At 40.1% G+C, this 130,928-nt stretch overlaps 1 protein-coding gene across 1 annotated transcript; it reads left to right on the forward strand.

The window, feature by feature from the left end:
* Positions 1-27,416: 27,416 nt before the first annotated feature.
* On the forward strand, positions 27,417-85,935 carry GPR139 (G protein-coupled receptor 139). Its single transcript, XM_043975985.1, has 2 exons — positions 27,417-27,603; positions 82,039-85,935. The coding sequence occupies exons 1-2, from the start codon at positions 27,483-27,485 to the stop codon at positions 82,971-82,973; spliced, it is 1,056 nt and encodes a 351-aa protein (XP_043831920.1). The 5' UTR covers positions 27,417-27,482; the 3' UTR covers positions 82,974-85,935.
* Positions 85,936-130,928: the final 44,993 nt, after the last annotated feature.

A 130,928-nucleotide genomic window follows, 5' to 3' on the forward strand; every position in this document is an offset into this window, starting at 1 on the left:
AGGTCTTTAGGAAAAGGCTAGATAACAACTTGTCAGGTATAATGTGGAGAAGCTTCCTCTTTAGGTATGAGATGGGTTAGATGACGCCCCCTTCCAAGTCTGAGCTTGTGTGATTTCCTCTATCCGTCCTTTAGTGGATAGTGTGGTGCAATGGTACAAAAGACAACATCAAACCACCCATCTGGCCTCCTCTTTGGGCCTCAGTTTTCCCAATCTGAAAAAATGAAGGGGTTGAACTAGATATCCTCTAAGATCACTTTTAACTTGAAGTCTGTGATCCTATTCCGCTTTACTAGACCTTCACTATGAGTGCACCTCTGTGACCACACCCATTTCTCCCCTTCTCACACACACGCACAACCAGCAGTGTGCTAGAATCAGCTAAAACTGGCTTGCAATAGCAGATTGTTAAATTTTCAGTGTGAGCATTTACACCTCAGAAATCTGCAAACACTGCAAATCAAGGCTCGATTTATTGTTTTGTTAATTGTCTTCTAGACTTAAGAAAGTGAAGAGAAAAAGTTAGTTATGCAGATTAACCCTAAAAATCTATCACAAGTACATTCTGCACCCTTCCCAGGCCAGTCGTTAAACGTTTGTCAATATACCCTGCACATAACCCTCTTAAACTTGTGGGCAGAGAGGAGGGGCAAAATGATGGAGGGAGAAGAGAAAGGTGTTAGGGGAAAGAAGCTCTGGGACAGCCCTTAAAAACCTGGGAGTTGGAAAGCAGCCAGAGAATAGGCAAGATTTCATATAGCTCTATGCACTTGTGGGCCTCATAGCTCTTTTTCACATCTTCATACAGTTCTTTGGGAAATCCTAGGGGAGAACTTTAGTTTTAAAGAGAAGGAAAGAACAGGACTATAACACTGTCTCTTTTTTTGTCTTTTTCTTTTTTAAAAAATACTAAGCATTAGGGGCGGCTAGGTGGCGCAGTGGATAGAGCACCGGCCCTGGAGTCAGGAGTACCTGAGTTCAAATCCGGCCTCAGACACTTAACACTTACTAGCTGTGTAACCTTGGGCAAGTCACTTAACCCCAATTGCCTCACTAAAAAAAAAAAAAAATTAAAAATACTAAGCATTTTTATTTTAGTTTTGAGTTCCATATTCTGTCTCTCCTTCCCTCCCTCCCCTACTCCCTCCCTGAGGCAGTAAGCAATCAGATATAGGTTATATACATGTGCAATTATGTAAAACATTACCATATTAGTCATTTTGCATAAGAAAACTTGGATAAAAGAAAAAATGAAAAAAAGTGAAAATAGCATGCTTCAATCTGTGTTCCATCAATATCAGTTCTTTCTCTGGAGGTGGATAGTATGTTTCATCATTAGTCCCTTGGGATTATCTTGGATTATTGTATTGCTGAGAATAGTGAAGTCATTCACAGTTCTTCATTAAACAATATTGCTGTCACTGTGCACAATGCTCTCCTACTTCTGCTCATTTCACTATACATCAGTTCATACAAGTCTTTCCAGACCAACATCTCACACCATATACTAAAATAAGGTCAAAAATGGGTGCATGGTTTACACATTAAGGATGAAACCATAAGCAAATTCAGAGAGCACAGACTGGTTTATCTGTCAGATTTATGGAAAGAGGAAGAATTTAGGACCTAAGAAGATATAGAGAGTAATACCAAATGTAAAGTAGATAATTTGATTTATGGAAAGAGGAAGAATTTAGGACCTAAGAAGATATAGAGAGTAATACCAAATGTAAAGTAGATAATTTGATTTATGGAAAGAGGAAGAATTTAGGACCTAAGAAGATATAGAGAGTAATACCAAATGTAAAATAGATAATTTGATTATATAAAATTTAAAAGTTTTTGCACAAACAAAACTAATGTAACCAAGATTATAAGGGAAGCAGAAAACTGGAAAAGAATTTTTGAAACAAGTATCTCTGACAAAGACCTCATTTCTCAAATATATAGAGAACTGAGTCAAATTTATAAAAATAAAAGTCATTCCCTAGTTGACAAATGGTTAAAGGATGTGAACAGGCAGTTTTCAGACAAGGAAATCAAAGTCATCTATAGTCATGAAGAAATGCTCTAGAACACTATTGATCAGAGAAATGCAAATTAAAACAACTCTGAAATATCATCTCACACCTATCAGAGTGGTAAATATAACAAAAAAGGAAAATATTGGATGTTGGAGGGTATGTGGGAAAACTGGGACGCTAATCTCCTGAATAGATCCAACAATTCTGGAGAGAAATTTGGAATTATACCCAAAGGGCTATCAAACTGTGCATACCCTTTGATCTAGCAATACCATTGCAAGTGCACAGGTTTTTATTTGCTTCCAAAGAAGTCCAGATCTTCCTATTTGTCTATGTATCTTCACAAAACTCAAGACTAGCTTGTTAAACAAAAGATGCTGGCTGCTTGGGTTGGGCATTACTGGACTTCATGGAATATCAGTGTGACCAGTATGGGAATACCAAGCAAAGACTGGGATTTTCCACCAGTTACTTATGTTTCAGGATCCACTCTGTTGAACCTATTCCATCTCAGAAAACATTGTCATTAGGGAATTTGGAGAGATTAGGAAAGGAAACAACTTGTCAAGCATTAATTCACTCCCTGAGGCCCACATTGGAAAAGCAATTGTAAAATCTTGTTACTCAAAAATAGCTCTGATGTTGGCTTTTAAGGACACTGAAAAATGAGAAAACTACATAATAATGATGGACACATATAGAATGTTTCAAAGTTTGCAAAGTGCTTTATATACGTGTTCTCATTTGACCTGAACCAATGCTTTGAAGGAGGTGTTATCATTATTATATTATCCTAATTTGACAAGTAAAGCCCAGAAAAACTAAGGGATTTGCCCAGGGTCCCATAGTAAACAGATGTTAAAGATGCGATTCAATCCCAGGTCTTCCTGATTCCCTGTCTAATGCTACATCCGCTATGCCATGACATACACTTTAAACCTGATATCATCTTGAGGTCATGTAAAGCATGGATTGTATGAACTTAATCTCTGAACATGGGAAATGGTTGGCACCTCCCACTCCTTACAGTTTGGAAAAGGGCCAAGGAAACATCAAATGAAGCACCATTCTTTTATATAACAGGCACTTATGAAAATGCAAACCATAGTATGGTAGAGTTAGAAGGGACCTTAGATATTTTCTAATTCTACAGATACAGAAACTGAGACCCAAAGAGATTTATTGACTTGTCAAGTCATACAACTTCCTTGCTAGATGTGACCCAGGAGGCCTGGTCCAACATTCTGTTGCCCCCAAGAGAGTTGTATAGACATGTGGCACTAGGGCAGATTGTCTATGCACTTGGTGGGTATCTCAGGTAATGCTTTAGTAGCAAAATAGAAACATACCAATTCAAATCTTGCCTACAAATAAGCCTATAGTGCTAGACAAGGTGTTACTTAATCATTAACCACCAAGGATGGGTAGGTTATAATTTTCCCCACCAAGTGGTGCTCTACTCCAGCCCAGGATTGCAATCAAGATCTCTGGTAAACGTTCAAAGGATTTTTTCTACACAGGCAGCCCAATTCCACCTATCAGCCTCCCCTTCCTCCCCCCCACCCCCAGCCCAGCTGCCCTCTTCAAAGAGCTGAACAAAGAGAAACCTTCACTGACCAGGTTCTGAAGTTATACTAGGAGGATGAAAAATAAAATATTGCTTTGAAAATATTGATTCAGGCTATAGAATGTCTGGATCTAACCCCTCCCCCTAATTCTGGGAAATTTCCTACCTCCATTTTAACCCTATGTATTTATATTATGCAGGCAATCAAACTTCTATAGCCATGTGGTTTATTAAACATGGGAAAACTGCAAATAATATATAACACTTTATAGCACTTCAATGTTTACAAAGCACTTTTCACATATTATCTAATTTAGCCCTCACAACAATGCTATGAAATAGGTGCTGTTATTATCCTTATTTTATGCATGAGGAGACTGAGACAATATTAACTGATTTGCCCAAGATCACACAGATAGTAGAAATCTGAGGCAGGATTCAAACTCCAGCTTTCTTGACCCCAAGTCCAGTGCTTTGCCCAATATGGCACCTAGCTACTGTTAAGTACTACCTTTTCATGGAGCATATTACCCAATCATCTCCCAAACATCTTCCCACACCCACAGGCCAGTTGTTAAATTTTCAGTATGAGCATTTACACATGGAAATATGCAATGCTTAAAATCAAGATGATTTGTTTTATTGATTTCCTGGAGAAATATCATGATATCTATTAATCCAGTTCCCCTCCCTCCTCACCTCCACAACACCTCGGTCTTACACACATCCCCAGCATCACTGTATACAAAGTCCAGCCCTTCAGGGTCTTTCTCATCTCTTCTTCCTAAACCCCCAATAAAAATTAGAGTGGCAGCAGCAACAACCAGTGATCCCAGTTGTTGGTTCAATGGCAAACTGGCAAAAGCCAAGTGTTTGTTCTCTCGACCACAACAGCTACAGCTACAAGATCCTGACAATGTTTTATGAAGTAAAACGGTATAAACAGAAGACTGTTGGTGGGGGGAGTCAGCTGCAAGTGGGTCTACTCCTTCCAAGGCATCACCTCCAAAGATAACAGTGAAGGGATCATGGAAAGAATATTGGATGTGTTGTACTCTAGAGGCAATCAGATGTCCTATGGACAGAGTTCTGAACCGTAAGTCATGAGTTGAAATCTGGCCTCAGACACTTACTTGGCCATATGACCATGGGCAAGTCACTTAAACCTGATTGCCAAAAAAAAAAGATATGGTTTAAGTCCTGCCTCTGACGCATGCTGGCTGTGTGATCCTGGACAAGTCTCTTACACCATTTATGCTCTTGGCAACTCTCTAAGACTGTAAGTTGCAGACAGGAGGAGCTTCCTCATCCAAGATATCTCTATACTAATGAAATCACAAATCCAGCTCCTATCCTCTATCCCTACCCCACCCCACCATCAGAACATAAACCCTATGAAAGCAGGGATGTGCCTTTTGATCTTTGCATCCCCTATGCCTGGGACAAAGCATGCACTTAATGCATTTTTGTTGACTTTTTACTTGGATTTCTATGTTCCCAAAGTGTTTGTGAGGGAACAATTTCATGTGCATACTACTTCACCATCACTGAGGGTGACCTCAAGCAGCATGGTTATCAAAAGCTGTGTTTTCATGGTGTGAAGGACACACTTCTATCCCAAGCACCAGAGAGTGAGAGCCTGGTAAAGCAGTCCTCTGGTTGGTCCTTTTGGAGGAATATTCATATACCCCACCTGTTTGGCCATCCCCCCATTGACTGAAGCCCTACTCTTCCTCTGGGTCATCATAGATATGCTCAAGACCTTCAGGTGGGTCAGCTAAGCTGCCATGTGGTCCTTCTTATTGTTGCTTGTTCTTCATTTTCAAAGACAACCAGTGACATCATGGGGTGATGTCTTGACTTTGGGGCACGAATTGGATTGTGCAGAGTTGCACAAAGTCATCAGGTTCACCTTCTCTTGGATGTCTGACCAAGCTTTAAGCACTATCCAGTGCCTGCTTCAGCTGCCTTCATGGTGGAGGGAATAAATTGTTCTCATATGCCAATTCACATGCTTGGGGTAGGTAACTCCCTACCTCACCCATGGCTGTGAGGCCTGTTGGTTACCCTCAACCTGGTTTAGCCTATCTGCCAAGATGGTTTTACTGGAGTGTTAGCACTGCCCTTGCTACACAGGTGAGAGTTGAGTGAGAAGTGGACACCAAAAGTATATGAGCAGACCTGAAAAGTGCTCAACAAACCCTCCCACCAGAGGTGCTAGTCCTCTCTGAACACACCATACACTCTAGTCCTTCTTATAGAAGAATCTCCAATATCTCCATGTGTGTTTTTCTTTGTCTCTGTATGCTGATAAACACATCTGATTAAATGACAGGTAAGGGAATTGCTTCATCATCTCAAACCACAAATCCTTCAGTGCTGAGCCCTGAATGTCCCCAGAAGTCATCCAGAGAGCTCCAGAGCACGTTCCTTGGAATAGTCCCTGCAGCTCACCCACAGGCAGGCATCCTGTAACCTGCATTATACTGACTCATACATACGCACATACACAGATATGTGTATCTACACAGAGATATTTGTCTCCATATATAGTTATATATAGCATATAATATATATGTAGAATAGATAGGTATATGTGTCTAAAACTCATTATGTATGCATGCATGCATATATGCATGTACATATGTATGTCTAGAACTTCATTTTACCTTTGCTCCTTAAAAGTAAAGACCCTCCTTAAGGGGGTTACTCTTCCATAACCATAGGATTACAGATCAAGAACTGGAAGCCTCGGGACAGCTAGGTGGCGCAGTGGATAGAGCACCGGCCCTGGAGTCAGGAGTACCTGAGTTCAAATCCAGCCTCAGACACTTAACACTTACTAGCTGTGTGACCCTGGGCAAGTCACTTAAGCCCAATTGCCTCACTAAAAAAAAATGAAAAAAGAACTGGAAGCCTCAGGGTCCATTTACTCTGAATCTTTCATTTTAAAGATGAGGAAACTGAGGCCCAAAGAAGGGAAGGAAGTTTCCTAAGGTTATCTAGCTGGTAAGTGGTTGGAACCCAGTTTCAAATCCAGTACTCCTTACCACTACCCCACCTGAATCTTATGAGTTACAGATATCCTCATTTGGCTCCCAGTGTGGTGGCAGAGGGAACTGGGCATCATGGGGAGGGACATCCATCCTATCATCTTTCCAGAAGCCTTCTCCATGGCAGTCACCATCTGCAGCAGAAAATAGTTGATGCCCGTCCCAGGTTAAAGACCCAAACACTATAGTGTTCTATCTCACAGCATCTACCCAAAGGTGAATCCTTTATACAACTAATTAAATAGGCATCATCAATTACTTTCAACAACCTGGGAAATCTTCCTTCAGACCTGATGTCTAAACAAGAACAGGAAGTTACCCCTCCCCCAACCTCAATGCTTTCTCAGCCCTCAATATCTATAGTGTCCTTAAACAAGCAAAAAGAAAAGACCTCAAAGGACAACAGGACTGGAAGATGAGGACTCACAGAGGGGAGAGTTTCATTTCTAGAACAAGTCACCTCTCAGAGCCCATATTGTTAAATCACTACTGACCATTCTCTAAAGGAGATGAATAAAAAGTGCTGTTGGTCCCAGTCTGCAAGTGGTAGGAGTGGTCTCTGGACCTAACAAATATGGCACCACCCTTTAAAAGGCATCAATCTATAGACTGAAGTGATTATAAAAGTCTCCCTGTGGCCTTTTGTGAGGGAGGTCTTGAAATACTCTGCAGCCAGCTGATCCACTTAAGTCCTTTGTTACTTAAAAATATGATGATGAGGGATAGGGTCCCTTATGAATTTGCTTATATGTGAATATGGACCAGGTTTGTTTCTGGTTATTGACATTATCTATTCCTGATTGAGGCCATCACTGGAAGGCTTGGTATGACCTCCCTCTTCATCCGGCTTCTGAATAACCCAACTACTCCACTCACTTTTGTTTTTAGGTGAGGTGGAGAGAGAGCAGAGGAAGAGAATGTCTGCTCATTCCTCCCTATAAACATGTATATATGCACACATATGTACACACAGACAGGGTTTTTACTGAAACATACTTTGAAGAGAAGAAGTCTGTTGTGGAAAAACAGTTCCAAAGTCTATTTTCCATGACCCTATGACTATGGACATAGCCCAAGGAAGACTATTTAAAGATGATGTTAACAATAAAAAATCACTGATAGATGCAGGGAGCTGAGGCATTCATTCCTCTCTCCCTTCTCTGGTAAGGGCCTCCTCTACTACACACCCACACCTATGGTCTAAACTGGGTTCAGCGTTGGGCAGCCTCACCACATAGAAGAGGGGGCAGATTTCTTTTCTCATATTACTTGTCTCATTACATACCCCCTATCCTGATGCCCCAGGGGAAAATGATCAAGGCTTAAGTTTGGGTTCATGTCTATGATCTCCCCAAAATGGGGAGGGGAAGAGTATCAAGGTACTCAATAGACAATATGAGTAATATATAGGATAGGTATTCTATTTCTTTCACACAAAAGAGATGTCAGAACACACAAAAGACTTATAGCACACAACGAAGGAAGGAATTAAAACCAAGATTCACTAACTTAACTTATAATTACTCTTCAGACGGCTGGTGCTTAAGCCTCATCAGAACACATTTCATCTCAGCCTGATCTATGTGTTCTGCCAAGATGGGCAAAGTGTTGAGCTCATCTTCCTGATGGTGGCCAACTGCTTGAGGGGCATGCTGTCTATCAGCTCAAACCAAAGGATCCATCACTGCCAACCTTCTCAAACTCACAAAGAGATCTCCAAACCTGGAGACATCCATCTCAGCAACAACATTCATTCACCTAAGAGAAAGAAAGAAAGGGAGGAAAAATAGGCAGTCTAAAACCCTGGATCAGGCTCGCCTAGGTAGAGCATTGTCTTTAGATGGTGGTAGTGAGAGTAAAGCAACCTACCCTTGCCCCTACACCTCCCACAGGAAGTATAGTGAAAGAGAGCTAGCAATGTGGGAGAGGAAGAGACATAGGTGGAAGGTCACTTCCCTTTCTAAAGATCCACTGATTCATTGGCTCTTCCTGTTCAGTGGCCATTGAAAACAATAGAACAACAATAATGGCTAGAATTTATATAGCCCTTCAAGGCTCACAAAGCACTTTACAGATATCATCCCATTTGGTTCTCACAACAACCCTATAATAGTAGGTGTTATTATTAACCCCATTTTGCAGATGGGGAAACTGAGGCTGAGACATATTAAGTGGCTAAATTGCCCAGGATCACAGACCTAGTGTCTGAGACAGAAATTGAACTCAGATCTTTCTGGTCCCAAGCTTGGCACTCTACATGACACCTAGCTGCCCAAGAAAGGGACACCCAGTCATCTCAAAGACATAATAGTTCTAAGTAATACATACCAACGAGAAGCAGAAGGGGAATTCATGATCCTCAAACACCAAACTGTCTCAGTGTAGAGCTATACACATGTGGTTGGCTAGAAGCAGAAAAGTAAGTTTTGTTCATGTCCTATTCTACACCTCCACCACATGCCCTCCACCCCTTACACAGTTATTCTGGCTTTCTAAGTCACCAAGATCGCTGCCCATCTCATAGCCCAGATAATAGGTAAGTTATCTCCCTATAAATGAAAATGGGACTAGCATGACAAGGGAGGAAAAAGACACTAATGAAACCAGCCAAAAGGAGTCACCTTCCCACTGCCTGCTATAGAGTATGGGCATCATCACAATGAGACCCATCACTCCCCCACTCCTCAGAGAGGATATCTGCATAGAAGCCTTTCACACAGAAAAGCAATGAGAAAATTGCTCCTTCCCTGAGAACCTGTGGGCGCAGAGATTGAGGAAGTAGGCAGGGTAAGGAGATTGTCAGCACCAGGGCCTGAGGAAAATCAAAAGGCAACTAAGAGCAATTGAAGTCTAGGGGAGCAGAGGCAAGTCCAGCTGTGGCAACAGCTGCAGTATTCACCAACCGTAGAGAGCCAGCTTGTTCATTTGAGCCTCAATGTGACTAGAAGGACCATTTTCAAAGGGCTTCCCTCTTAGAATCTCAAATATACTCAGCAAATGTCAGAGCAGCAATCAACCTGTTCTAGGAAGACAACTGCTGGGATTGAAGCAGAAAAGATCCAAACGCACCTAATAACTGTTCTCCGAATCCAAGCACCATTTCCTGGCTCTATGACTATGTCCCCCATGCTTAAAATGTCCTACCTCTCCCTCCTTACCTCCATCTCTTAGAATCCCTCGCTTCCTTCTAGATTCAGCTTAGGGGACAACTTCTATTATAAATTCCTTCTCTCTCTCTCTCTCTCTCTCTCTCTCTCTCTCTCTCTCTCTCTCTCTCTCTCCTCCCATTCTCTCCTCTCTCCCTCTCTCATTATCTTGTATTTACTTACCTGTGTACATTTCATAAATCCTCCCCTTTCCTACCACCATCACTCAGTAAAATGCCATTTCCACAGGGACAAGGATTTTTACACTCTTATCTTTGTATATCAAATGTATAGTGTTTGTCCATCAGGGTGGGGGAGGGACAGTTATTCCAGAACTGATGTCATTTAGTTTGGGAAACTCTCATGTGAAGCCTCCCTCCACCAATGCAGATGAGCAGATCAAACAAGTCCCATTACTTTAAGGCACTGTGAAATTAAAGACTTGCCCCTTCCTCACACAACTATTATAGGTCAGATGCAAGACATGAGCCCAAGTCTTCCTCACTCCAAGACTGTCTAGGGCCAGTATATATAATATATATTTATGGATATAGATATAGATATGAGAGAGAGAAATATAGATATATATTATATCTACTATAGCATGCTACCTATCTGAGCTTACATATAATAGATGCTTAATAAATGTTAATCGAGTTGAAAACAATTATTTGATAAAAAGGGTGCTCAGTCTGCCAGGGCCTGTACCGAAGCAATATGTTCTCTCCCTGAAGAAGGTGGCAGTGAGAAAAAAAGAAAGAGAAAGCACTAAATTAAATTACATGATAGGCAAACTCCCTTTTCCCAACCAGGCTCCTAATGCTAATGATCCATCATGCTAGGCCTGCCTTCTCTACTTCTACATCCCCACACTGCATAGCATGATGGGCAAACCATTGGAATAGAAATCAATAAGACCTGGGTTCAAATCCTACCTCAAATACTTGCCAGCTTTATGACAAGAGCAAATCACTTAACCTCTCTGTTCTTCAGTTTCCTCATCATTTCCTCATATGAGTATTAGATTCATCAGCCTCTGAGATCCCTTCTAGCTCTCAATCTATGATTCTAATTTTCCCCTCCATCCAACCAAGTTTGTCTTTACGAGTTTACTGAAACATTTCTACCCTAGGTCCTCCCCTCAGGACCCTGGACCCTGATTTCTAACCTATAAAATCAATAAATCTGTGCTAATGTGCCTTATAAAAGAGATGATGGTCAATGCCTCCCTCCCTTCTTAGTCAGCAGATACCTTCTAAAAGGGACCTTCTGGAGACAATGATCTCCTCATCCCCTGTGAGAACTGGAATGACACCCCTGCTGGAAAAGATATTACAGGGAAGCTCCGCCATGAGGAGAAAGCATGTGACTTGGAAACCATGTGATTTTAGTGTCTGGAAATTGCTTGGCATCCGGAAGTTACATCTATAGAACCACCCATGGGACCTGTCAATCAGAGCTACCAACCAATTAGCTTGGAGTTCTGGGTGTGTGGACTGCCCTGTTTCTGGTTTCACAAGGGGGATTCTGGGAGAAGCCCCCGAGAAGGGGTCTTTGGGGTTCCTGACCTCAGCTTGGCAAGTCGGATGCTGGGGTCTATTAGATAGTTAGAGGAGGTTTGCCTTTTACCTCTCTCTCTCTCCTCACCAACTTCTGATGCACCTTAATAAATACTTAAAAGTCTAAACTCTTGCTAAAGCTTCTAATTTAAGGTGACCACTCATTAGATTTTAGACATCATAGCTAGAATTTTAGGCCCCTTACACCCCCTTTGTTATTAAATACATTGAGAACCAGAGAGCTGGGGATTTCAGGAGAGCAGCGTATGTTTGTAGACAGTCAGCACCTTGAAGATACTTGTGTGTATGTACCAGGTGTTCAAGGAGGATGAACACCTCCAGTGGGAGGACTTGCTGACCCCTTTTCAGCTGCTCATCCACCTCTCAGCTGTGGCTCCAAGAAGTTTTCACATGCTCAGTGGCCACACTCTAGTAAAACCATCTCAGCAGACAGGCTGAACCAGGTTAAGGGTAACCAACAGGCTTCAAATATGTCAGTGAGGTAAGGGGATATCTACCACAAGCACGTGAAGACTTCCCCCAGAAGAATAGGTGAATGAAAACAATTTGTTCCAACACCCGGCTGAACCAGGCACTGTAGAGCACTTTGTTCTTGGTCAGACATTGAAGACAACAAGGTCATGCACTGCATCCCAGGCCATCATCAGTCATCCTGACTTTTGTCTTGCCACTGGACTTAGATGACCCTGGAAGGGAGAGTGAGGCTCAGCCTCTGCGTAGCTCTGCATCACTCAATCCAATTCTCATCCAGAAGTTGACATCACCCTGTCCTCTTCAAAAATGAAGAGCGAACAACAGCATCTATGTAGGGTCATACTAGATGGAAAGCTCTTAGTACATGTCAGGTAAGGGCACCTACATTTCTACTTTAGAGTCTATATCTCTTTTTCTTCCTTTGGAGATATCCCTAAAAACAGACTGGCTTCAGGGGCCAGCTGGGAGGCATACACTGCGAAAAAGGAAGGGATAAACTGAGAAAAAAGAAGACTGGGTTGATTTGGCTCATGTGGTACAGTGGAGAAACTAAGATGCTTCAATTGGCAAATCACCAATTGGCAGAAAGGTATCCATCATAATTTACCCTGTGAAAGGTATCCCCATGATGATTTCAGGGGTCAGGGTCTATATAATATTCTGCCCTTCTGAGTTAGTTGTGCTCTCTCTGCTCATAGACAGAGTCTCTCAAAGGATCTCCTCAGACTCTGAGAAGAAAGACACTGTAGGAGGAAAGACTCAGAGAAAGGGCCTGGTTGGAGTGGGGCATGATAAAGAATAATTATCAATGAGATGGCGTCCCAGGTTTCTCACCATCTGCTCTGCTGGGACTAGGAGCCAAAGGCATAGGGTCATAAACTTGGAATCAGATGGACCTTAAAGACCATCTAGTCTAGTTCTCTCCTTTTGCAGATGAGGAAATGAAGAACAAGCAAAACCATTTATTGTCTAAAGTCCTACAACTAATGTCAGAGGTAGAATCTGAACCCAAATCTTTTGGACTCCAAGGCCAAAACATCAACCACTACAGCATGCTACCTCTCTACAGACTAAAACAAAAAAAGACTGAATGGCCCTATGAGGAATGAAACTATGGTCTACTTTGGGAAAGTAAGTCATACGTAGAGGTAATCAAAGGAATGATTTTGCCATTGTTATGTGATGTTTAAAATCTAAATGTGGGTTCTAATCTCCCCCCCCCCTAGTTTTGGGATGGAAGCTGGCTAAAATCACTGATAAATTCAGCAAGAGTTTAGACTTTTAAGGATTTATTAAAATGTATTAGATGTTAGTGAAGAGAGAGTTGGTATAGCCAGAAAGAAACCCTTGCTTTTCCTAGCAGTCCATGTGAAGTCCCTCACCACGCCAAAGTCCTGGACAGAAAGCGGGGGGCGGAGGGGGGGGGGAGCCTCCTGTTCTCTCTCTCCCACCACCAAGCCAGTTCAGGAGGAAAAGAGGCCGATTCAGTGATCCAGCCTCACCTTCCTACTTCCTGTCTCCCTCCCCAAAAGGAGAGGTCCTTCAAGCTGATTGGTTGAGAGTCATCTCCTGCTGAAGTCAGTAGTCCACAGCCTCTGAGAACAACACCCCACTCAGGGCCTGTAGTCTTTTTTTTTTTTTTTTTTTTTTAGGCAATGGGGGTTAAGTGACTTGCCCATGGTCACACAGCTAGTGTCAAGTGTCTGAGGCCGGATTTGAACTGAGGTACTCCTGACTCCAGGGCCGGTGCTTTAACCACTGTGCCATCTAGCTGCCCCCAGGTAGAGTCTTGATTTAATCATTCTTAAGTAGGTACTCAGTCAGTTTCTCAGTCTCACCCAATTCAAACAATTCTAAATCAATCTTCAGGTGGGGCCCCTGGGTGTCTGCCAAATCCCATTATTTTATCACAGTTAGAAAAGAAATCAGGCTCTGCTCCCTGATAAATGTGGGCAATATCTTTGAGTGGGGCTCTTGGGGATGGTCCTGACACACTATGGAGTTCAATGTTGTCAATATATACTTGAAAGATTGACAGAGTTGCCTTATGTTCTTATATAACAAAGGAATTCAGTGGGGAACTATGAAATGGGATTGTTAATTATAGCTTACTCATTTCTTCACTACATAAATACACAGACACATCTTAGTCATCTTGAGAATCAAGTATCAGGAGACCCTAGCAAACATGGTCTGCTCTCCCAGCATTTAAACCCAATTGCCATATCTTTGCCAACAAATAGAAAGTTTGATGGGGTAGATAGAAATACATTTTCAGACATAAGAGTCTTAACCAGAGAGTGGGTTTTCTGAAAATATGTGTCCATCCTCAACAGCCTTAATAATGTTTAGTAAATAGTTATTGAATTGGATTGAATTTCCACTAGGATATACCTTTCTATTGTGAAGGGATTGACAAGCTAGACCATGTCCAAAGGAGGGTACCTAGTTTAGTAAGGAGACAGGCAACCATGACACACAAGAATTGATTTAATTTAATAAGCATTTGTAAAGTGCCTACTAAATTTCAGACACTGTGCTAGATGTTGAGGATACAAAGACAAAATGAAAATAGGGCCATGCCTTCAAAGAGCTTATATTCTACTAGGGGAAAATAATATGTGCACAGATAATTCAATACTATAGGTGTGTGTGTATGTATGAAAGTATGTATGTATGTGTGTGTGTTTATATGTGTATAAATTTCAAGGGGGAGGAATGCTAACAACCAGCGGTACCAGGAAATATCTTATGTAGGTCATACTTGAACTAAGTCCTGAAGGGAATAATGAACTCCAAGATACAGATGAGAGTATTCTAGGTATGGGGAACAGGCTATGTAGAATTTTGTGCATCGAAAACAGCAGGTAGACCTATTTGACTGAAAAGTAGATGAGATAAGGGAGAGTAATGTAAAATAAATCTTGAAATAAAGGTTGAAACTAGATTGTAAATGGTTAAATGCAAAACAGAGTAGTTTGTATTTTATCCTGGAGACAATAAGAAACTACTGAACATTCTTGAGAAGGATGGAATGGTATGGTCAGAAATTTAATGATGTTTAACCCATAGAGGAAAAAGATTTAGGGGGGAAATTATAATTGTATTCAAGAACTAAAGGACTGTCACCTGAAAGAAGGATTGGACTTATTTTGCCTAGTACTAGAGGGAAGAACTAGGAGCAAGCTGGAGTTATAAAGAGGCAAATATTTTCTCTCCAAATAAGGAAAAAATTCCCAACATTTAGGGATGTCCAAAATGGAATGAACAGCTTTGGGATGGAATGTGTTCCCCATCACTAGAGGCTTTTAAGTAGAAGCTGGATGAGCATTTCTGTAGAGAGGATCCCTATTCATTTTTAGGATAACCTCTGAAGTATCCACCAATTCTGGGATTCACTATGTTATCATGGCCCAAAGAGGATCCCTTCCCACAGTGGTTTAAGACAAAGGCTTAATTAGACTTGGGGAGATCCAGATACCAAAGAGGTAATCAGTTTTTTTTAATACTCCCTGACTCATCATGCTCCCATCCTTTTTTCCAGAGGAAAATATCTTATATGAGGCATAGGTTTGTTCAGTAGTTTTCACTAATATCCAACTCTTTATGACCCCATTTGGGGTTTTCTTAGCAAAGATAATGGAGTAATTTGCCATTTCCTTCTCCAGCTCATTTTACAGATGAGGAAACTGAGGCAAAAAGGTTAAGTGACTTGACAGTGTCTGAGGTCAAATTTGAATTCAGGAAGATGAGACTTCCTCATTACATGCTCAGCACTCTATCCACTGTGCCACCTAGCTACCCTTAGGTTGGCTCATGTCTAAAATCTCTGCAAAAGGAATCAACAGAATCCCTTCTAGAAAAATCACTCAATGCATAAAGCAGTAGATATCAGGTATAGGACAGCTATTTATTTCTTCTTCCACAAAAGAAATCTTACAAAACAAAAGATTTACAATACAAAAGTATTCATTTACATTGTGAAACAGCAACCCTTTTTATTCCCCTGGAAAGAAGGGAAAATTTCCCAGGAGACCGTGGGGTTGCTAAACAGAATTCCTTTTTTTTTAAATTAGTTTTTTCTGTCCAAGCAACAAATACAGATTCTAGTCTTCTAGCCAGTAAAGGCTAAAGTTTTCTTAGTTGTTTCAGCTAGAGGAGGATCTTGTTAATGGTCATTTCCTCCTCTTAGAAGTGGAACCCAGAAACTCCCAAAATGTTTTACTCATGAGGTTATCACCAGGGCTGGAAATGTGTCTCTCAGGATAGCAATCTGCTCACTTAAGCTCAGGTAAATACACACAAAGCTGAAGAGGCGACTGTGGACTTGAGAACCAGTCTCAGGCTCATTTAAACAAGCTCATATTGTTGCCCATAGCCAACATGACTGCTTCTGAAGAGAGGAAGGGTGAAAAATTCCCCTCCCCTTCCTTTCAGGAAGTCCAAGGAGGAGCTGGCAGAGCCCCCCACAACACACTCAAAAGAGAGGAAGAGAGAAGTAGAGACATTGGCCTTTCCTCTGAAAGCCTCCTGAGTGGACAGTTCTTCCTGGGTCATTCCTCAATCAGCTTCAAAATAGACCCCAGACACAGGGCTACAACACAAAAGGAACCAACAAGGAACCACTGGTCATGTACACTCTTTTGGCAAAGGGGCCAGAACACATGGGGCCTACATATGGCTTCCTTCCAGAAAGGAGTAGGGCATGCCCTTATCCACATACATGTTCCACTGTATGGTCCCCACTATGGGTGCTCTCAGGGAGACATTGACAACAGGTTTGAGCATCCTTATCACAGTAGCAACAAGAAAGAAACCATCTAATTTCCCCAGATTAAAAATCAGCATCAGGTTTAGTGAGAACTGGGTTCAAGTTTTTCCTCTGACACATACTGACAGTGAGTCCTTTGTTTACCCTTTTGATGCCTGCGAGCAACTCTAAATATCTACATTTTGGGGCAGCTAGATGGCGCAGTAGATAAAGCATCAGCCCTGGATTCAGGAGGACCTGAATTCAAATCCGGATGCAGACACTTGACACTTACTAGCTGTGTGACTCTGGGCAAGTCACTTAACTCTCATTGCCCCACCCCACCCCCCAAAAAAATCTAAATTTCACAGCAGTTGCTGATGAACATTGGTGGTGGTACTACTGGGAATTCCCTACAACAATTAAATCATAGTCTACACCCCCAAAATGTTTTCAAAGACCAAAAATAGTAAATTTGGGAAAGAAACTTCTGACAAATTGATTAAGATACATCTGAATAGAACTATTTTTGTATATGAAAAACATGAGTTAGTTCATAATGTATATTGAGCAAGCATCCAATTAAACATGCATTTATTAAGCTCCTATTAAGTATCAGACACTATATTAGACACTGGGGATATAGAGACAATAACAAATCAGTCTACCCTCAAGCAGCTTACATTCTATTGGAGAGGAATATAGAACGTAGATAAGTAATTTTTAATTCACAAAGGAGAAAGTAATTTTAGCACTACACCCAAAGGGCAATCAAACTGTGCATACTCTTTGATCCATTAATAACGCTACTAGAGATCTGCATCCCTAAGAAATCATAAAAGGGGGGAAAGGACCTGTATGTAGAAAAATATTTGTAGCAGCTCGTTTTTGTGGTGGCAAAGAACTGGAAGCTTAGGGGATGTGCATCAACTGGGGAATAGCTGAGCAAATTGTGGCATATGAATGTAATGGAATACTATTTTGCTATAAGAAATGAAAAGCAGTGTAATTTCAGAAATACCTATAAAGACTTATATGAACTGATGCAAAGTGAAGTAAGCAGAACCAGGAGAACATTGTACACAGTAACAGCAACCTTGTGCAATGATCAACTATGATATACTTAGCTTTTCTCAGCAATACAATGATTCAAGACAATTCCAAAGGACTCATGATGGAAAATGCTCTCCACCTCCAGAGAAAGAACTGATTGAGTCTGAATGAAGATCAAAGCATATTATTTTAATTCCTTTCTCTTTTTTGTTTTTTTTTCCTTTTGCAAACTTATTGTTTTACAAACTGTTTCTTCTTTCACAATATGACTAATAAGGGGGGGGACAGCAACAGCAAAGTAACTTCAGGAAAAAGGACACTAACGACCTGATAGAAGTGGGGATTATGAAAGAAAATCAGAAAATATGTTATTGTTTATAAAGATGATAAACCTTTAAAACAAAGAAAAGTAAACAGATTTTCCCCATGCCAGGAAGAAAAGGCATCAGTTTCCCAAGAGAACCCCAAGGAGTGAAAGGAAATGTAGAAATACCTCATGGCAGTGCCTAGTCTGGAGGAGGGAGGTCTAGCACCATGACATCTATCCTGAAACTACTTGTGCCCAATCAGCCAACCTCAAGCCTGGAATCCTGGCCCCTGCTCCACATGGTGACTGTCTCTACCTTTGCTTTTTCCACATAGAGGCTGCCTCTCCCTGAGATCTTTCAGTTTCAAAGGACTTCTCAGAGCCCATCTTCTCTGTGCTCTGCCCAAAGCTAAGTTCCTCCTCTAGTCTGGCTCCTGCCTGTTCTTACTCCACTTAACCTCAATGGGCCTCTAGAATCTCCACTACCTCCAGCTTCAGGTCAGCTACAATTGCTACAATGTTCTTTGAGAAAGAGCCAGGACTCATACCTTCAGACTAGCAAGAGGCTCTCTAATTCTGCTACCCTAGGACATCAGTTCTGAAGTCTGCCATCTCCTAAGCAGCAGGGGAGAGAGAAGAGCTATCCCAGTAAGCCTTTCCTTTCCACAGCTCTCCCTGGTACAAGATGGGATTCCCTTACTAAAAGACCTCACCCTAATCAATTATAAAGTGCCTACTATGGGCCGGGTACTATGCTTAGCACTAGGGATACAAAAAGAAGCAAAAGACAGTTCCTGTCTTCAAGGTGTTCATGGTCTAAAGGGGGAGATACCAACCAAACAGATATCTTAAAATAAGTTATATAAAAGGATAAATAAACAATAATTGAGAGAAGGCACTGGAATTAAGATGAATTGAGGAAGGATTCCTGTAAAAGATGAGATTTTAGTTGACCAGGGAAGGAAATAGGCAGAGATGAAGATGGACCTCTTCTAGCATCACTAGACCAAAGAGCAAATGTTAGGGAGAAGCCTGAAAAGGTAGGAGGGGCTAAGATAGAAAGGCCTTTGAACACCAAACAGATGATTTTTGTATTTGCTCCTGGAGGTGGTTTGAGATGGCCGGGACCTGAACTTTAGGAAAATCACTTTAGTGGCTGAATGGAGACTGGATTGAAGTAGGAAAAGACTTGAGGCTGGAAGACCCACCAGTCATCAAGGGGTGAGATGATGAAGGTGACAGTATCAGAAGAGAGAAGGGGGCATATTCCAGAGATGTTACAAAGGAGAAATTGAGAGGCCTCAGCAACAGCTTATATGGGGGGTGGGGGAGGAGAGATAATGAAGAATCCAGGATTATTTCTAGATTATGAGCCAGAGGGACTGGGAAATGGTGATGTCTTCTACAGTAATAGAGAAGGTAGGGAAAAGTGCCGGAAGGTTTAGGGGGAAAGTACATCTCCCAAATATTCTTTTCCACAGGCTAGTCCACAGCTAGTTAATAATCACCAAAAACTTCTGGGGTTTTATATTACCTGGTTTTGTTTTGTCTTTTATAAACTCTAAATTTTATCTGTTCTTCCATGGTGGTTTGCAGGGAAAGGAAGAGAGTCCATCTACGCCCTGGGGGGCAAATTCATTTTCTCTGCTGGTCTTTCAGCTATTTTCTTGGCCTTTTCATATAGAAATGATCCAATCAACACCTCATAGCCTTTACAATGAACAAAAAAGCCTCCTTAAAGTTTTATATAATTTACAAGATACAAAATAATACTCTCAAATTTGAAAGGAGCTCATCCTTTACTGGGTGCAAAGGAAGTCTAAATGCTACGCATCTTTGATCTTTACATCTCATCTCTTTCTCTTGACAAAGTGTGAAGGGGACAATCCTTTACATGCACACATACACACATGCATACATATGTATATATTTATATGCATATATACATATGTGTGTTATATTCATGTATAGTCTCCTGTGTATTTGAACATATGTGTGTGTGTGCCTATAGGAGCAGCTAGGGAGTACTCATCTTCATGAGTTCAAATCCAGTCCCAGACAACCATTAGTTATATGACCTGGGACAAGTCACTTAACTCTGTTTGCCTCACTTTCCTCATCTGGAAAATAAGCTGGAGAAGGAAATAGCAAATGACTCCAATATTTTTGCCAAGAAAACCCCAAATGAGGTCACAGAGAGCCAGACATGATGAACATGACTGAACAACAACAAAAAATGTATGTCTGTGTTTATGTGTATGTGATGTGTATAAATACATTATAAAATAGATTGTATATATGTAAAATTGGTTATTAGCATATTATATAATATATGTGCATATATAATTTCCTATGGAACTACTGCTAATTAGCTGTACACCTTCTAACCACATCTCCAGCTCATGCCCTGAGGTTTTAGTGACTGATGAGAACTCACTACATCTCATTGACCCCAGATTCCGGACCAGACCATCCTCCCATCCTGCCACAGTAACTCTCCTCCCTCCCCACCCCACCCCCATTCACACAAAGCCTTCCTACCTCTTGGACTGAGAATAGTAATCAAATCCATCTTACCATTGCTTCTGGAAAGAAACCTTCATTAGATGTCCCATTGCTGCACTCAGCACTCTAACTTTATCCTTCCCTAGTCACCATTCTCTTACCTGTGTTGCCTCCCCCATTAGCATGTAAACTCCCCCCTTTATATTTGTGTCCCTAGTGCATATCATAGTACCTGGCACAGAGTAAGCATTGAATACATTTTTTTTCACTCATTCTATCCACTACTGCACTCTATGCTGCCTGTATCTTTCCACAGATAAGAATGCATTTATTTATGGTTTATCCTTATACTGTGTATGTGTATTTCTGTCTGTATATATCTGTACATATCCATATATGTACATCTATTGACATACATACACATGCAAACTTATTTCTCCTTTAGACCCCTCCCAGTAACCTTTGGAAACTGGGCTTTGAGTTGGCAACCCCCTTTTTCATCTGAGTGGCTAGTTCTTTCCTGGTACTTCAGTGCCATCCCCAGGAAGGCAACCTCCAAGACCAGACATTCAAAACATTACGAGACTTGGACAACTAAGACAAGTCATCTCTGCCCATGGTCTGGGCCTGGACTGGAAGATTGCTGTTGTTCGCACCCTTTTAAGACCCACCCCGCCTCCCTTTTGTACACATTGTGCTTCCCTGCTAAATTTGCCTTATCCGTGCATTGATGAGTCATGCTTCTCTGTGCATTTCTGTGTTTTATCCCTGCAGGGAGGATTCCAGTAAGTAACTTTCCTCTTGCAGTCCTTAGTACTACATTTCTCCCTTTTGGCCACATTTCAGTAACTTTTCAAGAAAATTGAGCACAAAGGTTAAAATACAAGAAAACCCAAGAGACAGGCAGAATTTTCTCAGGGGTAGCTGGCTGTGAACAGTATTTTAAGTCACCATCCAAAGTTCCATTGTGTCTTTATATTGTTCATTACTCAGTTACTACATACTCAGAATTGTATAGAGGATGGGAGAAAAATGGGCCCTTCCCTCCAAGTACTTATACTGTAAGCAAAATTGACAAGAGCTATCCAGCATTAAGGGGCAGCTAGGCAGCACAATGGATAGAGCACAGAGCCTGAAGTCAGGAAGACTGATCTTCCTGAGTTCATATCTCTTATTTAACACTGAAAAAGGACCTATATTCAAAGTTATATCATTTTAGCAATAGTCAACTTGTAATTAGCCTTTCTAGCAAGGGCTACGGCAATGCAAACAATTTCAATCCACTAATAATCACCTTGACCAACCTCCAGATGAGATTTTCCCTCCTTTCATGAATCCACCCGTATGCAACAAAAGGTACCCACAGAGGGATTCCAGGCTGTCCTGGTCCTTGGAGTAGACCTATATATCCATGTAGCCTCTACAGGGGAAAATGCATCCCTAGGTGCTGGCATCTGAAAGAGAAAAGTAGAATGAAAGAGGCAAAACAACAAGAGGGAAAAGGAAATGATCCCTAGTCTTAAGGAGAGAAGGTAAGAGAAGAGACAGTGATGTTCAGCTTCATTCAGAACTCGAGAGAGGCTTACAGGTCACATTACCTGGGCAGCTCAAAGGGTTAAAAAAGGATTATCACAGGAAACCTGTACCTCTAAGGGCAACCTGCTCCTATCGGTTCACTTGTACTATGAGTCATGTGCACTCTGAAGGTCCAAGGGAAGTAGAATGTATCAGAGCAGAAGGTAGGTTGAAGGGTACAGGGAAAGTTTTCCTTACTGACAAGGATCAAGACTGTTCTTCGATTTTTATTTAAATTAATAAAGCTTGTCCTATACCTGATGCTATTATTAGCCTGAATGCTTATACATGATCTCAGGGCCTTTGCTGGGAGAGATAAGTCAGATTCTAACATTTCCAAGGGAAATCCTGTGTGTTGAGCAAAACTGCAAAGGTGAGGGGTAGCTAGGTGGCACAGTGGATAAAGCACCAGCCCTGGATTCATGAGGACCTGAGTTCAAATACGGCCTCAGACACTTGACACTTACTAGCTGTGTGACACTGGGCAAGTCACTTAACCCCCATTGCCCTGCAAAAAAAATGCAAAGGTGAGACCAATCTATTATTCCAGGGTCCAAGACCCAGTAGGTATAAGGGTTATACATGGGTTACCTACCATGATTTCAATTTTCAACTATGACTTGGTAGAAATTTTTGGTGTTTTGTGCAATATCATCTTTCCATAGAATTAAACAGATTCTATTTCATCAGTACTTAAGTATTCTGATTCACACACACACACACACACACACACACACACACACATTTTCATTCAATTTCCTTAGGAGGAAGCACACATTTTCTTCTGTTCCACTGAAGTCATCTTTGTTGACAGGGTAGGACTACACCTTGGAACAATAGGACATTTACCCAGTGAGCTCTGTAGTAAATTATCTTTTTGACTTTTGTCATTAATAGAAGCAGCTAGGTGGCCCAGTGGATAAAGAGTTAGACCTGGCATCAGAGAAACCTGAGTTCAAGTAGAGCCTCGGACTCTTGCTAACTGTGTGATCCTTAGCAAGCCACTTTACTTCTGTGTGCCTCAGTTTCCTCATCTGTAAAATGTATGGTTATGGCACCTACATCCCAGCATTGTTGTGAGGATAAAATGTTCTCCAGATGACCATTTCTCATTTAAAATTCATCTCTCCTTTAAAATGAGATAATATTCATAAAGTACTTTGCAAACCTTGAAGCAGTAAATTAGTACTAGGTATTATCATTATTATAAGGGGTGGGAAAACACAGAGTGAAATTACATCTCCGGAAAACTTTGCCTAGCAGTTTGGTATCATAGGAATATAACTTGATTCCCTATTTGATGAATATCTCCTCTCCTCACCTGGTAGGATACTATCAGGGAGAAAATAACTTCCTAAGACAATGGCTTTTCATGAAGCTCTGTACATCCCTGGGTGTTATTGTTCAGTGATTTCAGTCATGTCCTACTCTTTGTGACCCCATTTGGAGTTTTCTTGGCAAAGACACTGAAGTGGTTTGCCATTTCCTTCTCCAGCTCATTTTACAGATAAGGAAACTGAGGCAAACAAGGTTAAGTGACTTGCCCAGGGTCACACAACTAGTAAGTGTTTGAGACCAGATTTGAACACAGGATGAGTCTTCCTGACTTCAGTCTGGGCACTCTACCCACTGTGCTGCCTAGCTGTCTGTCCCCAGGATCTGTAAGTATTAACACAGTATCCTATGAACAAAGCTAGGCACATTTTAAAAAATAGTTGCTATAAGTTGCTCTAGGTTAAAGCTATAAAAATGGGCCAATAAATCCAAATCAACAAACCAGATGTGCTGTTGTTTGAGGATCCTGATAAAGCCATGGCCCTTTGTACTGTGGTTGTCCAACTTAATCAAAACCAAACAGAAGCTTATGCAGGATAAGAAAAGAAATGGTAGTTGTAGTAAGGCAGTTAAAAGCTAATGTGGAGTGGATAGAGCACCGGCCCTGGAGTCAGGAGTACCTGAGTTCAAATCCGGTCTCAGACACTTAACACTTACTAGCTGTGTGACTCTGGGCAAGTCACTTAACCCCAGTTGCCTCACTAAAAAAAAAAAAAAAAAAAAAAAAAGAATTAAAAAAAAAAAGCTAATGTGGAAACTAAGGCTTCTAACTATAAAGCTACTTGTCATTTGGGCCACTACAGATATAGAAATGAGTTATTATTATTAGGCCCATATTTGTTGTTTGTCTTTCATTCTTGAAGAGGACCATGACATTGGGGTGATGTCATGACTTGCTATGAATTGAATTTAAGTGAGGGAGGACTGTGCAAGGTCACCAACCTCACTCTCTCCTCCAGAGCCATCTGGTTCCAGTGGCAAGATATATATCAGGATGACTGGAGATGACTCCAGATGTTTTAAGGCAATTAGAGTTAAGTGACTTGCCCAGGATCACACAGCCAGTAAGTGTCGGAGGTGAGACTTGAACTCAGGTCCTCCCAACTTCAGAGGCAGTGTTCTATTCACTGCACCACCTAGCTGCCCCATTAGGGCAGATTGATTCTGATAGTCTTCATTTGAAGATGTTACACGACTTTCCAGTCATAGCCATTGGCTCTGGAAACAGAAGATGTAAGTTCAGTCTCCAATGTGACCTTGGGTAAGTCCCCTCATCTCCTGGGACCTAGGTTTCCTCATATGTAAAATGAGGAAGTTGGACTAGATAGCTTCTAGCATTATCCTTTCAGCTCTAGAACTAGAAATCTATGGTCCTGAGATCTTAAGAACCAGATACTCTTTGCTCTGGACTAAGGCACAACTCCAAGGGGACATGACTATGAGTGTGGAGGAGCAAGAAAGGTTAAGATGATCATATCCTATATACTTCCCAGAAGTCTTTCCTCCCATTCAGCCAAACATACTCCTTGGATTCAAGTATACCACCGTTTATAGTCATGGCAGGGGAGCCAACCTCGAAGAATCTTGTTTAATGAGATAAAGTACATCTTTAGTACCTGTCTAGCCCTCCCTCTTTCAGGCATCATAGAACCCCACACTATTAGAGCTGGAAAAGACATCATCTAAAAAAATCATCTAGTCCAATGTTTCCCAGCCTCAATCTTACTGCAAACCAGTAAAATATCTGAATTCTTTGCCATAAACTCTGCACCCTCTACAATCTTAGTGCAGCAGTGATCTGAGCAGGAATAATGAACCTGAATGGAAGGATCCAAGCCAAAAGAGCATCAAACCCAAAAAGGAACAGGACACAGAAAGGGGATGGGAGCAATTGGAAAATAATGTTGTTGTTTTTAAATTATAGGTTTTAAGAAAAAAAATATATTTGGTAGTAAAAGTTTGGCAGACTGCTCAAAGCAATCATGAGGAGCCAAGCATAGATTAAATCAATGTTAAAGATGAGAAAACCAAGGTCCAGCAAAGGGAAATGATTTGCCCAAAGTCATTCATACAAGTCTCCATCACAGAGCTAGGACTTAAACTTAGGTTTTCCTGGCTCCTAGTGCAGTACTTTTTCTACTAAACTAGATCACCTCCTTTTCCAGGAGGAACTATATAATTTCATCAAAAGGATAATTTGTACGTGACGATTTTTAATTTAAAAGCACCTTACTTGCATGATCTCATTTAATTTTCACAAGAACTCTGAGGTGGTATTATTATTCCCATTTTGCAGATGAGCAAACTGACACTCAAAAAGTAACTTGTGCAATGCTTGCTCAAAACTAGCACTTCTGATTAGAAATTTAATACTCTTTTTATAACTCCCAAGATATGTCACTTTCATCTTGATATCCATCTATTAGTTGGTTAGTTTCAACATGCTTTCCTGAGTCTCTCAATGCAATGGGCGGCACTTCATCAAGAACAGACCTCCTCAAAAGTGCCCTCTATCCTGGACTGTCTTGTATTCCACTGGGAAAAGGGTTCGGGGAAAGGGATCTTACTCTCATGCCAGAGGACCATTTGCCACCCATTTGTTAATCTGATAAACTTAGTGTGTATTTATGACCAACCTTCTCAGCTCATACTTTACTTTTCCACAGGAGACTTCCAGAAAATCAGCGTATTAACCTAAAGTAGTGGCTCAAATGATAAGACTTTAGGCAGTGAAACAAGCCAGTAGAAGAAGGGAGGGGCAGGTTTAACTGTGGGGTTTAACTCTGTAGGTTGCCACCTACTCCACTTACGGATAAGGCTAACTCTGAGCATAATAGCTATTGTCTCAACCCCAAGACTCAGGACCTCTGTAAGTATTCTCCGACTGTGACCTGGAGCACTCAGAGAGGGGACTCTCACCTGTGTCCTCTGATGGACAGGAAAGGAAGCAGCTCCAGGAAGATCTCTCCCTCGATCTCTGCCCCGCCCCCCGCCGCCCTGTGGTGACAGTTCAATGCTTCCAAAGCTTATGTTTCTTCCTCAGAGCAGGCAGACTGGTCCTATAGGGAGGGCTCCCAGGAGGTGGATGTATAGAGGGGAATGACCAATAGCTTGGCATTCATTATCTCCTAAGTCTCCTAAAAGGTTTCCTATTAACCTTTTGGCCTCTCCCTACTCCCTCACCTCCAGACACACTTCTGATATAGTTCTGTCCTTAGCAAATGTGAATAGAAGCCTGGGGAAATGGCAGTATCTCCTGGGTAGATATAGGCCTGGTATGGGTGGGGGAGAGGGAAAAGGATGGAGGCAGGGGGAGAGATTAGCCAGTCTGGATGCACAATGAACTGGGGAAAGAAGAGGGAAGAGGCAGGCAAAATGAGGACGCAAGAGGGGTTCAGCTCACACTGCCACCTGAGCTTCTGCTGGAAATTACAGGTCATACCCACATCAAGCCCCTCCTGGAGGAAGGGGAGCACCTTGTCCTTACACTCAGCCCTTCTCATTCGTGGCCCATCCCCCTCCTCCCCGGCAACTCCAGCCTGCCAGCTCTTTGAGTGAAATAGCTCCCCCAGCCTCCTTAGGATGGGAAGGGGCTAGGAAGAGACATTTCGGAGTCCCTCCCTAGGTTTGGGGGAAAAGAGAATCAAGTGCCTCCTCCACCCCCCCCCAAAGCAGGAGACATGTCTCCATCCCCATTGGGGAGCTAATAAACCACGCTTTTGGAGAGGAGAGGGATAACAGGGATCTTCCCCCTTCTCCCTTCCTGCGCCCCACAAACACCCCCCCCCCCAGCAGCGAGTTCGTGCCCCTGGGGACTCCTTGGAGGGGTAGGGTGGGAGCAGGACAGAGTGGGGACTCCAGCGCGCAGCAGGTGCGGGCTGGCGGGTGAGGGAGGCAGAGAGGGAGGGAAGGAGGGGGTGGGGAAGGAGCGAGGAGTTGCAGGAGAGGGGCGGGGGTGGGGGGTAGAAGGAGGTCCTGCGGGGAAGGAGGCGCTGAAGAGCCACAGCCGCCGCCGCTGCCGCTGCACTGGCTGCTTGGACGCTGGAAGCCGGAGCCCGGCCGGGAGGCGGCTGAGACGCGCGCCCCGGCGCCCCGGAGCCCTCCCCGGATCCCATGGAGCACACACACTTCCATCTCGCCAACAGCTCGCTCCTCTCGCACCACCGCCATGCCTGCGGCTTGGGCTTCGTGCCGGTGGTCTACTATAGCCTCCTGCTCTGCCTCGGCTTGCCAGGTAAGGGGCGTGTGCGTGTGTGGATGTGGGTAAGCCAGAGTATGCGGGGGGGGGGGCAGGTAGGTCTGCGTGCCAGTGTGTCGGGGTGTCTGCGTGCCCGTGTGTGGCTCCCGGAGGGGACTGTCTGGGAAGACGGCAGAGGGCTGAGGGGCAAATCAACTGCAAGTCGAGGAAGGGGGTGACGGTATGCCCGAAGTCCCCCCATCTGATCCGCCAACTCCCCCACCCCACCCACCCCCAGCTGACCCTGCCAGAAAAGTTTATACCCAAAGGGCAGCGAAGGGATTTCCACTGGGAAAGAAAGTTGATGCCCACTAAGCACCTGGGATGTGCCTGCAGCTGGAGCTTTGCTCCCGGCGCATTGTAGACAGCTGCTTTGGCAAAAGGGCAAGGGAGAGATGCCAAGGCGCCCGACCAGGACTCCTTTCCTCTGCCTCCTTTCAGCGCACGTTGGGACAGTCCGTTTCCCTGAGCCCCCTAAGCTCCCCAGAGGCTGTCCCGGCATCACCCCAAGATCAAGTCTGAGATCAAAAAAGGAGCCACTACTGATCTAGCGCTCTGAGGAGAAAGAGAGGACTGAGAAGCGCGCTTTCTCTGTCCGTCCCTTTGTATTCCAGCACCACAGTCCCCCAGGGAGTGGGGGAATGTAAAGAATGGCTGGGGAGGGGGCTGGGAGCGGGGGGGATGGGATAGATTCCCGGGATCTGTGCCTTAGAAATGGTGATGAGAGCACATACACACACACACACAGACATACACACACGCACGCACGCACGCACACACACACACACACACACACACCCATCACCACAGCCACGCGGGTGACAGTCTCCTTGAGCACCGTCCTTGCCCCTTGGCTTCGCTTTTCGTTCTAATCTTCTGTCCTAGGAGGCAGGGCTGCGGAGATTATTCTTTTGCCCCAACCCTCTCCATCTTCTACCTAAAGTGTAGCTGAGACTCGTACGGAATTCCTGAAGGGAAAGGAGTGTGGGCTTTCTTTCTTGTGTTCAGATCCGTTATGTGAGAGAGTCCACTGCACTTTGGATAGCTCCTTTGACAGATTCCTCTCACGAAGCTCAGGAGGAGGAATCGGGGATTTCAGAACCCCACCCTATACCCCCAAGCCCCACATGCACACACTTTAGCCATAGATCAATCCTTTAGAACCGCACCTGGGGGGGGGGGGGCGGAGAGAAAGCCTGAACAGAGACTATGAACAGCTACCCTGGATAGAATGTAAACTCCTTGGGGACAGGAACAGTTCCCAGTTTGGACTTTCTATCCTCAGCCCCTATCGTAGTATCTAGCACATATCGAATCCTTAATAAATGCTTGTTGATCGTTAATTGATTGATTCGTGAGATTACTCTCCAAACGCATTCAAATAGTACCCAGGGCCTCCATCAGTCTTCATTGTTGTTGTTTGTTTGTTTGTTTTTAGTCTATTCGCTCTCCGCCCCCCCCATGAAGTGGGGAGCCAGGAAAAAAAATTTACTCATTTCCAAGGTTCTCCACTTTCTTGATTCTAAGTGAAACCAAACAACATGAGTATTAAGAATTAATCACTCTTCCTACTGTAGAAGAAAAAAAGAAGGCAAATTATTGTCTGACCAAGCAAACAAGAACACGTATGTAATTATTGGACACACGGACTGATTCCTGGCTGGCAAACAGATTTTTCTCTCCTGGGCTTCCCTTGCTCCTTCCTGATGCACCCTTTGATAACTGAGTTTTCCAGTAGTAATAGGTGTCAGAGGAAGAACAGGAAACTCTAATCTCCTGTTTCTCCACAAAGTATACACACCCAGGACAGACTAATAGTGTACTAACCTCAGGATTTTCTCCCTCAGGACAGCAGGCTAGCCTCACTCACTTCATTCCCCACCATCCTCCTTTAGCAACATCATTTCTAGAGACTGAAAGGGCAGAATGTCATCCCAAGGTGATGGCGCCAAAAACGAGCACTTGTATCTCGAGATGAGAGAATGCTGGACAGCTCAGACCTCCAGAGTCTGAATCTGAAGCTGGTTGAGGAGGCTTCAAAAGCAAGGACTTGCCCAGGCAGAAATAGGAGGTAGGGGGAACATGAACTGAAAGCACTTACAGGCACACTCACCAACCCTCCAACCAGAAGCCAGACTTGTGCCAAGAGGCTGAAAGAAACCAGATAAAAGGATGAGTTAAAATGAGGCATTTGGAGGAAAAGAAAAATTGGACATCTTCCCCTTCTCTTTACATCTTATTTTGTAGCGAGTCCTTGATGGGTGGGGAACTCTGAAGGTGTCCTCTCTACTCTGTCTGTGTAAGACAAAGTGGAGGAAAGTAGATATGGCCAGATGGAAAAGGGGTGGCCTCAGGGAATGGGGTCGGGCATGTGCAAATTTCATGGTCCAATGATTTTTGAAAATTGCTTGCAAGGCTGGTTCAAGGGTCATGTCTCTGTCTGAGTGAGAAAGGGGTTGTTGCTCTTGGTTGGTTTTCACACTGACTGTAGTTACGAAGCCCACAACAGATAAACAAGCAATATTTGTGGGCTCTGGAGTTATTCAACAAAAAAGGCAGGTGGTCTTTTGGAGCTGAGTGAGGGCTCCACCAGCTCCACCCATCAGCCAGGGAAGAGCCTGAAGAGGCAAGAGGCAGAGAAAAAAGTACTTAGCTCAGCATATTACTCCTATTCCTGAGAGTTTCACTGTACTACCGTCCCTCCCCCCAATTAGAGAACTCTCATTATTCTGCAGCTGACAGGAACACACAGTTAAGCTGGGTGTGAAGTAACAGACCACAGGGTTTGATGATATTGTTGAAAACTGAGATTTTAATTGAATTACTGTTCCCAGCAGTGGGCTCACCCAAAGTGTTCCAAATTAGCACAGCACGGTGGGTAGGAAATGTTTATGGGAATTTAGAGTTGAACGTGGAGTGGGTGTGAGCTATGCTACAGTGAAGTAGAAGCAGGATGGTAATTGAAAAGAAAGGGCAGTCCTCTCCAGAAACTGTCTAACAAGACATGGCAGGAAGGGACTGTGAAAGGCCACATAGTTGAGACATGTCTTGATATAATACAGAGGGTACTGGACCCAGAGTCAGGAAGATCTGAGTTCACTTGCCATCTCAGACACTTGTTAGCTGTGTGACTCTGGGCAAATTTCAGTTTCCTCATCTATAAAATAAAGAGATTGGATTTGATGGGCTTTAAGGCTCCTTTTGCCAAGAAAACCATGGACAGTATCAGCATGCTGTGGTACCTGGGATCATGAAGAATTGGACACAACTGAATGACTCAAAAACAATAAACAAAGGTCCCCTAGGATCTATGATTCCAGTCACATGATCGTGGGATTTAGAGTTGGAAGAAACCTTTAGAAATCAGCTAGTCCAACTCCCTCACTTTATATATACAGTAATTGAGGTGCAGAATGTCAAAGTGACTTACCCAAGGTCACACAAATAGTGGATAGCAGAGTCAGAATCTGAACCTTTTCAATTATGGCAAGTTGCTTCCAATTCCCTAGCCACCTTACTAACAAGAAATCTCATAAACTAAGCCAAAGCCCTTGGACTGTCGTCATGGGAGGCCATCTAGTCTGCCAGCTGGTCCACACTGGAGTTCTACATGTATCTCTTCTCCTCTTCCCAACTTACTTGAAAAATTATAAGTTGGCAGCAATGTCAAATAGAGGGAAGGCCATCCATCTTGAGTTGGCTACATAGACTAGCTCTGCAGAAGAAAAAAAAAGTATGAAGGAAAAGGAGGAAAACTTTAGAAAAGAGAAAATGGAAATTCCTAATAAGGAAGGGGCAGCAAGAAATTAGGCTAACACATAACTTTAAAAGATTTCTACTTTAAAAGACCCTTCACCCAGATAGAAACCTCTATTTGTTGGGGGGAGGGGTTTCATTATTTTTCACACAGGTTACAGTTGTGAAATCCATAATGGGCAAACAATCAATATTAATGGGCAGTGGAGTTATTTAATAATAAAGATGGGTGATTTTTAGGAGTTGTTATAAGACATGACCCTGGGTACCTAAAGGCATGTGTAAGTTCTGGCCAGTGCAAACAACTGGAAAAATTTCAAGTATGGAGCTGAGAATGGGATATTTTTAAGATCAAAGACTGAGAGCTCCAAGAAACTTCAACAGTCCACTGATTTGTGACTTGTTCAAGGTCACTGAGATAGTAAATCATCCAAAGCTGGATTTGAACCTAGATCCTCTGACATCAGAACGAGTATGCTTTACATTGTACTATGAAGTTTGTTAGTTCATTTGAGCCTCAAACAATCCTGTGAAGTAGGCGCTACAGGTATCATCTCCATTTTACGGATGAGTCAACTAAGGTATAGAAGGTTAAGAAAGAAGGAAGAAAGGAAGGAAGGAAGGAAACATTTATTAAGAACCTAATATGTTCCAGGCACTGTGCTAAGCAATTTACAAATATTAACTCATTTGATCTTTGCAACAACCCTGGGAGGTGTATTATTATTATCCCCATTTTTCAGTTGAGGAAAATGAGTCAGACAGAGGCAAAATGACTTGCCTAGAGCCACACCACCAAAAAGGGTTTGCAGCCAGATTTGAACGTAGGTCTTTCTGTTTCAAGGCCCAGCACACTATCTACCAAGCCACTAGCTACTTCCTGGTCTCAGAGCTCATAAAGTGTAAGAGATTATACTTGACCTCACGTCTTCCCAATTCCAAATCTAGGATGCCAGATAAAATATATCTGTCATCCAAAGGCTAGAATAGCCTACATTCAAAGAGGCTCAACATGAGGTTGTCCAGGTAACAAATTCTTTGGGCCAAAATAACATTTGAAGCCCTTCTACTTACATAGTCACTGAGGAACTGTGATGTTTACCTATAGAGAGGAAAGCAATGACAGCATGGACGCTTGAACTGCTGATGCATTTACAAAAAGACCTACTTTATCTTCTGACATTCTTCACTAAGATCAGATGAAGGGTTATTTGGACATTTCATTGAATTGCATGCAACATCACATGCCCAAATCCTAAATCCACTGCTTGCCGTTTCAACCTGGAAAGCTGTTCTCAGTCTCATATCACGAACAGATTCCCCTAATATAGGCCCTCCCTCCACTAGGGTTTGCAATATGCCTCCTTATAAAGCTGGCTTACAGGTAAGTTGTGCAGGGAACAGAACATTGGACACCTGGCTCTAGCCACTCACAGCCTGCTGCCTATGACGTGAGTGACCTTGGCTAAATGACTTTACCTCCCTGGGCTCGGAAGTATAAAATGAAAGAATCTGATTAGAGAGTCAGTGTAACAAAGTGGAGAAAGGCTCTGGAGTCAAAGGATTTTGCCTTGGGTTCAAATCCCATCTGTGACACTTTGCACTTTTTCAACCTTGAACAATTCCCATCCCTTCCCTCGACCTCCATTTCCTCATCTCGAAGATGAGAAGGTTGGACTAGACAGCTTCTGAGGTCTCTTTCTATCTCTAGAACTGTGATCCTGGGATGATCTCTGGGGCTGTCTCCAGAACCGACATCTAATAATCCCATGTTATGGCTAAACTGCTTTATATCAAGCCCCATTGTATTGTAGATCCTGTTAAAGCAAGATTCCAAAGTATTAGGAGAACTTACTGTTCCCCAACCTGAAATAGTTGTACCTGGTTCAGCAAAACCTCTGGAAATGATCAGATGGTGTTTAACCTAGGATAAAGTTACAAAATGCATCTGGCAATTATAACCAGCAAATCTGACCCCTAAAGTGACTAACTGAGGCCATTAACAAAGAAAGCAAGGTAGCAGCTATTCTTCCACCTCTGGCATATCCTTTCCTACAATGCCTTGGGGGTAAGGTAGCAGGGATTTTAAACATCAGCTCTGCCAGTGATCCTACAGTCCAAAATATAAGTGATGTTGATAGAGAAGACGTTTTAGAGAGCACCCCCAAAATATCAATAAGTTAAAAATGGGTGAGACATCCAAATGAAGAATTAGATTGAGCCAGGATACGGGGAGGGGAGAATGAAGAGAAACTGAAATATGTGTTTAAGAAGGAAATATAAGCTATGACTCTGATTCAGTGAACTGAAATAGCCAGGAAAGTGCAAATGCCATGAAATATCTTAAAGTGAGCTTTGTACTATGTCCCAGATATGAGTATGCGAAGTGTTTAGACTAAAGGGGAGGGAAGTCATTCTGCTTCCCAGTGAGGTCATGAAATGATAGAACTGGAAAAGACCTTTCAGATTATCTGTTTCAACACTTTCATTTTCCATAGACTGAAACTGGGGGGGAGTGGTTTACCCCTTATCATAGAGCACAGCAGCAGCAAAGTCATGACTAGAACCCAAGACTCCAATTCCTAACTTTACAGCCACAATTTATATCTTGGATCCCAATATTCCCCCATAATGTTGCTTCTTTCTCTCACAATGTCACCACCACCTCAGTCCTCTAGAAGTCTTTCTTTTCTATCAGGGATTCTTAACCTTTGTTTGCATGTCTCTTGGAACCCGTTGGCAATCTGGTGAAGCCTATGCACACACACACACACACACACACACACACACACACACCCTTCTCAGAGTAATTGTTTGTAACCTAAATCATAATTGGTGGGAATGCTAAATTTCAGTTAGAAGATACTGAAAATAGTCTTCCCCCATCCAAGTTGACAGGCCCCTTAAATCTATCCACAGACCTTCTTGGGGGACATATACCTCAGGCTAAAAACCCCTACTTTATACTATGGCAGGGGTGGTTTTTTGTATCAATACAATAACATGTGAAAGGGTAGGAACTATACTTTTATTTGCTTGTTTGTTTTGTTTTGTTTTTGGTGAGGAAATTGGGGTTAAACGACTTGCCCAAAGTCACACAGCTAGTAAGTGTTAAATGTCTGAGGCCAGATTTGAACTCAGGTACTACTGAATCCAGGGCTGGTGCTCTATCTACTGCGCCACCTAGCTGTCCCGGAATTATACTTTTAAATGGGCCAAGGTAGGGGTTGGAGTGTTTGGTAGAATGTACTGGGTTGTTGGGTTTTTTTTGTTTTGGTTTGGTTTTTTGCAGGGCAATGAGGGTTAAGTGACTTGCCCAGGGTCACATGGCAGGTATGAAGTGTCTGAGGCCGGATTTGAACTCAGGTCCTCCTGAATCCAGGGCCGGCACTTTATCCACTGTACCAACTAGCTGTCCATGTACTGAGTTTTTTTTAAGAGAAAATAACTGTATTTAGAATTATATAGAAGTTTCACTTTTCTAGAAAGTAAGTCATGGTTTATTCTCTCAAGAGAAGGTCTGTCATGGACTGGCTGCTTTTGAAATCACAGAGCCATTGAATTTTACAACTGGAAAAATTATTAATACAATCTGACCCCCACCCCAATTTTATATGTTTCAAACAAGGAAATTCAGAAAGATAAAGCAACTTGCTTTTCATCCATCAAAGCCAAATATCCTGACTTGATTTTTTTTAAAGTTGGAAGAAATAATGATTTATTAATAATAATATATAATAATTAATAATAATAGTTGACATTTAAATAGCATTTTAATGTTTGCAAGTACATAGACGTATATAGACATAGATATAAAATCTGATCCTCACAATAACTGTAGGCGATGGGTGCTATCATTATCTCCATTTTATAGATGAGGAAAGTGAGGCATATACAGATTAAATGATTTTCCCAGGGTCACCCAACTGAAAAGTGTTTTAGGTAGGATCCAAACCCAGGTCTTCCCAAAGTCCAAATATAGCACTTTATCCCTTGCATCAACCAAATGCCTTATTTACCGTAGTAATGGAGAGCACCGTAGAGGTTAGCTAGTTTTACCATCTCATTTTACAGATGATATAATGTAGGTCAAGTGTTTTGCCCAATTTGATAATGGGAGAGGCAGGAATAAACATGAGGAACCCTGACTCTACCCAATACTTTCTCAACTGCAACATATTTTAATTTTAAGTTTATTAATTACCCTGCTGCTACCCACTGGAAGCCCAATATGCCTGATATATTCTAGGCCAGTAGAATGGGAGAAATATCTGGCCCTGACCTTTTGGAAATAAACCAAATTAGTCCCTAGTTTGGAGGAAAGAGACAGACTGAAGCCCACAAACCTGAAGACCTAAATATCAGGGGTTAACTTTTCTTCTAGTTTGCCAAAGTGTTGTTTATTGGCAGGGTCAGGGGAATAACAGATTGCTAAATCCATTTCTTTTCATTCTAATCTAATGTGAAAGGCAAGTTATCAGTTAAATTGTTTTGAACAGAGGGAATCACACACATACATCACATCACATCACAGCACAGGCTAGAGATGGCCGATGGCTAGATTCCAGTTGTTACCATGCACTCCTTTGCCTGATCAGCACAAGTCCATGGAACAGAGGACAAGCAACATCACCTGCCCTAATAAAGAAGATGAATAGCGTCCCTGGAAGGTGGTGAAATAGGGCAGTGGTTGGAAAAAAACACAAATAAAAGGTGTCCTATGGTAGAGAGAATAGGCTCTGGCACACACTTAAGGAAGAGTTTGGTCCCTGGCTTGCTTGTTATAAAGGCTTACTAACTTAGCCAACCTATGAACTCGGTAAGACACACCTATAGGCAGGGTAGGGAGGGTAATGTTCCCCCATCCATTGCTCTAGCCTTCTGTCCACCTACCCCAATGTCTAATCATTCCTTTAGGCATGACTATCAAGCAATGAGGTACCTAAATACATGTCCATAAATAATTGTTGACTCTTTCCACACAGTCCCCTTGGAAAGGGGATGGACCTTTTCCAACAATGATGCCATTGTTTGAAATCTATTTGGAATCCCTCTGTGGGAATTGCCTTCAAAACAAATCTACCAGTCACAAAAGTAAACAAGTCTATTTGTAAGAAAGGTGAATTACTTTGGTCAGACCGGCAAAAACAAAAACAAAAACAAAGAAAAACAGATCTGGCTTAATCATCTAACTTATTTACTACATTTGGCCCTCAATAAATTCCAAATGTTTCCCAAAGGCACCAACAAAGTATGAAGAATTTGTCATCATCAAGGGCATTTACAATTTGATAACATGTATGATCAAACACAATAATATATGAAAGTATTTTCAACATATGCAAAATATTGTTACTATTAGTAATGATGGCAATCATTTTTAAAACATAACATACCACAGAGTCTGGAAGAAATTTCCAAAGAGAAGCTCAGAATGTTTTTGATGTAATGAAATTAGCAGAGGAGACCTGCATTCCAATCTTCTCTCTGTTGTTAACTTACTGCATGACCTTGGGTAAGTCATTTAAATGCCAGGGGTCTCAGTTTCCTTATATGTATAATTGATGGGGTTGGACTAGATGTGCTCTAATGTCTCTTCTAGCTCCAACAGTCAAGGACTCTGTTTGTTTATTTCAAAAACAGTAACATGACTATCACCATACCTCATATATTATGCGCAGAAGCACACCTATCACACCCCCTCCTTCCTACAGCATTTCTCCCCTCTTCCTGCCCCCATCTTTACCCTCCAGGCAAAAGGTTGACAAAAGGAAATGAGAGAAGCCAGGACATTCTCCTCACAAGGATACCTTTTGGATGTGAAAGTTAGAAGGCAATATCTTAGGGGACATTAGGAGAAAGCCTGAGGCATAAAGAAAATTCTCATCCTGGTACTATCAGGGGGTGACTCCTGCTGATGACCGAGCTGTCATTTTTTCAGAGTCTAGGCAACTGAAAGAAGACTGAGCCTCCCTGCAATACCACTGCACACTGAAGGAAGATGAGAAATGTCACCTTCATGGCCGTCATTTGACAAATGAAAGGCATTTAGTCTGGTCAGCTTGACTGAGAGAATGGGCCACAGCAGCATCGCAATACCAGTGACCCTTGGTAGGCTATAAGGGAGACTATAGTGATATCCTCATGACTACAGAACAGAAAAGAGAAATGAAACAAAGACTACTTACTGGTCATATCAAGGGAATCAAGGGCACTGTATTCCTTCATTAGAGTTCCCTTCTTGCTCTTTTTTTTTTTTTTTTTTTTTGCAGGGCAGTGGGGTTTAAGTGACTTGCCCAGGGTCACACAGCTAGTAAGTGTCTGAGGCTGGGTTTGAACTCAGGTCCTCCTGAATCCAAGGCTAGTGCCTTATCCATTGTGCCACCTAGCTTCCCCCCTTCTTGCTCTTTTTTAAATATATTCAGAATAGAGCTCAAGATTCTCTTATAAGTATTAGGTGGGTTGCCAGCAGAGGGCTATAGGAGCATGGGATGTTGGTGTTTTGGTTTTTTTTACCACAGGGCATCATTTATGCTCTGAAATCTTGATTCTCTCATAATTCAATAGATGCCAAGTTCTAGATACGTAGTTTGATTGTCTACAATATACTTAGCTTGTTGCTACCTGAAGGCAGGAAACTAGACCAGATTCTTTTTGTCTCTAGAATTCTTTGGTTAGTGAGAATCGGATTGAAATCCCTTTCAAAATATAGAAGAATCATCCTCATATTTCCCCAAACCAAACTTGATCAGCATTGTTCAAAGACAGTACCATTCTTGACTTCCGTCCTGAAAATGAAGTCAAACACCTCTAATGATGTCATGGATAGAGTAAAGTGTGGATTCAACTCCTATCCCTAACACAGACTGGCTGTGGGACTCTGGGTAAGTCATTTTAAGTTCTCAGTGACCCAGGTAAATTTCTTATTCCAAAAGGTAAGAAGAAATTGCCAATTTACATTGAGAGATAGTTCCTCAACAGGAACTCTCTATAGCATAAAAATAATATGAAAGGTGCGGTCTAAAACTAACAAGCCTCGAACTCTGTAATACCAGTCTCAGGATTGTCATGAAAGTGGGAGGGAGGAGGAAAAGTATATAAAGTGCTTTGCAAAACTTGAAGTGCTACATAGATGTCAGTTATTATTATTTGCACCATTTAACTTTTGTCCCACCTACCTCCTTCTACCTGCCCTCGGTACCTTCAGTTGTAACACTGCAGTTTTTTGTTTTTTGTTTTTTTTGGTGAGGCAATGGGGGTTAAGTGACTTGCCCAGGGTCACACAGCTAGTAAGTGTCAAGTGTCTGAGACTGGATTTGAACTCAGGTACTCCTGAATCCAGGGCCGGTGCTTTACCACTGCGCCATCTAGCTGCCCCCATAACACTGCAGTTTTGACAGTGTGTTTGCATGAAGCAAAAAACTCTTCTGCTGTACTACTGTATGAAGGGAGAAGTGGGATTCTCGCCCCCTCTCCTTTGGCTCCCACCCTTGGTAAATGAGTATCATCAATCTTCTCCAGACAGTCCCCTTTTCTTCCCACTGAGTATGTTCTACTCTCTGGTCATTTCCCACTCTGGAGGGGTGGGGGGGCATGCTGGGAGAGTCTCTGAGCATGGGAAGAGGGAACAATAGGGAAAAGGGCTACATGACCACAACAGCCACTCTGCCCTCTCTCATCAGAGATAATTTTACTATTTTCAGCTCTCATTTTGGCATAAAAAAAAAAGGATTGGATTCCTGCTTGCCATGCTTTGGAAAATTATATTTTATAAAATATGAAATCAATTAAATTCTCTCATTGTCTCCTGGGCCCCCAACCACAATTACATCAGAAAGGGTATATGTTCATTGTCCTTTTCTCTCTCACCTATATACCGTGCCCTGACACTATCTACTTGACTATTTCCTACTTACAAATCGTGAAGCATACAAACTAGAAGCAGTTATGATCAGTCACTTTAATCTAAACAAGCATTAGAACTAATTAAACAAATGTAAACAAACTTTAAAGGCTAGGAAAACTTTGAATTTAACATCTGCCCTGCCAGTCATGAGGGGTTAGGGAATATAGAAGAGGTCTAGAAACTTTGCTGTTATTCTTCCCAGAGGAAAAAGTCCCCTCGGCTGATCTGTCTGTGCCAGACACTCCTCTCCTTGAGGCCAAGACTGTTCCAAAAGACCTCAGGGAAACTGAAGAAGTTATCAGGCATCCTGGTCACCTTCCACCTCTCTCACACTTTGCTTACTTAAACCAAATTTCCCATTCGAACTCCTCAAATTGAGCCTGAACTTGCTCAGTCATCCCTGTGTTCTACTCTTTATCCAACTTCCCATAAGATTTTTCCTCCTACTCAAGGGCAAAACAGCACTGTTTAAGACTTACTCGCTTCTCCATCCCCCAGAGCCTCCTGTAGCCAGGTGCTGAGGGCTTTTTTGAAACTGTCTCCATTGCCCAGCTATACAAAAAAGGAAGAAAAATTTCAGGGGTCTTTTTTGCTTCTTATTTTTTTCAATTAACAAAAATATCTCTCTCTGACTGTCCTCCTTAGGTAGGGGTTGGGGGATAGGAGAAAAATACTTATATCTGATCCTTATATCCAAACAAAACAAATCCCTGCATTAACTATGTCCCCCAAATGGATGTCTTAGTCTTCATTTTGAGTCCATAATTTCTCCGTGAGGGAATAAACAGCATGCTTCACCATTGGGCCTCTTATTCTATACCAAAGGCAGGCCACAAAGAGGAGAAAAAATGGAGGCAATAGGAATAAGAGAAGATTTGGGGATCCAAAAGACCATGTCCTTGGAACACCACCTGATTATGCCAACTTCCATGACCAGTACTAGAAATTAATCATGGGTCAGTCTGGCAAGAGGACATATAGATAGTGTATTCAACATCTGCATGTTGTTCCAGAATGCCTGCATCATTTCTTTACCAGTATCATCTATTGATACAGGTAGTCAAACAACAAGCATTTATTAATCAATTACTACATGCCAGGATTGTGCTAAGCAATGGGGATATAAATACAAACAAAAAGAATGACAGTCCCTGCCTTCAAGGAGCTTACATTCTAATGGAATAAAACAGCACATAAAAGGAAGCTGGAAAGGGAGAAGGGAGATAGAAGGAATTTAGTCATGAGAGAGCATGGTGTGGAAATCCATAGTCAAAGCACATTTGGGGAGGGCATGAAGCATGGTTGGCCATCCACCAAATGAAGGCCTGAAAGGAATTCACCAGTGAGAAAAGGAGACCAGCATAGTGGAGAGCTGTTCCTGCTAAGAAGGCTCCAGAGGCTGAGGAAGTTCCAAAATGAGAACAGAGGGCAAAGCTGAGTCATTTTGTCAAAGTTCCTGGAGTCAGAAACGCAGCCAGGATGCTCCTACACCACAGCAGTGATGGAAAATAAAGGTGCCATTCTGCCCAAGTTTTGATTCCCTGGCCATTCAATAAGACAATTTCCTTTCCTCCTAAGTAGTTCACTAAGCAGTGGAGGGATAACCAACTATCAATCAAGGATGTTGTAGGGCAGATTCATACTTCAAATATGGATTAGTCTAGATGACCTCTGGGATCTCTTCCAACTCAAAGATTCTATGACTGGACCTTACTGGGGTGTATGTCTTTAAAATACATTGGAAGACCTCACTAAATGACAGAAGAAAATCTAGGTTTCAGAAGCTCTGGGTTCTGGTCCTGACTCTGACACTAACTAGAAAGTCACTTTTCTCTGATTCTCAGTTTCCTTATCTATAAAATAAAGTGAAAGGTTGGACTCAGTGATATCTAAGATCTCTACCAGCACCAAAAAATCTGTGATTGAATGATTAACATCTAGGTCATTGTGAAATATATGATTCCCATAGTAGAACTTAAAACACATAGATTATGGGAGGAAAGATGGACAGGGAGAACCCAAAATTATACTGCTCTTAAAAAGTTGACTTGCCTTCTTGTCATGAAGGTCAATTTGAATGTGCTGAGTTTCTGAATTGTAAAATTATTTTATTGATGTATTTTTATATCACCATAGTTTTTCCCCAGGATCCTTCTCCTTCCCCCTCCCAGAGAGTTATCCCATATAACAAAAAGCATCTCAAAGCCCTCCCCCCCCAAAAAAAGATTAAGAAATCAGCATAATTAATCAACACATAGAAGTCTGGAAACAGTTGCAATGTACACTTGTGGACCACCCATATCTGCAAAGGGATGAGGTGGGAGTATCTTCTCATATCTTTTCTTTCAAGTTGTGCTTGTTCATTATTGTTTTTCAACATTCACTTCTGATTTTCTTTTGGTGGTTGTTATTTCTGTTTACATTGCTGTAGTCATTGTGTATATGATTTTCTTGGCTGTTTACTTGACAGTTTCAGAATTAAGCCTTCACCCCACAGCCTTAAATCTCTCTCTAGATGCAATAATCCTATATCAGTTTTCCTGCACTGTGAATTAGAGTTTCAGAAGGGGACAGGGGATATTCAGATTCTGAGTAGCTCATTAATGAAATAGAAACTTTGGGAAGTCCAATCACTACAGAGATTTGGGAGTTTGTACATCAGAGACTATAAATGCTTCTATATGGAACCATCCTCCATGGATTGTTGGACACAGGCAGAGTTTATCCCCAAAGAACTATCAGTGCCACTCATTGGTTAACTTCTCCACGAGCAACCCCATAGCAGCACTAGAACTTAAGATGGGATAGAGGGTTATTCTGAGAAGAGAAGACTTTAAATTTCATTGCACTTCTTCAAACCAGGTGATAACAGTTCCAGAGTTGCCATCAACAGTCAAGTTTTCCAGGTTGATGTGATCAATCAATCAATATTTATTAAGCACCTAGTCTGTGTTCGGTCACTGTGCTAAGCAACTCCAGGGAGTTATGGAGAATTTGTGAGGTCTGTGGTTGTTGATGGAGAAAAAGACAAGCACTGTTTTCAGTCCTTTATCACTATTCCAAGTCATGGGATTGTAAGCTATCCCTTTTCCTGCCAGTGCTGACAAAGCAGGCATGTTTTGCTAAGTACAAAAGATGCGACCCTTTCCCCCTCTCTGTTCTGCTGGATAGCATATCATTTCCCTAGAAAGGTGAGAATTCTCCTCTTCTTGAGCTTCTATTGCTTTGCCAAGACTGATTGAAAATGACAGCTTCAAAATGACAACAGCAATGAGGGACCCCAAAAGGATATTCATGGAATGATAGATTTCCCATCCATGATCCAGACCTTTGACTTGGCCATCTAAAGGAAATGGTGTGAAGCCAACGGCCAAATGTAGAATCAGAGATAGATGGAGACACACACAGACTCAGAGAGTCAAATATGGAGACACAAAGACACCTGCCTACGCACCACCTACAAACAGTTTTGCCAGGAAAGCCCCTCTACTTAAAGGCCAATGTCAGATGGTAATGTGGAGAAAGAAAATGGGGCCTGAGTGAGAGAAAAGGGATTTGAAGCATAGATTGAAGTCAGTCAGTAAACAGTCAGTAAAACCTATTTAATAAATAGGTACTACATGCTGGCACTGTACTAAGGGCTGGGGATACAAAGAAAAGCAAAATATAGTCCCTGCCCTCAAGGAGCTTACAATCTAAGGGGGAAATACAATATACAAAAGGAAATTCAAAGTGGAGAAAGGGTGCCCATGGAGGAATGATGGATAGGTCTCTAGGTGTGTAACTGGGTGGGAAATGAAGGCCCTTCTTGGGTACCCTGCTTAAACAGAGGTTCTTGGAAGACCTCTCCACTCTTTAATCAGAGGGAGAGGGTGAAGGAAAAGATAGGGCATCTCTGCCTCATTTAAACCTAAAGAGGGAGCCCACGGGCTATACCATCTTTATGGTGCTGAAAGGAAAGAAGACTCAGCATAGCAGGGAACCACCTGCATTGAGAAGCAATCAATCCCTTCAGGGTACTGAGTCATGTAACTGGTAAAACTGCTGAGCAAACCTGCAACCCACCAGTGGGGAGGGTTATTTGATGTCCTCAAAAAAAAAAAAAAGAGTTTCCTGATTGTTGAGGAATTTGTGCATAAATCCATTTGTGTTATCTATGAGATTTAAATAAAACCCATCCTATAGTTAACATCTTGTTAGCCTGAGTTGTTTCAGGGGAGTCAAGGACCTATTTCAAGAGAATTGCAAACCTGATTCTGTTGGACCCAAGAGAAACCCTAAGTGGCACACAAGCTAAAGAGATTTCATGTGTGATAAAATTATTAATAATAGGGTATTTTGGGGACTCAGAGACCCCCCACACACACACACACAAAGAAACTCTGGCTGGTTTTGCAGGACCAGCCCAGAGTCAGGAGAATTTCAAAGGAAATGTAGATCAATCTTCCTAACTAACTAAAGGAAGTTAACTAATTTAAGACCATCTTCAAGTCATGTCAATCAATGGACTTGAATGTTACCAGTCAATTAGCTTGAATCAAGGTGGAGTAACCCACCTCTAAGTGAGACAGGTTAAAAACCCTGGAGAGGGGTCTGTCACTCTCTTGGCAGCTCTCTTGGCATGCTCTTCCCTCTCTCACACTGCTCTCTCTTTTCCCTCTATCCTAGGTAAGTAGGGCTTCTAAACTTTCTGATCCACGTGCTCTATCTCTTTACTAATATTTAATATACTTTAATAAATGCTTAATGCCCCAAGACTGGTGTAGTAGCCACATAAGTTTTTATTCACCACACATGAAAGACACCTGCCCCCATCAAAGACCATCCCAAAGTCTATAGTCTTCAGAGATTGTGGTTCAATTCCACATGGGTTGCACTGAACTTACCAAAAAATCATTTCCCTCTGAAGAAAAATGGGCCTAATTAAGACACTTTGCCCATATCTGTCCTAGAGGTACTTAAGAGAAGAGTAATAAAGCCCCAAGCATAGCTTGGTAGATAGGGCCCTAGGTTTGGAATCAAAAGGACTTGGGTTCAAATCCCAGCTCAGAAACATACTAACTGTGTGACCCTGGACAAATCCCTTAATCTCTCTGTGTCTTGGATTTTTCACCTGCCAAATGAGGCTGCTTCTTGATCTACAACTTCATGCTGCCTCTCCTGAGTGTTTAAAATTTCCTCCTTCAGGCAGGTGTCTTGTGAATACAGATAAATAACATATTTCCCTCCATGAATGCAGAGAGCCCATCTTGGTTTCTGTAGCAGCAATAGGACAGACAAACCAAATTACGGTCATAGCCACAAGTCACCAACCACAGATCTCAATATTTGGGTTTTTTAGTTGTTTTTTTTTTTTGGGGGGGGGGGGAGGGTTTGGTTTTCTTTTTTCATTTGCAACAAGCTTTAAGTTTGATGCAAGAGAAGTAATTGCCATAGCAAGAGCTCTTGTCTGATATTCAGGTTCTTGATCTAAATTGTGATTTCTATGCCAACCATTAAAACTAAATAAAGGGGGGCGGCTAGGTGGCGCAGTGGATAAAGCACCGGCCCTGGATTCAGGAGTTCCTGAGTTCAAATCCGGCCTCAGACACTTGACACTTACTAGCTGTGTGACCTTGGGCAAGTCACTTAACCCCCATTGCCCCGCAAAAAAAAAAAACCCCAAAAAAAAAAACTAAATAAAGGAGGGGGCAGCTAGGTGGCACTGCAGTGGATAAAGCCCTAGCCCTGGATTCAGGAGGACCTGAGTTCAAATACGGCCTCAGACACTTGACACTTACTAGCTGTGTGACCCTGGGCAAGTCACTTAACCGCTATTGCACCACCAAAAGAAAAAAGTGAAAAACTAAATAAAGGGAAAGTCCAGTGCCACTCCGAATCCAGGTGGCTTGTTTGTTTTATTGGATGTGTGTGTGTTTAACAATTCTGCAGAAGTCAGTGATAAGCACATCAGAGCTATTTCCTTCTGTGCACACAGACTCAGAACACTCTCACTCTCCTTGCAGGTCTTGCTTTCTGTGAGTCTCCACAGCCCTTCCCTTTATGGGAACTTTGTTTTCTCTGATTGATAGAAAGCTCTCTTGTTCTTCCCATTTCCCTCTCCCAAAGCAGATGATTTATTTATTTTTAATTATTTTTAAGTAAAACCACAGAGATGAATTCCCTCTTCTCCTCATCCCTAACCTATAAAAGTGAAAGTGAAATCTAGTTGACTTTTTAAAAAAAAGTTCTAGACCTGGGGCAGCTAGGTGGCACCGGCCCTGGAGTCAGGAGTACCTGAGTTCAAATCCGGCCTCAGACACTTAACACTTACTAGCTGTGTGACCCTGGGCAAGTCACTTAACTCCAATTGCCTCACTAAAAAGAAAAAGTTCTAGACCTGTGGTAACCTAGCATTTCTAAGGGGGGTTGAAGGGAAGGGGCACCTTCCTAAGGCATGCGCAAATTTCCCCATTCACATGCATGGGGGGGGCAGCCAAAGTCAAATGTTCAAAGAGTTGTGCTGTGGCATAACAGCTTCCTAGAATTCCAGCTTCAGATTCAGGACAGATCTAAGTTCAAGTCCTTCCTTCTGACATTTTGTCACCCTGGACAAGTCACAATTTTTTTTTAATGCATTGGGCCAGTACTCTCTAAGTTGCCACACATGTGCCAATCTATGTAAGCAGAGGGAAACTCAGTAAATCAAAGATCTGCCTTCCCCCATCTCATTCAAAATTACAGAGCACATGTGAGGGAGTGAGGAGAGCAGGGAGAGAAGGGCTAATTCACATTATGTAAGAAGTGACATCAGAGTTCCTTCAATTGGGGAGCTCATCCAATTTGCTTAAATCTTCATTAATAGCTCATCTGCTACTCACTGTAACCTTAGGCGAGTCATTTTACCAGCCTCAGCTTCTTCATTTATAAAATGGGAAATAACTGGGCCTCCCTCCCAAGGGTTTGTTGTAAGGATCCAGTAAAATGAACTGTGTAAAATACTTTACAAATTTTAAAGTGCTATATAAATGTTACCTGTTATTACTTGATTGTGAGGGTAAAGGTTAGAGATAGCTAAAATGTTAGAAGATACATTTCCAAATGAAAACAGAGCATCTTCAAAATCACAGTAGAAGTCAATGGGCAAGGATATACCTTCAACAGGCAAAGGTTCTGCCCCCAGTTCTGTGACTCAGATTTATGTGTCTCCTTTTTTTGTTGTTTTGTTTTTTTTGCAGGGCAATGAGAGTTAAGTGACTTGCCCAGGGTCACACAGCTAGTAAGTGTCAAGCGTCTGAGGTCAGATTTGAACTCAGGTCCTCCTGAATCCAGGGCTGGTGCTTAATCCACTGCATCACCTAGCTGCCCCTATGTGTCTTCTTTGAGTATTTACTATATGGGTAGGAGCTGCCTTCTTTTCCCAATGAAGTTAAAGGGAAAATACATTCAAAAATTAACAAAACTCCAAATTTAGAGCTAACATTGTTCGAAGCAGTTCCGCTCCTCCCCTTCCTCATGATGATTGCAGACTTTGGGGCTGTCATTGCTTCTTTTTTTTTTTAATTGTCAAATGCTAATAAACCATTTCCATAATAATTATGCCTCCTTGACCTGAATGTCATTCTGTGGTCTACATTCACTGTATGAACAAAACCAATTTCTCCTACTGAAGAAAATTGCCACGTTGCTGTCTCTGAATAAGGAGGCTTGACTACTCCCTTCTTGGTTTGCCTGTTGTCTGGAGAGGACATTGCCTGACCGCTGATGTGGCAGTCATTTGACTCAGATGGCCCTTCAGTACCGTATATCCCAAGAGAACTCAAGTTATAATGTTGGACCCAAAGAGAAATGAACTCATCTTTGGAGAGATCCTTGATGGATGTTTCTGTGACAAGACATGTTCTGACAACATTTAACAGCTTCTTGGAGATTCTCCCCTCATCGATAAAAGGAGAATGATAAGGGACTGTGTGAAAGATGGTTCTCACTAATTCTCCCCATAACTATAGGCTTTATGTTCTGACAGTAGGATATGGAGAGAAGGCATTTTGCCATGTAAGTTAGAGAGATATCCTAAAGGAAGGGGAAAGGAACCTACTATGTGCCAAACACTGTTGGAAGCACTTTACAAATATTATCTCATTGGATCCTCACAAAAACCCTGGAAGGTAGGTGCTCTTCTTTTATGCTTGAGGAAACTGAGGGAGACAGAGGTCCAGGGTCTGACTTGCCCAGGCTCACATAGCTAGTAAGTACTTTGAGACTAGATTTGAACTCAGGTCTTCCTGACTCCAGGTCTACTGCTCCACCTACCTGTCTAGCAGAAAGGACAGAAAATGGGCTGAACAAGAGAAGGGAAAATTGAACAAAATGGAGGTCACGTTGGTTCAGTGGAAAGATCACTGGCCATTGTCTTAAGAACTCAGGGTTCAAAGCCTCCCTCTCAGGCTTACTAACTGCATGACCTTGGGCAAGACATTTAACCTCCATGGCCTCAGTTTCCTTCTCAATAAAATAAGGGAGAGGGATGAAATGGTCTCTGATGTCCTTTCCATATCTAGATTTACAAAGTACTTATTATTTACTAGAATAGTAAATATATTGCTAGTAAATAAATTATAGTAAATAGTATTATTAGTAAATATTAGCAATATTTGTTTGGTGCCATAAAGAGACCTGCACTTAGAGTCAGAAGACCTTTGTTCAAATTCTGACTTTACCAGGGGGAGGCTAGGTGGCACAGTGGATAAAGCACCGGCCCTGGATTCAGGAGTACCTGAGTTCAAATCTGGCCTCAGACACTTGACACTTACTAGCTGTGTGATCCTGGGCAAGTCACTTAACCCCCATTGCCCCACAAAAAAACAAAAAACAAAAAACAAAAAAAATTCTGACTTTACCACTTACAGTGTGATTTGGAGCATGTTGCTTCATCTCCAAATCTCAACTTACTTACCTGTGAAATAGGGATCATCATCCTTGTACCACCTGACTCAGGGTAGTTGTGAGAAAAGCATTTTGTAAATCTGAAGGTGTTAAGGAAACCAGAGTTAGTACTGAGTAAATTACCACCAGCAGGTTTTCTATTTTCATTCAAAGCACAGCAGGAAATAGGCTTAAAGCACAGCAGGAGAGATTTAAGTCTGACATAAGGGAGAGTTTCCTAATTCTATGCAGTGAGAGAAACCAGAACGTTTTTCCCAGGGATGGTGCAAAGAATGTTTCTCTGGAGATTTTTAAAAACTTTTCCCCCCAATTAAATACACATTTGTTTTTCTCTCCCTCCCATCACCTCTACAGCCATCAAAAATAAGGAAAACAGAATTGTTGTGACAAATATACATAGTCCAGAAAAACAAATTCCCTCATTGGCCACATCCAGAAGTGTATGTCTCATTCTGCAACCTAAGTGCACCACCTCTTTGACAGGAGGATGGTATCATGCTTCATCATCAGTCCTGTGGAATCATGGTTGTTCAGAGTTCTTAGGTCTTTCAAAGTACTCTATCTTTACAAGTTGCTATTGAAAAGAATGGATATCCTATTTCTTGCCTTTTCAATTGGGGTGAGAGAAGGGGAAGAAGGGAGAGAATTTGGAAATGAAAATAAAAAGACATAAGCAAAAAATATGAATAGACCAATAGATAAATGAATAAATAAATAGATAAATCAATGAATAAATAAATGGATGATAGAGGAATAAATGAGTAGATAAATAGATGAATAAATGACAATAGATGAATGAATGGAAGGATGGATAGATGGACAGATGAATAAATGACTAAAATAAATGGATAGATGAATAAATAAATGGATAAATAAGTGAATAAATAAATAAATGGGTAAACAAATGAATAAATGGATAGATACATGAATTGATGAATGAGTTAATGAATGAATGGATAAACAGACAGGCAGGGTGAGAGAGAGAGAGAGAAACAGTTGTTTTTATTATTTTAGACCAGGCCTACCTATAGACAGAGAAGTAGATAACCTTTTCCTGGCCTTGCAATCCCCACTCTTGGTTTTCCTCCTATCTGTTCAACCTCTCTTCATTCTTCTTTGCTGCATCTTCATCCATGTCCTCCCCCAAAATATAGGTATCCCCCAGGGCTCTATCCTGGTCCTTTTTCTCTTTCCTCACCCTCTCTAAATGTTTTTTTTTTAGCTTCCATGTGTTCAATTATTATCTCTTTGCTGATGATTTCCATAACTATATAGCTGAGCTTCATATCCATATCACTAGCTACCTATTCGATATTTCCCACTGGATGTCCCATAGGCATCTTAAATTCACAATATGTCCAAAATAGAACTTATCACCTTTTCCCCAAAACCCATCCTTCTTCCCAACTTCCTTATTTCTGTTGAAGGTACCATACCACTGTACCATCATTCTTCCAGTCGCCCAGATTTACAGCCTCAGAGTCATTTTTGACTTCTTATTCTATTCCCTCCCCCGCCACCACGGTCAACTAGCTGCCAAATCTTATCAATCCTACCTTCATATCTTTCATTTCTCTTTTGCAGTAACCTCCTCATTGGTCTCTCTTCCCATCTCTCCATTCTGTCCCAGTCTCTAATCAGGCACCTAGTGGGTACAGTACAGAGAGTGCTAGACTTGGAATCAGGAAAATCTGAGTTCAAAACCAGTCTCAGCCATTTACTAGCTGTATGATCCTGAGCAAGTAATCTGGACAAAACATATCCTTATTGATGAAATGCTGCCAATAATAGCATCTACTTACAGTATTGTTGTGAGAACCAAATGAGATAACATGGGTAAAGTGCTTTGCAAATCTTAGAGTGCTATATAAATGCTAGCCAATGCGATTTTCCTAAAGTACGCTTCTATGTTACTTCCCTTCTCAAAAACCTTTAGGGACATTTCAAGTCCTTCACAATCTGTGTCCAGTTTACCTTTCCAGGTTTATTATATATCACCTCCCCCCCCCCCTTAATGATTTAGCAAACTGGTATTCTTGCTCTTCCTCAGTCCTGGCTCCGTGTCTTGGCACAGGCTGTCCCCCATACCTGAAGGGCATTCCCTCTACATCTCTCTCTCTCTCTCTCTCTTAGGATCCCTCACTGCCCTAAAATCCCAACGTAACATTCATCTCCTACCAGAAGCCTTTTCTGATCCTCCCCTAGCTACTAGTGCCTCTTCAAAATTAATCTGCATTTAAAGGCTCTCCAAATTCAGAAAAAAAAAGAACTGTGGAATATGGATGCAGATTGAACCATACTATTTCTTTTGTTTTGGGTGCCATTGTTTTTCTTTTTGGCTCTGATTCTTCTCTTACAACATGACTAATGCAGAAATATGTTTGAGGTTATTGTGCATATATAACCTATATATATGTATGTGTGTATGTATGTATATATATGTGTGTATGTATGTATGTGTGTGTGTATATATATATATTACTTGCTGTCTTGGGGGTGGAGGGAGGGAGAAAAATTTGAAACTAGAAATCTTATAAAAACAAATGTTGAAAACTATCTCTACATGTAACTGGAAAATGATAAAATACTTTTATAATTTTTAAAAAATTAATTTGCATTCACATGTATTATATTGTTATATTATATAAATGATATTGTATATTATAATTATATGTGTGTATAATTCCCTCCATAAAATAAGATCCTAGATCTACTCCTGAAAAAGACTTCAGAGGTCATCTAGTCCAAGCCACTCATTGTACAGATGAGGAAATTGAAGCCAAAGGAAGCTAAGTAACTTACCCAAGGTCACACAGATAGTAAGTATAAAAGGCAAGCTCTTCTTGCCACTATACTATGTTGCCTTCTCAAATTTATTGTGGGCAAAGACTATTTCCTTTTTGTCTTTGTCTCTCTGGCATATACTAGGTTATTAATACATGATTGTTGGTTGCTAAGAACATTTTATTTATCCTCATACTAATTTTTTTAAATTGGTCATCCAGAAATCTTAGATCTGGATGGACCTCAAACTGCTCATTTTAGAAGAGAGGGAAGTGAAATTAAAAAGCAAATGATTTGTCTGAGGTCATACAAGCACTAAATGATCCTGCCAGTATTCAAACCCAGGTGCCCTAATTTCTCCAGTGTTCTTTCCATTATGTTATATGATATATGTGGCAACTCAACTCTAATCCAGAATATTAAATTATCAGAATACCTTACTCAATTTTAAATAATGCCAGCCTGAAACATCTACACACACACACACAAACACGCACACATATACACACTTGTGTGCACATCTTGTGACATGCAGACATAATCATCAAAGCAGAGTAGATGGAACTGTCCTTTCCTTCTTAAATAATTCCTACCAACAAAGCTGCATGTTACTTTTATCACTTCGTTTCCTGTTCAAAGATGCCTCTTGTATCTACTTAAACATGATTTCTTAATTTGATATTTTGAGGGATTTGCAACAGGACCTGGGTTCAAATCCTGGCTTTGCTATTGATATCTGTGTGACCTTAATCATTTAACCTCTCATGGGCCAGTTTTCTCATATATAAAACGAAGGGGTTGGATTAATGTCTCTTTCTACTTTTAAATCTGTGATCCTATGATCCCATGGATTTGGGATTGCTGTGATAGAGGTGTTCCCTCTTTTCATCCTTTGTTAATCTTGTCAGTGTCCTTCTCTAAAACCACCATAGAAAATGTACCCAACATTCTGTAGATCCTCTTCTGGCTCTTTTTTAATAATTCAGGGGTACCAATGTAGCATTCAATCTATCAAACTTTTGTCCCTCAATCTATTCATCAATCAGTAAATCAACAAGCATTTAGTAAGCACCTACTTTGTGCTCAACACTGTGCTGTGTTGGGGATGGATTGTAATCGAGATTGACTTGAAGCAGGGAGACCAATTAGGAGGTCATTGGAATAGTCTAAGAAAAAAGTGAAGTGGGAATGAATTAGGGTTGTGGTCATGTGAATGGAGAGAAGATACATGGGAGAAATGTGGAGGCCATGATGGAAGAAGCCAGTAAATAGAGATTAAAGATTAGAAGGGGAAGATTGAGGAGTCAATGTGCTAGAGAAGAGGGAGATGGGATCAAGTGTCATGTAGCTTTGACAAGAAGGGTCACCTCATTATAGGAAACTGAGGAAAAGAAGAAAGAGTGGGTCATAGTGCTAAGAGGTTATGAGAAGAGGGAATTCATAGCAAATGGCCTTAATCTTTACTGTAAAGTTAAGAGATGAAGTCCTCACTTGAGAGGATTCAGAGAGAGGAAAGGGTAGAAGGATTGAGTAAAGAAGAGAATGTCTGGAATATACTCTATGACGAGTGAAGTAGAGAATCAATTAGAAAGAAGAAAAAGATTGCCTTGCTTCAGTAAGAGCCCAGTTGAGGTTAAATAGCATAAATTTACTTATTTGTTTATTTCAATCAACAAAAATCTATTTTGTCTCCTTCCTATCTCCCCCACTAAAAAAAAAAAAACCCTTGTCACAAATATGCATAATCAAACAAAATAAATTCCCAAATAGTCCATGTCCAAGAGGTGAATGACATGTTTCATCTCTGTATTTCTGGATTCTTGGTTTATCCTTTTTGTTAATTTAAAAGTGTTAAAGTCTTTTTAAAAAACCTTCTATGATATTGTAATCATTACCTAAATTGTTTTCCTAGTTATGCTCATGTCCTCTCAAGTTACATATATAACATATGTAACAGTCCTATTATATATACATTATATATATTTGTGTATAACATATATTCATAAAATATATATATTCATATATAAACTCAATGGGTTATCTGTCCAACCATATGTCATAGTCTGTACAATATGCATTTTTCATCCATTTTTTCCAATATATGTGGTTAGACTAGTTTCTTATGTATGGGAAGAAAATAAAAAAATTGGACTACTTCGCCTGAATTAAAATATTGGGACATGAAACATACAGTGTTTTGTCATAGGGCATGAAACTGATTAGGAATGGCCTAACCATTCCTACCTGATTCTAAATATAGCTTAGAAAAGAGGAGACTTAGAAGACTTAGGAAGGACTTGATATTATCTTCAGATATTTGTAGGGTCTCATGGGGAAAGAGAGAGACAACTTATACATGTTGTGCCAAGAGACAGAACTAAGACCAAATGGGTGCAAGTTATAGAAAGATCAATATTGGTTCAGTATAAGAAAGAATTTTCTAGCTGTTTAAAAATGAAAATGGCACTTTATTATGTAGTAAGTTTATCATCACCAAGAGTTTGCTGGTAAATGTTAATGACCATCTCTCCATGAAAGAAAAATATACTCAACACATTTTAAGTTTAATCTGCATTATTAACATTTTCTTAAATTCTAGACAATCAAGAAAACCATAAATCAAGCCCCAATTTGTAGTTTGCCAATTTCCAACATGTAAGTGCTCACAATGATAATTTAACAATCAGCTCTCCTAGCTGGCTTGAGCTGGCTCCAGGACACTCCTGACCATCACTGAAACTGTTCAAGCCAAGTCAAGCTGAACATCCATCAAGCATGTTGTATGTCTGGAATGTCTTCTCCTCCACTAGCTCAACTAGTTGAAAATATTTCTTTTAAGACTCATGTCAGGTGTCACTCACTTGTGAAGTCTTCCTAAAAACCTGCAATCAAAAGTGATGTTGTTTGTGTTTCTTTAATGAATTCATCACACTCCATTTTCAATCAATTTCATCTGTGGTATTTTCTTAGCTTTCCTACTCTAAGCTCCATGAAGGCAGGATCTTTTCTTTATTCCTGGTCTGGTGACTAGCACAATGCTTTACAAACTATAAAAGACAAATTGTTGAATTGAATAGACATTTAAGAATGAGAACTGAATTGAATTCCTACATTGAGAACTGAACTATTTCTTTCCTTCTAAGATATAGTGATGAGTAAATCTATAACTTCATTTTCCAGCTGTGCCAGAGATTAGAGAATTTACTAATACCCCAAATGTTACATTCAGGTTATTACAGCCTGTTTGGGTTCATCATCAGCTTACATTCATAACTTTGTGCTTCCATTTTCCCCTCTCTGAATACTCTCAGACAACCAAAGACAAATCACTTGGTCTCAAATTATGTTAGCGAAAAAAAAACAATTTACTTAACAGATGATATAAAGTGAGTAACGTGGAATACAACAGGTATTCCCACCAATCAGGTCCCCAAGTACAAGCTCTATACACCATGTTTCCTATAGAAGAGGTGGTGCTGGAGCCAGAAATCCACATGGCTGCACTTCCCTGCGCCGTTTCTTGATTTAGCTTTGCAAACAGGGGACTATTAACAAAAAAAAATGCAATAATTTACCAATTGGATGAATGCTAAAGTTTTAATGGCTAGAAATCCATTGTCTCTTGGCATTGGACAGCAAAGTTTCAGGGTCCTGCACACAAACTGGGGTTTGGGGAGAGCCTCCCAATCTAAAAAAAAAAAAGTACCATAATCTAAACATCTAAATTGTATAAAATGGGGAAAGTTCTACAAGTCTGGGAACAAAGCACATTTAAATCTAACATTGACCCTGAATAGGAAATGCTTCTGTAAATAGTAGGACATGGCCTAGAGCAATTACTAACTTCTTCATCTGTTTTCCCTTTCTAAATCTTCCCAATTCTTTTCTCTTGTGAGATAACATCTAGTCTCTCATTCCAATGTTTCAATCCAGTTTGAGTCTGTGCTGGGGTAACTTCATCATCTGCTGCTCTTCGCATATGTTTGTGGGAAATGAAGTCCCCGCCCCCCCCCAAAAAAAAAAAAATCAATGCCAGCCTCCATATACTGATTTGATTTGGTTGGCCTTTTATTTATTTATTTTTTCAGTTGGATGGGTTGAAGTAGAAGCCCTGGGGAAACACAACTAGAGGAAAGACTTGATAGAAGGAATAAGTAGTTTGTCCTCAAACACCAAATCCCTCTTAAGCAGACTCGACCTAAAAGGAAGCAAGAATGTCCCTTTAGGGGCAGCTAGATGGCGCAGTGGATAGAGCACCGGCCCTGGATTCAGGAGTACCTGAGTTCAAATCCGGCCTCAGACACTTAATAACTAGCTGTGTGACCCTGGGCAAGTCGCTTAACCCCAATCGCCTCACTAAAAAAAAAAAAAAAAAAAAAAAAAAAAAAAAAAAAAAAAAAAAAAAAAGAATGTCCCTTTGATGTGTGGTCTCTGTGAAGGAAATAACTTCAATACTAGATGATCAATTGGTATCACTCATTTTTTCCCCAATTTAAAAAAAGTTTTAAAGTTTTGAGTTCCAAATTCTATCCCTTTATCCCTCTCTTCTGTCCCCTCCCCAAGATGGTAAGCAATCAGATATAGGTTATACTTGTGCAATTATGTAAAACATTTCCATATTCGTCATTTTGTACAAGAAGACTCGAATTGGTGTCATTCTTAAAACAATCACAAACATGAAACCCCATTTGTTCTTGAGAAAGACATGATTGAAATTCAGTGTCAGATTGGATAAATTTTATATGCAAAACTGTTAAACTATTTGCCCCATAGCTAAAAATACCTACCTTTGGCACCCACTGTGGAGGAGACAGATGGAATAGTACTTAGCGTAAGATATTTAATCAACTAGCTAAAACCAGATAGAAGTTGCAATTAGCCTCTGACATCCACACTGAACCCCAGATGAAGAGCATCTGATGCTTTTGGCTTTCTATTGGTCACCAACTACCCAGTCACCACCACCCAGGGTCCAAGAAAACAGAAAAACAAATGAACCTCTTCTCCCTCAAGGCAGCCGCCAGATGGTGTGCTTGACAATAAGTAGAATTGGCAAAACTTTTGCATGTGGAAAGGGAGAAGGAAACTGAAGTGCCTTGGATTAAAGTTACATGTAGGAAGAAGTTTCTAATCAATAGTGAGAACCACTAGACATTGGAATTGGAAGTAGAAGGAGGTCTCAATTTAATTCCTGGGATTGAAAGGTGAATCCCCAAAAATGAGTTTGTTGTTGTTCTCCCTTTTGATTGTTTTGTGGTTTTGTTTTTGTTTTTTTTTTAGCATTAAGAAAGATCGAGATGATACATCCTGTGGACAAGATGGAAAGATGTGGACTAGATTCTAGTACAGTTAGTTAGAAACAAAAACTGAATTATTGGACTCAAAGATTAGTCATTAATGGTTTGTTGTCAACATGGAAGAAGGCCTTGGACCCTGTACTGTTCAACAATTTCATAAATTTTTTCAATGGAGCCATAAAAGGTATAGGTGATAAATTTGCAGAGGGCATGAAGCTGGGAGGAAGCTAACACAGTGAGGAAAAAACAGTAAAGATCGAATAAGGTCTGAATAGATGAAAATCATGAGCCAAATCCAACAAATAGAAATTTGAAAGGGAAAAACATAAAAATCCACTCACAAATTCTAAAAATGCAGCATAAAATTTATAGAATGAGGTGGGGCGGGGGGAATAGACAACACTTTTCTCTGTACCAGATCTAGGGGTTGGGATAGATTGCTAGTTCAATATGGTCATTTAATCTTTGTTTGCCTCAGTTTCCTCAAATGCAAAATGGGAATAATAATAGCAGCTACCTCCCAGGGTTGTTGTGAAGATTAAATGAGATAATATTTGTAAAGTGCTTACTGGCACATAGTAAGCACCACATAAATTTTTTTGTTGTTAGTCAACAGTGTGACATGAAAGACCCCTCAAAAGCTTATACCTCTCCTAAGGTAAATCAAAAGGCATAATAATTAGGTGAGTGACCATTCTGTTGTCCTCTGCCTTGTCAGACCATGGTCCAAAATATCATGTTCATATATGGAAGCCACAGTTTAGAATGGGCAGCAATAAGCTGTATTGTGTATATTACAAGAATGCTGAGAGTACTAGAGAACAAACCATAAAAGGAATACTTGGAAGAAGTGGGGGTGATTTGCCAAGAGAAAAAGAGAGACTGAGAGTTCTCTTTATTCAAGAATTTTGATAGCAATCATGGAAGATGGACTATCCTTTTTCTACATACCCTCAGAGGACAAAACTAAAATCAATGAGTAGAAGTTGCAGAGAGAAACGTTCAGACTTAATATCAGGACAAACTTCTTTCAATGAGAGCTAAGCAAAAGTGCCTACCTCTCAATAAGGTGATGACTCCATCACTAGAGGCCCTCAAGAAAAGTCTAAATGACTATTTGTCAGGGATACTGTGGAAGATATTCCTGCTCAGGGGTAGATAGAAGAAGATGATATCTGAAGTCCCTTCCAACTTTTTGGTGAGATTTTTGTGAACCTTTTTATGAAGGTCATCCTAATCTTCCCTTTCTTGTCCACTAACCCCAAAGTGTATTTCCTTATACCTGTCCAAATGACTCTCAATTAATGGCCACATAGGGGGAAGAACCATTAGCATTTGTGAACTGTGTTTTTATTTATACTACTATTCCCAAAACTAATTATTTAAGTAAGGTCTCTTGCTTTGCTTACAGGTATTAAAATGTGAAAGGCTCAGGTGTGAAATTCTAAAAAAAATTGTGACAGTTAAGCATATTTTCATTTACTAAGGATTATAATCAAGAAAGAAATCCTAAGAAAATCATCCTCTTAAATAGAAAAATTTAATAGAAATACAATATGGGGGAAGCTAGGTGATGCAGTGGATTAAGCACCAGCCCTGGATTCAGGAGTACCTGAGTTCAAATCAGGCCTCAGACACTTGACACTTACTAGCTCTGTGACCCTGGGCAAATCACTTAATCCCCATTGCCCCGCAAAAAAAAAGAAAGAAAGAAAGAAAGAAAAAAAAGAAATACAATATAGAAATTTGATAATTGGCTGATGCCCTAAGTGATGAAACTCTTCCAGGGGTAGTACAAATAATCTCTCCCCAGAATATCAGGTCTATCTCCATGATACTAACAGAGTAGATATGATACATATCATCCTTATATGGAGGGAAGGGCTTCATGGTTTTTTTTGTTGTTTTTTTTAGTGAGGCAATTGGGGTTAAGTGACTTGCCCAGGGTCACACAGCTAGTAAGTGTTAAGTGTCTGAGGCCGGATTTGAACTCAGGTACTCCTGAATCCAGGACCGGTGCTTTATCCACTGCGCCACCTAGTCGCCCTCATGTTCTTTTAAATTAACCTCATTTTTAAATCATATTTTGAAATAATATCTGGCTGGTTGTGGCACCATATTCCTCTAGTCCTTGCTTCTAGGAAAGCTGAGGATCAATTGAATTTATGAGTTCTGAGCTACAGCAGAGAAAAAGCTGATGGGGCTGCTTAAGAGAAGATGGACTGGGTCAGGTTAGACCATGAATGGTTACTGTACTTCTATCCTAGATGAGATAGGGAAGAAAGGATGGAAGGAAGGAAATATCTAACTTCAAAGAAGCAAAGTTTAAAGCATATATCTCTCTGAGTCTTGTAGTTGTTCATCAATGCTCAGCTTCTCCTTTTTTTTTTGGTGAGGCAATTGGGGTTAAGTGACTTGCCCAGGGTCACACAGCTAGTAAGTGTTAAGTGTCTGATGCCAGATTTGAACTCAGGTCCTCCTGACTCCAGGGCCAGTGCCCCATCCATTGTGCCACCTAGCTGCCCCGCTCAGCTTCTTCTACATCCCATACTCCTTGGCCCTAGGCCACAGTGGTTCTGGATAACCAACAAGTGTGACTACTTTCCTGCCATGACCGTAGAGCTAGGAAGATCTGGGTTCAAGTCCCACTTCTGACACATACTGGCTATGTGACCCTGGGTAAATCACCTAACCTCTCTGCTCTAGGGAAGTCCCAAAGGCTATAAGTTGCAGCAGAGAAGGTGCCAGTTCACATAGAGAGAATTTCCTCATCTAGGAGTTCCCTATCCTGATTAAATTTCAGGTCCAGTCCCTATCCTTATAATATGCAAGATCCTTGTGCTTTTAAAGCCATATTGTTTGGTTTATAGTATAAACTCCAGAGAAAGTGGCATGGAGACCACACTTCCCTTAACCACTTTGTATAGATAGACCCAGAGCAATTAATTCATGATGATGATATTGATCTACTGACCAGTCCCATTAGTGTTTTTACTGCCTGGACCTAACGGTTACTATGGTTACTGAAAGGTCTGAGCCACCAAGGAAGCTGCCATTGGCGGGCAGCCTGGAGGAGGGAACTGGCAGCCAGCAGGTTTGATGTCGCTGTCGAGAGAAGGTCAATTGATTGGCTTGGCTGGCTCCAACAAGGAGGGCCTAGTGCTGACTCACTTTTCCCGCAACCCTGAGTCAGACTCCCACTGGCTATTAGCCACCTTAGTTACAACTCTTTGGCAAGGGAAAGGCTTCTTGGGTCAGATACCATCCAGGCCCTGATAGCCCTGTCATGTTCTCCTCTAGGGAGAAAGGAAGGAAAGGAGGAAGGATGAACCAGTCAAAGAGTATCATGGACCAAATGGATTGAACGTGGAACGCTATAGGACAAAGATGGGCAGGGAGACAAAAGAAGAGGATGACACAGACACTGCCTGCTGTCCATATAGGGCTAGGGGACTACATTCCACTAAGGCATTGAAACAAAAGAAAAGCAAGGAAAACTAAGGGAGGGACCAACTACGGGAGCCACAAAAAGAATTTAAATAGTAGTGAATTTAGACTCTTCTAAATTCACTGAGAAAAATGAGGAATACAGTGGAAGGACTGCTGGGATTGAAGTCAAAGGACCTGGGTTTGAATCTCAGCTCTGCCACTTGCTTCCTGATTTAGGGCAGGTTATACACACACACACACACACACACACACACACACACACACTAGATAGATAGATAGATAGATAGATAGATAGATAGATAGATAGATAGATAGATAGATAGATAGATAGATAGATATCAAAGTGATAGATAAATAGGGAGAGAGAGAGAGAGAGAGAGAGAGAGACTGAGATTCATAGAAATATTTTCATAGACTCAATAGGCCAATTTTTTTGTCCAAAAACTATTGTCGTAGACTGGGCAATATGCATTTTTTTCCATCCATTTTTTCAAGTATATATCGTTACACCAGTTTTTTGTGTCTGGGAAGAAAATACAAAAATTGGATTTCACCTGGATTAAAATACTGGAGCATGGATCATACAGTGGTTGGTCATGGGGCATAAAACGTTCTGCCTTGGTTGCTTCTTCTTTAAAAGGAGAAGCTTGTAGAATTATGTTCAAAGGGCTTTAAATCTGTGTATACCCTTTGATCCAGCAATACCACTGCTAAGTCTATATCCCAAAGAAATCCAAAAGAGGATAAAGGATCTATTTGTAAAAAAATATAGCAGCTCTTTTTGTGGTGACTAAGAATTGGAACTCAAAGGGATGCCCATCAATTGGGGAATGGCTAAACAAGTTTTGGTATATGATTGTGATGGAATATTATTGTGCTATAAGAAATGACAAACAGGATGATTTCAGAAAAACCTGGAAAGACTTACATGAACTGATGCGTAGTGAAGTGAACAGAACCAGGACAACATTTTAAACAGTAACAACAATATTGTATGATGAAGAACTGTGAATGACTTAGCTATTCTCAGCAATATAATGTAATCTAAGACAATCCCAAAGGATAAATGATGAAGCATAGTATCTGCCTCCAGAGAAAGAACTGATATTGATTGAATACAGATTGAATCATGCTATTTCTTACTTTCTTTCTTTTGTTTTCTTTTATTTGAGTCTTCTTATAAAAAATTACTAATATGGAATTGTTTTACATAATTGCATATGTATAACATATGCTTACCATCTCACAGAGGAGAAAGAGGGAGGGATAGAATTTGGAACTGAAAACTTTAAATAAAAAATGTTAAAATAAATTAAATGTTAAAATAAAAATAAATATAATTTAAATAATAAATTAATTAAAATAATAAATTAAATGTTAAAATAAAAATAAATATAATTTAAATAATAAATTAATTAAAATAATAAATTAAATGTTAAAATAAAATTGAAAAATAAAAAATGAAATTAGAGGGTTGGCCTTGATGAGGGGTTCTTAACCTTCTTTGTGTCATGGACCTCCTTGGCAATCTGGTAAAGAGACCCCCCTCCTCAGTATGATGTGTCTAAATGCATAAAAGAAAATACCTAGGATTACAATGGAAACCCATCATACTGAATACAATTAGTCAACAAGTTAACAAGCATTTATTAAGTGTTTATTAGGTGCTAAGCATGGCTGGCCTTCCAGTGTAACCAACCACTCAGAAGGGTAAAGTGTATTTCCAATGTGAGATGGTCAGGGGTAGAAGGAACTTCCAAGGGGAGAAAGATACTGGGGCATGGTGGAGAAAGTCAGGAGTGGAGCCCAAAGAAAAAATCAAAATATTAAAGTTTTCGAGATATTTTTTAAGTTCATGAACCCCAGGTTAAAATCCCCTGGGATCATCTCCAGCTCTAAATCTATGATCTTATCCTTATGTTCCTTGGGGTGATTTTTTTAAATGCCCTTCAAAAGTTATATAGTAAACAACATCATCTTTATCTCCATTGTACATAGAATGGGAAAAATATTAAGCTCCAGCTGAAGGGATTTAGGTTCACTATAAAGAAGAGCTTTCTGGCAGTGATGTATGATTGGCACCAGAGTAGGGGGTAACAGGAGGTTGTGGCATCTTCCTTCCTAGGGGTGCCCATCCACCTGAATACATTAGGTGAGGTAAAGCCCAGATGTCAAGGATAGGCTAAATGCAAATTAATTCAACACATTTACTATATTCCTTGTGGGAAGAAGTATTATACATTGGAGTAAGTATTGAACTTAGAGTCAAAAAGGCTTTCATTCAATTTGCTCATTTTATACCCAGAGAGGGAAAAGGACTTGCCCACAATCACACTGACAATACGCATTAGAACCAGGATTTGAATGTAGTCTGTCTAGCTCTAAATCCTACAACTCCAGGATTTATCTTCCTTCAAGTCCCAGTTAGGCTTCTAACAGAGTTGCCTTGGACAAGTCACTTTTCTGCCTTTCTAGGACTTGGCTTCCTCATCTAGAAAATAAAAGTTTGTAAGAAATGATTCCCAAGGTCCCTTCCAGTTCTAACACTCTTTGATTCTTCTGGGTCCTGGGAGAGATACAAAGATCAATAGAATTGTCCCTGTTCCTTTTCCCTTAGGTCCAGTCCCTATCTTTATAATATGCAAGGTCCTTGTGCTTTTTTTTTTGTTTTGTTTTGTTTTTGTTTTTGTTTTTTGGGGCAGGCCAATGGGGGTTAAGTGACTTGCCCAGGGTCACACAGCTAGTAAGTGTCAAGTGTCTGAGGCCAAATTTGAACTCAGGTACTCCTGAACCCAGGGCTGGTGCTTTATCCACTGTGCCACCTAGCCGCCCCCTCCTTGTGCTTTTAAAACCATGTTTCTTGGTTTATAATGTAAACTCCAGAGAAAGTGGCATGGAGACCACACTTCCCTTAATTGCTTTGTATAGACCCAGAACAATTAATTCATCATCATCATCATCACCATCATCATGGTGATAGTTTTGGCATCCTATGGATCTACTGACCAGTCCCATTAGTACATTCACTGTCTGGTCCTGGCAGTTGCTATGGTTACTGAAAGTTTCCTGCCCCCTCCCAGCCACCAAGGAAGCTGCTATTGTCGGGCAGCCTAGAGGAAGGAACTGGTAGCCAGCATATGTTTAAGCAGCAAGGGTACTGAGCCTAGAATCTGGAAGACTTGAGTTCAAATTCAGCCTCAGACATTTACTATCTGTGTGATCTTGGACAAGTCATATAACCTCTATATGCCTCAGTTTCTTCATCTGTATAAAGTGGGTAATAATAACACCTACCTCCCAGGGTTGTTGTAAGGATAAAATAAGATAATAATTGTTAAGTATTCAGCACAGAGCCTGGCATATAGTAGGCTTATTCCACTCTACCTTCAAAGTCCTCTTGCATGTTCAAGGCTGTACTGGGGGGGCAGCTAGGTGGAGCAGTGGATAGAGCACTGGCCCTGGAGTCAGGAGGACCTGAGTTCAGATCTGGTCTCAGACACTTGACATTTACCAGCTGCGTGACCCTGGGCAAGTCACTTAACCCCAATTGCCTCACCAAAAAATAAAGTCATTTTTTTAAAAGGACTGTACTGGGGGGGGGGGGGCTATGCTCTAACACTCCAGTCCCTTCCCCGATCCTCTGTGGAGTCCTTGGGACCATGTACCCTAAATGATCCATTGAGATGAAGCAGTCCTACAAGAAGCTACAACATTCAGAAGCCCCTGTCCTGGGAATTGGAGAGGCAGGACACCGGGAAGCACACAGCCATCTCTTATAGACATATGGGCAGCAGCTGATGTTGGAAGCAGGTGGTCAGACAGCTGCACTTAGTGGATGAATGCCTCCCATCTCTGTTTCTCACAACCTGTAGGGTGAGTGCTACTTCTCTACAGAAAAACACAGTTAGAGTGCTTTGCCAGAGGGCCGTGGAAATGCCTTCAAGGTACGGTCCCTGATCTGGATGAGGGGCACAAGGTGATTGCGCTCATGCCAGAGCTCATCAGCCCTTACTTTCTTCCTCCACTTTTCTAAGGTAGCCGATGGTTTTGGGAAGCAGTGAAAGAAAACTGCTAGTCATCACAGATGATATTTAAAGGTTTAAGCTTTGTAATGGGCTTGTCATACATCATCTCATTTCATCTTTATAGCAACCCTGTGTAGTCAGTCGGTGCTGTATAAATGTTAAGCATTATTATTCCCATTTTGTAGATGGAAAAACCAAGGCCCCCCCAAAGTTAAATGACTTACCAAAGTTAAAATGACAAAGTTAAATGGCTAGTAAGTATCTGAGCACAGTATTTTAACACAAACTTCTGGCCAGCGAGCTACCCACTATAATAGCAGCACCGCAACTCCCTCAACCCTCTGCCTTATTCCTTTGTGTCAATCCTGCCCCAGAGATGTGGACTGGGGAGAGCACACTGTGAAATCCCAGCCCTGTGTGTCTCAGCGAGCCAAGCCATAAATTACAAAAATATGGTTCTTTCTTTCTTTTATTTTTTTGTGTGTGAGGCAATTGGGGTTAAGTGACTTGCCCAAGGTCACAGCTAGTAAGTGTAAGTGTCTGAGGCTGGATTTGAACTCACGTCCTCCTGACTCCAGGGCCAGAGACCTATCTATCCACTGTGCCACCTAGCTGCCCCAGGAATTCTTAATCTTTTGAGTCATGGACCCCTTTTGCAGTCTGGTGAATCCTATGCACTTCTTCCTAGGCCCATTTTAAATATAAAATGCTTAGGATTACAAAGGAAATCAAGTATATTGAAATATAGCTATTGAAATTTCAAAATGGAAAAAAGTTCATGGACCCTGGACTAAGAATCCCTGACATAGAGGATTTTGAAGTGTGGAGAGAGATAAAGTAAGCCCTGAAACTTCTTGGCACAATTGACTGAGAAAAATGACAGAGATTTGAGGAAAGTGGAAAAGATTTGGAACAGTTACTGTAGGGAATATGAAAGGAAGTTCATAAAAAGGAATAAAAAGATTGCTGTGCAGTGGTGAGGGCTCAGTTGAAATCAGGTATCATGAGTTTTTAGTAGAAAATCTGTTTTATGCATTCCTCCTGTAAACCCTTAGACAGTGAGGGCTAGGAACAGAGAAAGTATAAAGTAGTTGTAACGCAAGGTTGAGAATAAAGACAAAACGCCAAGGAATTTGAGAGTAGATGATAAGGGTACTGTTGAAATGGTTTGAAAGGTCAAGACTGTTAATGAAAAGAAGTAAAGCCAGGTAGAATAGGGCTGAGGGACTGAGAGAAGGGGAAAGGATTAAGAACCAATAGCTCAGGGGGAAGTTAGGTGTCACAGTGGATAAAGCACCAGCTTTGGATTCAGGAGGACCTGAGTTCAAATCTGGCCTCAGACACTTGACACTTACTAGCTGTGTGACCCTGGGCAAGTCACTTAACCCTCATTGCCCAGGCCAAAAAAAAAAAAAAAAAAAGAAGAAGAAGCAATAGCTTAGCACCAGAGAGAAGATTTTGAGAGTCTGAGATTTGAAGAAGCAGCTTCAGGTGGTTGAGTGGCTGAGGTAGAACCAAGATAGAAATTATGGGAACGGAGTCTGAACAAAGATTCCCCAAAACAAAATTCTCTTTTCAGTCACAGAGTATTTGAATCCTAAAACAAAAATAGTCATTTATTTCTGACTCAGCTTCTTTTAAAATCTTTCTTTTAAATTATATCCATTGTTCTGACATCATCTTCATTTCCAAATATATTCCTCCCAATTCCCTTACTCATCAAACCATTCCTTGTAACAACTTTTTTTTTTTAAAGAGTCAGGTGGGGAAAGCAATTCAGCAAAATAAGCTAAGAGTGACAAAGTCTTACAGTATATCCAACAGCCCACACCCATAATCCCCCACCTCCGCAGAGGAGAGAGGGTTAGGGTTTTTCTTGCAGGGTAAATTTGATCATTAAAATTACAGTGTTCCATTTCATTTTGTAGTTGTTCTTTTCATTGACACTGTTGAAGTCAACGTGTATGTCATGTTCCTAGTTCTTCACTCTACATCACTCGAATGTCTTAGCCTTGTTCTCTGAATTCCTCATGGTTGTTAAAGGTTATCCCTTCCACATTGCAGTTTCAATATATTGTGAGTAGGCACAAAAAATTAAATGGGAATTTGAGGTAGGTTTTGCAGAAGCTACAGATGATGTATGAAGGTCAGCAGATGACACAGAGCCTATGACCAAATAATTGACCCACATTTTACAATAAGGGACTGTAAATGTCCCATAAAAAAGAAAAAAAAATCAAACTTCTTCTTTGGTACAAAGGGAGGGGCAAAAAAATTTTACATAGATTTTCCAGATTGTAGAGGCACTGTGCTCCTAACCACCAAGATCTGGAAGGGATATGGAAGGGACAGCTGTATTTCTTAGGACTAATTGATCCGGAAGGGACTTCTGAAGTCTACACAGGTGAGGCCCCTGTCTCTAGGTAGAACTGTACCTAAACCACCCAAGGCATATGGTGGTTTTTTCCCCTATACTTAAGAGACCTTCAGGGTTTGGGATATAATAGTTTCTTGTTTCCTTTCATTTTTCTCCAACAATCACTGTGGCTGTCAGGAAGTCCATCTAAATGTGTAACCTAAATCTTTCTTGCCATAGTTTTAGCCCATTTCCTCTTTTGTTATTGTTCAGTCCCCATTTGGAGTTTTCTTGGCAAAGATATTGGAGTGGTTTGCCATTTTCTTCTACAACAAATCCATTTTGTCATGCACTCAGAGATTAAGTGACTTGTCCAGAATCACACAGCCAAGAAGTGTTTGAGGCTGGATTTGATCTCAGGTCATCCTGACTCCAGTCCCAGTGCTCTATCTGCTGAGCTACTGGCTGCCTCTGTGCCAGGTACTATGCTAAGCACTAGGGAAAAGAAAGGGAATAAATATTTATATAGCCCCTAACATGTGCTAGCCACTGTTGCTAAGCATTTTTATAAATATCTATTTTTTTTTAGTGAGGCAGTTGGGGTTAAGTGACTTGCCCAAGGTCACACAGCTAGTAAGTGTTAAGTGTCTGAGGCCGGATTTGAACTCAGGTACTACAGACTCCAGGGCCAGTGCTCTATCCACTGAGCCACCTAGCTGCCCCTATAAATATCTAATTTGATCCTCACAACAACCCTGTGAGGTGGGTGCTACTCCTATCCCTGTTTTCAGTTGAGAAAACTGAGGCAAACAGTGCCTAAGTGACTTGCCCAGGATCACACAGCTAGTAAGTGTATGAGGCTACATTTGAACTCTGGACTTCTTGAGTCCAGACCCAGGACTCTATCTGCTGCACTACCAGATGCCTCCAAGACATATAAAAAAGGTAAAAGATAGTCCCTTCCCTCAAGGAGCTCATGATATAATGGGGGGGGGGGGGCGCAACACGTAAATAACTGTATACAAACAAGATAAATTGAAAATAATCAACAGGTAAAATTGATGGGCCCTGGCAACAGATTTGATAGCTTAAATTATCTTGATGACAATACACGGGGAAAGGATCTACTTTTTGGAAGCTCTGATATTTTGATCACCAAATTCAAACCAGTTCCCATGAAAGTAGTTTCTTTGGTTTCCATGTTGTGGTCTTAACTTGATAAATTTTCTTGCTTTAACTGATGAAATTCAATTCAACCCAACATTTATTAATTACCTACTGTATGTAATGCACAGGAAACACAAAGACAAAACCAAAACAATTCCCCACTCCAAAAGATTACATAGTGGGGAGAGGGAGAAGATATGTACATGAGTGAATACAAAGGAATACGACATAATTTCAAGAGGAAGAAAGAATTAACAATGGGGGAATCAGTAGGAAATGATACCAGAGTTGTGCTTTGAGGGAAGCACACCTCTACAAGGTGGAGGTAAGGAGAGAGTATATTCCAAACATGGGGGACCACATATGCAAAGGTACAGAGGTGGGGGATAGTGGGGAAATGCTAATGAACCACTTTTATTAGAATGGAGAGTAGCTGAAGAAGAAGATAAAATAAAGATGGAAAGGTAGATGGAATCCAGATCACAAAGGCTATTAAATGTTAGGCCAGTGATTTTGTATGTTATCCTCAAGGTAATAGGGAGCAGCTGAAGGTTTTTGTGTAGGGGAGAAACAGTCAAATCTGTTTTTGAGGACTATCAATTTATTAGTCATATGGAGAATGAAGTAGAGAGACTGGGAGCAGGAAAATCAGTTAGGAGGCTCCTGATTGTTCTATTGTCCAGGTGAGGAATGATATGATCCTGAATGAGGCTGACTAAAAATGTAAATTAGAGAAATGGAATGGCAGATAGAGATTATGATTGTAGTTATTATTATTGCTTTCACCACTATCATATTCTTGGAGCACTTTTGCAAAGCACTTTATATACTTTATATAGAGACAACTAGGTAGAACAGTAAATAAAACATTGGTCCTAGAATCAGGAAAATCTGAGTTCAAATCTGGCCACAGACACTTACTAGCTATGTGACCCTGGGCAAGTCACTTAACCTCTGTTTGCTTCAGTATTCTCATGTGTAAAATGGGGTTGATAATAACACCTACCTCCCAGGATTGTTGTGAAGATCAAATGAAATAGTAAGTATAAAATGCTTAGCACAATGCCTGGGACATAGTAAATACTATATAAATGTTAACTAGTATTACTATTAGGACAGCTGTGTGGTGCAGTGGATAGAATGTCAGGCCTGGAGTCAAGAAGACACCTCCCTAAGTTCAAATCTGGACTCAAACACTTACTAGCAATGTGATCCTGGGCAAGTCACCTTAACCCTGTTTCCCTCAGTTTCCTCACCTGTAAAATGAGCTGGAGAAGGAAATGGGAAACCACTCTGGTATTTTTGCCAAAAAACACCCCAAAGTGGTCACAGAGAGTTAGACGGAACTGAAAACAACAACAATATTATTATTGTTATTATTTGATTTGATTACTTAAGCAATCCAACCTACCTATCTATGACATGAGCACAAAATCACATGCACAGACAAGCACAAACACAACCTCTTCTTTCCAAGGGTATAAAGAAAAATGCCCTTGTGGAAAACTAAGTTGATAATGGCATTTTGGAAGTTGAAAGTTACAGTAAATATCAAGTAATAAGAGGTGGAAAATATGACTCTTCACTCTTTTCTTCAAAAGGCTCATGCACACACATCATTTCTATCCTCTCCAGGTTTCCTCTTCTTAAGATCTCTAGGCATCATGTAACTGTTCTTTATTTGCTTCGGGGCAAGGTGGGGAGGAAGAGAAAACATCTGTACAAAGGAAAGGAAATGTTCGATGTTTGAAGAGTTCACTTCACAAGAGAGGCAATTATCACAAACTTAGGGAAATGTCAAATATAAATACCTAGCAATTTAGCTTGTCAGTAGGATGGGGATGCATTACTAAAGCATTCATTAAAATGGGTTAGAATATTTTTAAAAAGGTTTTGATATATAGAAATTTTATCTCAACAAACCAAACTAAGTCCAGCTATGGTTCAACAGAAACTGGTAATGGTGACAAAAAAATGTATTCCCCTTAACTTACAAAAGCCCCTTTGCTCTAAGGAACCTATGAGATTTCATTCATAACTTATTCATCTTTGGTGTCTTTGTAAGAAATAGGTAGAGGAGAACGAGTTTGGTTACACTTTATAGATGGGTCCTTACCAAAGGGCTTTGTGAACCTTAAAGGGACAACTAGATGGTATGAAGCATCAAACCCGGAGCCAGGAAGACCTGAGTTCAAATCTGGCCTCAGACACTGACTAGCTGTGTGACCCTGGGCAAGTCACTTCACCCTGTTTGCCTCAGTCTCATCATCTATAAAATGAGCTGGAGAAGGAAATGGCAAATCACTCCAGCATCTTTGCCAAGAAAACCTCAATGGGGTCACAAAGAATCAGACATAACCAAAACAAGTGAGCAACAACAATAAACCTTAAAGGGTTATGTAAATATTGGCTACTGTTATATGACATGTAAATGCTGCTATTGTTACACTCTCCATCCCGATAAAAGTGGCCCATTAGATTTTGTCCATGCATGTTGTTCCATCTCCCACCTCTTTGCCTTTGTGCAGTGGTCCATCATATTTGAAATGTTCTTCCCCTGCCCCACCTCCACAATTAAGAAAACCTAAGAAGCTAAGGCATCCATCTAAGTTACCAAAGGAAGTCAAGGGCAGTTTAGGGAAGAAAGCCTTTGTCCTATCTTCTAGCCCAGATTGTTTTCCATTGAACGATTACATCTCAACCTATGGCATAAAATCTATGTAAGCTATCTAGGCTGTAGAATGTAATATGCTTTATGTAAAGACCAAGCTTGGCAGCAACAAATGAAGATGAGACCTCCTAGGGGTGGGGGCAGCTAGCTGGCACAATGGATAAAGCACTGGCCCTGGATTAAGGAGGACCTGAGTTCAAATCTGGCCTCAGACACTTGACACTTATTAGCTGTGTGAGCCTGGGCAAGTCACTTAAGCCCCATTGCCCCACAAAAAAATAAAAATAAAAATAAAGACTATGGGTGTGGAATGTCATTTATGTATACTCTCAGATATAGTCACTATCAGTCAGCTTTGTCTCGCTATTTTTCTTCCTCACAAAGGGCAGGCTCATTGGGTATGTGTGGGGGTTTAAGTGGGGAGGGAATAGGGGATATCACAATATGGAGGTGCTGATGTAATAATTAATAACAATAACAATAATAACAAAAATTGGCATTTATATCAAACTTTAAGATTCATAAAATACTTTACAAATATTTCTCATTTGATTATAATGTAATATAATAACAAAAACCATCCATGTAAGAAAAGAAATGATAGTGGGAGGGTGCAGGAGTACCAAACCCAGTTTAATTGACAAGGCATTATAATCCTGCTATTAGGGAGGTGATAGTTCCTCTCTATACTGTCTTCATCTGACCTCCTTTAGAGTATCATGTTCAGTTCTAGATATCATGGTCTAAGAAAGACATTTATAAGATGGAGAATGCCCAAGAGAGACCAGCCAAAATGATAAAGTCTATGTCCTATTTAGTATATGTCCTATGAAGATTGGTTAAAGGAAGTGGACATGTTTAACCTAGAGACAAGAAGACTCAGGGGGATGTGTTCAGGTTGTCTTCAAGTATTTGAAAGGCTGTACTGGGGAGAAGGCACCGGGTATTGCCTTTGCCCACAGAGGGCAGCACCTGAAGCAATAGATGGACTCAAGGAAAGAAGCAAAAGTTAGGCTTGTGTTAGAAGAAGCTTTCCTAACAATTAAAACAGTGCAGACTTAGAATGGTCTCCTTAGAGAGGTGGCAGTTCCCCCTCTTTAGAGTCTTCAAGCAGAGTCTTGACAAGCATTTTTCAGGTTTCCTTTCCTAGATGGGTTGACCACTGAAGTCCCTTCTGATTCTCAAATTCTGGGATTAAGTTATAGACCAAATGTGGGTCATTATGTTTCAACGTCATGATGTGATTGGTAGTATAACCAAACCCATGTAATAAAAGGCTAGGTTATCATGGGCTACACCTATAGGCCTGCCCATTGGACTCCTTGCCTGCTCAGATGAAGGCTAGATCTTATTCCCTCTTCCCCATGGCATCTATCAAAGCAGCATGAGCAGCCCACAGCATGCTGCCAATGTTGAAACCCCATAACCCCAAACAAGACCCACATGGCCTGCTCATGCCAGGGGACCCTGAAGCTCTGACTCCAAGAAGCTAAGCAGTCAGATTCTGGTCCAAACGGAGCCTTTTTCAGACGCCCTTCATGTCTTTGCCAATTATTATGCCCAATGACGCATAACTTCAGGGCCTTCATCCCAGGTCAATAGCCCATGTGAATGGTATCATTACCTTCAGGCTCATAAAGACATACTTCTGCATGGTTACTGGTAGAGGTCACCTTTTGAGGCTTTTGGTGTGTCTCATTTCCCAAGGCCAATTTCACCCTTTAATCAAAGATCTCGGATGATTTGGAAAGGTTGTGGTGCCCTTGTAGTTCTCTATGTCTCCCTTTCTCCTGGGCCCACATGTGTGCATATATATAATTATGCTCACCAACACACCTACACAACCCTAACTAAATAGTTGCTAAATGTTCTAACTATGCCTCCTTCTCCCCACCCCCCATTTTTCCTTAGTTCCTCCCTTACATTATTTCTTATCTCCACTATTAGAGTGTCAAATTGTTCAGTCTTCAGTACAAAGCCTGGAGCCTCTGAAGGAGAAACTCGATTAATCTTGAATATAAATAATAAACCTCATTACCAGGTTGGCCACTGAGTAATGAAAATTTTCAGGTTGAGCAACTCTTTGAGACCATCTACTTAGTCGTGGAGGAGTTGCAATCTGTGTCGGCGGAGGGAGAACTAACCCCAGTGAAATTAGAATCTTTGAAGTATGAATAAGAAAGGACAGCTCATGAAAAAAAAAATGGTAAGTGATGGCAATTCCTTGTCCTGTCCAGCCCCTAGGACTCAGACACATACAGAAGAAAAGCTTAGGTCCTCATGGGAAGTGCGGAATTAAGATTAGAGGATCATAGACCCAGAGTGGAAAGGACTTAATAGGTTATCTAGTACAATCTCTTCATTATATACATCATTTAATAAATACTTCATTCAGAAAGTGAGGTCAGGGAAGTGAGTTGCTCAAGGTTATACAGAGAGTAAGAAACAGAGCCAGTATCCAAACTCAGGTCTTGGAACTCCGATATCACCACTCTTCCCATGAGCGCCATGCTGCCTCCATCACAGGTCTGTGTGTGCATCTTGGCCACTTGTTTACTTATGTTTTCCCAAAATAACACTTTTCAGTTTCAGAGACACAAGCCAGTTGTTTTCCAACACCTATGGTAATGATTTAGAGCAGTGATTCTAACTTGGAGATCACAGCCCTCCAAGGGGTCCCATGGGTACATTTTAAGGGGATCTGTGAACTTGGATGTAGGAAAATAGTTCTTTTTCCATTAACTTGGAACTGAAATTTAGCATTTCCTTCAATGATGAATTTTTAAAAAGATGCCATTTTGAGAAGGGATAGATTTTTACCATCCTGCTAAAGGAGTTCAAAAACCAACAAAGGTTAAGGACTTCTGATTCAGAGTAATATCCTTCACCCCATGGTATGGACTTTGGGGAAATTTCTGGCTAACTTAGATTTAGAAGGCAGGATAACTCAGACAGGATAGGCCAAACCAGTTTACTAAAGCCACTCCAATGGCAAGGGAATAACTGAAGGTTGTCAGGATCCAGGTCTCTCACCTTTACAGGAAATAGCTCTGAAGAAGATTTTGCTGTCCTCTTTGACATAGTGGAGGGGTATCCAGGTCTGTCCCACAAGAGACTGGGGTCTTACTTCCCAATGAGAAAGTCTTTTGTCCTAATTTTGATTGAGAACATTTTTTTTGTGGGGTAATGAGGGTTAAGTGGCTTGCCCAGGGTCACACTACTAGTAAGTGTCAAGTGTCTGAAGCTGGATTTGAACTCAGGTCCTCCTGAATCCAAGGCCAGTGTTTTATCCATTGTGCCACCTAGCTGCCTCTTTTCTCCTAATTTTGAGACTGGTCTGTGGTACAGTAGATAGAGAGAATGTTGTATTTGGAATCAAGAAGATGTGAGTTTGAATCTTGCCTCAGGCTAAATGTGTGAATCTGGGCAAAGTAATTTAATTTCATTCAGCCTCAGTTTCCTCATCTGTAAAATAACAGTATTTACTTCACAGAATTGTCATGGGGCTCAAATGTGTTAACCTATGTAACATGCTTTGCAAACCCTAAAGCGCTATATAAATGCTGGCTATTAATAATTACTGTTATTATGGCCAACATTTTTATAGCATATAAGCTCTGTGTAAACAAATATTTACAAAGTGCTTTGTAAACCTTAAAGTGCAACATAAATCCTGGCTACTATTTTGCACCATATAAACGCTGCTTTTTATTAGTCATTAATATTGATCAATATTAATAATTAATATTTGTAACTATCAATAATTAATAATAGCAGCATTTACATAGAACATAATAGTAGATAACATTTAAATTGTGTTTTAAGGTTTACAAAGCACTTTACAGAAAAGCTCTTCAACTATTATAAATTATTTCTCCACCTCGAAATGATCATAGGGTCCCTTTAGCCCAAAGAACTCTGTTCTAGGGGTCAGAGTCAACCAGAGATTAGAAGGATTATCTTTTGCCTTTCTTTGTATCCTCTGCTCTCAGCATAGTGCCTAGCATGTAGTAGGTACTTAGTCAATACTGGATCACTAAGGGCCACTAAGGGTCAATTTAGAGCTGGAAGGGGAAAGAGACCTTTGATATCATCAACTCTAACACCTTCATTTTATAGTAACTGAAGTAACTGAAGCCCAGAAATTTTAAACAACAGATAGCAAGTGGCAGAGCAAATAGAGACTTGAACCACATCTTCTCATCTACAGTGTTCTTTCCGCTATACAGTCACTTGCTCAATAAAAGGCTTCAAGAAGCCTGAGAGGTTTGTGGGAGCAATAAATCATTCAGCACTCTTCTGGACTGCACAATAGTCTGTTTGGGCTCCCCTTGGTGTTTTGATCACATTGACCTTAGACTGCCTGGTTCTGTCTTGTTTCCAGTCCTTTGCAGCCATCTTTGAATCATTCTGCCTCTAAACTGTGCAAGCTTGGGCTTCTCCCTTCTTGTCACTACCATTATGATTCTGCTGTTATCCTCTGCTGCTGCTCTCTGCTGCTAGAACTTTGTATTATCCCATTCGACAGCAGAGGGGAAGGAAGGGGAGGGGAAGGAATGAAAGAAAATAGGTTGAGGATTGGAGGTCTGGTAGATGATGCAGAAAGTCGCAAGACTACCCTCAAATGCCCAATGTCATAAATTCCTAGTTCTGAGTCAATAAGGAAGGATGGTTTCCTCAAGCTTCAAAGTTCAAGGATTTTGATTTGTCAGTTTCAGAGATGAGAGGACCTTTAGAAATAATTTCCAAAAGTTCTTTAGCTGGGACTCACAAACTTGGGTTTTTTTTTAATATTTTGATAATTGTATTTCAGTGAAATTGGTTCCCATTGCAATCCTATGTATTTTATTTATACATTGAACAACATTTCTCTAAACAGGTTTCATCAGACTGTCCAAGGGGTTTATGACATAAAAAAAGGTTAAGAACCTCTGATCTTGGAGGCAGCTAGGTGGCAAAGTGGATAAAGCACTAGCCCTGGATTCAAAAGGACCTGACTTCAAAGCCGGCCTCAGACACTTGACACTTACTAGCTGTGTGACCCTGGGCAAGTCATTTAACCCTCATTGCCCCACCCAAAATAAAAAAGAACCCCTGATCTAGTCCAACTATCAATAGAATATAAACTTCTTAATCAATCAATAACCATTTATTATGTGCCTACTACGTGCCAGTCACTGTGCTAAGTGCAGATGAAATTGGCTGTTTGTTTTGTTGTTGTTCTTGTTATTGTACACCCACCACTTGGTACCTGGAATCTAGTAGGTATATAATAAATATTTATTAAACTGAATTAAATTTACAGGTAAGGGTAAAGAGACCTGGAGATTTAAAGTGACTTACTAATAAGCACATAATCTGCTCAAGGTTACACATCACCAAACCCTATTGCTCTCATCATCACCCCCAAAGGCAAAAATTGTCCAGCAAGCCCTTGGCACCAGCGAACACCATTGCTACCTTTCCCAAAAGGCTGCGCCAGCCAGACCTGCCTCCAACATGTTTTATCCCAATGGGAAGTCTGAAACCAAGGAAACTTTGGGGAAGATGGATAGAAGCAATGAGTGATGGCAGGAGGGGGAACAAAGTAGCTCCATGGGGGGACTCTAAGGGAAAGGGGAAAATGGCTTTGTTTCTTCTCATTATGACTGAGAGCATCTGTTATGAGAAAATATTGCTGCTCTTAGCCCTTGCCAAATTGAAAACATGGATCTCAGGTGCTAGATCAACTTGGCAAAAGAGAAGCGCTTCCTCAGACAATCCCTGGGGACTGAATTCTGCATAATGATGGACTACACTCAGGCTCAACTGCTATGGAAGTCAACAGTCAGTTAATAAGCGTGTCTTAAGCACTTCCTGTGATCCAGGCACTGCACTAAGCATTTGAGATACAAAGAAAAGAAAAATGGTCACTGTAAGAAAAGTACATTCTGGGGACAGTTAGGTGGTGCAGTGGATAAAGCAATGGCCCTGGATTCAGGAGGACTTGAGTTCAAATCTAGCCTCAGACACTTGACACTTATTAGCTGTGTGACCCTGGGCAAGTCACTTAACCCTCATTGCCCCACCAAAAAAATAAAAAAGAAGAAGAGTCCATTCTAACTGAGGAGACAACATTCAGATAACTAGGTACATGCAAGGTATGTTCCCAGTAGATGGAAGGTAATATCGAAGGGGAAGACACTAGCAGTTGGGAGAGAAGGGGGAATGGAAAAGACCTCCTGGAAAAGGTAGGACTTGAGTTAGGTCTTGAAGGAAGCCAGAGAAGCCAAGACATGAAGAGGAGGGCATGGATCATTCCAGGCATGGGGGACGGCCCGAATGAGGGAAGCTATTTCAGGGAAATAGGTCAGCAGGCCCTACTGAATCACTGATTACTAAGACATCTGCAACTACCCAGCAACTAGAACGTAAGCTCCCTCAATGCATAGACCATGTATTTTACCTCTTTTGGAATTTTTACAACCCCAGTCCCCAAATTTTCTATCTACGATGACCAGAACAATGAAATGAATACAGTAGTTATTTAATAAATGCATGTTGGGTAAGTGAAACACATTTATTACTTGAGAACAAAAAGTATGAGTTCAAGTCTCAGCTTTGTCACTGTGTAACCTTGGGAAAGTTGCTTAACTTCTCTGTGACTCAGTTCCCCCTCTGAAAACAGTGAGGGAGTTGTACTGGATGACCTCTAAGATCCTTTGCAACTCTAAATCAAACAACCTGCATTCCCAAACTACACACTCACATTGCCCTAGAATCCACCATTGTACACACAGGTTACATTCCTTCACATCCTTGACAGGCACCCTTTTTCTCATCATCTACCCATTCAAGCAAAGCAGGGGCCAACTCTCCATCCTCAGCTCAAAGCCCCTCATTCAATGGACTTTTTCCAAACACAAGGACCTGGCTTACTAACACACCAACTCTACTGATGATCACCTGCACCTTTATCATTTGGGAGTTAAGTTACAGCTACCAATTGATGTGAACCTTTTCACCTTACACACACACACACACACACACACACACACACACACACACACACACACACACACACACACACGTTATTTCTTTATTTAGTCAGATACTCATCTTGCATTGTTTCTTAACTCCTACGTTGTTCTTCTTTATACATATCTTGTCACTTCACCTAGATTGGAAATTGCTAGTTGGCTGGGCCTGTTTTGTATACAAAAGCTTAAAAGTGATGTTATTGCTCATAGGTTTATACATTGACAACCAGAAGGGACCTTGGAAGTCAGCAAGTCCAATACCCTCATTCTACAGATGAGGAAACTAAAGCCCAAATACACTAAATGATTTCCCCAGGGTCACACAGATAAGAAGGGAGTTTGAATGTCAATCTTCCTGACTCCAAGTTGAATGTTTTATCCGATATGCCAATCTAGCTCACAGAATGAAAGTTCTCCCAACTTTCTTATAGTTAAAAACACATGCAGGGGGCAGCTAGGTGGTGCAGTGGATAAAGCACCGGCCCTGGATTCAGAAGGACCTGAGTTCAAATCTGGCCTCAGACATCTGACACTAGCTGTGTGACCCTGGGCAAGTCACCTAACTCCAATAGCCTCACTTAAAAAAAACAAACAAACCACACATGCACATGGGAAAGATGGTGGGGCGTTTTTTAATCCTTTTGAAAGCAACTTATCAGCAAGTACAAATCTGTATAGGTATACCTTACTTTAAGCATATCTCAGTTTGGGAAATTTTAAATTTAAGAAGAGAGCAAACTAAAAGGCATTGATATTTCATGTACAAAAGCAATCTTCACAAAAGAATCCTTTCATTGGCCAACTATTGTAAAATAAGAATAGGAACAGTGATTGGATCTGTCATTACATTGATGAGGCAATTCTCAAGTGAGAAAACCCCTTCTAACCAACAAAGGTAGCATCTTTGCTGCAACTTAGTGTCATGGGGAGATGCCAAAGAATTGAGAGATTAAGTGAATTTCCCTGGGTCACACAGCCAGTATATCAGAAGTACTACTTCAACCTAGGTCTTCTTGACTTAAGAGACCAGCTCTCTAGGTACTACCCCCATTGTAAAATGTTTGTATAAAACAGGATTTTATTTACCCCCCAAAAATCAATCTATACACACTCTTTAAGAGATCACATAAAGTATAGCCACTAAGGTACCTTCAGAATTAAATGATGGTCCTTGAATATCTCTATCGTGGTATCAAACTAGCTAATAATAAAAATAGCTTTCATAAAGTATATTAAAGTTTGCAAAGTGCTTTATAAATATAATAGTAACCAACATTTATACAGCACTTACTATGTGCCAGGCACTATGCTAGGCACTTTACAAATATTATTTCATTTGATTTGATCCTTACAACAACCCTGCAAGATAGCTGCTATTATGATCTGCTATTAAAATAATAGGTGCTATTATTTTACAGATGAAGAAACAGAGGTTAAATGACTTGCCCAGGGTCACACAGCTATTAAGTGTCTGAAGCCAGATTTGAATTCATGTCTTCCTGTCTCCAGGCCCAGTTCGCTGTTCACTGCACCACCTAACTGCAAGCATTGGAGATTTGACTCAAGAGGTAGATGTGCCCCCACTCAAGCTTTAGGATTTCAACTGATTCCAAATGACCCCAAATCTCAGACCCCAAAAGGTTTGGCTCAGTTTTCATACTGGTCTAATGATGAAGTGTTGTTTTATTTAAATGCTGGACCAATGCCAGATCAGCATTTATTTTACTCAACTTATTTTCATAGCCTTATTGCAGGCAGTAAGTTTTTGCAGCAGCACTGTTCCCACGCACACTGTGAACTCAAACCCTTGAATTATCCCTAATCATGTGGGTAAACTTCTATCAGCTCCGATGAAAGCTGCTGGTAATTTGATTGCCATCTTATTCTGCATGCAAGTAAGATACAAAGCTTTTAGTGCAATGATCAAGACGAATCAGAGAGGGACGAGGTAAGAGCCCAGAGCCAGTCAACCTGTAATGTGATTTGGGCACTTAACTCTCCACCACTTCAAAACAATTTTCCATAGCATTTTGAGAGGGGGAAGGGGAAAAATAGGCCTCTCAAAACCAATTGTGACACAGCCCTTCAGCATGAGCCAGAACTAGTGTGGTTACATTGTGGAGACACACGGCTAAGTATCTTCTCACATTGTGCTAAGAGGATTGTTCTATATGGAGATTTCACTAAGTGGCCCCCTGGGTCTTCAGAGGGTAAATTTATCCTTATTGAAGTCATAAGAGCTTGTCTTACATATCCAAGTCTTTAAGGTTTGCAAAGTACTTAGAAATATTTTTCTTCTTTGACCTTACAAAAACTGCATTTTACAGATGAAGAAATTGAGGAAACTTCCTGCATTTTACAGATGAAGAAACTGAGGGAACTTCCTAGCCACTGTAAATCAGAGGTTGTTAGAAGAATCCTATACATCCTCTGTGGGCTACATGAGTTAAAAGATTTTTTTTAATCTGAGTAATCTATATATATTTACCAGTCTTCCCTGGGGTTACTAGCTCTCAATACCTATCCATTTCATCCTTTTGGGCCCCTAGGATGGGCCCCAGGTCACAACTGTATAACCTACAAATTTTGCTCTTCAACTAGCCTATAGGTAGATCACACAGAGTATGGAACCTGAAGTCAGAAAGACCAGAGTCCAGATTTGGCCTCAGACACTTACTAGTTGTGTAACTCTGGGCAAGTAATGAAACTTCTAATGGCCTCAGTTTCCTCCTCTTTAAAATAGGGTTTTTGTAAAGATGAAAGGAGTATATATTTGTGCTTTACAAAACTTAAAGCCCATATAAATATATAAATATAAAGCACTTGAGAAAGGAGGGTAAAAGGAATATGCTAAAGTAGAAAGGAGGAAAAAGGAAGTAGAATTTGATATTTTTTATCATTGGAGTGCATGAGAAAAAGTGTACAAACACTGAAGAAGGGGTAGGGGAAAATGAACAGCAAATGACTATCACTCTTATTGGAAATAGACAAAGGAAAGTTGAACACATACTTTTAAAAAATAGGTTAGTGTAGAAACACATAAAATTCAACAAGGAAACATCCAGGAATTGGTGAGGGGGTGCAGGGTGGGGGGTTGCTAACAGGTGGGGAAATACCAGGGAGGAAATAGTCACAAGCAAAACAAACAAACGATACTGAAAGGGATTTTAAATAAGAAAAAAAAAGCAGGAAGGACTATAGTCTAAAGGACTGCCAATAATTTAGGGCATGACTGGACAAATTTTTATATATGGATCTAATGAAATAATACAGCAAGAAAGAAATGAGAGTAATGACAATTGTAAAGAATTTTATGTAGTATGAACTGATTCAGGGAGAAGTGAGGAGAACCAGAACAATTTATACAAGGAAAATAACATTATAAAAATAAATAAATAAATATAAAAATAAATAACTTTGAAAAAAAGAAGAAAAAAATAAATAAATGACTTTGAAAGATATCAGAACTCCCTTCAATGCAATAAGCAACTATGTCTCTAGAAGAACTATAATGACGCGTGTTACCCATCTCCTGAGACAAATAATGATGAACTCAAAGATTCACAATGAAACATACATCTTTGGATATGGCCACTATGTAGATAGTGACTGTAGAAAGTAAACTTTATTTAACTAGGCTTATTCATTCCAAGATTTCTTTACATTTTTAAAGGAGGAAAGGATGTGTGGTAATGTAATGTCCAAAAGGTGGGCCACTGAAACATCGGTGAATGCACAGGAGAGAAGGAAGTTCAGAAGGAAGCACAGCAAGTAGAACAATTTGAAAATAATGTGAAATTGTAGTAGTTTTTTTTTTCAAAAGATAGCCAGATGAAATGGAGATTTGTGATTTAAAATACAATCTTCTTTTGCTATTGTGCTAGGCATATGGAAGTGTATTTTTTTGGTGTTTAAGTTCAGAATTACAAAAAAATAATTATAATTACCAAGCTTGGTCCCAGAAGAAAAAAAATGAAACTGCACTTCTCCCTTATTGGTGGGAGGGTGAGGGATGGAGAGGGAAGGGACTGTGAGTGGTGGACTCCACATGTAAAATCAAACTTGGGTGATATCTTGGTTAGTTTTGCTGAACTGTTGGTACCCCACTCCCCTTTTGTTCCTTTGTTATGAGGGGTAGCTCTCTGGGAGGGAAAGAAAAGGGAAATCTATTGGGAAATGTAGGAGGTATAAAAAATGAAATAGACCAATAAAAATCTTCATAAGAAGATACCATTTGGTCTTTGATGCTATTAGTTTTCTGATTTGAGGTTTCTCTATTGTGCTCTGATCCTTCTCATATAACTTGACTAATGAAGAAATATGTTTAATGTTGTTATGTATATATAACCTATATCAGATTGCCTGCTGTCTAGGGAAGGGGGGGAGGGAGGGGAGGGAGGGAGAAAAATTTGAAATTGGAAATCTTATATAAACAAATGTTGAAAACTATTTCTACATGGAAAATAATAAAATACTTTTATTTTTTTAAAAAAGAAGATACCATTTAGTCCAACTCTCTCCTTTCAGAGAGGAGAAAACTGAGGCCCCAGAAGATAAATTTAACCACAGTTATTCAGTGCGCTATTTCCAAAGAATCCATGAATCCTCTGAATAAGGTAGCCCATGACTAAAGAAACTGATACAAAAGAGGAAATGTTTGAAAACGAACCTAAGAACCTTAGAATCCTAAGTCTAGAATTCCCAATCAGAAATCAATCAATAAATCAATAAACATTTATGAAGCATCTATTATGTGTCAGATCCTCTACTAAGTGATAAGAATACAAAAAGAGGCAAAAGACTTTCCCTGCTCTTAAAGATCTGGCAGAATAAGAGGGGAGGAAAGTCTCAAGGATTCATCCAGTCAATCTCCATGCCTCCTACTAGTACCAATTTAAATTATGGCTGTCTATAAAGTAGTAAAGTTTACACTATTCATTCAAATAATTTGCGCCTTTGTCTCCACTTTGCTGTGAATGCCACTGCATAAACCCATGAGATGTGGGCTTGGGGACTGATGTTAGCCAAAAGGTCATGTGTGTTTCTAAACAAAATTAATTTCTCTTTTCTCTGCAGCTAACATTCTAACTGTGATCATCCTGTCCCAGCTTGTGGCACGTAGACAGAAGTCATCCTACAACTATCTCTTAGCCCTTGCTGCTGCTGACATCATGGTCCTCTTCTTCATTGTGTTTGTAGATTTTTTGCTGGAAGATTTTATCTTAAACAAACAGATGCCACATGTCCCAGACAAAATCATAGAAGTTCTGGAATTTTCTTCCATTCACACCTCCATTTGGATTACTGTCCCATTAACTATTGATAGGTATATTGCAGTCTGCCATCCACTCAAGTACCACACTGTCTCCTATCCAGCTCGCACTCGGAAAGTCATCATAAGTGTCTACATTACCTGCTTTCTGACCAGCATCCCATATTACTGGTGGCCCAATATATGGATTGAAGACTATATCAGCACTTCGATGCACCACGTCCTCATCTGGGTTCATTGCTTCACTGTGTACCTGGTACCTTGCTCCATTTTTTTCATCTTAAATTCTATCATTGTATATAAACTTAGGCGAAAAAGCAATTTCCGACTCCGTGGCTACTCCACTGGAAAAACCACAGCTATCCTATTCACCATCACCTCCATTTTTGCCACACTTTGGGCACCCAGAATCATAATGATCCTCTATCACCTTTATGTGTCACCTATCCACAATAGCTGGCTGGTGCATATTATATCAGACATTGCCAACATGCTGGCCCTTTTGAACACTGCAATCAACTTCTTCCTTTATTGTTTTATCAGCAAGCGATTCCGTACCATGGCGGCTGGAACACTCAAAGCTTTCTTTAAGTGTCAAAAGCAGCCTGTCCAGTTCTATACCAATCATAACTTCTCGATAACCAGTAGTCCCTGGATTTCACCAGCCAATTCCCACTGTATCAAAATGCTGGTTTATCAATATGATAAAAATGGGAAGCCTATAAAAGTATCCCCATGACCAGGGAGCTATTTCCACTTCTGCCCCATTTAGTGGGGCTCTAAGATCTTCACATTATACTTGCTGAAACTTCTCTTCTCAAGAGTGGCAACCAGATTTCATGTCTCTGTAGCCTGAAAGACTATCAAACTGGTAGAACGAATACATATTAGGCTGGTAGAAAAGGAAGAGAAGCATGATTTTGTTTTTACTTTGGCAAGTCATGTTAAGAGCAAAAGTCCCTGCCAGTTTGATACCTCTGTGGAGGGCAGGAGTACTCTGCTCTTGGGTCTGTGTGGACCCAATAGCATAAAAAAGTAGTATATGTCCAAATCTCAGCACTCTATGTGGTCACTGGGAATAACTCTTTATTTTTCAATATACCCAAGACCCAGTAGTGCATAATTGATACTACATTCTTTATTCAAAGAGCTTAGGTAATCTCTTCATCATGCTATTCCTAGCTCCTAAGATTGAATGTTTCCACATTTTTCAAGGTGTTGTTTGCATTTGTGCACTTACCGAAAAGGGGGTTTTTGACTTGACGTATCCCCACTCATCAGTTGCTGGTGCTAAAGATGACACTTCGGGAAATAGAAGCATCTTTACCTGTCCTTTCCACTCCTGATAGGCTCTCTTGGAAAAAGCTCTGGAACAAAATACTTACTGTTCATATGTCCTGGGCAACCAAGAAGCATCCCCCAAAACTAACATTATGTATAGATTTTTTTTCATCTTATCCAAGACAGAGGATCTTCTGGCAAGCAAAAGGAAAAAAAAAGATTTCTTGAGCCCCAAACAACAACAAACAACAGCAAATTATTGCCATTAGTTTTCATTGGATTTTCCAGAGGCTCATGAGTTTGGGGAATTATACATAGACACAGCACTCTAATGTTTTCCATCTAAAAGGCTTGTCATGTTTTTTTCCAAAAATCCAACTAAGCCTTTTAAGCATAGGATTCCAAGCTTGCTCTTTATGGAAGCCATGTAGCAATGAAAGCAAGATCCACACTGCTTCTTGTACAGACATTCTCTGATTTCCTTTTTTTTTTTTGAGGTGAGGTAAAAATGGGTCAAATATTTGGGATTCAGTTGTGAGAGTCCTCCAAGTTTTAGACAAGGACAAAATCAGTTCTCCCTGACAATTCATATGTACAATCAACTTTCCCAGATAGTAAAAAGAAACTGTTAGCATAACTGGGGAGTACACCTGCATCTCTATATTGGACTTCCATTGTCCGGTAGGATTAGTTCTGGTTTACAACTGGATTATTATAATGATGATAACCTATTTCCTTCCATACTCCCAACAAGCACAAATACAGTATCAATGAATCAGATTTTCCATATGATATTCTGCAAACATACACACATACACATACACATACACATACACATACACATACACATGCACATGCACATACACATACACATACACATACAGTTGATCTGAGTTCATATTCATCCACTTCTCCATTTCAAGGAAGGAAATACTTTCAAGAAATCTCTTTTTCAGTCACTCACCACATTCTGACTGAAGTGATAGGAACTTCAGGTGGGTCCTTCCAAAATGACTCTGAAAATTCAAAACGGATGCTTTTACAATAATGGTCCTTATTTCTTTGAGAACCTAGTAAAGTTTTCACCAAAACAAATAACCTTCATGATCTGTTTTAACTCCATTTAGGTCCCAAAGTTGAGTGTATGTATATTCATTTAAACATGATTGGCAATAAATGAATGGGAAAAGACCACTCTATTGCAGTTAGTCATGATGCCCCTGAGCATCACAGATTCCAAGGAGTGGGTATACTTTACTGGTTCAATCTCCATGACCCTACCTGTTCCCTATTAACCTCTTAATTGAGTGCTTTCTTGTGGATTTATATTTACCAAAGTGTATCAACACATAATAGGTCTATTTATTTTTTAAATGCTTAGTGACAAGGAATGCTAGTTTAAGTTTTATGTGAATGAGTTAAAGTGCAATATCTATAAAGATTAAGTGATTCATTTTTGTGAATGTATTTATCATGAAAGCATATATTTACAAGAATTCCACTGTTCTATATTAATCTCATATAAACTTGAATGTTGAGGTTTGGTTTTTTTAAGACTGAGCATAAACAATGTTTTCCATGTGCTTCAGTTTATTACTTTTCTTAACAATAGAGATTCTACTGACTAGTGGTATCATTGTTTTTTCATTTGGATTATATTTTATATCTTGACAAATAATATTTAAAAGAACTCTGATTTTTTAAGTCATTCCATTGAGTTCTTACTCTCTTCTGGTTAGAATTCATGTGTGTCTTTTTGTGTCTCTTGAACAACTTTGTTATGTGTCTCTTGTATTTGTCTCTTGAACAATTTTGCTTCAGAGAAATTGAGGGCTTTAACTTATTATTAATACTGATAAAACACATAAATAAGGATAATATATACTTTGAAGATTTTTATTTCAGGCCAGTTTGGGAAACAAAGCCTTGATTCAAGAAATTTGCCATGTAGGAGCCACTGTCCACGATAATAAAGTTGTGGCCTAATTTTTGGTCTGTGAGGCTCCTTGTAAAGACTGCTAATGAGCCAAACTCTTGTTATATGATTTGGACCTACTGTTGTGCATACAGTGAAGTTAAGCAAGCACATACTGTATTTTCATTGACCCACTTGGGAACTAGAATGTCTTAGAGGGGCAAGGAATGGAAGAGAGAGGAGGAAAGAGAAGATGCTAAAGAAAAATCCATTTACAGGAGGACTGAACATCTATTACAGTAATGTGCTTGAGAAAAGTGACTGCATACATAGTGTTGAAGGGCCAGTTGGGAATGTCTGAAGTGACTAAGTGAGTTAAATTGCATTTTAGGTATTCCAGGTCTAAGAATGAGAAATATATTTAAATTGTAAATGTTCTTATTTTCTTAAGTAGATACTATATTGTGTTTGGCAAACTTGTTTGTATGAATAATAAATTCAGATCTGGTGCATACTTTGTTTTTCACGTTTGTGGCTAATGAGGATGTTTATGTAAGCAACTAAAAGGCTAAAATGATAAACCTGAATTGTGCATTTTACCTATTCAATGCAACAGACATCTATTATTAATGTACTACATCCAAGGTACTACACAAGGTGCACTTAGCACAGTGCCTGACACATAGTGGTGCTTAATAAATGCTTACTGACTGACTGGGAATAAACCGAGAAGTCATGGGGAAGGTATGATATAGTGGAAGGAGAACTGGATTGAGACTCAGAGGACCTGGGTTCAAATCCCAGTTACCATTTGCCACCTGTGTGACATTGGAAAAGCCTTTTAGCCTCGGTATCCCCTTCTCTGAAATGAAGGAGTTTGACTAGTGAACCTCTAAAATCCCTTCCACCTCCAGATCTATGATAATTTCCTGCCTTCAAGGAACTTACATTCTACTGGAAGAATACAACATATACACATATAAGCAAACAAAAGACAATTTCAAGAGGAAGACAGCCCTATCTCACCCTATACATTATGCTAGTTGTGGGAAGGAAGCATGACTTTCATCTACTCTGTGACCAAAAGATATGTTTTTGTTCCTTCAGGATAGATTTGAAGGGAAGAGGCATCATTCTTCCTGTAAGCATAGAAAATAAAATCAGTCAATTCTGTTACTCAGAAGTTCATTATTTCTCTATCAACAATCTATCCTGTATATGTAAAGCCATGCTGGTTATGCTGCAACAATGCATGATGGTCATAATGATGAAAGACAGAATGATTTCAAATCCTCATCCTGCTACTTACTCCCCCTGTGATCTCAAGCAACCTCCCCTTCTCTGTGGTTTCAGTTTTTCACCTACAAAATAAAAGAGCTTGCACCAGATGATCTCTAAGGCTTCTTATAGTTCTAAGTCACAAAATTCTGGATCATCCAAAAAGATAGAATTATGTTCAGTGTAATAGTCTTAGTGCTTCATGTATTTTGTGATCTTCTAATCCTTCAATTATAAGTGATCCATATGATAAATAGGATCACTTTCTATTAGCCACAATATTGGATGAACTAGAATGCCCCATTACCTGACCATGCTAGAGAATAGAACATTGATTGTGCCCAGAAATCCTGTCTGCTTATCCTTTAGGCTCCACATTGTTTCACTCAAATGGCTATTCATACTGACAACCATATACCTAGTCTCAATCTCTTTCTACATCAACTTGGGGAATAAAAATTACAGTACAAATGTGTGAAAGACAATTACTGAAAGCTTGTGTTATAGCTTCAAAGTGAAGCTTATGAGTTTGTGTTTAGCGTTCTAATCTTCCTACCAACCCAGGGAGGCAGGATAAAAGGCAGTTTGTGGAAGCCAAACTGTTAAATAATAATACTTTTATTAGGGCACTCAGCTAAATGTGATGGCTCAGCCATTATGGCAGTATGCAATTAATCCCTTGTATTTGCCAGACACAACAAGGTGGTTAAGAGGCTTGTGTCTACTGGGATAAATAGACACTGTGAATTTCCTGGGTTTATTGGGAGAATGTGTCATTGTCATGCCAGGAAAGAGAGAGGAAAGAAATTCTCTGATTAAAAGGAGGAGAATAAAGCTACAGGGGAAACAAACTCATCATCAACATTATGAAATTAAAGTCACTATGTCAATGGAGTATTGTTACCTACAGAATGGTCATTGAATATTCTCCATTACCACTGAATATGAGACATGCGGAAATAGGCTCAAATTATAGGATCTAGTGATCAAAGTTAGATATACTTTTATATTTTGAAAGAGTCATGATTTCAATAGTGTAGTATTCTCTTCACTGATGAAGATCGCAACCCTTGTATGTTTCATAGGCTGACAGAGTGAAAAACAAAAACAAAAGCCTAGACCTATGGTCTAGCTTTCTGGTGATGAACCTCACCACACTTACAAAGAGTAGTCCTACATTAGAAGATAGACAAATCATTCATCAGCAGAGTCATAACTGGCAATTCTAGTACCCATGATGGCACTATTAAAAAGCACCTGGCATTTTTCTATCAATGCTTTAAGACAATTTTTGAGAGAGAAAAGAGACCTTGGGGATGGGAGGGAGGGATGAGATCACAGTGTATTCCATAGGTAGGGGGAGACAAAGGCCCAAGGGCAATTTGATATTCATGCTGGATAGCAGAGGTCACTACTGAAGAACTGAACAAGGTTGGGCCAGAGAGGAATCCAATCTTTATGAGCCCATGGACACTTTCTATACTCCAATGAGATGTCAGAATGGTACATTGGTGAACGAGGATAGCTATAATAAAGAAAAAGATCAACACTGAGATTTACTAAACATTTGAATTGATTCCCATGAGAAAATAACTCCTTCTTTGGAGATTTTTTTTTTAATGACACGGGTTCTCATCTCTGGGGCATGACTTCCTTTTAGTTCTCTTTGAAGACAAATGAACTAGATAACATCTCAAATTTCCTTCTCGCACTGATATTCTAGAATTACTTTGTGACAGTCTAATAATGTCTCATTTTCCCTAATCTCTTAACCTTTTGGTTCAGTGCACCTAGAGAACTAAGCATAGGAGATAGAGTAATGGTATTCTTGACCAGCAGGTCAATACACAGGACGCATCAACAATGTTTGATATTTAGAATAACCAAATCCTCTAATTCATGGTAGCCCGTAGTTTTTATCCTCATATTCCATGATCCTACACTATAAGGCAATTTACATATCAGGTAAAAAAAATACCAAGAGTAGATAGAACTTTATGTGATTGTAGGTAAAATTATACAGATCTAATTTTCAGGGCAGTGATACATAAAGAACCTTTCCAGTATTCCCTATCTGCCCTTCACTGTTGCCTTCCTGCAGTTGTCCAGCATCTACCTATTCCTTAAAATAGCTTTAACTTATTCCACTTTTGCTTTAGTTCTCTTGAGTGAACAGATTTCTGTTTCTGTCCATGGTTCTGAAATCATTGTTTATAGTCTTATTTTATCAATTTCATAGTTATGACTCATTTTAGGTGAAATCTGATGTTCAAAAATCCAGATTTATACAAATACATACACACATGCACACATAAATGAATTAGGGGCCATTACTTGTTTTTAAAAATGATTACTGATTTTATAATACCTTTTTTTCTAGTAAGATTTGTTTTAAAGGTAAACCCTGCCATTGTACTTAAAATATCCAGCAAATTCAGTTCAACCAACATTTATTGAATTGAATTTGTAGAATATTGATTTAACTTATTAAAATTTGGTTTTGTGGAAAGAATACTGTACTGAGAGTCAAGAGATCTTGGCTCTTGTCCTAGCCCTACCATTAAATACTTGTAAGGCCTTCAGGATGTCACATCACAATCCAAATGGGGAGAATTGGAGCCAGAGTTATAAAGAAAGCCTGGTTTTCCTTGAAACACCATTAAAAGCTTTGAAATGCACTAAAGGGTCCCAGCATAGCCATTGAGAAATATTCTGAAGTATAACATTCATGATTATATGGCCTGAGGTGGGACTTTAGCCATCTTCACTTGCTATTAGCAATGAGAGTATTTGTATATATCAGGAAACAAAATGAATGTAAAAGAAATGTAAAATTACTATATCTTCTAGAAAACTGACCAGCTAGAAAGACAGTGACTGAGAATGGGAAAAACTGTATGAATAGGGAAACTTGGGTCAATGAAATTTACTGTGACCAGGGGGAGCTTATAACTACTTTTCTTCACAATCTGAAGAATCACATAAGTTTCTATTAAAATTATTTACAAAAAGCACATGGAAATTGATTAGAGTCAGCATGGTACAGTGGTGAAAGTGCTGGGTTTTAAGTAATAGGACTTGGGTTCACATCCCAGCTCTTTGAGACCTTGAACCCTTATTTTCTCTGAATCTCATTCTCATTAAGATTGACTCTATAGTCCCTGTTAACTCTAAATCTGTGATCTTGAAACCTCTCTGGTTCTGTTTCTTCCTTTGAAAAGTGACAAAGTTGGACTAGATGATTTCTTACATACCTTATAACTTAAAATTCTGTGAATCTAAATCCAATTTATCTGTTGTGAAAAATGTCTACTGTGTGACCCTGGGCAAGTCACTTAACCCTCATTGCCCCACCCAAAAAATGTCTACACCTTTAAGATATCTTGATTCTAATCCAGAATTTTCTAATCCCTAAGGCAGTGTCTATCAGTAAATTAAGCACCTTTGGTAATATTTGCTCTTTGAAGTTAGCAAGTAAAGTTCATACAAAATATCCAACTAAATCAGAATGTAGTACTTCAGGGACTGAGATTAAGCTTATCTTTGAAAAGAAAACTTGCTACAGAAGTTTATACATATATATACATACATATACATATATGTGAGTATGTATGTATTATGAATGCATAAGGAATTAATCACATGTAAATAAACTGTTGTAAATTTTGTTTTGTTTTGTTTTTTGGGTTTTTTTGCAGGGCAGTGAGGGTTAAGTGACTTGCCAAGGGTCACATAGCTAGTAAATGTCAAGTGTCTGAGGCTGGATTTGAACTCAGGTCCTCCTGAATCCAGGGCCAGCACTTTATCCACTGCACCACCTACCTGCCCCCTTAAATTATTTTTGAAGGAGTATTCTAGCTATAATGAATAACCCATCGCAAATTATCTGGACAATTTTTTTAGACCAGGGATTTGTGGAGCCCTCTATGTGGCAACATTTTGTTAGACTGCTTAAAAGAAGTTAAATTTTTTCAAATATTTCATAATTTAGATATTTCACTAATCCAGCATGGCCTTCCCACAATGAATCCAAATTGATGATGTTCTGTTGTATAATTCTGACTCTCTCTACCCCTTACTCCTTCCTTCTCACTAATTAGGAGCTCTACAAATATGGTTCATTGATTTTCACAAACCACCAGGAGACAGTCAGGTGGGATGTTTTGCCACCATACCTACAGAACAAGCAATGAAAGGTCTTGTTGATCCTTTCTAGACATATCACTGAGATGTCTTCAAACCCAGTCTATTTGAAATCCCTCATCCACATAGAGTCCTAGTAGGCACTTCCCATACTATTAGTAGAAATATAGCTGCTTTTTAAGACAGTGATTCCCAAATCTGGCTTGGCTGTTTTAATTATTTTAAAGAGAATCTTAAAACTCTCAAAAAGTCATAAAACATTTTAATTGACTTTAATTAATATGCATGTGTACCATATAATACATATAACAAAAACAAAATAACTTCATAGTGACACAAGTCCCAAAAACTTGGGCAGGAACCACTGCCCTGGGGATTTTCAAACTAATTTTTTTTGGTGAGACAATTTGGGTTAAGTGACTTGCCCAGGGTCACACAGCATGTGAAGCATCAAGTGTCTGAGGCCAGATTTGAACTCAGGTCCTCCTGACTCCAGGGCCAGTGCTCTATCTGCTGTGCCACCTAGCTGACCATTTCAAACTAATTATTAATAAAATCTTCCAAAAGAAATCATGCTTCTAACATATATTAATGACCTTTGTCCAAGTCAGTTCCACATGACAATACAGAATCCAAAACCATTTCATGCAGTGCCTTGGACTAATGTTCAAAAGTTAGCTTCAACAGATATTTATTAAGTGCTTGCTAACATTCCAGGCACTGTGCTAGATCCTGGGAATAAAAATAAAAGAAAAATCATTCCCTGCCCTCTAGGAGCTCACATTCTAATAGGGCTGGGAAAACTCATATATACATAAATATGTATATACAAGGTTCATACAGACTATATAGAAAGTAGCTTCAGAAGGAAAAGTCCTAGCAGTTCAAGGGACTGGGAAATCCTCCTGACAAAGCAGAAGGTATTACTTGACATGGTATTCTTTGGAAAGCTGGAAGCCCTGCAAGGGATAGAAAAGTCACTGCCAGGAGGAAATCATTTGGCTATGAAATGTTTCAGCATATTCTACCTCCTAGATAGCATAACTACTGAAATAGACAGGAGAAAAGAGAGCAGCACATGTCATTCATTCCCTGTGCCCAACAGCCTCACTGGATTACAACCAAACATTGAGGATTAAAAGTAAAGGAGGGGCAGCTAGGTGGCGCAGTGGATAGAGCATCGGCCCTGGAGTCAGGAGGACCTGAGTTCAAATCCGACCTCAGACACTTAACACTTTCTAGCTATGTGATCCTGGGCAAGTCACAACCCAAATTGCCTCACTAAAAATAAATAAATAAATAATAAAAGTAAAGGAGAAGGGGGCAGGTAGATGGCACAGTGGATAAAGTACCAGCCCTGGATTCAGGAGGACCTGAGTTCAAATCCGGCCTCAGACACTTGACACTAGCTGTGTAACCCTGGGCAAGTCACTTAACCCTCATTACTCTGAAAAAAAAAGTAAAGGAGAAAAACTGTAACTCTTCATGCTGTTCACTCTCTATACCTAATACCATGAAATATGTTATGCCATGTTATATTATTCTTTTCTACCAAACAGTTTTCCTCTGACACCTCAACACTGAAAACCACTTCAACAGTCAGCATGTAGAGATGGGAAGCTATATCAAATCAATTACTAATCCCATTAGGACAGTGATCACTTATTTAAGTGGTGATGAGAAAGTAGAATCAATTTTAGTGGTATGTGAGGGGACTCATCATGTCAAGTGTGTTGCCAGGATTCTTAGAGAAAACTGAGGAGAAATGTATTCCTTGGCTAAAGAGGAGGGCTAACTATAATTATTAATTGATCTTATAAAAATAACCTGTTGAAACATCTAGCTTCTAAGAGACAAAGATTAAAATCATTATAAATGACAACACTGACAAGTCAATTCGTCTCTCTAGGTCATGAGATGCTATGGTTGTCCAGCTATATACCCGGCTTCTTCCAAAGTCCTATTATCCCTGGTCCTAGTTTATACTAACCATAAAGTGTAGGTCCCTTGTTCCCAACTCCCTGATGAAACCAAATTTGAAACGATGATTCAGTAATCATGTCACTCTACTCTCAATGACTCAGTATGCAGGGTCCTGCTTCCAATACCCAAAGAAAACTCATCTGGGTGATGTTACATAGAATTAGGGATCCAAAACCACTCACTTTCTTGTACCTTAGCAAGATGACATGTCAATCAATCCAGACAGTCCATTGTTTCTTTTATTTTGAAAGGTCTTCAGAGATGATTCCACAGCAGTCTAACCTCCTTCACTATCAGGAAATTCTTCCTTACATCTAATCTAAAATGCCTAAAATCCCAGACTATGGTCCTATTTGTTCCTATTTCTTTGGAGTTGAAATGCTTCTGGTTAACATCTTCTGTTTCAAGGTCATCTTTATCAGAATCTTGGGAAGTGGGGAGTGGGGCACACAGAGTTAGCACCTTAGATTCTTATGTCATGGGATTGGCACTCGTTGGAAAATATAATATGGAGCCATTAATTATCCCATTAAGGGTGGTGAGCAATTTTACTATCTATTCTGGCAAAGAAAGTAAAAGGAAAGGAGTTTAAATCAGAGCCAGTGAGATGAGTCAGTGTATTGTATTAGGAAGAAAAGTGGGGGTAAATAGAACACTAGAACTGGGGTCAGGAGAATGGAAAACCAGGATTTGAAGCCCAGCTTTTCTTACTATCTGCACAAGGCATTAAATGTTTCTGATCTCTAGTTCCCTGATGTATAAAGTGAAAGTGTTGAACAAAAGTTCATTGTAGCTCTAAATCTTACAAATGAGCTATTACTAGGAACATCTTATCAATGAACATCCTTGGGTCTTGGAAAAAATAACTAATAAGGAGCATGTATCACTCCCCACTCCCCAAGAGATCTTTTGCAATTGAACCAATAGTTAACTATCTTGACTTGAAATTGTTTACTTATTGTCAAAGACAAGGAGCTAGACTTGATTACCCCTAGAGGTCTCTTGATGGATGACCCTATAAAAATGTCCAGACAGTGGAATAGGAAGGAGGGACTAAGTACTAAAGAGGCTTAGGGACTGATACTTGCCTATGACTGAGCTGATGGTGATTCAAGATGAAATTGAGAGGCCATGTAAGAACTTCAGTGAAGTAATGTCTGCAGTAGCAGGCATCAAATTGCTTGGCTTAAGTCAGTGCTGTCATTATTCCTTCGCTTTCATCAGCCTGAAGTTTATCCACAAGGGTACTGCTCAATAAACTGAATACCTACTGTTGTTGATTTTTGCCCGTTGATTTGAGGTGAAAAGAAAACTCACTCAAGGGGTCAGAGTGAGACCTTGTGATGACAGGACCTTTCCTCAGTGTGACATCACTGGATCACAGAAATGTGTTTATCTTCCTGGAGTATGGAAATATGTTTTTAAAAAACAAGTAGTGTGGCTATAGAGCCTCTTTTTAGCCATTTAAGTTAAGGGCATTTTTATTTCAGGAGAGGTTATTAGGAGTCCATAAGATATTAACAGATTCCAAAGAATCTTGACCACTTTCTTCATTTCCCTAGCCCCCAAATATGATTCTTTTTCTTTCTTCCAAGTTATCAGTGCTCCATGGGCTAACAATGCCTTATTTCATAAGTTTGTTATGAACTCAATGGTATCCAAAAATATCTGACTAAAATTAAGAGGAAAACCACCAGTTTGCATAGATTGAGTACCATTATATAGGGCACTCCAGTGTCTTGGGACAAATTCCAAGTGAAGGCACTTTCATAAGGCTTACTCTATGACTTTGGGAATAATAAAGAAGGTTCACTGTCCCCACATAAAGAACAGAATTTCAGGCTTTCACTGAGCCTAATGAAAATCAGAGGCCTTGGGGGCAGCTAGGTGGCACAGTGGATACAGCACTGGCCCTGGATTCAGGAGGACCTGAGTTCAAATCCAACCTCACACTTGACCTCATTGCCCTGCAAAAAAAAAAAAAGTCTGAAAATATATGTGATACACCACACTCCTGAACCTCCCAGCTCTGCAAAGGAGCAGAGTGAGGGAATCATCTCATATCTCTTCTGAGGAGTCATGTTCATTCTTTGCAATTTTTCAACATTTTTTTTGTTTTGTGCTTGTTCTTTCCATTTATACTATAATTATTGCATATATTTTTCCAACTTCACTCTATATCAGAACATGTAAATCTTTCCATATTTCTCTGTATTTCTCTTATACATTGTTTATTACAACATACTGGAATGCAATCCCATTACATTCATTTATCACAATTTGTTTAGACATTTCCCAGCCAATAGTGATCTACTTTGTTTCCAATTCTTTCCTACCACAAAAAAAGTCTGCTATAAATATTTCAGTATATTTGAGGACTTTTCTTATCAATAGCTTCCTTGGTATATAAGCCTGATAGTAGAATCTCTTAACCAAAGGGTAGGGGCATTTTGTCACTTTATTTGTACAATTCCACTTCTTCACTTCTTTTCTTATTTGGTTGCATTGATTTTGTTTGTGTAGGAGCTTTTCAGCTTGTAATCAAAATTATCTGTTTTTATCTTTTGTAGTTGCCTATATCCTTTGTTTGGTTAAGAATACATTTCCTAGCTGTGAAAAGTATTTACTCATTTTCAATATCTCCTCCATTGGTTTCCTTCCATATGCCTACTTAGAATACTGAATTGACATTGTATCATTTTCTTATTGATCCTATTTACAAGTAATTTATTTTGTCCTGTAACTGTTTTTCTCCTGTAACTATTTTGACATTTACAAACTGGCTGGCAGTTTAGAGCTACACATTTGCCAGAGATGTGAGCTTATTAATTTGTTATATTAATTGTCCAGAAAGAGAAAGAACTATTCTCCAGGAAGATACATCTAGCAAACTTGAGTTGGCACAATATGACCATAGAAATGGATGAGTGAGCCTCAGCAGGCAGCCATTTTTTCCTTTCCTTTGGAAGGCAATACAAGCAGAGTTGAAAAGGAAGGCTGCACTCAGGGGAGATCATCCTTTGTTTAACCTGAAGAGTATCCCTTAGTTTTCCAGTAAGATAGATGATCTCCAGGCATTTACCTCCAACATTACCATTTCTATAGTTCTATTCAGTAAATTGAAAACCATAACCTAGACTTTATACCTTCCTTTATCTTGCTGAATAAATTTTGCTTTTTTATTTCTTTAACAATATAAATGTAAGAAGATGTGGCTTGTTTGGGAAATTTTCAATTAGTAGAGGATATTTTCCCATTTGGATTTCCCTTCAAACAATAATGTCAGACTAGAGACTGAACCTGTGATTCCTTTGTCATAGGGAACTCCAAGATGAAGAAGGCCCCTCTATTAATGCAATACCTTCTCTCTAATTTACAGTATTAGAAAGTTTCCAAGAACACTAGGAGGTTAAATGAATTGCTGATAATCACACACAACCAGTATTGCCAGGGGCAAGAACCCAGATTTTAGGGAATTCAAGGACAGCTTTCTATCAACTATGTCATACTACCTGCACTTCTCCCAATGGAAAGATATAGATAGATAGATAGATAGATAGATAGATAGATAGATAGATAGATAGATAGATAGATAGATAGATAGATGGATGGATGGATGGATGGATGGATGGATGGATGGATGGATGGATGGATGGATGGATGGATAGATAGATAGATAGATAGATAGATAGATAGATAGATAGATAGATAGATAGATAGATGGATAGATGGATAGATAGATGATGGATGGATAGATAAATGGATAGATAGATACACTATATACAACATTCAATATATGTCTCCAGTATATATACATATAAAATACAAATATTTTATTGTAGAGATGGAGAGAGAGAGAGAGAGAGAGTTGGCTAGAAATTGAATCCAGAGTTTTTCTTCCACATTACTCACATAAAGGACTTGGAACTTCTGAGAAGCCAGTGATAAGAATCATAAAAAATGGCAGGCAACTAAGTGGCATAGTTAGGAATAAATGAGTTAGAATCTTGGCTCATCTAGCTAAGTGAACCTAGGCAAGTTATTTAAGCTCAGTTTCCTCATCTGTAAAATGACAATAACAGTAGTTACCTCACAGGCTTGTAATAAAGATCCAGTGAGATATTTGTTGAGTGCTTTGAAAAACCTTAGAGAACTATGTGGATACTGGATATTTTTATTATGAGAAGTTGTAGATTGGTCATGATTCTTGAGTCACTTAAAGGAGTACTGCCACTGAAGTATAAGTTGATTTATTAAGAGAATTTCAGGACTTGGAACTGGAAGGTGACTTAGAGATCACTTAAGTCCAATCCTCTCATTTTATAGATGGGGAAGGAGAGATTGAGCAACAATATCATACAGATAGTAGACAGAAGTGCTGGGATGTTGACCCAGGTCCCCTGTAGGACAGACACATTTTAAAGTTAAACTTTGCCTCACGTTTGTATTTGAATTCCTCAGTACCTAGCATAGTGTCTACAATATACTATGTGCTTAATAAATGTTTTCTGCTTGATGGCTTATTCTTAATTCAAATCAAGGACCCATAATGGCCCTCAAATGTTTTTGTGAGGCAATTGGGATTAAGTGACTTTCCCAGAGTCACACAGCTAGTAAGTGTAAAGTGTCTGAGGTTGGATTTGAACTCAGGTCCTCCTGACTCCAGGGCCAGTGCTCTGCTGCCCCTGACCTTCAAACTTTTAAGGACCATGAGAGATTACCTGGGACAGAATGAAGAACTAAATGACCTTGAGATCTTTGGCATTTTATATATTTGAACATTTCAAGAAATCACATTCATTTTCATTGCACAGAACTTGAGTTGAAAGGACTCTAGTCATTGTCTAGTCCAACCCCTAGAATAGAATTCTTACTATAGCATATATCCCAAGTGGTCATCCACTTGAAGACCTCCAAGGAGAGAGAGCTTGCCATCTCCTGAGAATCCCATTCCAGTCTTGGACATCCCTATTTGAGAAGTTTACCTGACCACAAGCCTAAATTTTCCTCTTTATCATTTATGTTCATTGTTCATAGTTTTTCCCTCCTGGACTTAATAGAAAAAGTCTAATCCATTTTCCCTGTTACAGCCCTTCAGTTACTTGAACACAGTTTTAATGACCCTGAATCCTCCAGATTAAATATGCTCAAGTCCTTCAACCAATTCAATTATGGCCCAGCATCCTGGTTGTTCTCTTGTAGCCACTCTCGAGTCTATCAGTAGCCTTATTAAGCTATGATGCTCCAAACTGAATACAGAACTCCAGGTGTGGAATACCAAGGGCAAAATGCAGTGGAACAATCATGTCCTCATTCCTAAAAGCCATGTCTCTCTTCAAATAGCCCAACATCAATAGTACTTTTTTGGCCTGCCATACCATACTCTAGGCTCATATTGAGTTTGTAATCCACTAAAACCTCCAGGTCTTTTTCAGCTAAACAACCATCTGTATTTCCTTTATCTTGACCTTGTGAATTTGACTTTCTGAACCTAGGTAAGACTTAACATTTATCCCTACAGAATTTCATTCTTAATATATTCAACCCAATATTCTAACCTATAAGGATTCCTGGCTCATCCAGGGTGTTAACCCTTCCCCTAAACTTTAAATAATCTGAAATTCTTATAAGCATGAAATCTCAGCCTTTATCTAAGTCATTGTCAAAAAAAAATTTAGCAGAATGAGCCCAAGCATGGATACATGATGTCCTCTACTGGAGACCTCCTTCCAAGTTGACTCCAAACCATTAATGGCTTTCTTTGAGCCTGCTATTCAACCAGTCCTCAATCCATCTAATTATATTGCTGCCTATTCCTATTGCTCCGTCTTTTTCCATGAGATATTTCATTAAGTGCTTTGCTAAAATCTATGTAGAATACATCTAGTACATTCCGTTGATCTATTCCTTTCAAAACAGAAAACTGGTATAGCCTGTCATGACCTATTCTTGATGAAATTCCTGCTTCCTTTTTCCAGATCTTCATTAACCAATTAATATCTTCTAAAAATTTCCCCAAGGATCCAAGTCAAACTCATGGGCCAATAAGTTTCACACTCTATCCTTATGATCTTGCAAATATAACTGACAAAGGCTTACCAATCACATTTTCCAGTCCTTTTGGGACTAAATGAAGTTCAGCTGGACTAAGTGACTTAAATTTATCAAGACCAACTATGTTTTCTCATACTATCTGTCAGGGAGCAGACTATCCCTCATGGTCCCACTGTAATGAGAAGGCACATCTTTGTATTCACAGTGGGCTGCGAATATCTAGCATACAGGCCATCCATCCCCACATGAATGTGAATGCCTGACCTGGGATTTCCTCCCCAGAAGCCTCTTTCCCCAGGCCCATTTCTTTGGTATCTTGCCAATGACACCAATTGTCAGAGATAAAACCATCCAGAAAGAGGGTCCCACCATAGCAAGAGAAGTTACTTGGTTTTTTTGCTGTTTGTCCTTTGTCCTCAAAGGGAACCAAGACATAGGGTAATGTCATGATTTGTACTGAATTGGATTTAAGTGAAGAAGGGCTGTGTAAGATTATCAACCTCACTCTCTCCTCCAGAGCCCTCTGGGTCCAGTGGCAAGATACACATCAGGACAACTGGAGTTGGCTAAGATGTTTAAGGCTATTGACTAATATAATAAAATGACAATTCTACCTAAATTAATTTACTTATTCAGTGCCATACAAAGCAAACTGCAAAAAAATTATTTCATAGACCTAAAAAAATAATAACAAAATTCATCTGCAGGAACGAAAGGTCAAGATATAAAGGGAATTAATGAAAAAAATGCAAAGGTAGGTGGCCTAGCTGTACCAGATCTAAAACTATAAATAAAGTAACAACCTTCAAAACTATTTGGTACTGGCTAAGAAATAGAGTGGTGGATCAGTGGAATAGGTTAGGCACACAAAACACAAAAAAATGAATATAGCAATCTCCTGTTTGATTAACCTAAAGATGCTAGCCTCTGGAATAAAAACTCACTATTTGATAAAAACTGCTATGAAAACTGAAAAATAGTATGGCAGAAACTAGGCATAGACCAATATCTTACACCAGATACCAAAGTAAAGTCAAAATGGGTACATGATCTAGATATAAAGGGTGATAGTATATAGGCAAATTAGAATAGGGAGAAATAGTTTACTTGTCAGATCTATGGAGAGAGGAAGAATTGATGACCAAAGATGAGATAGAGAACATTATGAAATACAAAGTGGATAATTTTGATTACATTAAATTAAAAAGGGCTTGCACAAACAAAACCAATACAACCAAGATTAGAAGGAAAGCAGAAAGCTGGGAAATAATTTTTATGGCCAGTAAAAATGCTTCTGATAAAGGCCTCATTTCTAAAATATAAAGATAATTAAATCAAATATATGACTACAATTCATTCTCCAATTGGGAAATGGTCAAAGGATATGAACAGGTGGTTTTCAGATAAAGAAATAGCCATATGAAAAAAATGTCTTCAATCACTACTGATCAGAGAAATGTACATTAAAACTACTCTCACACCTACCCAACTAGCAAATATTACAAAAAAGGAAAATGATAACTATTGGAGAAGATGTGGGAAAATTTGGAACACTAATACACTGTTGGTGGAGTTGTAAACTGACCCAACCATTCTGAAGAGTAATTTGGAACTATGCCCAAAAGGCTATAAAACTGTGCATACCCTTTGCCCCAGCAATACCACTACTAGGTTTATATCCCAAAGAGATCATAAAAAGGGAAAAGGACCCATATGTACAAAAATATTTATAGCTGCTCTTTTTATGGTGGCAAAGAATTAGAAATTGAAGAGATGCCCATCATTTTGGGAATGGCTAAACAAGTTACAGTATATAAATGTAATGGAATACTATTTTGCTATAAGAAAGGATGAGCAGGCAGGTTTCAGAAAAACCTGGAAAGACTTACATGAATTGAGGCTGAGTGAAATGAGCAGAACCAGGAGAACATTGTACACAGTATCAACAAAATTGTGTGTTGATCAACTGTGATAGACTTGATTTTTCTCAGCAATAAAATGGTACAAGATAGTTCCAAAGGACTCATGATGGAAAATGCTTTCCACATCCTAAAAAAGAACTATAGAGTATGAATGCAGATTGAAGCATACTATTTTAACTTTTGTTGTTGTTTCTTCTTTCTTGTGTCTTCCTTTTGTTCTGATCCTTCTCTCACAGCATGACTGATGTAGAAATATGTTAATCATGATTGTAATGTATATGCTATATCAGATTGGTTGCTGGCTTCATGAGGGAGAAAAAGGAGAGAGCCTATTAAAAAAAAAGACTACTGGTATTAAGTGACCAGCCGAGAGTCACACAGCTAGTGTCTGAAGTGGGATTTGAACTCAGGTCCTCCCAACTTCAGGGCAAGTGCTCTATCCACTGTGCCACCTACCTGCCCCTAAAAGAGGGTAATGAGATAATGAAGAAAGAGGTGATTCACATCAGCATGGTAGAAAATAGGGTTTATTCAAATAGACTTACATACAAGGCAAGTGCTAGGCAGCAGCAGGACAGTGATAGATCTCTGCACTGTGCTCAGACCTCGTCAAATTTTATATAGGAACAGAACAAAGAAGGCTTGGTGCCAAAGAATGGCCCATGATCACATGAGTGGTTATGTAACCATGATATCTAGATGAAGACTATATTGAGGTCACATCCTTTTGTTCCCCATACACTATCTCCTTGCTTATCTTGAGTATTGACTCTCCATTAGCTATTTTTGTTCTATCATTTATAGTGCAAACACCATTCTCCTAGGTGAAGAAAACAGAAGCAAAGTAAAAATTGAGCAACCCTGTCATCTATTGTCCATTTATCATTGTCCCATCCACTCCAGGTATTGCTCCTTTTCCTTTTTTTTTGAGCATCTTCTTTTCTCAGTACAGCTTGAAAAATCACTTTTATTATCCTAAGCCTCCTTCAATGGCCTCAACTGGTTCTGAGTTTTAGCACTCCTTAAGCTCAGTGACATCCTCTTGTATTCATCCTTTACTACCTATCCATGGCTTCTTTACTTATTTTCCTAATCTAAGTTGATTGTCAAGTACCCTGTGTATTCACATGTCTCTCCAAACAACTCTTCCTCATTGAATTTGTTTCCCTTTGTGCCTTCAGAATTTCATTTTTGCAAGTTAACCATGCTCCCAAGTTGATTTCTCCAGTAGACGTTTAATTTGGGGAATATTAACTATCCTTACTATGAATCCTTTCCAATCTACTGGACTATGCCTGGCTTTGCCTGATCACTTCCTACCACCCCAAACTCAGATTTTTATTATTCCCACCCCAGCAACCAGCTTTTCTCTGTTAGAATAAGATCCAGTAAAGTATTTCCCCCTTTTTGTTCCTCTACATTCTAAAAGATGAAATTTCCATTTAAAAAAGCAGAGGGAGGGGCAGCTAGGTGGCACAGTGGATAAAGCATCAGCCCTAGATTCAGGAGGACCTGAGTTCAAACTCGGCCTCAAACACTTGACACTTATTAGATGTGTGACCCTGGGCAAGTCACTTAACTCTCATTGCCAAGAAGAAGAAGAAGAAGAAGAAGAAGAAGAAGAAGAAGAAATTCTACTATATCATTTTTAGAGAATGAGTAGCTTCCTCTTATCCAACTAGCTCCCTTTTCTTTAAAAAAGCCTCAACTAAGTTGTTTAGTTTTTTAGCTCCGAAAGTACAGTTTTTCTTTTCCTCCATTTCTCCTCTGTGTGACACTCTTCAACTTTCCCACCTCCTGACAAGGGCTATCTCCTCTCCTCCACTTCAAATCCCTTTTATTTCCTGCTGAAGCCTTACTTCCATGCCCTTTAGGAACACTTCATTATTCCTAACAACCTGGAGAGTGGAGAAGCATTCTTTCACCTTCACCTTCCCTTCCAGAACAGAGAGAAGCAAGCCTGCACTTGGAACACAGTAGTAACTACAGGTTACCAGGTCAAAGCTTAATCTTAATTAATGGCACAGGTTTCCTTTGCCAAGGGACATCCTCCAATAATGGAGCTCATGCTTACAATATGATCTGTCAGTGTGACCTAGAAACAAACTCCACCAGCTCTCTCTTCCAAGATAGGAAAGTAGAGCAGGGCCCTTAAGTGCCTCACAAGCAAAGCCTCCTGCTCTGAGAGTAAGGAGATTGTGGGACCATATGCTGCACTTCAGTACAATGAATACCTTTTAAATAATCAGGTGAATCTGGCATATGCTGGCTGGCACTAATTAGAATTGGAAAGGAAGGATAGGATTGGTAGGAAGGAAAAATTATATGGGCAATAGAATAAGCACAATTGGGCTATAGCATCCAAGAACTAATGCAGTAGGATTCTAAACTCAAAAGTCTAAGGCATGGGATATCCTGCTTTTGAAATTTGGTAAGTTTTTCCAAGGAAAGCCTAGGGAATATTAAGAGAACTAAATAGGTAGGGGGCCAAATTGGCCTTCTGAAGTTCTCAGTTTAATACTAAAAGAGGTTCAAAATAAAACAGAAGCTTCAGGAATTTTCCAGGGCTGACCTTCAAGTCTATCATTGATGAACAAGTTGTGTGCTTTGTACACTATCCCATGATGCTTTAAAAGCAAAATGCCTGGGGGGAGTTAGGTAGCAGTGATAATGCATCGGCCCTGGATTCAGGAGGACCTGAGTTCAAATCCGGCCTCAGACACTTGCAACTTACTAGCTGTGTGACCTTGGGGTAGTCATTTATCCCTCATTGCCCCTCCCCAAAAAAACCAAAAAACCTCCACAAAATGCCTTTTCCACAAGCACCACTTTGAGTACGTAGAACACTTATTGAATCCCCATTTTACAGATGAAAAACTGAGTCTTAAATACATGTAGTAGCTTGGCTAAGGTTACCCAGCTCATTCCACTTGTGAGATTTAAACTCAGGTCTATGGACTTTGAATCCACAAATTTGCAAATAACTTGTAAGTGACAAAGCTATCCAGACTGGCATGGGCTGCCTCAAGAGGAGATGGGTTCTGCCTTAGAGTCTTCAAGCAAAAACTGGATAACCACTCATGGAGGATGATATTAAGGGGGTTCTTATTTCATTATGGCTTAGATTAGATGCCTCCAGAGGTTCCATGCCAATTTGGGCTCCCACAAAGTTATATGGCTTTCCCAAGGTCACATAGACAAGAAGTGGCAGAACCAGGACAAGAACCCAGGTCTTTTTTTTTTCAGTGAGGCAATTGGAGTTAAGTGACTTGCCCAGGGTCACACAGCTAGTAAGTGTTAAGTGTCTGAGGCCAGATTTGAACTCAGGTACTCCTGATTCCAGGGCTGATGCTCTATCCACTGTGCCACCTAGCTGCCCCAAACCGGGTCTTTTGAATCTTACTCCAGTGCTCTAACTTCTGGCATGTAATAGGCAGAAATAAGGAGACCAAGTTGAAATCAACTGTAACTCACTCTAATCCAGGGACAGGCCAAACTCCCTGAAGGAAAAGTGGAAGAAATGAAGGTTGCTCATCTTGTCTTCAGTTGTGAAGTGTTTATTCAGTACTCACAATGTGCTGAACATTGAACTAAATACTAAGGGTACAAAAATAAAAATGAAACAGCCCTGACCCTCCAGAAGTTTATAATCTAATGGGAAGACAACAACTTCAAGGTTGTTTGAATGTACTCTAGTAACTGGAGAAACAGGAAAGACTTCATGTAGAAGGCACCAGGTGAGATTAATCTTAAAGAAAAATCAAGATTCCAAGAGAAGTTGAGGAGGGAATGTGTTCATGACATGAGAGACTGCTATTGCAAAGGCACAGAAATGGGAGTAAAGTCAAGTCAACATGCATTTGTTAACCATTTACTGTATCCTAGGCATTAGGCTAAACACTAGGAATACAAATACAAGGAAAGAAAAAGATGATCTCTGCCCTCAAGAAGCTTACATTCTAATGGGGAAATTGAGTGTTATTTGTGGAAGAGTGAGTAAATTAGTATGCCTGGATCACAGAGTATAAAGTAGGGAGTAAAAGGCAAGAAGAATGGAAAGATAGGAATGGGACAGGTTGTAAAGAACTTAAAAGTTAGAGGAATTTATATTTGATCCTTGAAGCAATAGGGAGCCACTGGGGTTTGTTGAGTGTGAGATGAGAGTGACATGTACTTTAGGAAAGTCACTTTGGAATCTGTGTGGAGAAAAGACAAGAGTAGGAAGAGGGTCAAGACAGAGAGACTAGCTATTATACTCCAGAGGAGAGGTAATGAGGGCCAGAACTATGGTAGTCATTGTATGTGAGTGGAAAGGAGGGACATATTCAAGTGATGTTGTGGAGATAGAAATTATGAGATTTGTCAAGTGACTGGATATGTGGTGCTAGTGAGAGTGGGGAGTTGAGGATGATACCCATATTTTGAACCTAGGTTACTTGAAGGATCATGGTGCCCTTGAGAGTAATGGAGAACCAAAGAAAAAAGGGAAGGGGAGAATATAATGAGCTTGATTTTGACCATGATGACTTTGAGATGTCTATTGGACATCTAATTCAAATGACTGAGTAGACAGTTGGTGATATAGGACAATGACTCAGGAGGCTAGATCTGGGTATATGTATAAATCTGGATTCATCTGCATAGAGATAATAACTTAATTCTAGCTTTCTTGGGGCATGGGAGAGGAGAAGTAGGAGGAAAAGAATTTGGAATTGAAAATAAAATTGAATTGAGTTTTTTAAAATAAAAACCAAAGTGCCTTCCAACTCTGAAAAAAAATATTAATTAAACCCATGGAAGTTGATGAACTCACAAAGAGATAGGAGATAGAAAAGAGAAGGGGGCCCAGGTCAGAACCCTGGGGGGCATACTCAGTTACTGAGTGTGGTTACATTGATGACGAATCAGGAAAGAAGACTGAGGAGTGAGCAGACAATTAGGAACAGAAGCAAAAATGAGCAGTGATCTTGAAAACCCAGAGAAGAAACCACCATGATGATCACTGGTACTGGTTAGTGGTGTCATATGCAGCAGAGATCAAGAAGGATGAGGATTTAGAAGAGGATATTAGATATGATGATTAGTAGATCACTGCTAACTTTGGAGAGAGCAGCTTCTTTTGATTGGCAAGGTCTGAAAACAGATTGCAAGGTGTCAGAGAGAAAAGAAAGGAAGTGGAAACACTGAATGTATATGACTTTCTCAAGAATTATTAAAAAGGGAGAAACAAAAGAGCATGATAGCATAGATAGGAGATATAGGGAGGATTTTTTGAGGATAGAGGGGACTTGGCTGTGTTTGTAGGCAATGAGGAGGCACAAGAAGATAAGGAGAGATTGAGGGTTAGGCAAAAAGAGGGAATGACAGTGGGGCAATTTGCTTGACAGATGGAAGGGTATGAGATCAAGGGTATTCACATTGGTGAGGAGAATAGACACATCTTCCTCAGAGAATGGAATAAAGGAGGAAAATGTAGGGAATGATGTCAGGGGTGATGAGGTGATGAGGAGTTGTCAAGTGAAGGAGAGGGTAGAAGTAAAAGTTCTCAGCAGATAGCTTTGGGGCTTTTTTCCAGTAAAATATAGTGAGGGCATCAGAAGAAAGGGTCCAGGATGGGAGACCATTGGAAGTTTTAAGAGGAAAGAGGTTCGGACTAGCCTCCATGGAAAGCGGGATAGAGAATCAATTAGGGACAGTGGAGTTAAAGGTTTGCCTTGCTGCATGGCCCAGTGGAAATGAGATAACAAGTTATCTTACCATGAAGAAAAAAGAATAAACATCTTTGGTCCCACCTAGATGAGACTGGGTATAATAACATCTTCTTTTCATCTTTTTTCCCAAGTAAATATCATATAGATATGTATTACCAAATGTAGTATGGGGTCTACAAGGTAAGAAGGAAACAAGGAAACAAGCCTTTATCAGTCACTATGCTAAGCACTTTACAAATATTATCTTGTTTAATCCTCACAACAACCCTAGGTGATAGGTGCTATTATTAACCCTATTTTATAATCAAGGCAATTGAGTCAGACAGAGGCTAAATGACTTGCCCAGGGTTACACAGCTAGTAAATATAGGGGACGATAGTACATGTATGATGTAATATTGTCACTTTTCAGAATAAAATACACAGTTAGATGGCATGGTTGATAGAGTGCTAAACTTGGAATCAGGAAGGTCGGAGTTCAAATCCTACCTCATACCCTGCCTCTTTGTATAATTCTGGGCAAGTCACTTAACTTTTCTCAACATCAGTTTCCCAGTCTGAAAAATGAGAATAATAATAGCATTTACCTCAACATTGTTGTGAGAATCAAATGAGATAATATACATGTGGCACTTTACAAATTTTAAAATATTATAGCATTGCTCATTATTATTATTTTGCTCTTTTGTATAACAGATACTTTACATGCTCTTCTAACTTTTCAGTCTAATTTTTCTGTTCTAATATCTCTTGCTATCTCATGGAGTGATCGAGTTCTGTTTTCTAAGAAGTCTAGTACTTGGGTAAGGTTTCCTGCTTTCTGTTCTGAGCCATTTGTTTTCCTGAAGGGCACTTAGAATTTCATTTCTAATTTCATTTTTTAATCTCTTCATTTCTCCTAGATGCTGTTCAGTTCCCCATTTACATAAGAGAGACAAAAAGCTATTTTTATTCCAATTTAGTTATTTTGTTTTATTCCTATTATTGTAACAATATTCTGTCTTCTATATTTTTTCATTAATAATAATACATTTATGGGCCGCTAAGTGGCACAGTGAATAGGGTGCTGGCCTAGAGTCAGGAAAACTCATCTTCCTGAGTTCAAATCTGGCGCTAGACACTATCTGTGTGACCATGAGCAAGTCGCTTAACCTGTTTGCCTCAGTTTCCTCATCTTTAAAATGAGTTGGAGAAAGAAATGGCAAACCACGCCAATAACTCTGTCCAGAAACCTCTGAATGGGGTCACAAAGAATCAGACACAACTGAAAACTACTGAACAAAAAAATAATAATAACTAATTTATATAGCACTATATAGGCTTGGAAAGCAATTTCCTCACAATGACTATGAAGTAGATAATACAAGTTTTATTATCCCCACTTCATAGTATATCCTATCAGGCTAAAGATGTCTGTAGTGTCCTGTTTCCCAGAATTTAATTTGCATCAGACTGACAGAAGTACTTTGCAGTTGATAGCTGGGAAACCCTGGACACCAAAAACATTTTGTGATTATTACACAAATGTAAACTCTGAGATAATAAATGACCTGCCCATGATCTCAAGGCAGCTGTTAAGTGATGAAGACAGGACTCCAACCCAGGAATCCTGACTCCAGGCCCAGAACAACCTCCATTATACCTCACTGTCTTTTGGTACAATAGCTGGCCTTCCCTCACATTCCATAGTTTAAGGGAAACACGTGACACCTGCATAAAACTAAAGGTTGTCATCAGCAATCAAGCAAACAAAAATGTGCTATAAAATTCGAATAAATAATCTCTGTACATAAGAATAGAAATATTGGTTCTACGCCATGCCACAAAAAATTAGAAAGTTCATGATTTTTTGTACTGTTATTTTTTCAGAGATCAGAAGCATTTTTTAAAATTCCAATTTACTTTTAGGTTTGTAGCTATTTCAGGAGGTTGAAGTTGCTAAATGTATGGCTGCCAGATGAGTGGAAATGCCTAAAGAAGATAATATTAGCTAACATTTATACATTTCTTATAAGTTTGCAATGTGCTTTACATATATTATTTCACTTGATTCTCACAATAATCCTATGAGGCAGGTGTTATTAGCATCTCTATTTTGTGCTTAATAAATGTTTATGAATTAATTGATTTTATAGATGAGAAATTTGAAGTTAGGAGAAGATAAGTGGCTTGCCCGGTTATATACAGCCAGTAAGTATCCAGAGTTTGAATCTACGTCTTCCTGACTTCAAGCTTAATGCTCTAAGAACTGTACTATGCTGACTCTCCAGGCTAACATTTGCACTGTCATTTTAGGGGTGTGGAAAGCTTCCAACCACCTACTACCTAAAAATATCTCCTCTTCTCAGTGAGGGAAATTAAACCATTAGAAATTCTTGCATTCAGGTTAATAAGCACCTTCTTTGAAAAAGAGAAAGAAAGAAAGAAAGAAAGAAAGAAAGAAAGAAAGAAAGAAAGAAAGAAAGAAAGAAAGAAAGAAAGAAAGAAAGAAAGGAAGGAAGGAAGGAAGGAAGGAAGGAAGGAAGGAAGGAAGGAAGGAAGGAAGGAAGGAAGGAAGGAAGGAAGGAAGGAAGGAAGGAAGGAAGGAAGGAAAAGAAACAACTCTGGAAGAGGTAATGCACTATCATTAACAACACCTTGGAATAAACTAATTTATTAGTGTTAGGGAATGTCCCTTTCAGATTTTGACCATTTTGCAAATTTAAAGGTTTAAAAACAAATGCAAATATAAGACTTGTATATCTGAAAAACTCTAAGAAAATAAATGCAGTATCCTCTCTACTAGCATCTGATTTTAATATGACTGACAGGAATACTTGAGAATTGATAGCTGGGAAATCCTGGACATCTAAATTGTTTTGATTATTGCACAAATATACATTTCCTGATTATGGTTTGGCCAACAGAAATAAAAATTGTGTGAGATTTCTTACCAAAAAGACTTCGTTTTAGATCAGGAAAATATTTGAAGAAAGATTTCAAAGCTGATTTACTTTTCTCTGCAATGCCACTAGTCACTTGGAGTAGATGACTGACTCATAACAAACTTTATAACTCTTCTATAGACTTCCTCCTGGAAAAGCTAAGTGGAAACAGAAAGACTTTATCACACTATAACTTACACTAGCTTCCTAAGACATAGAAATTCTTCATTGACTAGCCAAATCCATGGCTAAGGGTCTTTGACATTTCTAAAAACAAACAAACAAAAACCCCACAGCACTATTGTAGCATCAAAGACAAGTGAACCCCACCTAAGTAGAGAACTAAAGCAACTCTGAAGAGGAGTGACCCAACAAAAGTGCCAATCATTCAACACTGATGACAAACCCCTTCAATTAATTTTACCTAAGGAAATGAAATGGCATATGAGTTCCCACACATGTGCTTCACTAAAATAATACAAGTTTGTGCCCACTCTCCATGACAGACATCCTTCGCAATGGTGATAGAATGTGCCCTAGGTTTATGGGTACACTGTTATGTCATAATTACTCTTGCTTTACCTTCTTTTAGTAAATGTCTTGATTATGAGTTAATAAAGTCTGTAGGCTGATTTTTTTAATGTAGGCACACTAGTGGGGACTCAGAAGAAGGATTTCTACAATGTAATTACTGAGAAAAGGCCATGACATTCAACAATAAAGACATCACTTGGAGAGTGAGAATGGAAACCAGATTTTTTCTGATGTAGCTGGAGTAAGCATGTTGAAAAGGGCACCAGAAAAGGATAATGTAGGCATTGAGGACAAATTTTTCCTACTTCATAATATGGCATAAGGTCAGCACTGTATCTATCTGCCCATGACATCAAGTTAAACTATACAAACTAAGCATAGTTCCCAGCATGGTCCTTGCCCTTTGAAAATTTAGAGGTTGCCCATGCTGAAAATAGATTCAGGAAAGGTTTAAATAATTTAGTGAATGATAGATCCACAAATTTTAAGGGACACTAAGGTATTTGGACATAATATTTTATTATTACATAAAAGAAGATAACAATATACTTGGACAAAACATTTCCATTTGGGTTCCAATGTCTGTGGAGTCTAGGAGGGGAATTTTATCAATTCAGTATCCAGAAGACAATCATTCAGGTGTTGGGAGTCTGATCTGAGAAAAGATTCAGAGAAAGGAATGAGATGGTAATCAAAAAGAAAATGGTGAAAATGAAAAAGAATATGAGATGGAAGAAAGACAAAGTTACGTTGATAAACTAAAGTCCCTTCTAAGCCTAAAATCCAATGATCCTATCAGGAAGTAAGGGAAATTATAGAATCTGAAGATTTCTGGTGATCCATACTGAATTTGAAGATTCCAAATAATCTGCTAGACTTGATAGAAAACTAGTCTCTAGGGGACATGGCTAATTCAGGAATTTGCTTTGCTTGACTATTTACAATTGTTATGAGCTTTTTTTCCTAGTTGGGAGGGTAAAGGTGGGAAGGGGAAAAGTCATTTTTGTTCATTAAAAAATATATATATATATGTATAATGTAAAAACAAAAGCAAAAAGATGACTAATTCCTGATAGGATAAGCAATTTAAAGCTGGGAAAGAACTTAAAGATAATCTAGTCTTTACAAGTGAGGGAACTAGGATCCAGAGGCGATCACGAACTACATTGTAGAAGGACATGTACTGGGAGTAAGTGGGAAAGCTAGAACCAAAGCCCAGGTCCTCAGAGCCCCAAATCAGGCATTCTTTCAGAGGTTTCATGTGACCTCAAGCCTGAAATATGAGGGAGGGTGAGGTAGTAAAGATGACAACAAAGACGATTTCCTCTAACCAGGTCATAACACCCTGGCCTCTCCTAATTGTGATCCATGATGCCTAATTGAAAACTGTTTTCAGATCTGAAAAGAATCCTTACACCCAACCCCCAAATAACCCACCAAGAATAATTAACTTCCCCTGTGGTCCTTTTCTAAACATTAGAGAATGGTAATCAGGGCTGTAGTAGATGTGGTCATAATTACATTTTCTTAAGACAGCGGGTCTGGGGTCCAGGCAGTACGTGACTGAGGGCCTGTCACTCAGACTCAGTCCATGGATCCTCGTGGCTGAGGCCACAACCTCAGCTGTGCCATCCCCACCCCCACCCTCAATCCCCCAATCACAAATCAGCAGGGACACAACCAGACCATACAGAAGCTACAAAGACCAGAACCGTGCAATTTATCAACTCCTGCTTCATGGTAATAAAGGGGGAAAGTGTTGTGGCTAATGTGTTGCTTTCAAATCCAATCACTTTTCAAAAGCCTCAGAAGGTGAAAAGGAACTTGGATGAGGGGCCCTGGTGTAGAAGAGATGAGTCCAGATAGTTTGCCAACACACAACTAGACAGCCAGTCTTTTCTTCCAGGGCTGACAATGCTGGGATACGGGAGACGAGAAATGGCGAACAAGGAAAGCGTGTCCTATAAACAGAACTCTCCAATTTGGGTCAGATCAATTTATACAACCTCTTGGTGCCTCCAACAAAAGAGCTACACTTTGGTAAAGAGTAGTTATATAGCTTTAATTGATAGTTAAACATAAAGGGGATCCTCATGTGTATCACCTTAAAGAGTAGTCATAGACATTCAATAAATATTTATTGATTGACTAATTGACCAAAAGGAGGGAGCCCCAGAATACAAGTCAAAAAAAATGAGCAATCAATAAGCATTTTAAAATGCCTACCTATTAGGCATTGGCAATAAGAAGATAAAAATGAAACAATCCCCACCCTCAAAAAGCTTAGATTTTTCTGGAGGAAAACACGTGCTCATATAAGTAGATAAAAATATACCCAAAGGAAATATAAAGTATGGGAATGGAAGTGGGGAATAAATCAGAAGGGTATCATGTAGAAGGTGGTACTTAAAGGTAATCTGATTCTAAGAGGCTGAGGTAAGGGTAGACAGCCTGTGAGTCACTAAGGATATCCAGCCTTTAGAAAGCAGAGATGGGGTAGATGGAGGAGGAAGAGTGAGTGAGCTAGTTTCATTGGAGAATGTGAGAGGGAGTCGTGTGTGATCACTCTAAACAAATAGTCTACAGCCAAATTACAAAGGGTCTTAACTACCAAATAGAAGAGCATGTATTTTACCCTACAGGTAATGGGGTGCCATTGAAGTTTCTTTATCAGAGAGTAATTAGCTGTACTGTGTAAGTCACAAACTCAGTTTTCTCATCTGTAAAACAGGACAATAATACCTTCTACTTTACCTCACAAGTAGTGTCAAGTATCAAATGAGAGAGTACATACAAAAGTTATTTGAGATTATCAATCAATTAACCAAGAAGCATTCATTAAGTGTTTACTCCATGCTAGGTCCAGGCAGCTAGATGCTTCAGTGGATAGAGCTGGGACTGAAATAAGGAAGACCTAGGTTCAAACCTGGCTTCAGACGCTAGCTGCACAACACTGGACAAGTCATTTAACTGTATTTGCCTCATTTTCCTCATCTGTAAAAAGAGTTGGAGAAGGAAATGGCAAACCACTCCAGGATCTTTGCCAAGAAAACCCCAAGGACAGTATGGTTCACAGGGTCAAAAAGGGCATGGCACAACTGAACAACAACAACATCATGTGCAAGGCCTTGTGCTAGGTGCTAAAGATACAAAGACAAAAATAAGACAACCCCTGCCCTCAATGAGCACAAAATTTTAGGGAAACCACATCAGACTTCATAATTATTATTAGAGGTGTTCCATAATTGGAAAAACTAATGGGACAAAGAGATTTGCTTTCAATCCCTGCATCTGCTGTGCTTGGTGAGGTCAAGGATGACCATCTTCTATTGGAAAGATTTCTGGAAGAGGAATCTGGAGACCTTGACTCTTCTAATAACTAGATTTGTGACCTTGGTCAAGTCACTTTAACCACTCTGCGCCTCAGTTTCCTCATCTGCAAAAGGAAAAAGTTGAAATAGATGATCTCTAACATCTCTTCTACTCTCTATGGTTTAGGTAAAACACCAGTAATTTAATGCAGAAATATGTTTAATGTTATATATATATAACCTATATCAGATGACCTGCTGTCTAGGGGAGGGAGGAGGGAGGGGAGGGAGGGGAGGGAGAGGAGGGAGGGAGAAAAATCTGAAATTGGAAAGCTTGTATAAACAAATGTTGAGAACTATCTTTACATGTAACTGGAAAAAAAAATACTTTTATCAGAAAAAAACATCAGTAATTAAGTCCCTCTAATCTTTTTAGGATTGCTCAGTAAAATGGAAAGAATAATTCCCATGGGCTCTCCCTTCTATCTTACAAGGATGTCCTGGGTGTGACATGGAGGCCCCACTTTCTGCATCCCTAGCTCCCTACACATAGCAAAGAACAGGCTGGCAATTCCCCAGGGATGAAGGAGAGATTGTAGAAGGAGAGTGCCTTTTTCCTCCAGGGAACATGTTACTAACACCCTCCCAAACCATTAGGAGTAATTGGAGGAATACAATTACCATCACATTAATGCAAGTAGTTTCAAATCAAACTATATTATTTGACAGCATTTTAGCTCTGGAATCAGACCAATCACCATATAGCCTTTCTTAAAATCAGAGCTGGAAGTATGATCTCATGGGTTGTTAGTTCTTTGGAGCCTGTGCTCCCAGAGAAGGAAGGAAGGGAGGGAGGAAGAAAAGGAGGGAGGAAGGAAGAAAGGGAAGAAGGAAGGAAGGAAGGGAGGGAGGGAGATAGGGAGGGAGGAAGAAAGGGAAGAAGGAAGGAAGGGAAGGAGGGAGGGAGGGAGGAAGAAAGGGAGGGAGGGATGGAGGGACAGAGGAAGGGATGGAGGAAGAGGAGAAGAGAAGGGAAGGAAAGAAGGAAGGAAGGGAGAGACAGAGGGAGAGAGGGAGGGATGGAGGAAGAGAAAAAAAGAAGGGAAGGGAAGGAAGGGAGGGAGGTAGAAAGGAGGGGAGGGAGGGAAGGAAGGAAGCAAGGGGGAAAAGGTATAAATGACTCATAAAAGCAGAACATGTTAGCCCTGGCAGAGCCATTTGAAATTAATAAGATTCACAACCCCCTCCCCCAAAACCTGCCCCTTTTCCTTATTTCTGTGGAGTACACCATTGTCCTTCCAATAACCTAGACTTGCATCCTCCACTCTTTATATTTGCTTACCCCCACATCCAAACAGGTGGCAGATCTTGTCAATTCTACCCCTACTGCATCTCTCCCCTTCTTTCCTCTTATATCACAAGCACCCTAATTCAGGGCTTCATCACCTCCAGCCTAGACTATTACAATAGCCTACTAATTGATCTCCCTTCTTCAGGTCTCTGCCCTCTCAAATCCATCCTCCACATAGCTGGGAGGGAAAGGGAATAATAAATACCAGAATGTGCTAAGATCTTGACAAATATTATCTTCCAGTTGAGGGGAAATGAGGAAAACAGAGAGAAAGTGATTTGTCCAGGGCCACCTGGCTAGTAAGTTTCTGAGGCTGAGTTTGAACTCAGGTCACCTAGATGCCTCTAAAATATTTGTTGTTGTTTGTCCTTTGCTCTTGAAGATAACAGTGACATCAGAGCGATGTCATGACTTTCAGTGAATTGGATTTAAGTGAGGGAGGGCTGTGAAAGTTCAACCTCACTCTCTCCTCCAGAGCCATCTGGATCCAGTGGCAAGATATACATCAGGAACTGGAGATGGCCCCAGATGTTTAAGGCAATTGAGGTTAAGTGACTTGCCCTGAGCCACACAACTAGTAAATGTCTGAGATCAGATTTGAACTCAGGGCCTCCCACCTAGCCACCCTTCTAAAATATTTACCGTACTACTCAATCATAGGTCTAACAATGTAACTCTATTGCTGAAAATCTTCAGAGACTTCCTCTTGACTCTAGGACAAAATGGCATTTAGAGGCCTCCACAAGCTAGTTCCAACCTACCTTTTCTGCATTATTAAACAGTACTTCTCTTCACAAATTCTTGGTTCCAGTTATTCCTCATATAGGTAGCTAAGTGGCTCAGTGGTTAGAATGATGGAGCTGAAGTGAAAAAGACCTGAGTTCAAATTTGACCTCACGTGCTTACTAGCTGTGTGACCCTAGGCAAGTCACTTGAAGCCTGCCTTGATTTCCACATCTGTATAATGGGGATAATAATGGCATCTACCTCCTAGGGTTGTGGTAAGGAAAAAATTAGATAAGCACTATATAAATGCTGGCTCTTATGATGAGGAAGATGAAGAGGAGGAGGACATTCAATCTTCTGTTCCTGTACCACACTTACAATGTTCTCCCACTGCACCTTTGCCTCTTATAATTCCTAACTTCCTCCGAGGCACAGCTCAAGTGCTGCTTCTAAATGGGACCTTTCCTATTCCTCTCAATGGCTCATGGTCTCCTCCAAATTACTTTACCATTATTTTTTATCTCTCATTTACCTACATTTGAATGTAACCCCTCCTCCAACAGAATGCCGGAGTGTATGTTCATTGGTACCTAAAACAATGCCGTGGTGTGAGGCAGCTAGGTGGCTCAGTGGATAGAGCACTGGCCCTAACGATGAGGAGGATCTGAATTAAAATCTGACCTTAGACACTTACTAGATGTATGACCCCTGGCAGGTCACTTAACCCCAGTCGCTTTAAACACCTGAGGCCATCTCCAGTCATCCTGAAGTATATCTTGCCACTGGACCCAGATGGCTCTGGAGGGGAGGGAGAGAGAGAGAAAGTCTGGTGACTTTGCACAGCCCTCCTTCACTTAAATCCAATTCACTGCAAGTCATGACATCACCCTGATGTCATGGTCCTCTTTGAGAACGAAGGACAAACAATAACAGCTCAATACCTGGCACATAGAAGAATTAATAAATGCTTGTTAATTGATTGTTGGTTGCTAAAATCCTTAAGGTATGAAGCCCTGATGATAGAATTTCAGGCACCAGCTAAGTGATGGAGGGCAGGATGGGAAGAGGGGGAGAGACGTAGGAGGGAGAAAAAGGAGACAATAACCTTCCCAGAATTCCTGAAATCACCCCACATCTTCGATCACCAAGTTCACCTACACGTCAGACAGGTCTGGCTCAGTAGCGTCATCTTCCTATCAGAAGGGCAGAGCTATTAGTCAAAAGCAACTTGTTCCCAGCTGTTTCAAGAGGAAGACTTTCCATTCAGCAGTAATTAATTAGTGTTCTGTCCTCCCATGGCCCCTATTTGCTGATGAGAGATCAAATCATTTCCTGGGACTTTGATCTTCCCTTTCTGCCCAGCAGTTGGGAGTAGATACACAGACCATAGTCACTAACCTCTTCTGGCTGATGGTGATTGGAGTGTAATTCAATTGGATACGGCTATGTCTATTCAGCATGTCAGAGTAAAGCCAACAATCTGCAGCACCCCCTCGAATAAGACCATTGGAACTTTTCATCTGTTTTGAATGGTATAAAGCTGAGACTCTGCATGTAGTCCCAGAACTTTCAAATGGTCCCTCCTTAAAGCAGAATACAAGATCTATTCTTCCTTCTCCCTTCACCCCAAAGATACCCATTCACATCCTACTACTGAGGCCAGAGGGGACCCTCGAATCCCCATTTACAGATGGAGTAATCTCACTAAGGCAGTAGCATGCAGTACTAAACAAAGCAGTGACAACAACTAGTGAGCCAGCATCAAACTGTTTTTAAGATGTGTGATAAATAGTTCTCTATGTCTTCTCTAATAGATATATATTTTTAATTTATGGAATAAAATAAGCAATTCCATAACATCGAATGATTAAAAAATGATTGCACATGAAACTGAAAATATATCATCACCAACTTTTTATTCCTTTTAAATATGTAATAAATATCCCCTCCACCCCACCCTAGAGATGGCTACCATTGGACATGAATAGGTATGTGTGTGTAAAATTATTCTATACATATTTCTATTTATCAGTTCTTTCTCTGGATGCAGAGAGTGTCCTTCATATGTCCTTTATAGTTAATTTGGGTATTTATAATAGTCAAAATGACATATTCACCCAGTCATTCTTAAAACAATATTGCAGTTACTCTATACAATATTCTCCTGGTTCTGCTCATTTTGATCTTCATTATTTCACACAAGTCTTTCTATGTTCTTCTAAGGTCTTCTCTATTCAATGTATATTTTAAAGTACCTTGGGTTGGAGATACAAATTAATTTATGGTTTTATATATAAACATCCAAGTATCCTAGTGGTTGGAGTGTTGGACTTGAATTAGGAAGACTTGAGTCTGAATCTTGAGCAGCAGCTTGCAAACTGTATGACCCTAACCAAGTCCCTTAACCTCACTAATCCTAAATTTCCTAATTTGAAAAGTGAGGATGATAGCAACTACCTAACAGGGTTATTGTGAGGATCAAATGAGATGACATATGTAAAACATTTCATAAAACTATACATAGATTATGTATATATATACACACATATGTGCATATGTATATAAATATATGTTAACTATCATTAGGGGAAATATGGGATGGGAGAAGGGAAAGGATGGAGGAATTAATGAGTACATATCATATACTATGTACCAGGCACTCTGCTAAGCACTTTTATAAATATGATTTCATTTGATTCTCAAAGTAACCTTTTGAGGCAGGTGCTATGGTTAGACCCATTTTACAGATGAGGAAATTGGGGGAAAGTGAATTTTCCAGAGTCACACAGCTTGTAAATGTCTGAGGTTAAATCTGAACTCAGGTCTTCCTAACTTCAGGCTTCATGTTCTATCTACTGTACTACCAGCTAATAGCAGCACCATAATCAATTCAATTTACCTTTGAATGAAATAATTCACATTATTCTGGTTTACAGTACCTACTTGACTGAAGTTTAAGGAATTTGGAGTTACAAGATATATATTAACCTTGGTAGATAATAAGTCAAATGAATATAGTTTGTATTTCCAAGTCAGGGCAGGTAGGTGATGCAGTGTATAGAACACTGAGTCTGGAGTCAGGAAGACTTGAATTCAAATCCAGCCTCAGACATTTAATAGCTGTGTGAGCCTGAGAAAGTCATTTAACCCAGTTTACCTCAGTTTCCTCATCTATAAAATGAGCTGGAGAAGGAAATGGAAAATCACTCTTGTATATCTGCCAAGAAAACCCCAAATGGAGTCACAAAGAGTCATACATGACTGAAACAGCTGAACAACAACAAAATAACAAGTTCTCAGCTTTGTCACAGAGTTCAGCCCAGCACAGTCTACCACCCAAATCTGGCTTTGCTAATTCCAATCTATTTCCCTCTTAGGTCAACTAGATTAGTTGTGTTAAATCAAATAGAAACAAGATATGTATATAAGGATCCCTACATTGCAGTAGAAAACCACATATTAACATTATCTATTTTCTGTTGTATTTTTATTCATTTTGTTCAAATATCCCAATTACATTTTAATCTGTCCCAGGCAGGCCACACTTGAGAATTATGACACTCTGATCTAGACTGGTTTTAATCTTATTTCTTGGGTGTATAGAGGATGGAAATTTCATAATGAATCAGAATTAAGTGAGAAAAACAAAACTATGATGATGCATGTCTACAAGCCAGAAAATCAGGGTTCTAGGGGAGGAAATGTGAGTCAAGAAGCCATGATTTGTCACAGTAAGGAAAGAGAACTGATCCACTCAAGGAAAAAGAAGTTTTAGAAAGTCACTGAAAGTTAGAGTGAGTGTGAGAGAGGCTGAGGGTGCAGTTGCTTATGGAATTAAGTCCAAGGCTAGAAAAAATACATAAGTGCATACATATGAAAATAAAATACATATAATTACATTTTATTTCATACTTTAGGGGTTTCAAAGTACGTTACATTCATTATCTCAATTGGTCTTCCCACTCTACAGATTAGGAAACTGAGGCTGAGGGAAGTTAACAGGTTCACCCAACAGTAAATATGTGAGACAGGATTTGAACTCGGATCTCCCTGACTTCCTGTCCAGTAATCAATCCAGTAAACCACTTAGCATTCTCATTGAGATAACAGATAAGCCTTTCCCGTCAAGACTATCTTCATTAGGAAAAGGATGGACTGGTCAAAGGCTTTGGAAACCCCAAGAATCAACTAGCTCAGAGTGCTAGATGCACTGAAAAGTTGGTTTCAACCTGAAACCAATGACTGTACCTGGAGGGTAGTTAGAAAAGACCTGGAACCCCCAATTTTTGTCAGAAGATAAATTTAATTTATTAACTATATCAATAAATGGGAATATTTGAATAGAATGGGAATAAAAACATCATTATGCTACTTATGAGAAAAAATGTTTAAAATGCAAACATACATAGCAAGACCAAGGTAGAGGTGTTTGGTTTTTCTCTCCATTATGAATCTTCTGATTATGTGTATGAGAGACAGAGACATACATGCACAGAACTCAGAGATGTGTTACATCTCTCTGAATCCTGACTCTCCTTCCATCTACTGACAAGCAGGACCAGACACCATCTAGAAAAGTCAGGAGAACCTGATGAGAACCGATGCCCCCTAGGACCTAATTTTCCTCCAACCTTTCAGCCAGTGGCCCATCCTCTTTTTCCTTCCTTGAAAAACTCTGAAGCCCCATCCCCTTCCCAGTGAACCTAGACTGAGCTCTGCACTTTGGCCCTCAGAACCACTTCTCCATTCCTAATGACAGTGGGCAGACCTTTTAGAGAAGATAATCAATCGACTATGAGATTGTCAGACTGATTATGAACCCCAAGAAGTAGAAGAATTCATATCATGAGGAAAGTTCTTTATATATATGATATCTCATTTGATCCTAACAAAACCATGAAATAGGTGCTATTAATATCCCCATTTTACAAATGAGGAGACTGAGGCAGACTAAGTGTCTTGTACAGGGTCACTGCTCTTCCTGACTTTTAGTCCCTTGCTCTACTCACCACAGCAGCCAGCCAAAACAAAAGAGATTCTCAAAGTCATTTTAAGTGACCGTGCATTTCCTTTCCACTTCCAATCTATTTCCACTCTTTCTGTGATTTACAGGGATGCCAGATAAGCATATGGTGTTTTCCTAAGGGGACAGACACATTTCATCTAATTATGGGTCCCAGTAATGCACCAAGAGCTAGAGCAACATTGTCTAATCCACACACGTACAGGGTTGGTGCGCAGGAGCAAGTGGATCTCTACAATCTGTGCAGGGGTTGCCAAGTTCCACAGCCCTCAACATGCACTGACTCTGAGGCAGTTCCTGAAACTCAAGGAGGTGAGCATAGGAGTGATGAAGTTCATCCCTCCCCAATCAAGTTTTACCTAAGTAAATATAGCAAGCACTGTCACTTACACTGGTTGTCCCTCTAAGTATGCTGAGAATCATTTTATGATAAGGAAACAATTCGCGCTATATGACCTTGGATTTCACTGGATCATCACAGGGTATAAATATTGGACCTGTACTTCCATTGCTACAAGGAGTATTCAACTGAGGAAAATCCCTTTACCAGGGCAGGTCAACATTCTTCTCTACCTCTTTTCTGCCTTCTTTGCCCAACACTCTCTCAGAGAGCTGCCTAGAGCACTGAAAGATGAAGGAATTTTCCCAGGGGCATATACTTAGCGTGTGTGTATGTATATATAGGAGGCTATATATATATATGTGTGTGTGTGTGTATGCACACACTATTTATATATAGTGTGTGTGTGTCTTGCCCCATATATGGGGCATATACATACATACACACACATATATACATATGCCCCATATATAGGGCACACACACATATATATATATATATATACTTATGTATGCCCATATATGGTTCAAGTCTTGCCAAATAAACACACACACATATACATACATACATACATATATATATATATACATATATAAACATAAACATATATATATATGGGTAAAGACTTGAACCCAGATCTTCCAGGCTCTGAGACCAGTATACTACCCCACCTCTCATCGAAGGATTATATATTCATAGCTCTTAAAGATCCATAAAGATCACTTCATCAAACATCATCATTTTGAGGATTAGGCAGGATTAGCAGTATAAATCAGGCTCAGACTATCCCATGGAGAGCTCAGAAGAAATCCTAGTGATCCCTCAATAGGAAATATATCACGTTGTTTGCTCAAGACCTGGCTGATATTACTGTTGTGCTTTTAAATACTTGAGAGAAGATGATGACATGTCAGAGGAGAGTACTAAAGAGGATACCAGATCTCAATAACAAGATGAAGAAAATGACCTATGTTGGTAAAGAGAGCAAAGATTTGTACCATCCCCACCATCCTTACTAAACTAGCTCATATTTGGAGAGGTTTGTATTACAGTGCGTGAGAAAGTAAAAAAGCAGTGGCTGGGTAAAGCTTCAAGAAACTCCAGCTACTCATCTGTGTATCCTTCTAATTTCCTTTTGTATTGTGTACACTCCTATTGGCTACATATCTGGGAAAGGTTGTTAGATGCTAATGTGATGTGCTTCTGTTCCCCTCCATAACTGTGCTTCTCCAGAGGCAAGACACAGGGTAATACACAAGAAGGGATCTAAATGATGATATTAGGCCTTGAAAATCTGGCCTAAAAGCTCATTCTCTGTGACTGAACTCAAACCATAATTACAGGGAAAGATTAACAAGGAGTTAGAATCTCTGTGATCTCCATGACACCATGGGCCTGAGAGTAAGGGATGAAGAGATGGAGGGTTAAAAATGAAGACGGGCAGTGTTCAGACTGCGACTCCCTCACCTGAAAAGTGCAAACCACCACCCCATCCTGAGGCACAGTGATTGGCTGGCCCTGTAGTACAATCTAGATCATCAGTAGGTCATCATAATCTCTGCACAATGTTGTGGACTGACGCAGAGGCAACGCTTGGATGACTCTCCTGGTGAGTGGGAAATGATTGTGAAGACATCATATACTCTACACCCCCACTTCCAGCCCAGCTGGCATGAAGAAGGAGTCTGTGGCAAGCTGAAGCTGGAGGGTGAGTCATCCTGGGTGCTGCCATTTTTCCTCTGAACAAAAGGAACAGCCGGATGCCTAACCAAAAGCATAGCCTGGAGCCAATAATGTGACCAAGTGCCAGGGGCGAGCCAACCGTGTCAGAATGAGAGGATGGATGCCTGTATCCTCTTCTTTGACCTTGTGGAGAGGAAATAGGAGGGAAATTAGTGTGAAAGAGAGGCTGTCACATCGTCCAAGAGTACAGGGACCTCTCACTGCTGTGAGGCAAAAGAGCTGCTATGTTTCCTAGAACTCAAACCAAAGTGTCCAGCTATGACAAAAAGCCCATTTGTCTTTCCTGATCCACTGTTAGTGCTAATAGGTAGCAAGCAAAGAAAAGAATTAGGGAGAGAAGGAACACTCAAAGAGCAATGGGGTACAATGGGATGAGCCCTGACTCTGCAGTCCAGGGTTCAATTCCTACTTGTGATGTAATGCCTGAGTGATATATGGAAAGTCATTTAACCTCCTTAGCCTTGCTTTTCTTATCTGTGAAATGCAGCAATTGGACTAGATAGCCCCTAAGGTCCTTTCTAGTTCTGAATCTTTAATCCTTTCAAACCAGAACTGTCCAAGAGAAAACTCAAACACAGAATTGAAAGGGAATTCAAAAGTCATTTAATTTACCTAAACAGAAAAAAAAATTAATGAAACCCCTCTGGGATGCCTGACAAGTTGTCACCCAACCTCTTCTTAAAGTCTTCCAGGGAAGAAGGTTATATAATGATATAATCTATCCCACTTTTAGACAACTCTAATTGTTTTCCTTACATCAGGCCCAAATCTGCTTCTTCTCATCTCCTATCCAATGTTCCCCATTATCCCCTATAAGGCCAAGCAAAACAAGTTTATAGAACCCCTCTACCTTGTAAATGGCTTTCATATAGTTGAAGACAATTATTGTTCTCCACCACCACCACCATCACCACTGCTGCTGTGTCTACAGATGTTCTCTTCTATCTAACTCAACATCTCCCCCATGAACTGATTCTCCTCTGGCATGGTCTCCACTCCTTTCATCATCCCAGTCACTCTCTTGCTAGACTTGCTTCAGTTTATGAATTCCTTGCCTAGAAGCTGAGTCATAGAACTAAACATAATGTCTCAACAAAGATCTGATCGGGACAGACTGAAGCTGGGTTAGCCCTGACTCTATTCTGGATACAATGTGCCTATTGTACATTGAGAGGCAGGCTGTCCTTGGAGTCAGGAGGATCCCTGTTCAAGTCCTGCTTCTGACACATACTGGCCATGTAACCAAAGGTAAACCCCTTTCATCTTTCAGCACTTCAGGCAAATTTTTGAGAAAATTGAAGATCTGCATTAGTGAAAAGGAATTTCCACACTGGGAGTCCACCACACTGATAAAGTCATAGGTCTAGTGCAAAAGAAAAAAAAGATCCCATTAGTAAGCTATTAAATTCTTGCTGCTGCTGTATACCCATTTATATTGACCTTGTGGTCCATCAGAACTCTCAGATCATTTCCCCTTGAATTGTCTAACTACATCTCCCCTAACCTCTTTTTCTATAGTTGGTATATTGAATCAAAATATAGGACCACCTATCAAAAGACAGAAGGGTCCTGGGGAGGTAGAGCCAGTAGAAAGAGCTGGCCCCAGAGGAAACATCCAAATCTAACCTCAGACTACTAACCTAAACTTACCAGCTATGTGATCCTGAGCAAGTCATTTAACCTCTGATGGCTTCTCTTTCCTCAGCTGCAAAATCATAATGATAATACCAAGCTCCCAGGTTTGTTTTGAGGATCAGATGAGATAATATTTGTAAAGTGTTTGGCACAGTATCTGCCACAGAGTAGGCAGTATAGAAATGCTAGTTATTATTATTATCATTATTCTTCATCTCATCCATCTCCCCCATTTGTCAGATGAGGAAACTGTGATAATACACCAAAGCTTCTTAAACTGTGAGTCACAACCCCATATGGGGTTATGGGGGTTGCAAAAAATTTGGCAGTAAATGTTTGATTTATATGCCTATTTTATATACTATATACCTAGGGTCATGTAAAAATTCCTCAGGCAAAAAGGGGTCACAAGTGAAAAAAGTTAAAGAAGCCCTGGTCTAGTCAAGTGAAAATGAAATGTCCAAAGTCTCATAGCTAGTAGTAGCAAAACCAGAACTTGAACCCAAGTTATATGATTCTGAATCCAGTGCTATTTTCCTAATTCTATTTCCCTTCCCCCATTAAATTTAATCTTATTATATTTGACCTAGAGAAGCAGCCTGATTGGGTGGTCTAAGAGTTGGACTATCTGAGTTCAGGTCCCACCTCTGATGTTCACTGGTTATGTGGCTCCAAGCAAGTTAACCTCTCACACACCCTATGCAATTCTCTAAGATTTCTAGTGGCAGAACAGTCGATGAACTGCAGTGATAGGAGTTTCATCGCCAGCAGTTCCTAAAACTAATGCAAACATAGATTGAGACCAAAAAGAAAGTTCATTCCATTTGGATTCTAGCATTCAACCATTATATTAGTGATCCGTCCCAGGTTTATATCTGCATCTTGCCATCCTATGTCTTGAACCAACCCAAATAGATTTTTTAGATCAGAACCAAGGACAAATCCCTGGCAGCCTTAATGAGGGACTGGGTGACTGTTTTAGTTCTATAATTTTTCAAGGAAAATACTTCTAGAAGAACTAAACCATTAGTTTCTGAATTTTTTTCAAGCTGCACAAGTTTTAAAATATGTTAATAAATGCCAAACCAAAAGAAGGTCTAGGATAAGAATGGAGAACCTCTCTCTTCAGGTGCACAGGGGGAAAAAATCAAGGATTACAGAGAAGGAGAAACTAACTCCATGGTGACAGTTAAGATATATATAAGCAATATACACAATGACTGCCACAATGAAATAGAAAGAACAGCAACAACAAAGCAATTGAAACCCAGTGCTGTGAAATTATGATGATCAAGCTTGGCCCCAAAGAAGAGATATGAGAAGACATCTCCTCATCTTTGCAGAAGTAGGAAACTGTGGTTGTGGATCACTACAGATAATGTCAGACTTTTAAAAATATATGTTAATTTTGAAGGGCTTTGTTTCTTTTTTCCTCTCTTTAAAAATATCTTTATTAGAGGGAATCGATCTCAGGAAGGGATAGGGGAGGAATGCAGTGAGAAATGTAGGTGATATGAAAACACAGGTTACCAATAAAATTATTATTAAAAGATTTATAGAGACTTAAAATCACCTTAGAATAAGTAATATAGCTAAGGCACATGTTGATATTCCAGTTTTATAGCTAAGAAAAAGAGACATAGATATGCTAAGTGACTTCTCCAGTGTCACACAGATAGTTACATGTTAGAGCCAGGATTCCAACCCTGGTGTCCCAGACTACTGTTATTTCCATGACAACATGCTACCTCTTAGGTTATTTGCAACTTAATTTATTTTGTTTTGAATACTCACCTGAGCTTCAAATTAGCATCAGAGAGTATATAATTGTATTCAATAAATAAAACAAATGTTTTTAATATACTTCAATTCCCTATTATGGCTAGCTAAGAACAGGGGTAGGAAGAAAAAAGAAGGGATAAGGAAAACATCTAATAGAGAAGGGAAAAGAAAGATACAGATAGGTAGATGGAAAGAAGGGCAAGCAAAAGGAGGAGAGAGGGAGGGAGAAAAAAGTGAAGGAGGGGAAAAGAAAAAGAGGGAAAGGAACATAGAGAAGGAGGGAGAAGATTTATTAAATATTTGCTATTTAAATATTTACTATGTGCCAGGCATTGTGCTAAGCACTGGAGATATAAATGCAAGTAAACAATAAAATCCCTGTCCTCAGGGAGTTTGCTTTCTAGTGGGGGAAGACAAACCACAAAAGGGAGCTGAAAAGGGGCAAATGGGGCTACACTCATAAAGGCACGGCATGAATCAGCCTTGGAAGTAGTATGGAGGCCTGAGACTCAGTAAGATAAGGCTAAAGCTCATCTATTAGAGGAGAGTGACCCAGGGATAGAGGCCAGGTTACCATTACAGAAGAGGTGGAAGTGATGGTTCAAGTAGAGAAGTTTTGGCTTAGAGCCAACTGGGAAATGGGAAAAGAGGGAAATAGAAAGAAGTATCAGGATATACATGGATAGAGGATGGAAGAGGAGTGAGAGAAAGGGTCAGGAGCATCTGAACAGTTAGACAAACCTCTAGGCATGCCTTAGCCCAGAGGTTTTCCACCATTTTTGTATCTGGGAGTCCTTTGGATACTTTTTTTCAGAATAATATTTTAAATTACTAAAAATAAGCATTTCTTCCATCTCTCAAATCACAACCAAAAAAAAGTCTGACATCTGTAATGATCCTCGACTATGGTTCCCAACTTCTGCAAAGAAGTTGAGGGAGGTGTCTTCTCATATCTCCATATTGGGGCTGATCTTGAGGTTTCAATGCTTCATTTTAGGATTCCAAGGAAATCAATCATATTGAAATATGATTATCAAAATATTTTTCTTTTTTTTTGGCAGGGCAATGAGGGTTAAGTGACTTGCCCAGGGCCACACAGCTAGTAACTGTCAAGTGTCTGAGGTCGGATTTGAACTCAGGTCCTCCTGAATCCAGGGCTGGTGCTTTATCCACTGAGTCATCTAGCTGCCCCCTATCAAAATATTTTTTTAAATAACTTCATTAACCCCAGATTAAAAACCCCTGTTCCTAGAGACTACTTGAGGTCTGAATTTCTGCATATTAGTAGTTCCTTTAATTGTCCTTTTAAGTACCAGTTAGTTGATTTGCCACTGTTCATACCCCCTTTCTCTTTAACATTCAGAGGCTCAGGTCCAAGCTGGATTTCCATAGAATACTTTCCATAGGCTGCAGTGGCAGTAATAGAAGCCCTGTGCTCTCATAATCCCACATCTTTAGGTTTATGCAGGAGCCCTCTCTCCATCTACTGAAACCCTTCCCATCCTTTAATGCCCAACTCAAATGTTGCCCCCTTCAGGAAGCTTTCCCTCATTCCCTTGGCTTTTAAGGGCTTCCTCCGATTTTATAAAGGACTTTGTTCTAAAATTCACTCAGGAACTTACCAAGCCATATTTTTATTTTTTTTTTATTTTTTTTTTGCAGGGCAATGGGGGTTAAGTGACTTGCCCAGGGTCACACAGCTAGGGTTTGAGGCCGGATTTGAACTCAGGAACTCCTGAATCCAGGGCCAGTGCTTTATCCACTGTGCCACCTAGCTGCCCCTTTTATTTAATTTTTGTTGGTTTTTTCCCCCAAATAACAAGCATTTATTTTCACATTGGCCATGTCCAAAAATGTACCTCTCATTCTAAAGTCCATTGCCTCTTTGTCAGTGGAGGGTGGTATGCTTATACTCAGTCCTCTGGAATCCTGAATGATATTGATCAGTATTCTTAAGTCTTTTTTGTGGGGCAATGGGGGTTAAGTGACTTGGCCAGGGTCACACAGCTAGTAAGTGCCAAGTGTCTGAGGCCGGATTTGAACTCAGGTACTCCTGAATCCAGGACCAGTGCTTTATCCACTGTGCCACCTAGCTGCCCTCCCTTGAGTCTTTCAAAGTTGTGTTACAACTTTGCATGTTGGCATCTTACCCTTCTACAAGGTTGAAGATTCCTTGAGGGCAGGGACCAAGCATTACCTCAATTTAACAACTCCCTGTGCTACTAGTCTAAGGCCCTATACATAATTAATGTCTAATAAATGGCTGGCATACCATAACAGGGACTGGATTCAATTAATCTGTAGGCTGTCCAAGGGGTCTGGACCAGAAGTCTCAGTATAAAATAATTTGAGTCTTACTCTTCTCACCCAACTCATTTCTTATTTCTTATGTGACAACCTGATCTGCTCCACTGAAGCCATTAGAAAGATTATTTCTGTTCCACCCTCATATATCATGCTTTCCCCTTAGAATGTCATCTCCCTTCCTCTCTGCCAATCAACACTCCAAAACTGAAGCTCCAACTCTAAGCTTTTTAAAAAATTAACCTTGCACCCTCTTTCTCAGTCTACAATATTAATCTGCAAACACTTGCATCTTCATAATTATTCTTGAATATTTTCTACACTTGCATGTTATAAAAGCAATAGTCATCAGAGAAAGAACTGGAACCAGCAATGAACTGGATTCAAGGATCACCTTGAATATACCTGCTGTGAGGGAAAACAATCCTCTTCTTAATAATTCTCAGGAACCCAGCAGTGATGTGACAAAGGCTCTTTTATTTCCTTCTCATGATAAGGAGGCACCCTAGTGTGCAGCTAGTGGGTGCAAAGAAAGGGGGCTCTCAGGCCCTGTTTTAAACCGTAGTCCCTATGAATGGACCCTCCCCTTTTTCATCATTGGTCTGATTACTCAAGGGTTACAATCTACACGCAAAAACTACCTAATCAGAATGCAGTATTCCCATCCCTCTTCTTTATATGGGCATAACTCAGGAGTAGACCTTATTCTTCCTTATATGGACACAACTCAGGAGCAGACCTTATTGAGATCAGGGCTCTTTGAACCATGTGATTTTGTTAGCTAGAAGGGGAGGAGGGGATCTGAGACTTTTGTCCTAAAAACAGGTCTGGAGGAGTATGATTGACTGTTACATCTTTATTGAGAGGAGACAACTACCCATTTTCTCACACCTGCTTAAATTCTCTGTACCTCAGTTTCTTCATCTATAAAATGGGGGAGTAAAACCTGGAGTACCTCTATCAGAAGATTATTGCTAGTCAGTAAGTATTTTTGTTTGTTTATTTGTTTGTTTTTTTGCAGGGCAATGAGGGTTAAGTGACTTGCCCAGGGCCCAGTAAGTATTACTATGTGCCAACCACTGTGCTAAGTCTTATGAAAACAAATAGAAGGAAAAATAGAGACAATCATTGCTCCTAGGGAGCTATTATTCTAATGGGGGAAGACAGAATGTAAAGGGAAGCTGAAAATTGAGGGGGAAAGGGAGAAAGTACCAAGGTAAAGGCATAGTAGAGAAAGAAGTCCAGAGAATAGGAGCAGAGCCCAGAAAGGAATGAAGGCATAAGTACAACTGTCCATGAATAATTCACCAAGCAGGGTAAATGGAAGGTAATCTCCAAGAGAAGCCACTAGATGTTGGGATACTGGGGAAGTCCTCTTGCAAAGATCCTCTTTAATGAGGATCAACTGAGAGAGTATCTGTAAAGTGTCATATAAATGTCAGCTGTGATTATTTCTTAGACATTACCCTACCAAGGCTTAAGTAGGAGTCTCAAACAAAAGTGGAAGTCAAGCAGTACTGTTGGTCAAACAAAAGGAATTTTTTTTCCTAGAGTGGCAAGCTCCAGAACACAGAACATGTGCTGCCCATGATGATTATTACTATGTTGACAGAAATACCATTGTAATGCCTAGACCACCTCTGGCTGTTTTACACACTCATCGGAAATTATTTCTTGTCTCTGTCAATCCAGGGAAAACTGAGGCCCAGCTACATTCAACAATCTAATCTAACTTAAGTCCCTGCTATGGATGGAGGACTCTGGGAAGCCATTGTTCATCCTTTGTTCTCAAAGAGGACCAATGACATCAGGAGGGTGATATCTTAACTTGCAAATGAATTGGATTTAAGTGAAGCAGAGCTTTGCAAAGTCATAAGCCCCACTCCTTCCTCCAAAGTCATCACATAGGTCAAGATGAATTGTGATGGCCCTGGATGCAATGGAAGACCCTGGCTTTTTTGTGGGGGGGACAATGAGGGTTAAGTGACTTGCCCAGGGTCACACAGCTAGTAAATGTCAAATTCTGAGGTTGCATTTGAACACAGGTACTCCTGAATTCAGGGCCGGTGCTTTATTCACTGTGCCACCCGGCTGCCCCCAAGACCTTGGCCTTTTTAAGCTAAAGTCTTTTCCAGGTCTCAGTTTGTCCAAGACAATATTCATTTAGTAATTAAAGATTAAGTAAGAATTGAGGCAAAAGATGGCCTACTTTGCTTTCATAAAAGAATCATTCTGGGAGCAGAAGACCCTCTGGGAATATTAATGTATTAAAGGGAGAAACTAAGCAGAATGTGGTATCTCAAGGATGAAATGGAAAAATATCCCTGTGCTGCTGGCTGAAGTAGGCAGGGCTAGAGAAACACAGCACATAAACTTCAGAGATCTCACCCACATTTGGGCAAAGAAAAAAAAGACAAAACCAAAAATGAACTCTTTCCTCAAAATGCCAAATCCCTCCAAATCCCTTCATATAATACCATAATACAATAATACAATACCTGGAGCAGCAGAACCCACAAAAGGATGGGGTGAGATTATTCTCCAGCCAAAGAAACCTTAGAAGGTCAGCAGGAGGGGTCTGCTGTGCTGTGGTGGAAATGAAACCCAACACCAAGGTCAAGCAGACACAGATCCAGCCCCAGGCAGGTTGTGCCAGAGAAAGAGACCTCCAGAGTCTCTGAATCGGCTGCAGCGCCACTTCTTCTGAAACTAAGATCACAGTCTGGTGAGAGTAC

The sequence above is a fragment of the Dromiciops gliroides genome, chromosome 1, assembly GCF_019393635.1.
Source record: "Dromiciops gliroides isolate mDroGli1 chromosome 1, mDroGli1.pri, whole genome shotgun sequence".
Classification (NCBI taxonomy): Eukaryota; Metazoa; Chordata; class Mammalia; order Microbiotheria; family Microbiotheriidae; genus Dromiciops; species Dromiciops gliroides.

What these genes read in the sequence shown, in the direction of transcription:
- GPR139 (XM_043975985.1), top strand. Translation starts at nt 27,483, where the DNA reads ATGGAGCACACACACTTCCATCTCGCCAACAGCTCGCTCCTCTCGCAC. An exon ending in GCTCTGCCTCGGCTTGCCAG is followed by an intron (nt 27,604 to 82,038) that starts GTAAGGGGCGTG and finishes TTTTCTCTGCAG; the next exon opens with CTAACATTCTAACTGTGATC.